Raw genomic sequence first — 144,179 nt, forward strand, 5'->3', positions numbered from 1 at the left:
TGCCAAGAACAGATCGGAGGCAAGGGAACTTAAAGATCTTGAGATTAAAATAGGACAGTTGGAGCAGGAAAGGTTGAATATACAAATCAATGAGCAGGGAAAACTCCTCCAGATCGAATTGGATCTAGAATCGGCTAAACAAACTTATAGAGGACATCTAGACATTAAGTGTAAAGCTCAGTGGGATTCCAATAGGATGGATAATTTTGAATATGGGGAACGGGCAGGAGCACTACTAGCGTGGAAAGCTAGAACTGACCGTGCAAGGAATGACATAAAGGAGTTAATAATTAATAACAATAATGGAGAAACATCAAGAAATATTGAGGACATGCAGAACTGTCTTCTTTCCTTGTTTTCAAGCCTATATAGAGAAGAGGTAGATCCGCCTATTGAAGCCATATATACATGGTTGAGCAACAAGAATTTGCCTAGGCTATCTGAGGAGGGGAGGAACACTCTGGATGCCCCTATCACAATAGAAGAAATTTCAGTACAGATTAAGAAATTAAAGAACAAAAAAGCTGCAGGCACAGACGCATTACCTAGTGAGCTATATAAACATCTAACTGAGGAGTTATGTCCGATTCTAGAAATCATATTTAATTCAATTTATTCTCCAAAGGGTAGGCTTCCAAACTCCTGGAGGGAAGCTTTAATAGTTTTAATTCTGAAGCCCGGAAAGGATCCTCAGAGAGCAGACTCATACAGACCAATCTCCCTGCTAAATGTAGATTATAAAATTTTTGTGGGCATTTTGGCAGGGAGATTGGCCAAATTGATACCCATGTTGATCCATGAGGACCAGAAGGGCTTTGTGGCGGGTAGGCACATTGAGGATCAAACGCACCTCCTACTGGGAAACATCGATCTAGCAGCACGAAAGTCAGAACCCTTGGCAGTGATAGCCCTTGACGCTGCCAAGGCATTTGATAAAGTCTGCTGGAAATACCTCTGGGTAGTCCTTGAAATAATGGGGTTTGGGCCACTTTTTATCAGTACACTACAGAATTGTTACAGGGGAGCCTCAGCTAGGATCATTTTAAATGGAACATTAACATCAGTCTTTAATATCAAGCAGGGAACCAGGCAGGGCTGCCCTATCTCGCCGCTATTGTTCAATTTATACATTGAACCTTTGGCACAGGCAATAAGGCTTGACCCTATTATAGCACCCTTTCAATCTGGACAGTATATTTCCAAACTGGCTCTCTACGCAGACGACTTGATCCTATATACAAGAGACCCAGCTATAGCCATACCCCGGATAGAGGAATTGACAGCAGAGTTTGGAGCACTGTCCGGCTATAAGGTGAATAGATCTAAGACGGAGGTTATGTGTTGGAATCTAGATCATTGGGCAGGAGTGGAGAGCTCGGAGTTCAGATATTTGGGGATCTATATAGTGAAGGAATTAGATAGGATCCCTAAAATAAACTTAGACAGAACTACTAAGGAAATAGACCGTTTGTTCAGTAGGTGGAAAAATCTCCCATTGACAATATACGGGAAAGTGAATTTGGTAAAAATGGTGGTTCTCCCAAAGCTTACATATCTTTTCTCTACTATACCGCTACTATTCCCCAAAAAAGATGTAAAAAGGATACAGGGCAAGATTGGGAGTTTTGTGTGGGGGAATAAAGGGACACGCTTATCCTGGAAAAAACTCAGAAGAAGATTATTAAAAGGTGGTTTAGCCCTCCCCGATATCAGCCTTTATGTTGTTGCTTTTCAGTTTAAGAGTCTCCGCACGTTACTTACTAGGCCAGACGATTCACCCTGGGGCAAATTATTGCAGGAAATGGTTAGAATCGAAGGGAGGAATGACGAATTTATGTATAAGTTCGGTTCCCCAAGATACTTCAAGAGGGTTCGTTTAAAGATTCTAAAAACAGCCCTGGAGACATGGTACAGGATAAGGGTAGGATGTGGAATTGGGTATTATTCAGCCTCATCTCCAATCTGGGACTCACCTGGTACCCCGGACTGCTTAAAAGATGCCCTGGCTGTACCCATCCAAAGAGCTGGGATAATGAAGTGGGAGGAGTTAATGGATGAGGAAGGGATACACTCATGGGAGTATTTGAGGGCCAAGGTTGGGGTAGATATGTCTAGGTTTAAATATCTTCAACTAGTGTCTTGGCATACAGCGGAAGTGGAAGAGATGGGGAACAATGAGGTAGTAGAAAGGCTTATTCGATCATCTACACCAATCTCTAAAGAAATCTCAGTTTGGTATCAGCAATTAATAAAAGGAGATGATACAGGGATACCAGCGGCAGAAGGGGTTTGGAATAACTCCGAACTGGCTATGCAGGCAGAGGATATGTTAGAACCATCTTTGAAGATCTTGTACAAACATATAAAGCCTGCATGTTTTAAAAAAAACCATTTCTTTGTAGTGAATAGACTTTACTACACCCCCTACAAAATCGGGAAATTTGCCCCTACACCCCCACCGAAATGTCCAAGATGTCAGGAATTGTTGGCCAACGATATACATATGTTTTTTGATTGCAAAGAGCTAGATCAATTCTGGACTGAGATAGGACAGGCTCTTTCAGGACTTTTTAGCTCTGTGATTAAAGTCAATCTCTCCCTAGTGTTTTTTGGGGACGATGGCCTGTCTTTTCAGTCAGCTACAAGTTTGGAAAAAGGGCTCCTCCTATATCTGATATTGCTGGCTAGGAGAGAGATCTGTAGGAGGTGGAAGGACCACATACCCCCGAGTAGTGAGGAGTGGTTAAGATCAGCAATTAGTATGGCCCGGTTGGAATACGAAAGGGTGGAGGAGAAGCTGCTTAACATCTGGCATCCCTTTATAAGATGGGGAAGGGACTTAAGACTGATTCGGACACTCCTATGATTACACCATGTCCCCGGTACTAAAGGGGAGGAGGTCTGGTGACCCAAGTAAAAGTGGTCAGCCCGGTGGCCCCTAGAGATGGAATATGGCTGTAAAGGTTCCACAGAAACTTGACACGGTGAGATGAGGAGTAAAAAAAAAAAAAAAAAAAAGAAAAGAAAAGCAGGATAAGGGATGTTTGTGGGTTGTAAATGGGCAAGGCTACCGGCTTCGGCCGCCTAATCGTGATCAGGACAATGGACACGAAGACCAGTTTAGCAGGACTGGCCTCGGGCAGAGGAGGCAGCCTTTGTCGAGTCATGCAGCTACAGCGGGATCTGGTTTAAGGTGCACGTGTCATGAAAGAGGTGAATCTCCGGCTAAGGCTACGTGTCCTTAATTGAAATGAAGTGATCAGAGGTTATTGCGTATGTGAGGGCAAGAAACACAAAATGGCGGCCATGATCTAAGATGGATGCCGTGGGTAGATCAGAAATGTGTTTATAAAAGGAGTGCTCTTGCTCGTAGCGTAGCGAAAACACCAGGATATGCTAAATGGATCATTTGCGGTTTGCTGATACCAATATTATGTATTTCCGACAATATTGAAAACACGGGTTCAAATCGTCACGGAACCTCAGACCCTCCTTTTGCCCTTACATAGGCAATTACTTAATCTACGTCAGAATCTAATTCTATGCTCATCAGGTCAGTGACATGCTGTTGTATCATCATCCTTTCTCGTGCCTTTTCTCCAAACGCAGGTGGTTTTCTAAGACAAGTTGCAGCACAAAGACTACACAGAGCAGGACCACACTGGATAATTAGGCAACATGAGAACAGGAATACTAAGATGACACCAATGACCATTAGAACCTTCCATCCCCACGCTGAGATCAGAGTCCAAAACCACTCCATGAAGGACCAGTTTCCCTTGTCTACGTGAATAGAGTCGGAAATCTTGTGTAGCTTAGAGATCGCCTCATAGACTGTTGGAGCATTATTAGGAATAAAGACACAGCAGCTCGATTGGATCATTCTGCATACCCCACCTCGATCTGCAAGGATAACGTCTAGAACCATATGGTTCTGCAATGTCATGAGTCTATCCGCCTGAAGCTCAGCTGTCAAATTGCTAAGGGCACCAGCAGTTTCGGTAATAGTAGATTCAACTACCCGTGTTAGCTGACGTATGTTTCTACTATTGGCCATAGGCCCCCAGAACGGAAGGAAGCCTTTGAAGAAGTCTCCAGCTTCCTGACTAGCAGTATCTTCCTTGCTGAAGACACCTCTCGCTACTCTGGTTCTGTGGTAATCAGATGAAGCAGTGTATGTCGGAGGCAACAATCGAGCAATATAGCATGATCCTGAAAAGTCGTCAGGCAACCATGTATAAGCTCTATCTTGACAGATGAAGTAGGTACCCCTAGCAGTAAGAAAAGCAGGGGAAGAGTTAGCCGGAAACACATAAGTCTCTACGCACTCACTCCTCCCTAGCTGAGCTCTCGGATTTCTCCCATTCCCTTGCAAACAGACCTGACCTCGGTGAGGTACGACCCAGATTGGAGGTGAGCTTTTACGCTTGCTTTCTCCTAAACTAAGGCGATACTCTGAAGTATTCCAACTTAAATATACTCGCAGTTCGTCTCTAGGGTATGATGGAGTATTATTGACGTCCTTGATCATGTCAATAATTCCCTGGACTAAAGCTTTGTTGGCGGAGTTATATTTAGTGGAACGTGGTGGACGTGGAGGATAAGTTTCAAGGGCATAAGCAAAGATGGTTTGAAGGGCCTGAAATGATCCATTGTAGCTGAAAGGCAAAACCAGATAAGGAATACCTTTATCCATAGTGTGGGGTATCAAGCCACACACCCAGCAGTCTGTAGTGTTAACTACCAGTTGGTGTTGATGCAAGAGCTGTACAAAAGTGTTGTTAATGAACTCTGAGCGTCGGGCTTGCTCATGTTCGGGAAACGAATGAAAAGAGTGTATAGAAGAAACAGTAGAAGTAGCAGGATCAAGGGGAGGTACTGTAGTAACTGGCACAAAAATCAAATTTATACTGAAAACGATTCCACCCACCAACGTTATCAAAACAATCAAGAATGTAATGGCACATTGCATCAAAAAGCATTTGCTGTGAAGGATTCTGTAAAGTCTGTTTCTGCGAACACAAATCACATTTTCTCATTGCAGCGCAGGAAGCTCCATCTTCTACAATCCGCTCGCGACCACTGATGATGTATACGTAGATGAAAATGCCTCTATCAGCCCTGGGAGTTCCCAGAACCAACAGAAAGATCGACCTTGTGTCAGACCCCTGCAAATTCAACTAGGCACACAGCCACGACCCTACGGCTACCCAGACGGCAAGGCAATTTTAAAACAACAAAATAATAGCAAACTTCCTGGCTGAAGGCAAAAGTTCAAAATTTCAAAATATCACAATAGGCAGTTGCCTGCTTTATTTGTCCATTTTACGGTTTCGTAAATTATATCTTTGCTTCGCAGGTACTGTCTGATCGGCAAATAGCGTTTCACTGGTAGCTGTTGCAGTGTTCAAGTTCGCAGATGACAGTTTTTTCTGATCCAGGGGACAAATGTTCAGAGTTCAAAGGAGTCTTTTCTGAAGGAGAGTCAGAGCTTGGAGTGTCAGTGATTAATTCGGCATCGCTGAAAGGGATGAATTTTGGCGTGCTTTCAAACTCGGAGGAACCAATTCCCTTCTTCACCCAGTCGTCGTAAGGAAGTGGCAAAGGTACACGCTTTACGTGGGATGCATGCACCCAATGCTTGCGACCAGCCACACGAACTGCTGTTCTTGTTACAAGCAGGACCTGGAAGGGGCCGACGAATCTCGGCTGAAGGTTCTTCGTCCTCGCGAAATTCCTGATAACCACAAGATCTCCTGGTTTCAGCTGATGCCCTGGACTCTCCGGAGGCTTTGGTAAAGCATCGAAAACCTGTTGGTGAATAAGACTCAATTTAGCAGTCAAGTCGTAAAGGTAGTCTATCAACATAGGATATTCTAGAGAACAAAACTCCTTAGGCCTCGGCACACCCCAAATATTTGCCGGACGGCCAAACACTATCTCATAAGGGCTAAGCCCCACTCTAGAATGTACAGTTGCTCTCGTTGATAACAAAGCCAAAGGAAGTGCGTCTGGCCAGGCTAAACCTGTGGATGCTTGTATTTTAGCTAGTTTCAGCTTAAGGGTGCCATTGTAACCCTCCACTAAACCAGCAGACTGGGGATGGTTCGCACTGTGGAACTTTTGTTTCAGACCTAGGCCAGCACACACACTCTGCATAACTTTCCCTATAAACTCACTTCCGTTATCTGACCATACAATCCGTGGCATACCGAATCTAGGGAAATATTCTTTGAGAAGAATCTTGGCAGTTGATAGGGCAGTATTGTCCTTTAGTGGGTATGCTTCAATCCACCTGGAAAAAGCACAGACTACCACCAGGACATATTTCAAATTATTACAGCGATCCATGTGAATGAAGTCTAACTGAATCACTTCAAAGGGGCAGGAAGGAGGAGCGAAGTGACCAGCTGGAGTTGGAGTTCCCTTGCCAGGATTATGCATCAGGCATACCATACAATTTTTCACCACTCTCTCTGCACACTTACTGATTCCATCATTTTTCCAGACTGGAGCCAACATTTTACAGATTCCTTTAGAACTTATATGTGCTACTCCATGTGCCATCGTCACTACTGCAAGCACATACGTATCAGGCAACATCCAACGCTGCTGTTCTGTCAAATCAATCCAACACCCATTCGAATCCAACTTGCCCATACTTTCTTTCCATACACGTTTTTCCTCCTCAGTTGCTTCTTTCTGAATCTCTTTCACAGTTTCCATAGTATCCTCACACATTCCAGACTCAGCAATCCATCTTGCAGACGTAGCAACATACATTCTGCTCATCGTGTCTCTAGCTGTCTGTTTAGCAGTTTCATCAGCAAAAACATTCCCGCGACCAACATCATCCGTGATTGCTTTATGAGCACTGCACTTTACAATCGCAACTTCAGTCGGCAAGGTTAGAGATTCCAACAAGTCGTTAACTAGCTGACCATGTTGAATCTTAGTCCCATGGGACGTATTGAAACCTCTTTCTCTCCACAAACGGCCAAAACTATGGGCCACGCCAAATGCGTACTGACTATCTGTAAAGACATTCACTCTCTTTCCCTTAGCTAAAACACACGCTCTTGTTAGAGCTATTAATTCTGCAGCTTGGGCAGAATTCTGACTCACTCTTGCAGTCTCCACAATCGTCTTCAAAGTCGTTACTGCGTAAGCAGCAGTCACATCACCATTCTCCAATTTAAAACATGACCCGTCCACATACAGCGTGCCATCTGGATCGGATAACGGAGTATCCTTTAAGTCAATGCGTCCTTTTGTCTCTTCCTCCGTTTTAAAACAACAATCATGTGGTTCGGAATCACTCGACTCTTGATCAGTCGGCAACAGCGTTGCTGGATTCAATACATTACATCTTTTGATCTGAATATGACTCGCTAGTAATGTTAGCTCATAACCAGATAGTCTCGCACTGGTAAGGTGTTGTGTCTTCGTTCGATTCATGAGTGTATCCACCGCATGAGGAACCATGACCACTAGCATGTTGTTCATCACCAAACCAGCAGATTGTCGAATGGAAGCCGCAGCTGCCGCTGTAGCTCTCAAACAACTAGGCAACGCTCTAGCTACCGGATCTAATGTTGATGAAAAATACGCACAAGGGCGTTGTTTATCACCAAACTTCTGTGTCAGAACACTCAACGCGCAACCTTCTCTCTCATGAACATAGAGCGTGAATGGCTTACTGTAATCAGGTGTACCCAATACAGGAGCTGAACACAATGCTTTTCGTAATTCAGTAAAACTTTCTTGACATTCATCAGACCATGGCACCGGACTCGGAACATTTTTCCCAGTCAAAGCTACCAACGGTTTTGCTAAAAGAGAAAAATTAGGGATCCACTGCCTACAGTAAGAGGTAATACCTAGGAAGGCACGTACTTCTCTCTGTGTGCGTGGAACACTCATCTGCGTAATTGCTTTTATTCTCTCTGGGGTCAACTTCCTTCCCTCCTTTGACAAGAGATGACCTAGGTAGGTCACTTCTTGGCAGCAGTATTGCATTTTCGAAGGTGACACCTTATGATTCAAATTAGACAAATGATGTAATAACGAGATCGTAGCTGCTTTGCAAGTTTCCTTGTCATCGGCAGCCACTAGAAGATCATCTGCATACTGTACTAGAGCAGAACCTGGAGGAAGGACAAAGGAGTCTAACTGGCTTTTTAATGCTTGACTGTAAATAGATGGGCTCTCACAATAGCCTTGTGGAGCGCGTTTGAATCTGAAACTTCGACCTCCTAGACAGAAGCCGAAAATATCTCTGCTTTCCTCGGCTATCGGAATGCTGAAAAAGGCATTCTTCAAGTCGATGACTGAGAACCAAGTGGCTGTAGCAGGAATTAATGTTAACAAGGCAGTAATGTCTGGGACCACAGGAAACTGCGGAACTACAATCTTATTAACTTCTCTGAGGTCGATAACAAACCTATACACTGGAGGCTTTGTGGGATCAGTTCGTTTCAGAATCGGTAGTACAGGACTGTTACAGACATTTCCTCTAGTTTCTTCAACCACACCTTTCTTAATCAAATCTTGCACAATCAATAAAAGTGCACGCTCACCTTCTCTAGATATTTTGTATTGCGGAATTCTTGGAAATTTTACATTTGCTTTCAAAGTTACTACATATGGTGGTATTTCTAAAAGGCCTACATCATTAGGACCAGTTGCCCAAAGAGAATCAGGGAGTGAACGCAGCTCTGGCGGGAGTGCATCCATTGACAAGTACATCGGAGAAGTGATATTTTTACCCAATGTAAGCTGTACTCCTTCCGGAGAACAGTACAATGTTGCATACAGTCGTTTTAACAAATCTAAACCAAGCAGATTTTCATTACAACCCGTTGTCAAAATCAGAGGTGCTTTCAAGTGACACGGTCCAACAGAAATAGACAAAGGACCAGATATCGGGTTGTAAACAGGGGCGCCTGAAAAACCTACAGAAACATTTGTTGAGCCGGACAAAGGTGCGCCAGGGAGTTTCGCATAAATGATAGAACTTTTTGCGGCACCAGTATCCAACAGAAACGGTTCGACTACACCTGATGTTGCTACTGCGACATAAGGCCCACTCTGATCCACTGGAACTGATACTACTCCCTCTCTCTGTCCATGGCTGTCCTAGTACCCAATTTGCTGAAATCCCTCATCCACTTCATAATAATCTTCAACAAGATATTGTTGAGATCTATTTTGCTGAGTAGACTGTCCATTTCGTTGATCAAAGTGATTGGAAGGACGATCATTCGTTTGTGGAGGCATAGTATTTCGCCCTCGACCTCTAGAATTCTGCACAAAACCACCACGACCTCTCTGAGCTGCTGCTGCATTATTTTGCGCTAAGATTGGACATTCATTTTTATAGTGACCCTCTTTCTTACAGTACGCACATTGGTTCCACTGATATTGAGGTCTCGATGTACTATAATCTGTCCTTTGATACGAACCCTGTTGCGTATTAGTCTGATTCATCCGAGGCGGATACGCCTGTTGCAAAAGAACTTTAGTCTTTAAGTCTTTCGTTTTCTTGTCTGATTTCTCCTTTTCCTCTTTATCCCTATTTTCGTAATACTGTGCAGTTGCAAGTATTTGCGCAGTTGTGGAAACAGCCCACGCACTCTCTGAATCCTTTAATTTATTGCATAATTCAGGTAACAAATTATGCACAAATTTATCGACAAACAGTCTTTGTCCTCCTTCTGTGCTCATGTCCTGACCACTATGATCTACAAAAGTCTCTTCGAACCTCGTGAAAAAGTCGGAGACACTTTCGTCTTTCTTCTGCCTGCATGCGGATAACTTGTCCCAATTAACACGCAATGCGGGCATCAGAGTCTTCATTAGATCAATTATCCTACCTGGAAGATTAGCAATTAAGGGTTCAGGTTTTGCACCACCTGTTTGCTGACCATCCGCTGCAGTGATAGCTGCCCAATCACCACCTAAGGCAACTTGATGATCCTCTCTACGAATTTTAGCCCACACTGGTTGCGGAACTACATTGCCAAATAACATATCGATGTCTGCTAAGTTCATTATACAAGCCTCAACTGTCTGTGTTAATTCCTTATAGTATCCAGCAGGATTCTTACGCGGATCTGGCAAGGCCTGCTTCACTGCTAGCACTTCAGCTCGTTTCCACGGAATGTGTATCCACACCCTTTGGAATTGCGCTGGAGCAGCTACAATACCATTATTATGATCAGCTTGCACAGCTTCGCGCCAAATTGGAGGAACCTCCCTCATTGGATATTGGCGACTTAATTTCATTTTGCCTTTCTCTAGATCTCTCGGTGAACGAAGTGATGGGTCATTCCTATAACTTAAAATCAATTCCATCGCTTCTCCTATATTATCACCCACTATCATTCCAGCAGCAAACTCTTTCTGAACCTTAATTAAGTCTTCTAAATTTGATTCAACATCGTCTTCTTCTATCTCCTCACGTAACAACGAGCACATCTCGTCAAAGACATACCGTTGCGTTGGTTCTTTCCACTGCATAAATGTTTCTAGCATGTCTCTCGTACTATATCTGCTACTCTTCGAAATCCATCTGAGAGCCGTGGAATCTAAAATTCCCCGTTCCTCAGTACTTGGAAGCTGACTACGTCTCTGAACAGAGTCGGAAGTAGGAGTCTTGATTAAGGTTTTATAGAAAGGAGACAGCATACTAGACACAGAATCAGTGATTCTCCGACGAACAGAAAGTGGAGTCAACACACTCGCAGATGTAGAAAACACAGTAGAGGTAGGAACAGATAATGGAACAGTAGGAGTATCGAGAAAAATAGTTTGTGGATTAGTAGATGCGAGCGAGACAGATACAGGTATAGAAGTCGGCAACCCAGGAAGAGGAGGAGCCGTAGGAACATTTACATTGACCACAGGAGGTACGGGAACCTGATTCTGAGGGACAGGAGCAGGAACACCAGGTTGTCCAGCAACCGGCAATTGAACATTTGGCACAAATTGGGCCGTAGCACCTTGTGCATACGGTGGAGGTGACCGTAACAAATAAGACAGCAGAGGATCGTTTTCAGAATCCTCCAGTATCTTAGCTGTTTTAGATGGCAAGGCAGGATAGCACTTGTCAATCGCTAAATTGTGCTCTCTAATGGCCACCTCTATGGCTTTCTCACACTCGTTATCCTGCAACTGCTTAGTTGCTTGTTCTAGAGTCAACTCTTCTTTCTCTTTCTGTTCTTTCTTTAACCTTTTCATTTCTCTCTGTTTGGATTCTTTTCGCCAGTAACGGAAAGAATCAAACATTGCCGGCAGGGTTTTCTTCCTAAACAATTTCGCTTCTAAATTGTCGAGAATTTCGGGTTCAAAACTACCATGCAGTGGCCAACTAAGGACACCATCTTTCTCAGTGTATCGGACCCATACCTCATTATAAGATATAGAACCCACACCATGTTTACAATACAAGTCATATAGGGGAGTCCCAATCGGAGGAACCAGACATGAGTCCTCCAATCGTGAGTCACTGTTGCAACCAAAACACGACAACATACAGTTTCTCCGACTTACCATTTTTCAGTCCGGAACACAAAACAAATAAAACACGAAACAGATATGTGCGCTTGAACCAAGAACTTAGGCCTACCAAAACGAACTGATGTATCGATACCCAAACTAAACCAAATAGATTATCGTAACCAGAACAACCAGTGATAATCTTACGAGACCAAACCAAACCAAGAACCAAAAAGGATTTTAACAACCCTCACAAAGTAACTAGCTAGCAACCACTAAATACTTAACTGAGGCACTGAAGACGTCACCAAGGAGAAACCCGTCACGTTTCGCTGTACTAAGGACTGCACCTCGGGTCCAAGACAGGGCGACGGTCAAGGCAACGGCCCACTGCAGCCGTCTTGAACGGGAACCCTCATGGAAGAGAACTTCGGGCCACTTTTGCGATATGCCGGGATCGATGAAGTGGGGCGCCTCCCTCAGGAATCTTCACACGAAGCTTCTCGAACTCTTCAGGCTTTTGGACCGGTACCGAATGACGTCGCCCCACGTTGGGCGCCAATTGGAGTTCTGGACTTTTTGGTTCCGTCCAGAGGTGTCAGGGAACAACACCCAAAGACCCCGGAGTCCCACCTGCCTTGGTGCACAAATGAACAGAAACACGGGCTTCTCGATGGTGGCGTCAAAGACCAAAGGTTTATTACTGCAGGAACACAGAAGTCACAGAAACTACGCATGGGCAGTAACTAGGAGCCTGTTCAAATTGTACAAAGAGGGTTGCTCCTTATATACTAAATTTTGGCCTTCAGGCGAATTCTTCACATGTTGGTACATTCCCAAAACCTTTGTGTCATAAACAATAAATATTTGGCGTACACAGGAACCGTTGATAAAATCTGATACAAAACATCTACGAAGAGGGGTTCCCACTAGTTCATCACAATCCCTTGTCAATATTGCATTCAAGAGCTGGACCGCCTCATCGTAAATTTCGTTACCTCCCCCTAATAAAGGCCCAGAAGGAAAGGAGCAGAGCCAGGTGCAGAAGATAGAAAAGCAGGATAAGGGATGTTTGTGGGTTGTAAATGGGCAAGGCTACCGGCTTCGGCCGCCTAATCGTGATCAGGACAATGGACACGAAGACCAGTTTAGCAGGACTGGCCTCGGGCAGAGGAGGCAGCCTTTGTCGAGTCATGCAGCTACAGCGTGATCTGATTTAAGGTGCACGTGTCATGAAAGAGGTGAATCTCCGGCTAAGGCTACGTGTCCTTAATCGAAATGAAGTGATCAGAGGTTATTGCGTATGTGAGGGCAAGAAACACAAAATGGCGGCCATGATCTAAGATGGATGCCGTGGGTAGATCAGAAATGTGTTTATAAAAGGAGTGCTCTTGCTCGTAGCGTAGCGAAAACACCAGGATATGCTAAATGGATCATTTGCGGTTCGCTGATACCAATATTATGTATTTCCGACAATATTGAAAACACGGGTTCAAATCGTCACAGAACCTCAGGAAACCATGGTATAAAGTCTGTAAACAGAACAGCCATTGGACTAGTGACTGTAATAAGTCCAAAGACTCAACTCAAGCCACCATTGCCCCTAAGGCAACTGTTCCCCCTAGTTCAGCTCCTGGTGGTGGATATCAAAATAAGGGTGTAGTAGGGTTAACCCTGGGTTCTGGGATGTACTTTGGCATATTCAGAGTTCCAACTCAGGCTGTACTGATATGTGATGGAGGCATGGATATGTCCTCATTTGTGAGTCCCAGTAACTTGGGAAAATACAGACATCAGCTTTTGATAATTAAAAAAGAGGCCATGGCATACAGAGACACAGGGGCAGGTATCACAATGGTGACACAAGACCTTGTGGCTCCTGAGCATCTCATACTTGGTGGAACTTACCAAGTAACCAATGCTAGCATTGCCAGGACATACCATTCCTTTGCAGTTGTCAATTTCTCCTGGGGAGGGGTACCTGGCCTCAAGAAGGTTGTGGTAAGTGCAGAAATCCCTGTAGAATGCTTGTTTCACAATGATTTAGAGACTTCAGCTTGGGCTGAAATGGAGCTCAGGACCCATGCAGAAATGTTAGGTATCTCTGCATATGTATTTGCTGTGACTAGGTCACAGGCCAAAATGTCTAACACTGAACAGGCCCTGGATTGTGGAATAATGGACCAGGTGCCTTCCAAGAAAAGGAGCAGTAGAGTTAGGGCAGTGCCTTCCCCCCTTATTCAGAATACAGATCAGTCTCTTGAGGAAGATTATTGTAGCCCTGAAGAAGGAACTGTCCCAGATGAGCTTGAGCTTGAGCCTGATCAGATTGAGTTCTTGGGGACAGGGGGCCCTTCCAGCGCAGATCTGAGTCAGAAGCAGCTGAGCTGCCTTCTCTTGAACCCCTCAGAGCGCAGGCTGCTGCTGAAGCTGCTGGGAATGCTAGTGGCACCCATAAGATGTATTGGGATGATGGTCTCCTATACTCAGAGAATAGAGACCCCAAGGATGGTGCCGCCAGGAGGTTGGTTATACCTTTGAAATTCAGGGGCTTCCTGTGGACACTAGCCCATGATATTCCTCTAGCAGGTCGTCTGGGCCAAAACAAGACTTGGGACAGGCTTGTCCCTAACTTACATTGGCCCCACATGTCTGAAGACACAAAGGAGTTTTGTTGCTCCTGTGTCACCTGTCAAGCCTGTGGCAAGGCAGGTGGTACAACAAAGACCCCCTGATACCACTACCTGTGGTGAGGATTCCCTTTTAGAGGGTAGGAATTGACATTGTTGGTCCCATGGATCCTCAGACAGCATCTGGGCACAGATTTTTTCTGGTGGTAGTGGACCATGCCACTAGGTACCCAGAGGCAATTTCCCTTAGGATCACTACAGCACCTGTGGTGGCAAGAGCCCTCTAGGGAGTGTTCTCAAGAGTGGGAGTCCATAAGGAGGTAGTTTCTGACAGAGATGCAAACTTTATGTCCAGTTACTTGACTCTAACGTGGAAGGAGTGTGGAGTGAATTACACATTTACCACATCCTATTACCCACTATGCAGTGGTTTAGTTGATAGATTCAACAAAAACTTAAAGGGTATGATCAAGGGTCTCACAGAAAAGCGTAGGCGTAGATGGGACATCCTACTACCCTGCCTTTTATTTGCATACAGGGAAGTTCCTCAGAAGGGAGTTGGTTACTGCCCTTTTGAACTTCTGTTTGGGCATCCTGTAAGAGGTCCATTGTGTCTGGTGAAGGAGGGATGGGAGTTACCTCTCAAACCCCCTAAACAGGATATAGTGGACTATGTACTTGGTCTCCGCTCCAGGATGGCTGAATACATGAAAAAGGCAACTAAAAACTTTGAGACTACCCAGGAATTACAGAAAGCCTGGCATGACAAAAAGGCTGTGCTGACTGTTTACTAGCCAGGACAGAAAGTGTGGGTGTCGCAGCCTGTGGCACCAGCAGCCCTTCAAGACAAGTGGAGTGGCCCCCATACAATTGTTGAACAGAAGGGAGAGGTTACCTATTTGGTAGACCTTGGAACTCACAGGAGCCCCCATATTGTGCTTCATGTCAACAGACTGAAACCTTATGTTGAAAGGGCAGACATTGGCTTGCTCACGGCTACTGATGAGGGACAGGAGGAATAGAGTGATCCACTCACTGACCTGCTCTCACAGAACCCTGATGATGGGTCAGTTGATGGTGTAGCCTTGGCAGGCATCCTCACTGCTCAGCAACAAACTGATTGTAGACAGGTGCTCTTTCAGTATAGAAACATGTTCTCACTGACTCCAAGTCAGACTACCTGGTGCACTCATGAAGTGGATACTGGGGACAGTCTGCCTGTTAAAAATAAGATTTACAGGCAACGTGACCATTTCAGGGACTGTATCAGAACAGAAGTCAGGAAGATGTTGCATTTGGGAGTTATTGAACCCACAGATAGCCCTTGGGCTAGTCCAGTGGGCTTGGTACCTAAACCTCACACCCAGGATGATAAGAGAGAGATGAGGTTTTGTGTAGACTATAGGGGTCTCAATGCAATAGGACTGGTGCCCATCCAATCCCAAGAGCAGATGAGCTCATAGATATGTTGGCCTCAGACAAAATTCTGAGCGCATTTGATCTTACAGCTGGCTACTGGCAGATCAGACTAGCTGATGATGCAAAAGCCAAGACAGCATTTCATTTTCTACCCCTAGTGGGAACTATCAATTTGTGGTAATGCCCTTTGGTTTGACCAATGCACCTGACATTTTTTCAAAGGTTGGTGAACAAAGTCCTAACAGGCCTTGAAGACTACAACGCAGCATATCTAGATGATATTGCTGGCTTTAGCTCCTCCGGGGAGGATCACCTGGTCCACCTGAGAAAGGTTTTGGAGGGTCAGCAGAAAGCAGGCCTAACTATCAATGTTACTAAGTGCCAGATAGGGCAGAGTCAGGTTGTGTACCTGGGGCACCTTGTAGGTGAAGGCCAGGTTCAACCATTGCAGAGAAAAATCCAGACCATCATGGACTGGGTTGCTCCAACTACCCAGACGCAGGTCAGAGCTTTCTTGGGCCTGACTGGGTACTACAGAAGATTTGTCAAGGGGTATGGATCCAATGTGATGCCCCTGAATGACTTACCTTCAAAAAGAATGCCTACGAAAGTTCAGTGGACAGTCAGCTGTCAAAAGGCATTTTTAGGACCTGAAGCAGGCCATGTGCACGGCACCAATTCTGAAAAGTCCTAACTACTCCAAAGAATTCATTGTCCAAACAGATGCATCTGAGTTGGGGGTAGGGGCTGTGCTGTCACAATTGAATGATGAAGGTCAGGACCAGCCAGTAGCTTTTATTAGCAGAAAGATGACCCCTAGAGAGAAACATTGGTCAGCTATCGAGAGGGAGGCCTTTGCTGTGGTGTGGGCTCTGAAGAGGCTGAGACCATACTTGTTGGGCACTCACTTCACTGTTCAAACTGACCATAAGCCCCTCTTATGGCTAAAACAGATGAAGGGTGAAAACCCCAAACTTTTGAGTTGGTCCATTTCCCTAGAGGAACTCAACTAGTCAATGTTAGTTTAATGTCCCTGCAATTGAGGGGGTTGTGTAGGAGAGTAGGATCTGATTACTGTGGTTACCCCCACTTGTTGCTGTTTTTTCACTGTTTAGTCTGGCTGGGGCCCCAGCCTAGCTGCTTCATCTCTATAATGATTGCATGTACTTTAGGGATACTCCAATTTGGTTACTGGGGTACCCTTGTGTGTCCCTAGTATACGGTACACCAGGTACTAGGGCATAAGAACCCCAGAGGCCTACCAGGGGCTTAAGCATGTGTTATGCTACCCCTGGGAAGCCTTCCAAAATGACACCACAGGGCTTCTAATGCAGCCTGGGTAAGGTGGTGCATGCACCCCTTACTAAGATATAGGTTACCTATATCTACCTTTAACCCCTTGGCCGCGATTCTGCGCTGTGTGGCAGAATCGCGAGTGGGCGAGTTTATGACAGCCCCCAGCCATCATCAGCACATGCCCACCGTAGTGCATGACGGCTGGGGGCCGTCATCAGCATCGAAGGGGTAATCACTGACACATATAAGCCTATCAGTCACTCCTATGGCAAGCCTTATCAATCCTGAAGGCAGAGTGCTTGGTTTTGTGACAGAGGGTGCCCATGCATGAGCTAGGCCTCTCTGCAGCTTTCAGAGCCTATTCTCTGAGGCTGTTCTGTGATGCAGCCAGACCATATGCTCTTAAGTGCATTATAACCTCGCGGTAACTGCTAACTTTGGAATGGCTACATGGAAACGTGCCGTGTTTGGTGTCAAACACTTTGGAATCCTACCCCTATCAGTCCTGGTGGCAGGGGTAGAATTCCACCCTTCTAGAGGGAGAGACATGTACACACTGGTCTAACCGGTAATACTTTAAAAGAGCCCTGGCATCACAAAATGGATGCTGCAGCCACAGACATGGTTCTGACTTCCTGCTGCTGGACGAAACTCCGGCAGGGGAGGCCTGGACAATAGGTTTCCTGTCACAGGAAGATATAACCCCCTCCCAGATAGGCTTTTGTGTATTGGGACTGGGTGGGTGCACTCCGAGAGTGCCTTAAAGAAAGCACTGGGGGCTCATTTGGTGTCCCTGTGCATAGCCCAGTTCAAACCGGTTGCAGGGGCTACCAGCCCATGCTCTGGCACAAAACTGGACAAAGGTAATGGGTGTAGCCACGCCTCTTTCCAGACCCTCCCATAAGTGGGTCCTCAGAGTATGTCCAACCCCTTTTCTCAGTATAAGTAAGGGACCCCTGGCAAAAAAAGACTTTAGATTACACCTGGATGAAACTCTGACACTGAATCCTGGAACTTCGAGGCTCTACTAAAGACTAGAGGACAGAAGAATCTCCCTTGGGGTCAAGGAGTGACTCCCCAGCTCAAGAAGGCACCAATAAAGCAACTTGCCGGTCTGCATTTCTGAAGCTCCTGGCATACTGTTAAGTATCTGCATCACAGGAAGAGGATTTTCAGACTTCTCAGACGCCGACATGAGACCCCAGCAAAGTTGATACCCGCAGCCCTCACGAGTGACGTGGAACCGGATGTCAGATACATCAAGCACTCTTACCTGCGTCTTCCGCAAACCCTTACCTGTAAGGTGCTTTGATCGATTTTGCAGAGACGCTATGGACCAAACTCCCAGAACCCTACCTTACAACCTGTGATCTTTCTTTGTACACTAGGGTGATGGATAGTATTCAGGGAGAGAGGCCGGATCTGACGCTACTATCTCTTCTTGTAGTCGACCTGCGAGGCAACAAGAAAACTCTTTAGATTTTATTCTTTTAACTTTCTTTAACTCCCTTCTCTCTTTTACTTGTTCTTTTGTCAAGTCTTTAAACACTCTCCTACCTGCCATCTACTAGACTTGGCTTCGCGCCCTGGAAGCCGTCGTCGGATGAAGTCTTTTGAAGAGAAGCTGTTCTCTAGAATCCGAAGGCGGTTGAACTGTCCGCCCCAGACCTTTTTATGTTGAATGATCGAATATTCTAAATAAAACAATAAAAAATCATTTGCACTTTCCTTCACCTTGGCTTTTACCTGCTAAACACATTTATTTTAAAACTCACTCACTTTACTTTTCTTTCACTTGTTGTCCAAGACGACTTCTCACTTAGGATTTTAAGAATTAGATTCTCATTCTTTTTAAAACATTGTTAAAATGTTAAATCACATTCTAAAACAGAAGCGCTGCTATTCCATACATGTAAATAGTCTCTGAATAAATCTGTGTCCAAAATTCCCTTTCTCAAAGATTGTCCAAAAATTGTCCTTTGACCAGCGTTGGGCGCTTTTTCAAAAATAACGTACTTAGCTCTTTCTTGCAGAAAACTGAAGCGTGGTGATTCCCTGGTAACCGGAGACTCAGGCCTGGATTCTGAATTGAAGTTCACTGAAAGGATTCTTCAGACGCGATGTTTCCCCGACGGCAGCTGAAGACTAAGCGCCTACAGTGATTTTACTTTGGGATAGTGGTACAGTAAGCTTGATATTAAAGTGTGTTCGATTGGCTTGTGACATTGTGATTTGAAATATGCAATATGGCACATGATCCTATTATCTTTTTAAGAATATCAGGGGCTATAGGATCAACTCAATAAAAGCAGAAGTCCTGCTTTTTAACTCTCCTCCTAAAGTCCTTCCAGCACTTTTCCACTGTTAGGCAAGACATCAAACACCAATTCGGTATTTGGGGTATATGTTACTCAAGATTATTCAAACCTCTTCCAGCTAAATTGTCTCCCAATGTTTTACAAGATAAATGGGCAGCGTGAACCATGGACTCTACCACCCCTGACTTTAGTAGATAGTGTAGCCCTTATTAAGACATCCATTCTTCCGCTCTTATTATTTCTTTTTCCGATTGCCAGCTCAAAAGTTAAGAACAGTTATTTTACAGATTTAGATGTTCTTTCAAGGCATTTTATTTGGAATAATAAAGCACCTAAGGTTAAATATTCTGGCCTCCAGCTCAACATTCTTCAGGGTGGGTTGGCTGTTCCCCATTTTCAATGTTATTATCAAGCAGCACTTTTAGATCTTTGTGCTAGAGCTTTGGAAGATAGTGGAATAATTGACTCCGTTTTCATGGATAGAATGATGCAGGATGCTGGCACTCATTTACCAGTTTTTATTTAGGCTCCCAAATTTCCATAGAGAACTGGACATAAGGTACTAGCAGATATTAGTGCTAGGCTTATGAGTCTATATCGTCGTCGTAAAATTTCCTCAGTGTGGATATTCCTTACGCTCTGTGAGTTAGGCCATTTGGGCTTGGCAATTCCTATGGTCACAGTTTCTCTTTGGGAGTACGCCAGGTTTAGAGAGGTGGGCCACTTCTTTCTTCAGGGTAGACGGATTACTTGGCTCAAATTCTCTGTCCAGTGTAGTGAATCAGGCTCATGTATTTTTCTTTGCTATCACCAGATATTATCAATCCTTAAAGCGTATAATTTTGATATTAGTCAGGACTCCCATACTATATTTCAAGCCCTGTTCAGGTTAAGGGTGGCCCGAATATGGAATTGGTACCAGCTAATATATAAATACGTGGTATATCCAAACAGTATTAAGAACTTGTTGGATAAAATACGGTTAACAACTCAATGTGATTTCTCAGTGAGGGAGTGGGAGACCATAACACTTCTAGACCATAAATCATTGAAAGTGGCACATTTTAAAGGCTGTCTTTTATCTCTTGCTGGATGGCTTACTACACCCCAGAGTCAGTAAAAAGAATGTACCCGGCTCTTGACAATTGCTGTTTACGCTGTAAGCATCAGGGTGAGGGGGGCTGGCTTCTTATATTGTATTCTTGTCCTGGATTAAGCGACTTCTGGTCAAAGCTAACGTTCATGTTAAAATGTGTTTATCAGGGTATCAATTGATCCAGATCCAGCTTTGCTACTCTATGGTATTTTACATAATGGGCAATCTCAGAATGTATCTGAATCAGAACAGTAGTTCTTGGCAATAGTCTTTACTGTTGCTCGCGAACCTCTAGCGTTCCAAGTTATCAAGAATGGATAAGTAAAAGTATCAGAACAAAGCAGTTTCAGGAAGCATATTCTAAAAGGGTTGGGGGTCTGAAGTGATTTAATGCCTCTTCGCAGTATTTGGACTCAATTATACACCACATCTCTGTGGCCTAATATTGTTCAGTGTAGCTTTGGATCATATAAGGCCTTAAAATCCTCAGACTGAGACAGTGATGTTCAACTAGGAATCCCGAAAGCATTATTATAAACTTTATTTTTTTACCCACTTCCCTGTAATACCCTTTTTAGGCAAACTGAGTAGGAATTTAATTCGAGACAGAATAATTGTACATTAACTGAATCTGCAAAAGAACATTGTTTATTGTTATTTATTTGTATCCAGTTTTTGCACTTTATACAGATGTTTGCTTAGACTAGGAATATAACTCTATGCACTAGGATCTATCCACCTTCAACTGTAGGAAAGATAAGAGCTCTGTTTTTCAGCATTTTATAACGATGTATGCTTGTCACTGTATTTTAACTCTAGGCTCTAGTATTTATTGATTTTAAGATATGTTAGAAATCTAATGATATATCTGATCTAATTTTCGGCACGTTAGTAGGATGTTTGTGTAATGTATAGTCGGAATCCTACTTTGTACTACAAATAAAATCCATATTTTTTCTTATTAACTTACATGCAAATTGTTAGGGAATCTTAAGAATGGATCTAGGGGCTCTACTCTACGTTTAAAGCTGTTATATGTTTATTTAATGAGAATATTTTCTCTGATGTTCGCAATCTATGTAAATTTATTCAGGATCTGCTCAAATAAAATATTCATTAAAAAAAATAGGCACTTTGGTAGGGGTACTTGGAGGCTCCATATACAGATGGGTTCCATCAAACAACATGACTCAGCTGTGGGGTGATTCCAAACCCATTCTTAATGTGCTACTGATTCCTCTGCATTGATAGATGAACCAGGCATTACAAGACAGACAATTGGCATTAATAGTGCTGGTTCGTCTTTCAATGCTGCTGTCATCATCGCAATAGTAAGTTCACACTTGCACAGGCCTGGGTGGGAAAGTCCGGTCCGTTCGCGTACTTTGCAGGCTTTACTGCACTTCATGCTCCATGCTCTAAAGAGCTTGCGGAGTACTGAAAACTCCACTCCGGGCAGTGCTGCAGAGTCCCCCCCCCCTCAGACTAACAAACAGTAAGTTCACAAGCGCAAGCTGCTGCTTGGGTAGAATTTCTACCTGAGCGGGAGGAAGACCAGTCGAACCACAGTTCACACTGCAGTCCGCCACTTGCGGAACTCCGCTGAGTTTTTTTGTCACTTCGCGGAGTTTCACGCACCAAAACTCTGCGAACTAGGCCCAGGCCTGCACTTGCACTGCGGCAAAACATTTTTATGTAATATTGTGGACTGTCCCTTTCTACAGCATTTTACATAGTATGGCTCTACATCGTCTCCTTTATTATAGATGTTTGACAATTTGAAAATTATTAGTGATGAAGGACTATCTTTTTTCAGGTTGCTTCCAGTGAGGACCTAAAACCCGACTGACAGTCCTATTGCATTATGTGGTTGTTGCACTTGAAGTTGTTTGGAAACCTTCCCTACAGTGATTTTACTTTGGGATAGTGTTACAGTAAGCTTGACATTAAAGTGTGTTCGATTGGCTTGTGACATTGTGTTTTGAAACATGCAATATGGCACATGATCCTATTATCTTTTGTAAAATGTAAGTACTCCCTCAATTACAAGTGACCCTTAGATTCCGGTGCTCCCAGGAGTGGTAATTCTTGGATCCGGAAACAATGGACATTTTAACGGACCACTCACAAGTTGTGAGTGGAGAACAAACTCATTTTTTAAATGTTTGCAAATATGTTAATAGATAGGGTACAATTGCTGTGACTTTCCCAATCACAGCATAACCCACTTTGGAGGTCATTTCTAAGCACCAGGCACTGGGAGAGTTGATCCCGTTTGCTGCACTGGTGTTCTTCCCAGTCCGCACTCCCATTAGCCAAAGCAAAATTGTCTTCACCAGCCAAGCCAAGGGGAGTGAGACATTCTTCAACTGATGCGAGGATGTTAAAAAGCTCTAAAATCAGTGGTAGGAATAGGATTCCAGCAAAGCAATTCTTGGTTTTCATGCAGACCTAAGGGAATAGAAAAGGGTGTTTGTTTTACACAGGAGAACAATCACTGAAAACCTGAGATTTTCAGATTTCGAGGTCCACCCCTCCTGTCATAGAAAGTACCATGTGCTTGATTTATCATTGTATTGTGTTGTGATTGTGTCACTCATGGTGTCACAAGGGCAACGCAATACTTAATTCAGATCTACCATGCAACATAAGGCCTCCTTTGCATGGCCCTGCATTGCTGGGCAATTCTAAAGTAACACAAGGAAGAGCAATACATTGCTTTGTGCTACTCTGCCCTGGGAAGTCATTCTATGCGTGGAGCCTGGGTGTTTCAACCCATCCAGCAAACACAAGGAGATGATGGACAGAGTGCTGAAACTTTTTAGACACTCGCCTCAGTCACAGATCTGGGTTTATTCCATCATTGTTCTTTAGCTCATTTTGCCACCCCAGTTCAGATACAACTATATGCAAATTAGTCTTGACCCTGTGCTTCATGGTAACAGTCCAGCCTGAACTGCCAAGCCATGTCTTCCCTAGACCGGAAACACGCATCCTGAAACCGGTTTCAGGCTAACAGCCTTCATCAGCCAGGCTAGCTTGAATCCAGTGGCAAAGTGAGCAAGGGACCCCCGTCTGGGCATACCCTGCCAACTTAGGACAAATACAGCAAACACAAGGAGATGATGTACGGAGCTCTGAAACTTTTCAAACACTCACCCCCAGTCACAGATGTGTGTTGAATCCATCATTGTTCTTTAGCTCACTTTGCCACCCCAACTCAGACAAAGCTATATGAAAATCAGTCTTGACCCTGTGCCTCATGAGAACAGTCCAGTCCGAACTGCCAAGCCATGTCTTCCCTGGACCGGAAACAAGCATCCTTGGACCGGTACCAGGCTAACAGGCTTCATTGACCAACCCATCCACTCATGCTTATTAGCATATTCCCTGATTTGCCAAGACTGGTAAACCTGGGAATTTCTCCAATGCCATGCCTTTTCAAAGGAAGCTGCAAGAATAAGAAATATCTTTATCTCTTCTCATTGTTTTCATTCTTCCTAAGTGTTTTGCATTCTGAAGTACACTTAGAGAGAGGAAGAGGCCTCTAAGAATAAGGAAAAACAATCCTGCCGGCCGCCCAGGCACACTTCCATCATGGCGCAAGGGTGCCTGCGTTGGCACTAGGCAGCAGATTGTGCACAAGTGCAGTCAATATGCTACATATTGGTAAGTATGGTGTATTCCGGCCCTCTTCCTTTCACACAGCAAGTTGTTTTGCTGCTCTGCATTGCATGAAATATTGATAAATGTGGCCCCGGGTGGTAGCAGTAGGATGTGATTACCAGACACTTTCAGTAGACTCAAGATATTATCTAGAATGACGTGGTGGGGCAATCACAGAGGGTTTGAATTTGCCCCTCCTCAATGGGAACTTTGTATTGACTGGACACACCCTTCTTTCAAAACCAGGAGGAATGTTGTTAGGTTAATGATGGATCTGTAAGAAAGGTCATTCATGGCCTTCCTTTTTCTCATGCCTATGAGTGAGTTGCGAATTCCAATGTACCCTATGAAAATCTCAGCTTTCCAGTGATATAGCTCCTGTTGTAAAAAAAGACCAAGTGATCACATGTGATGACCTGTGGTTCCACAAGAAACCAAGGATTAGAATGCAATCTGGTGGAGGCAGTCACAAACAGTGGTAGCTCCTCCGTTAAGGCCCCACTGATATTCACTGTGAAAGAAAAAAATAAAATTATATTAACTCACTAATATTATAATTAAATATTTTCTTGTAGCAGATGCAGCAGCTTTGGGAATCGGGACGGGGAAGGGTGGGGCTGCACTTCTGAAGAAGCAGAGGAGGGGAGGAGTGGTTCTTACTACCTACATGAATGCATGAATGTTTGGCCGGCTGTCTCGGGCCGGCAAAATTTGAATGCACACTTAGCATGTTCTCCACCCAGGCTGCTTTACAGCCTGGGTGGAGAACCTGCCCAGATCCCTATTCCCTGTCTGAGCGTCCAAACACTGCGCTTAGACCAATCCCAATGTTGCATTGTAGTGTTGTGATTGACTCAGGGGAGCCTGGATGTTTCCGGTGTCCATCCTGGATGGAGTGGAGAGATGCAACCAGAACAACGTGGGAAGCATACAGGAGGTATGGGCCCGATTCACAGAATGAACTTAAGACTCAATCCTAAATTTACTACTATTTTGGTATTCACAGAATGCACTTACTACTTTTGGCATTCACAGAATGCACTTACTACTTTTGGCATTCACAGAATGAACTTACTACTTTTGGTATTCACAGAAGTTAGGATTTTGTCTTAAGTTTGTCTTAAGACAGACTTAAGACAGACTTAAGACAAACTTAAGACAGACTTAAGACAGACTTAAGACAAAATCCTAACTTCTGTGAATACCAAAAGTAGTAAGTTCATTCTGTGAATACCAAAAGTAGTAAGTGCATTCTGTGAATGCCAAAAGTAGTAAGTGCATTCTGTGAATACCAAAATAGTAGTAAGTTTAGGATTAAGTCTTAAGTTCATTCTGTGAATCGGGCCCTATGTTTTTATTTTTTTATTTACCCCATATGCCCCAAAACCCCACCCCCTACTCCCCGCCTCACCACACCCAGTCAGTGCCAGCCACCACTGGTCACAAATTATTGACCTTGCCTCGCTTTTCCACCCAAGGGGTCGTAATTGTCAGAGCTCTGACATTTTTAAAAGCTGGCAATAACAAATTGACTTATTAGCATATTGTTCCTAATTATAAGTCCAGAGCGGCTGTCTGCTGCGCTTAGATTGTAGGTAAACAATGTGAAACTTAAACCACATAATTCTGTGTATTTATGTGTGAGAGGACAAGCTACTATTTTGGGGAAGATTTGTTTCAGATTATTTCAGGGAGTTCATTTACATGAAAGAGCTCTTACTCATACATTTTTTAAATTATGTTTTTAATTCCATTTGGTCACTCGAAATCTCAAACATTTACCAGTTTTGCCCATTCAAAAAATACAGCCGCATTAATGAAAAAAAATAAAGAAAGCAATGGATGGGAAAACTAGCAAACTATATTACAAAATAAAGTTAATTTTTCGGTGTGCATGCATACTCTGGAAATTCATGAGAACTTCAAAATCTGATAACAAAAAAGAAAATGTGTTTGGAATTGACTGCACACATTCACCCAGGGGAGAAAAACAAAGATATTTTTAGTGCGCAGCTGAAATTGGAGTTTTGTTTGAAAATAAAGTGCAACTAGAGACACTACAGAAAGATATGCAGTCACTGACTCGGAAAACCAACGGGAGATCATTCTCATTTACTTGTGTTATTATTCATTTCTATGGGTTATCATTATAGATTTCTGTCGGCAATTTAATAAATATGGATCCTGCTCAGGCAGTAAATAGTGACATGTGTAGCCACATGGCACAGCTAAATAATTTTTATTGCTTGTTTCGCAGATTCAAATCCGAATGAAGTTTGGTTTATAATGTTGGGAACAGTTTTAACAACCGACAACTTCTTGCATTATTCCTCACAATGAAAATCATGATTAATACTAATGATCATGGCAGATTACAGCACCAGGCGCAAGGCACCCAAATATTATTTACAAGCCTCATGTGCCACAGGTGTGTCACTTTTCCCATACTAAAGTGATGCACCAGCTTTGCAAGGGGCTTGTGAAGAAGATCCATTGCTGTAAACAGTCTGCACTTTTGCACTTCCGTTGCACCAATTTTTGAGATGCCTCGGCAGTGTAAACACCGCGCTACATTGTGGCACATTTACAACCTGACACATCTAGGGAGATTGAGGTTCCGTGACGATCGTAAGTGGTGTTTTCGACTCGCACGAATATGGTCGCGTCTGGTATCTATGAACCGCAAATGACGAGTTTAGTGGGTGTACGCGTTTTCGCTGTGCTAGCCTAAACCGTTCGTTTGTTTCGTGGGTTTCTTCATCCGAGCCCACTGGTTCCATCTTAGATGCGGCATCCATTTTGTCTCTTGCCCTCAAGAACCCAGCAAACGGACGCTGTCCGCTTCGCGACCCTGGGATTCCCAAACTCTTGCGGAAGACACGTTTCCTTTGAAAGTGTCTTTATGATGAGGGGGATGGCACTGTAAGGCAGATGGCCCCGCTCGAGGCTCATCTTGCCGTGACGGTCTATTGTCTTAGTTGTGCATTCATTAGGCACGTCCCCTTTGATGCCTGCAGCTCGTGTTTCCCGATACCACCCCTTTTACACCCTTTCCAATCTCCCCACTGTTTCTGTCTTCCTCTGCACCTTTTTCTGTCCCTTCTTCAATTTGTTTACTGCTGATTGGAATGTACTAATGGTGGGAAGGTGGGCTTTTACAGTTGGGAACTACCAAACGTTTCTGTACTTATGTTCCGGGCCCTGAATACATGAAAGCAACCCCTTATGGTCTTTACGATGGGAACCGAGTTGTAAACCTTTGTGTACTATGATATCTTATGTATGAAAACTGTATAAAAAGGAGCGATCCACAGAGGCAAGTTGAAGCAGACTCCTCGAACCTACATGTGTTGTACTTCCTGTGACTTCTGTGTTCCCTGCAGCAATAAACCTCGAATCTTTGACGCCGAAGGAAGTGTCCCGTGTCTCTGTCATTTGTACGTTGGAACAGGTTACCCACGAAGGATTTAGGTGTTATCCCTGGCACCGCTGGGTCTTAAGAAAACCCAGTCCTTCAGTTGGCGCCAAACGTGGGGCTGCATCAGTGGTACCGGTCCAAGCCCGACGATCGTGAGGAACTTCGTGTGAAATCTCAGAGGGAAGGTGCACCCCGCTTCATCGATCCTGTTGTCGAAACAAGTGGCCCGACGACTTTTCCCACGAATATCCCCGCCTCCTGACGGCTGCGACGGACTGCTGCCCTGATTGTAGACCTATTTTGGCGCATGGCGTAGACCTTGGTACAGCAAGACGATTGACGGGCCTTCCTGGTGACGCCATCGATCTTTGAGTTAAGTATTTGTGGGTCGCTCCCAGAGTCCTTAGTTGTGGGTGCTTAGTTGTTGCATGGTTCCATTGCATTTGTCGTTCTTAGTGCTTGGTTCTTTGTTGTGATATTTGACGTCTGCAGTCGCCAAAAACCGAGGGTTTTTGCTTTTTGCAGGGACATTGTTAATCCTATAACCCTTGACGTTTGTGAAACTCGGTTAGTGTGCAAGATGCCTGGCCTTAGTACTTTGTTAAGTTGCTTTAGAAGTTGTGGTGCGGATTCCCGACTGGAGGACTTGTGTCCGATACCTCCGGTTGGAACTCCAACTTATGAGCTGTACAGTAAACACGGTTTGGGTCCAATTACATTCAATGAGTGTTGGGTTCGCTATACTAAAAAAGAAGGTGTCCTTAGTTGGCCACCCCATGGTAGTTTTGAGACCCCGATTTTAGACAATCTTGAAGCCAAATTGTTTCAGAGAAAAGCAAGGCCAGCCATGTTTGATTCTTTTCGGTTGTGGCGTAAAGAAGCCAAACAGAGAGAAATCAAACAGATTAAACGTAATAAGAGAGAAGGAGTTGTTACCACGGTAAGAAACGCAGAGCAGTTCCAGCGAGATAAGGAGGAAAAGGAAAAGGAAGTTTTCGATAGATTGCAGCGTATGACTGTAGATAAGTGTTACCCCGCTTTACCGACGGGTACAGATAAGAAGGAGGAATCAGTAGAGGACCCCTTGTTGTCCTATCTCTTGAAGTCACCACCTCCGTACGCACAGGGTACTGTAGCTCCTGTGGTTCCTCCTGCCCCTGTTCCTCCACCTGCTCCTGTTCCACAACCTGTCCCTGTTCTTCAACCCGTTCCTGCTCCTCTACCTGCTTCCGTCCCTACTGCTCCTCTGCTTGTACTTCCTCATACTCCTGCTCCCGCTGCTCCTGCTGTTCTGGTTACTTCTGCTGTCTCTTCTGTTCCTGATACTTCACTTGTTACCCCCGTTGTGTTACTCTTCTTCTCCATCTGTTCGACGTCGTACTCCTTCTGTTGCTGCTAACTTCTTTAATTCTCTCAGACCTATTCTTGAGTCCGCTGGTTCGGATGGTCCTCAAAGACGAAGTCAGCTTCCCGGTAGTGGGGAACGTGACTCATTGTATAATATGGCAATGGGTTGGATGAAATACCCCCTTAGAAATCCTCCACGTGTGGTGTTAGATACGTTTTGCCAATTCAACATACCGACACAAAGGTTTGTGTTCGAAGAAATGTGTAAGGTTCTACGTGACCAAATATCGGCCGATGCATCTGACGATGTAATGACTGCTCTGACTAATCTTCAGCTTCAGTTTGCGAGCGGAATGTTGGTGGGAACCAATGTTCGACGTGCTGTCGAGCAGTTGTTGTCTTTTCGTCCTTCTATAATGCCTCGGGCATTGTTTTTAGAAGACATTGAGGGACCGCTTGCAGCGCCTGGTCAGTATCCCATGCTCGAAGTTCCACCAGTGTGGATGCCAGGTAACCCTGGTGCTAATCCTCCGGTTCCACCATTCTTCCAGCGAGTGTGGATACACCTCCTGTGGAAACGATCTGAAGTTTTGCAGGTAAAGCAATCTTTGCCTGACCCTCGCAAAAATCCTGCAGGGTATTATAAGGAATTGTCTCAACTAGTGGATGCGACGGTGATGAATCTTGCCGATATTGATATGTTGTTTGGCAATATCGTGCCACAACCGGTATGGGCAAAAATTCGTCAGGAAGACCATGCGGCGGAATTAGGCGGTGATTGGAATGCATTAGGGGCTGCTGATGCATTGCAAGTCGGTGGGGCCAAGCCCGAACAGTTAATTGCGGCTTTGCCCCAGAGAATTATCGCTCTAATGAAAACACTTATGCCAGCTATGAAGGTGAATTGGGACAAACTGTCCGCTTGCAAACAAAAGAAGGATGAGAGTGTCTCTGATTTCTTTACGAGATTTGAGGAGGCATTCATTGATCATAGTGGTCAGGATATGGGTACTGAGGGAGGTCAGCGATTGTTTGTGGATAAGTTTGTCTCAAATTTGTTGCCTGACTTAAGCAACAAATTGCGAAATTCAGAAAGTGCGTGGGCTGTTTCCACTTCTGCTCAAATATTGGCCACGGCCCAATACTATGAGAATAGAGAGAAAGAGGAGAATGATCGTGCCGATAAAAAGACGAAAGAGCTCAAAACCAAAGTGTTGTTGCAGCAGGCGTATCCTCCACGTTCGAATCAGAATGATTCGCAACAACGGAATCAATCGCAGTCTCAGTCGAATAGGTCACAATCACAAAATGACTCCTCTTCGCAGAGATCTTTGTTAGGGTACAATCAGTGTGCCTATTGTAGGGGAGAGGGTCATTTGAAATTCGATTGTCCGGTTTTGCGTGATCGAAATAGTGGTAATTCATCTAGAGGAGGTTGTGGTGGTCCTCAACAGACATCACGTGGTAGAGGTCGCGGTGCTCAAAATGATCGTTCCAACAATTCTTCTGATTCTAATAATTGTTTTGATCAGCGCGGATCGTCGCAAGGGCGATCTGCTCAGTACAATGTGGACGATTATTACGTCGATCAGGACGCTGACGACGGTAATTACTAGGACAGCCATAGACAAGGAGAGGGAGTAGTATCAGTTCCGGTTGATCAGAGAGGGCCTTACGTCGCAGTTGCCACCTCGGCCGTCGTTGAGCCTTTTCTGTTGGACACTGGTGCAGCGAAAAGTTCCATCATTCATTCGAAACTCCCTGGCGCACCTTTGTCTGGCTTAACAAATGTTTCCGTTGGATTCTCCAGCGCCCCTGTTAGCAATCCGGTTTCGTGCCCTTTGCCTCTTACAATTGGGCCTCGTGAGCTGAAAGCTCTGTTGATTTTGACTACTGGTTGTGGTGAAAATCTTTTGGGCCTGGATTTGCTAAAACGTCTGTATGCAACTTTGTATTGTTCTCCTGCGGGAGTAAAGCTTACGTTGGGTGAGAAAGTTGTCTCTCCTATGTACTTATCCACCGATAAGCTTCCACCGGAATTGAGTTCTCTTCCTGCATCTTTGTGGGCGACAGGTCCCAATGACGTGGGCCTGCTTGACATCTCCCCTTATGTTGTTCACTTGAAATCTAATGTGCGATTGCCACGTATTCCCCAGTATCGTATATCCCTTGATGGTGAACTAGCGTTGTTAGCAATCATCTACGATTTGATTGAGAAAGATGTTATCGAGGAGACTCGGGGAAACGTGTGCAATAGCCCTGTACTTCCTATTCTGAAGCGCACTGATCCATCGAAGCCCCCTGTTTATCGTTTTGTTATCGATTTACGGGAGGTGAATAAAATTGTGATTCCTCAGTTCCCTGTGGTGCCTGACATTACGGCTCTACTGACTCTGATTCCAGCCTCTGCATCTTGGTTCTCAGTGATCGATCTGAAGAATGCTTTCTTCAGCATTCCGATTGCTGAGGAAAGTAGGGACCTTTTCGGTTTCTCTCTTGGTGGCCGCAGCTTCAGGTTTAAACGCGTTCCTAAGGGCTACTGTGAGAGTCCATCGATATACAGTCAAGCTTTGAAGGGCCAACTTGATGCGTTTGTGTTGCCGGCCGGTGCGGCCTTGATCCAATATGTCGATGACTTATTGGTGGCTGCAGATACTCAGGACATTTGCAAACTTGCTACGGTGTCGATGTTGCAGCATCTCTGTGACTTGCATCACAAGATGTCACCTTCTAAACTGCAATATTGTTGTCAAGAAGTAACCTATCTAGGTCACTTATTGTCAAAGGAGGGAAGAAGGTTGACCCCAGAGAGAATTGCAGCGATTGCTCGAATGACTGTGCCAACAACTCAGAGAGGTGTGCGTGCCTTTTTAGGTATCACGTCATACTGCAGGCAATGGATTCCAAATTTTTCACTGCTAGCGAAACCATTGGTGACTCTTACGTGCAAGGATGTTCCAACTCCTTTACCATGGAAGGAAGAATGTCAGAAAAGTTTTTCTGAACTGCGTGATGCGTTGTGTTCGGCTCCTGTGTTAGGGACTCCTGACTACAGTAAGCCGTTTACTCTATGCGTTCACGAGAGGGAAGGATGTGCGTTGAGTGTCTTGACGCAACAATTCGGCGGTAAGCAACGTCCATGTGCATATTTACTCGACCTTGGACCCAGTAGCTAGAGCATTGCCGAGTTGTTTGAGAGCAACAGCGGCAGCTGCGGTGTCCAACCTACAATCTGCAGGATTGGTCATGGATAAAATGCTTACGGTGATGGTTCCGCATGCAGTTGACACTCTCTTGAATCGTACGAAAACTCAACACCTGACGAGTGCAAGGTTGTCTGGTTATGAGTTGACGCTTTTGGCAAGTCACATTCAAATAAAACGTTGCAACGTCCTTAACCCGGCGACTTTGGTGCCAATCAGTATGGAATCAGACGAAGTAGCACCTCATGACTGCTACTTACGAACGGAGGAAGAAACAAAAGGTCGTGTTGACCTGAAAAATACTCCATTGGAAGATCCCGATGGGACCTTGTATGTGGATGGGTCGTGTTTTAAGTTGCCGAATGGCGATGTAATGACTGCGTATGCTGTGGTGACATTGAATACTGTTGTGGAAAGTGCGAGATTGAATCAGAATTCTGCTCAGGCGGCAGAGCTGATTGCTTTGACTAGAGCGTGCGTGTTGTCGAAAGGGAAACGGGTGAATGTGTTTACGGACAGCCAATACACATTTGGCGTGGCCCATAGCTTTGGACGTTTGTGGAGAGAGAGAGGTTTTATGACATCGCATAGTACGAAGATTCAGCACGGACAGCTCGTGAATGATCTTTTGGATGCACTTACATTGCCCAAGCATGTGGCGATTATTAAATGTAGTGCACACCGTAAGGTGATGGATGATGTTGGTCGTGGCAATGCGTTTGCGGATGAGATTGCTAAGGAGACTGCCTGGAATCTCAGTACTAGAATGTATGTGACGAGTTCGGTTACGTGGCCTACAGAGACTGGTATGTGTGAGGACACCATAGAGAGTGTGAAAGCGATTCAGAACGAGGCCACTGAGTCTGAAAAGACGAAGTGGAAAGAGAGTACGGGAAAGTTGGATGCGAATGGCTGTTGGATTGATCTGTCGGAGAATAAGAGGTGGATGTTGCCGGATGCGTTTGTACTAGCTGTTGTGACGATGGCACACGGCTTGGCACATATTAGTGCGAAAGGTATCTGTAAGTCGTTGTCCTCTGTATGGAAGAATGATGGCATTACTAAGTGTGCTGAGAGATTGGTTAAGAATTGTATGATATGTATGATGTACAATCCTGGTAAGGGAACCCCTACACCTCCTGGCCATTTTGCTCCCCCTTCATGTCCCTTTGAGGTGATTCAGTTAGACTTCATCCATATGGAGCGATGCAACAACCTGAAGTACGTTTTAGTCGTGGTTTGCGCATTCTCCCGATGGATCGAAGCCTACCCTCTCAAAGATAACACTGCTCTGTCCACTGCGAAAATCCTACTGAAGGAATACTTTCCTCGGTATGGAATGCCACGAATTGTATGGTCTGATAACGGAAGTGAGTTTGTGGGGAGTGTGATGAAGAGTGTGTGTAAGGGCCTTGGAATCACACAGAAATTCCACAGCGCCAATCATCCCCAGTCAGCAGGTTTGGTTGAAGGGTATAATGGCACCCTTAAATTGAAGTTAGCGAAGATTCAGGCTACGACTGGTCTCTCGTGGCCTGACGCTTTACCTCTAGCCCTTCTGTCCACTAGGGCGACTGTACACTCCCGAGTAGGGCTTAGCCCCTACGAGATTGTGTTCGGCCGCCCTGCAAATGTTTGGGGGGTCCCTAGACCGAGTGTGTATTCTGATCTTGAGTACCCAATGTTGATCGACTATCTGCATGATCTGACTGCTAAACTGAGGTTAATTCACCAACAGGTCTTTGAAGCACTGCCGACGCAGACGGAGGGTCCAGGCCACCAGCTCCAGCCTGGAGACTGGGTGGTAACGCGAAACTTCGGACGGAAGCGCAACCTTGAGCCCCGCTTCACTGGACCCTATCAAGTGCTTCTTGCCACGAGGACTGCTGTTCGTTTGGAAGGACGCAAAAACTGGGTGCACGCCACCCATACTAAAAAAGTACCTATACCTTTACCGGCAGACTCGTGGGTGAGGAAGGGCATTGCCTCGTCCGAAACAGAAACTGTGCAGACCTTCGTCCCTTTTAGCGACGCTCAGCCTGTTGGAGAGCCCTCAGTGCAGCAGGACGACATTGTTGAACACTTGCCATCGAAAAACTCAAGATCTGAACAATTGACTGATCAGCAGAACTCTGTCCCACCATCAGATCAGTTGTTTGACGAACAGACACGTCCTGGGAGAAGCCGATATTTTCTGCGATTCAATATCAAAGACTAATAAAAGCTTTTGCTTACTCCCTTGACATCCACGTTACCCCATTGACACCATTCAGTCTGAACACACTCGTATAATTGTGATTTTTGTAATATTGTGAGTTTGTTTCCATATATGTGTTTTTGCTTCCACAGCTAGGAGATTTTGTATATGTTTGTAAATAAAGATACCTTACATCCAGGTGGACCGTAGGGCCGCGCGGGTACTTCCTTCTGGTTAGTAGGTCTTGACACTAGGTCGAAGGCCGTCGGTTCCTGGGAACTCCTGGGGATTGACTATTGCTACACAGAACGAAGTGCGTCAAAAACGTTGTGGACGGTTTTAGTGGATGCCATTCTCTAAGCTGGTGGATTTGGAAAAAGCTCAGGCCCAAAGATTCAAGTTGCAGCAAATTACTCATACAAAATGCTTCATGTTTCAGGTGTTTCTTCTGTTTCTAACTGTTTCTTCGCTATTGGTGGGTGGGGTGTATTACATGATACAGTCGTTCTTGCCTTCTGCCTCACCTACCATTTCTTCTGAACCTAAACCTACATCCACTGTTTCTCCTCATTCCTTCCACATCCTACCCCAACACGAGCAGGTCAGATGCGCGGAAGTATTTGAACAATTCCTTCGTTCAGCTCCTTCATCAGCATCAGTTGGTGGTGAACACTACCAACTGTTGGGTGTGTGAGTTGATGCCACATACCACCGATAAGGGAATTCCGTACTTGGTCCTTCCTTATAGTTCCCTGGGTTCAGCTCGAGCATTCCAAACAATGTTTCGAAGTGCACTAGATTCCTACCCCAATCGAGAGCCACGTCCTCCACACTTTGGTCCCGGTCCGTACCACAAGCCTTTGGCAATAGCGATTGCTGATTTAGATGGGGATATCTATGAGCCGTCGCTCATCCCAGAGGAAGAGGTGCGAGCCTATAGGGATCTGAGTGAGGCTGAGTATAGTGCGCTCGTGGGTGAAAGACAGCTTAAAAGCTCGTCTCCAATATGGATCGTACCCCACCTTGGTAATTTCTGTCTAAAAGGTCGTGGCCGAACCCCGAGAGCTCATCTTGGAGAGAGTGCTTGCTCCGAGACGTATGTCTTACCAATGCTCTCTTCCCCTGTGTTTCTGACTGCCAAGGGTACGTACTTTGTCTGTTATGATCGTGCATATACATGGTTGCCCCTTGACTTTGCGGGCACATGTTATATTGCAAACTTGTTGCCGCCGACTTTTACAGTTGCCTCCGATTACCACAAGACCCGAATTGTGAGGGGCGTGATTAGCGAAGAGGACACTGCCGGTCAAGAGGCAGGAGACTTTTTCAAGGGTTTCTTTCCGTTTTGGGGACCTATGGTCAATAGTAGGAACCTGAGACAGTTGATCCGAGTGGTGGAATCGACAGCTAATATCACTGCCAGTGCCCTTGGTAATATCACAGCAGAGCTTCAGGCGGATAGGCTTATGACGTTACAAAACAGTATGGTTTCAGACGTTGTCTTAGCAGATCGAGGTGGAGTATGTAAGGTGATCCATTCGAGCTGCTGTATTTTCATTCCAGACAACGCTCCGACTGTCTATCAAGCCATCTCAAAGTTGCATAAGATCTCTGAGTCCATACACGTGGACGTAGGGGATTGGACGCTACTTGGGTGGTTTTGGGGCCTAATGTCGACTTGGGGTTGGAAAATTCTGATGATCATCGGGGCTGTTGTAGCATTCCTGTTCACGTGTTGTCTTTTTGTGCAGTGTGGTCCTGCCTTATGTGGCCTCTGTGCTACGACGTGTATAAGACAGCCGCCTGTTACCAAAGGAACTTTGATGGATAGAATTATGTTACAGCAACATCTAGATGGTCTGATGAATATCGATTATGATTCCGACTAGTGCTTGCCTAGATGAGGGCAAAAGGACCGTCTGAGGTTCCGTGACGATCGTAAGTGGTGTTTTTGACTCGCACGAATATGGTCGAGTCTGGTATCTATGAACCGCAAATGACGAGTTTAGTGGGTGTACGCGTTTTCGCTGTGCTAGCCTAAACCGTTTGTTTGTTTCGTGGGTTTCTTCATCCGAGCCCACGGGTTCCATCTTAGATGCGGCATCCATTTTGTCTCTTGCCCTCAAGTAGCCAGCGAACAGACGCTGTCCGCTTCGCGACCCTGGGATTCCCAAACTCTTGCGGAAGACACGTTTCCTTTGAAAGTGTCTTTATGATGAGGGGGATGGCACTGTAAGGCAGATGGCCCCGCTTGAGGCTCATCTTGCCGTGCCGGTCTATTGTCTTAGTTGTGCATTCATTAGGCACGTCCCCTTTGATGCCTGCAGCTCGTGTTTCCCAATACCACCCCTTTTACACCCTTTCCGATCTCCCCACTGTTTCTGTCTTCCTCTGCACCTGTTTCTGTCCCTTCTTCGATTTGTTTACTGCTGATTGGAATGTACTAATGGTGGGAAGATGGGCTTTTACAGTTGGGAACTACCAAACGTTTCTGTACTTATGTTCTGGGCCCTGAATACATGAAAGCAACCCCTTATGGTCTTTACGATGTGAACCGAGTTGTAAACCTTTGTGTACTATGATATCTTATGTATGAAAACTGTATAAAAAGGAGCGATCCACAGAGGCAAGTTGAAGCAGACTCCTCGAACCTACATGTGTTGTACTTCCTGTGACTTCTGTGTTCCCTGCAGTAATAAACCTCGAATCTTTGACGCCGAAGGAAGTGTCCCGTGTCTCTGTCATTTGTACGCCGGAACAGGTTACCCACGAAGGTTTTAGGTGTTATCCCTGGCACCGCTGGGTCTTAAGAAAACCCAGTCCTTCAAGATGTGTCACCTTGTAAACACCTGCACCACATCATACCTGCGTCAAGTATAATGTATGCAGCTGTGAATGTAATGGGGTGTGGCTGTTGATTGTTGATATTTGTGCTGTGGCTGTAATGGGGTGTGGCTCGTGTATGTGGATGTGTGTTCTGTAGATGTGATAGGATGTGGCTAATGAACTTGGGTATTGTGGAGTCTGTGGGTATGATGGTTGTGGTAGTGACTGTGGGTGTGGTGGTGTTGGTGTCATCTGTGGATGTGATGGGGTGGGGCTAGTATACATGGGTTTGGTGGAGTCTTAGATGGGTGTGGCTTTGACTGTGAATGTGGTGGTATTGTCTCATGTGTGGATGTAATACGGTGTGGCTGGTGAATGTGGGTGTGGTGGTGTCATCTGTGGATGTGATGCTGTGTGACTGGTTAATGTGAGTATGGTGGATTCTGTGGATGTGATGGTTGTTGTTGTGGTGACTGTGGGTCTGGTGGTGTCACTGTCAGTGTGTGTGAAGGTGCCTATGAGTCTCTTGTGAAGTTTGTGTGCCCATGTATGTTTGTGTGTGTATATGAGTAGATGCGTGCAAATGTTTGCATGTGCCTGGTACAGGATGAGGAAGGGGGAGTGATGGCCACAAGGTTGCAGTGGGTGGGAGGCTGTGGTGAGATAGAAGGCCAGAGCCTAAGAAGACGTCTGTAGGCCAGACATTGCACTGTGAATACCTGCCAGGTAGGCCACCATCTGCTGCAGATGGCTGCTTTGCCCATGGATGGTTACCAAATGTGTCAGGATTTTGGCCTTACTTACAGTTCACAGGATTGAATGCGCCTACATATATGTAATGGGCAATACGATCTTGCACAATCCCTGCAAGTATTCCATTGATCTCCAACATTACTTTATCATATGGACATGACTAAGGACACGGCAAAATGTGTTAGGGTATGTGTTAATCTGTCATCAATGTGTACACATTCCTGTCCCCATGACCCTGTGACATAAATCAACTGGAGGTATATGTGGAGTTGAGGCAGACATGTGTCTGCACAGAATAGCCTATCGGTTATGGACAGGAATCATGTGATATCCTGTCCCAGAAACAATAGACAAAACACATTAACATACACCTTGCACAAAGATTACACCTTCAAGAATTCTCCTAGATCATTGGACACGGAGTAACCTTCATATGGATGAGAAAAATCTTGGCTGCAACACAAAATGGGTCATGTAACTCTGCACAGAACTTACTAACTTATTGCTGCTGTTGGTCCCTCAACTGCCCATCAAGCTCGGGATAGGCCACTGCAAGGATTTGAGCCATTAGAGGATGTGTCTCACACACATTGTTAGGACTTCCCTAGCTGGACTTTTGTGATTTTCCGGGTCCAGCATGAGAGGTCCTCCAATCTCTTGTGGCAATGGACGATACTGTTCTATTTCATATCGGTACCCTGATATAGGTCTAGGGAACATCGTACACGTCACTTTCCCTACATCATCTCCCCATCATTTCATATGAATGAGCCTTATAAGGCTATAACTCCAAACAAGGACAGACTGCCTTGTATGGACATAACGCCTTATAAGGACTATAGCCTTTTATGGACAAAACCTTTCACCTAGTTCCATGCCGAGGGTGGGTTTTTCCCAATCGATATTGCTAAGAAGTCATCCTTAGCGCATATGAATAATTTATGAGTACACTCTCTAGGAGGTCTACTTCACCTCTCCCACTGACGCACAAGGTTTAATCCCCAATGTTATCCTCGTACTGAACAATGGGGAACATACGCATATAGACTGTATAATTTAAGCACTTCTTGCTATCAGTAGTCAATCATTCAATCAATCAATCAGAACACTTGTAATGCGCGTCACTACCCGTGAGGGTCTCAAGGTGCTGAGGGGAGGGGGTGCCGCTTCTGCTCAAAGAGCCAGGTCTTGAGGAGTCTTCTGAACGCGAGTAGGTCCTGGGTCTGACGTAGGGGGTTTTTTGGAGGGTGTTCCAGGTCTTGGCGGCAAGGTAAGAGAAGGATCTGCCACCGGAGGTTGTTCGTTGGATGAGGGGGACATCAGAGAGGGCGAGGCTGGCGGAGCGGAGCTGGCGGGTTGGGGTGTAGAAGTTGAGGCTGCTGTTCAGGTGGGCTGGTTTTGTGTTATGGAGTGCTTTGTGTGCGTGGGTGAGGAGCTTAAAGGTGATCCTCTTGTCGATGGGAAGCCAGTGTAGGTCTCTCAGGTGGGGGGTGATATGGCTGTGGCGGGGGACGTTGACGATCAGTCAGGCAGAGGCGTTTTGGATGCGTTGTAGTCGTCGTAGGTGTTTGGCTGGGATTCCTGCGTGGAGTGCATTGTAGTAGTCCAGTCTGCTGCTGACGAAGGCTTGTGTCACCGTGCTTCCTGAGGAGCATGCAGAGGGTATTGTAGCAGGAGGAGGAGATGGCGTTGACCTGTTTCGACATGGAGAGGGATGAGTCGAGGATGAATCCTAGGTTGCATGCATGGTTGGTGGGTGTCGGTGCTGTTCCCAGGGTGGCCGGCCACCAGGAGTCATCCCAGGCTGAGGGGGTGGGTCCGAGGATGAGTACCTCCATCTTGTCCGTGTTCAGCTTCAGACGGCTGTTCTTCATCCAGTCAGCGACGACCTTCATTCCCTCGTCGAGATTGGTTTTGGCGGTGTGAGGGTCCTTGGTGAGGGAGAGGAGGAGCTGGGTGTCGTCGGCATAGGAGATGATGTTAAGGTCTTGTTGGCGGGCCACTTGTGCGAGGGGGGCCATGCAGACGTTGAACAGCGTCGGACTGAGGGATGAGCCCTGGGGGACGCCGCAGATGATGTTGGTGGCTTTGGATCGGAAGGGCGGGAGGCGGACGCTCTGGGTTCTGCAGGAGAGGAAGGACGTGGTCCAATCAAGGGCCTTCTCTTGCATTCTGGCTTCTAGGAGGCGTGTCTTTAGAGTACGATGGCAGACCATGTTGAAGGTGGCTGACAGGTTTAGGAGGATGAGGGCTGATGTTTCGCCGTTGTCTAGTTGGCGCCTGATGTTGTCTGTGTCTGTGATGAGGGCTGTCTCGGTGCTGTGGTTTCTACTGAACCTGGACTGGGATGGGTCCAAGGCGTTGTTGTCTTCCAGGTGGCGAGCCAGTTGCATGTTGACAATTTTCTCGATGACCTTTGCCGGGAACGGGAGCAGGGAGATGGGCCGGAAGTTCTTGAGGTACTTGGGGTCCGCCTTGGGCTTCCTGAGAAATGCGTTGATTTTGGCGTGTTTCCAGCTTTCCGGTAATGTTGCTGTGTCAAAGGAGATGTTGATGACCTTCCGTAGTTGGCGTACAATGGCAGCATCTGCTTTGTTGAATACGTGGTGTGGGCACGGGCCTGACAGAGATCCTGAGTGGATGGAGTTCATGACCTTGCTTGTCTCTTCGTCGTTGACGTTATACCAGGAGGTCAGGCGGTTGGCGTTGGTGGTAGTCGGGGCGGGCATGGTGTTGGAGCTGTCATGGATGTCAGCGATCTTGCGGTGGAAGAAGATGGCTAGTGAGTTGCACAATTCTTGTGTGGGCGGTATGTCGTTGGCGTTGGCGCTGGGGTTGGAGAGTACTTTTACGATGCTGAAGAGCTCTTTGCTGTAGTGTGCGTTGTTATCCAGGCGGTCTTTAAAGGAGGACCTCTTCGCTATTCTGATGAGGTGGTGATGTCTGCGAGTGGCGTCCTTGTGGGCTGCGCGGTTGTCCAAAGTGCGTTCGTGGAGCCATATCTTTTCCATTGTCGGGTCGGCACATTTGGAGGTCTGCAGCTCGTCGGTGAACCATGTGGCTCTCTTTCTGGCATGGTTGTTGGACGGTTTCTTGAGTGGGGTGAAGGTGTTGGCGCAGTCGTTGATATACAGTCTGAGGTTGCGAGCTGCGTCGTCTGGGTTGGTGGGGTCGGTGGGTGGGTTCTGGGCGAGGGTGGTGATCAGCTGGTCTTCGGTGACTTTGCAGCTGTTGGTTGCGGTGGTGTGTGGTTGGTTTGTTGAAGGTGAAATGGATGCAGCAATAGTCCATCCAGTGGAGTTCGGTGGTGTGGTCGAAGGTGACATGGGTGCCTGTGGAGAAGATGGGGTCCAGTGTGTGGCCAGCAGCATGGGTTGGTGCGGTGACGAGTTGTCTGAGGCCGAGGTTGGCGAGGTTGTCGATCAGGGTGGCAAAGTTGGCGTCGTTATTGTTCTCAAGTTGGAAATTCAGGTCCCCAAGGAGGATGTAGTCTGTGGAGGCGAGGGCATGGGTGCTGGCGAGGTCTGCGATGGAGTCGCTGAATTGTGCTCAGGGTCCGGGTGGTCTGTAGATGAATGTTCCACTGAGGGTCGTTTCGGTGTGGATCCGGAAGTGCAGGTGTTCGGCGGTGTTGAGGGTGTCGTCTGAGTGGGTGGCGACCTTGAGGGTGGACTTGGGGACGATGGCTATTCCTCCTCTGCTTCCATTGGCGCGACCCCTGCGGGTGATCTTGTAGCCGTCCGTAATGACTATGGCAATGTCCGGCGCCGAGGAGTCGTTCCACCAGGTCTCGGTCAGGAAAGCCACGTCTGGGGCGGAGGTGTCGAGCAGGTCCCAGAGCTTTATGGCGTGCTTGCGTGCGGAGCGGGTGTTGAGTATGCAACGGAGGTGTTTGGGTCCAGTCCTTGGAGGTTTGGTGGTTCTGTCACAGGTGAAGCAGCACGTGTGGTAGGTGAAAGGTCCGTGAGTCCGTTTAGGTGTGGCTTGGAAGCTGGTGTGGTTTCGGCCGACGTTCAGTGCATAGAGTGTGCTGACATCGTAGCGGAGTCTGGTGTTGTAGCGTTCGCAGGGTCCAGGAGTTCTGGTGCTGGGCGTGGTCCAGGTGCGGATGGGCACAGACAGGCTTGCCTTTGGCATGCCAGCGGAGCGCCCTCTGCGCGTGTCAGCTGCGTGTGTCGGCTGCGCGCCCACTGCGCGGCCTCCATAAGAGGAGGGAAGGGAGGGAGGAGCAGCTGGGAGGCGGGAGCGGGGTATCCAATGGGGAACAGGGGGCGGGGCAGCAGGGATGCAGCAGCGGGAACGAGGGAGCGGGAAACGGAGTCGGCATGTAGGCAGGAGCAACGAGTCAGCTGGCGGCTGTGTGGTGGCATAGGGAACGACCTGCCTGGTCAAAGGTCGCCAGGTAGTCAGTAGTCAGGAGGGAACCAAGACTTCAAGGCCGACACACTAACCAGAGACGTGGTTAGGCATGACATCGCTCCAGCTGACAGTGGTCTGATGATCACTTGCAGGGTGTCCAGCTCAAGTCCAGGATGTTGTTCCACACTCTCACTATTCAGGTATGTGGGTTCGACTAAATCCTATTGGGTTTCTTGCCTCTTGACTTAGGCTCTTAGACTTAGGCTCTTAGACTTAGGCTCTTAGGTACATACCCACATGCTAGGTACACTTAGGTACATCTAGACAGGCAACTTAGGAGTACGCACTTTATTTTATAAATGCATTTTATATACATGTATGTGTCCATGACTATTGCAAAATGGTAGAACAATACTATTGCTTTTTATTCACTGTACTGCTGGTTTTATATCTCTGCTACTGTGTTACAGTTGTAGTAACACACTTATTTTACATGAGAGAACAATGGTACAATAAATTCTTATTTTAAATACGCTTGACTGTTTCTTCTGTGTATCTCTCTGAGAGCAAAACAAGCAAGTATGAGTGACTGAGAGAAAATAGTATATTGTTTCCACACGTCTGAGGTTCTTATGTTCTGAGGTTGCCAAAAAGGAATCTCTCTGATAACAGGAGATTCTAGTGGCACAGCAAGCTAGTTAAGGTGAAAATATAGGCTGACATATTCAGTGGGGGTGTACGGGCTGAAACATGTAGACCGCCACACATACAGCAACTTACGGTAAATAAATCCAGATTAGTTCCACAACACGTATTCAGGCACATGCATCATTGTGCATTGCATTCGCAAACGGTGCGAATCGCAACTTTCGACCGTTTGCGAATGCAATTGACAAAATTGGGATGCATCATGTTTTTCGCAATTTTAGAAATCGCAATCATGTTGCGATTTCTAAAATTGCAATTGCATTTAAGAAATCGCCATTTTAGATTTCTTAAATGCAATGCATGAACATTTTAAATTTGCGAATTCGCAAATAGGGAGAGGTAAATTACCATGAAGTTGACCTTCATGGTAATTTGCGAAAACTTTCAAAAATGCACAAAAGTGCATTTTTGAAAGTTTCATTTTACACATGCCCTTGGGGCATGTGTGTGTGAAAAATGCACTTAAAGTTAAATTTCAGGGGTGCAGGAGGTGGTCCTTTGGATCCCCCCCTTCACCCTTGAAATTGCATTTTCAATTTGCGATTCGCAAATTGCTAATCGTAAATTGAAAATGACTTCCCATTGATTCCTATGGGCCTCTAGGCCCATTGAAATCAATGGGAAGGAATTCCTTAATTGCGATTTCCAAACTGTGAATTGCAATTAAGGAAATTTAAGAAATTGTAAAAAAATTACAATTTCTTAATGCATAGCTTTTGCGATTTCTTAATTGCGATTCCTTAATTGTCGCAATTTAGATATCGCAAACGGCAACAATGATGCATGTGGCCGTAAGTCTTTTAACCATATCCTGAGCTGCCATTATTAAAGTTATAAACTTTACTACAAGTGGGGTTATGTCCTGCACTGTGGCCTGGTAGGACAATTATAATATTTTCAACAAAAAGGAAACCCGGTCACTGTTTTTGTTCTGCAACTTTATTATTTAGAGCAGAATCTCACCCTAAGGTATTTAATCCTTAGGTGCTTTGTATATTTTATTTTGTTGTGAAATAGTGAAACAACTTTTTACAATCTTTTGAAAAAAGTCAGAGGTTTTCTTGCTGTCTTACACAGTGATATAAACATTACAAGTGCTGAAAACAATTATTGTGATGTAAAACATTAAATACTTGTGGCAATTTTTATCAAAACATTTATCAAGCAAGATCATACTTATTCTTCCTCATGATAGTACCCTACCGACTACTTCTACAAGGCCACTAAAATGCAATTTTTGCTGAAAGTCTGGCATAGTGGCGCAAAGGCATGCAATAAATTTTTCTTCCATTCATTACAATTGTTTTTAAGAAGCCTTATGCGAAAAAGAAAACCATTCGAAATTAAGACGAATGTATAGTTAGCCGACGCGTTTCCGAGCCTGTCTTTTACTTGTCATGCTCTTCTTCAGGGCTTTGGGCTGGGTACCTGTATAAATGTGAACAAAGGACATACTTTAGTCTGGGACCTTCACCTATGTTGTCACTAATTGTTGTAAATATCAACAATAAGTATGGGCGGAAAATCCGTTACGCTCGCGGATTTTGCGGATTTTCTGTAAATTCGCAATCCGCGAGATTTAAGAATTTCCCGCAAAATCCGCAAATTCGCACGCAGCGGATTTTTTTTTTCTTGGTGATACAATTTTGCGGCGCGCGGCATTTATCATCGTTTGCCGAGTTACTTTTCTTGATATTTTGCGAGTGCTGCGCCATTTTGGATCTTGCTGCGGGATCCCGCGGGAATTTGGCAAGCGCGATTACGTAATCGCGGCTTGCCAACTTTTACAGCGAGCGTTTGTCAACGCGAGTACGCCGTGATCACGTATCGCGGTACTTCGCAATTGCGAGCTTTGAGATGCGGCGAGCAGCAACAATCTCGCACAAGCGAAAATATAAAATTTGCAATTCTGCACAAGAAATCCACCAGCAAGCAGCATAAACCTTCTTGAAATGATGATTTTTATCTGAATAACTCCTTAGGTTGACATTTGCCTGCACTTTTTTTGCGAGGAGTCCATTTTGGGGAGGGGGGGGGGGGGGGAGGAAGGAAGTGCCCCAAAGTCTTCAACTTCCTGTTCCTGTCCAGCAGGCTCCTCCCAGTGCTTTGTCCATCTCCTGGTCACTTTTCATTTGGATCTGGAGCTGGAAGGATTACTTTTTGTGGATGCTGCTGGGTATTAGGATTTGAGGCCTTTTTGACTTTCTTTGGATCACTTTTGGATTAGAAATTTCACAAGTAAGTTTGTTTGGGGCATTACAGTTGCTGCAAGTACAATTTTGGAATTTTCGATTTTTGGGCTGTTTTGGGGCCTTTTGCCCAGGGGTACTCAGTGGTGGGTGCACTGAGTCTTTCTGTGGGGTGTTTTGAATTTAAACATCATGGAGGGGCTGGGTGGCTTGGGATTGTGCTGATTTTTCTGTGATTTTCGTTTTTTTGGCCTGTTGTGGCCTTTTCACCCGGGGTAGTGAGTGGTGCATGTGCCTAGCCTTTCTGGGGGTTGTCTTGAATTTAAACATCATGGAGGGGCTGGATCATGGCATGGGATTGTGCTGATTTTTCTGTGATTTTCGTTTTTTGGGCCTGTTGTGGATGGACAGGCTATGTGGTTAGGGGCCATTTTGAGTGCTGCTACAGGCCCTGGCCATGTGCTGTGATGGAGGGGGCCATTTTGAATGTAGGGAGTGTTCTCAGGCCTGCACCCATTTTGCCTAGCTTTCATCCATTATGCCCAGGGCCCAGGGGTAGTGAGTGGTGCATGTGCCTAGTCTTTCTGTGGGTTTTCTTGAATTTAAACATCATGGCATGGGATTGTGATGATTTCTCTGTGATTTTCGTTTTTTGGGCCTGTTGTGGATGGACAGGCCATGTGGTTGGGGGCCATTTTGAGTGCTGCTACAGGCCCTGGCCATGTGCTGTGATGGAGGGGGGCATTTTGAATGCAGGGAGTGTTCTCAGGCCTGCACCCATTTTGCCTAGCTTTCATCCATTATGCCCAGAGCCCAGGGGTAGTGAGTGGTGAATGTGCCTAGTCTTTCTGTGGGTTGTCTTGAATATAAACATCATGGCATGGGATTGTGGTGATTTTTCTGTGATTTTCGTGTTTTGGGCCTGTTGTGGATGGACAGGCCATGTGGTTGGGGGCCATTTTGAGTGCTGCTACAGGCCCTGGCCATGTGCTGTGATGGAGGGGGCCATTTTGAATGTAGGGAGTGTTCTCAGGCCTGCACCCATTTTGCCTAGCTTCCATCCAATATGCCCAGGGCCCAGGGGTAGTGAGTGGTGCATGTGCCTAGTCTTTCTGTGGGTTGTCATGAATTTAAACATCATGGCATGGGATTGTGCTGATTTTTCTGTGATTTTCGTTTTTTGGGCCTGTTGTGGATGGACAGGCCATGTGGTTGGGGGCCATTTTGAGTGCTGCTACAGGCCCTGGCCATGTGCTGTGATGAAGGGGGCCATTTTGAATGCAGGGAGTGTTCTCAGGCCTGCACCCATGTTGCCTAGCTTTCATCCATTATGCCCAGGGCCCAGGGGTAGTGAGTGGTGCATGTGCCTAGTCTTTCTGTGGGTTGTCTTGAATGTAAACATCATGGCATGGGATTGTGGTGATTTTTCTGTGATTTTCGTTTTTTTGGGCCTGTTGTGGATGGACAGGCCATGTGGTTGGGGGCCATTTTGAGTGCTGCTACAGGCCCTGGCCATGTGCTGTGATGGAGGGGGCCATATTGAATGCAGGGAGTGTTCTCAGGCCTGCACCCATTTTGCCTAGCTTTCATCCATTATGCCCAGGGCCCAGGGGTAGTGAGTGGTGCATGTGCCTAGTCTTTCTGTGGGTTGTCTTGAATGTAAACATCATGGCATGGGATTGTGCTGATTTTTCTGTGATTTTCGTTTTTTGGGCCTGTTGTGGATGGACAGGCCATGTAGTTGGGGGCCATTTTGAGTGCTGCTACAGGCCCTGGCCATGTGCTGTGATGGAGGGGGCCATTTTGAATGCAGGGAGTGTTCTCAGGCCTGCACCCATTTTGCCTAGCTTCCATCCAATATGCCCAGGGCCCAGGGGTAGTGAGTGGTGCATGTGCCTAGTCTTTCTGTGGGTTGTCATGAATTTAAACATCATGGCATGGGTTTGTGCTGATTTTTCTGTGATTTTCGTTTTTTGGGCCTGTTGTGGATGGACAGGCCATGTGGTTGGGGGCCATTTTGAGTGCTGCTACAGGCCCTGGCCATGTGCTGTGATGAAGGGGGCCATTTTGAATGCAGGGAGTGTTCTCAGGCCTGCACCCATGTTGCCTAGCTTTCATCCATTATGCCCAGGGCCCAGGGGTAGTGAGTGGTGCATGTGCCTAGTCTTTCTGTGGGTTGTCTTGAATGTAAACATCATGGCATGGGATTGTGGTGATTTTTCTGTGATTTTCGTTTTTTTGGGCCTGTTGTGGATGGACAGGCCATGTGGTTGGGGGCCATTGTGAGTGCTGCTACAGGCCCTGGCCATGTGCTGTGATGGAGGGGGCCATTTTGAATGCAGGGAGTGTTCTCAGGCCTGCACCCATTTTGCCTAGCTTTCATCCAATATGCCCAGGGCCCAGGGGTAGTGAGTGGTGCATGTGCCTAGTCTTTCTGTGGGTTGTCTTGAATTTAAACATCATGGCATGGGATTGTGGTGATTTTTCTGTGATTTTCGTTTTTTGGGCCTGTTGTGTATGGACAGGCCATGTGGTTGGGGGCCATTTTGAGTGCTGCCACAGGCCCTGGCCATGTGCTGTGATGGAGGGGGCCATTTTGAATGCAGGGAGTGTTCTAAGGACTGCACCCATTTTGCCTAGCTTTCATCCATTATGCCCAGGGCCCAGGGGTAGTGAGTGGTGCATGTGCCTAGTCTTTCTGTGGGTTGTCTTGAATGTAAACATCATGGCATGGGATTGTGGTGATTTTTCTGTGATTTTCGTTTTTTGGGCCTGTTGTGGATGGACAGGCCATGTGGTTGGGGGCTATTTTGAGTGCTGCTACAGGCCCTGGCCATGTGCTGTGATTGAGGGGGCCATTTTGAATGCAGGCAGTGTTCTCAGGCCTGCACCCATTTTGCCTAGCTTTCATCCATTATGCCCAGGGGTAGTGAGTGGTGCATGTACCTAGTCTTTCTGTGGGTTGTCTTGAATTTAAACATCATGGCATGGGATTGTGGTGATTTTTCTGTGATTTTCGTTTTTTGGCCTGTTGTAGTGGCCTTTTCATCAGGGGTAGTGACTAGTGAGTGTTGCACGTGCCTAGTCTTTCTGTGGGGTGTCTTGAATTTAAGCATCATGGAGGGCATGGGATTTTGCTGATTTTTCTGTTTTTTTTCGATTTTTTGGGGTGTATATCTGAACTGATGTTCCTCTGTCTTCCATTGTTTTTAGGTGCACAAGACTCAAGAGAACCACCAGTGCCAGGAAGAAGTCCTGCAGCGGTGTGTGTGTGCAGCATAACGTCACGCGACATCACGTCTGGCCTCAGACAACTCTACAATTCGTGCAGCTGCAGCCTGCTGTCTGACCTGCTCTGAAGAAGATGGCCCCAAAAAAAGGTCTCCGTAGCTCCTCTAGCAAGAAAGTTGCTAGTAAGGAGCAGAAGAAGCAAGTTACCAAGGAGGCTGGTGTGCCGGCCGCCACGTTTTTTGGGAGCAAAAAAAAAAGTACGCCTGCAGCTGCAGCAGCAGCAGGATCTGCTGGGGACCAAGCTGGGAGCAGCACCCCCGCTCCATTGGGTTCAGTGCCTCCACCACCACGCCAACTTAAGTCAAAGCCCTTGAGTGCTTCAGAGGCAGTCAGTGTACTTCTCCAATCACCATCGACCAGTGATGTTGGCTCATCGCAAGAAAGTAGCAGCAATGTCCCTGAATCAACACAGGTTTTTGTAACCCATTTGACAAGTGTTGAACAACCACAGCCGCAACAACAACACCATGTGCAAGTACAAGCCCAAGTACATGTGGAAGGAGAGGCAGCGCAAGGAGATGCGCAAGCAGAGGTGCATGGAGGGTCACAAGTGCCCACAATAGTTGTTCCTCCCGAAGTAGGGGCACATCAGGAAATCGACAATCAAGCCGAGGTATCATTGGAAGCCACTCCTCCTGATGATCATTCATTGTCTTCCACATCCCTAGCAAGGAAAAGATCAAGGTTGGTGTCTACATCTTCTTCAAGCCCACCTCCTTCTGATGATCCCATTCTGGATGAAGATTGGGAACCATCATCACGGCAGTCTGAGAGTGAGGCACACCATGATCTGACAAAGGTACCTAAGCGTAAAAGGAAGGTCGTCGAAAAACTCATAGCTATGGAGTGTGATGAGGCTCAACAAGAAGTGACGGATACTGCTGCTGGTGAAGCCTCTCACGATGACGACGAGCCAGTCATCATAAAGGTCACTGCAGCCCAAGCGGGCATGCAGCAAAGAGAAATTTTGACCCTATCCCGAGAAGCTGCTGAGCGTGATGATGATGTCGACGAGGAGGCAATGGAAATGGAAACACAACAATCATTAGATTTGGAGTTAACTAGTACACCAACACCTACCGCTTCCATATTTCTTTCTCGCAAGAAGGGACCTCCATCCACCTCGACCTCAATTAGTGGTGGTGAAAGTGCAAAACGTACTGAAGTTCGGCAATCCACATCCTCCACTTCATCTGGCATTAGCAGCAGGACCACCACCACCAGTATCGCCGCCTCCTCCGGCCCCCAAAGACATTTCAAGTCTCCAGTTTGGGACTTCTTTAGTGTTTGCCCAAAAAAGGAAAACGTAACCATTTGTAGCATTTGTAAGCTTCGAGTTAGTCGTGGTAAGTTTGGTACCAACTATGGTACCGGAGGCCAGAGAGGTCATCTTAAGAGAACGCACGCTGTCCAACGGCTTGCGCACCTAGATGCGGTCAAGGAAGCCCGAATTGCACGTAATGAAAACGTTGATTTTTCATCTGATGATGACGAGGAGGAAGAAGACGATTCAAACACTTCACTTACACCCAGTACCCCTGTCAGCAGCACACCCCATGTGAGCCACACTAAGAGTGTGGGAGAGAGTGAGACGTCAATGCGAAAAATTTCATCAGCGAGCGTAACTGGGTCGAAGATATCATCATCATCCCGTAAATCCTTGGTCCAGGGCAACATTAAAAAGATGTTGTTTACAGAAGCGCAATATGAACGCAACCACCCACTGACGCGTCTGTATAACACTAAGCTGGCTAAAATGCTAGCTCTGGACCTTCTCCCTTTTTCTTTTGTAGAAGGGGTTGGTTTTCTAGAATTAGTGGCAGCGCTCTGCCCTAAATGGAAGGTTCCTAGCCGGTTCTATTTTGCCCGAGTTGCGGTTCCAGCACTACATGAAGATGTTCTGAAGGTGATTGGGGCAGCTTTGCAGAAGAGTGCTGTTCACACTATACATCTGACAACAGACATGTGGACCAGTGGCGCAGGCGCTGATTACATGTGCATCACTGCACACTGGGTCTCTTTTTCAGGGGCTAAAGCAAAGCTAAACGCAGGTGTTGACCCGGACATTGTTTTTAAAGCTGCTCCGAAACATGCAACACTATCCATGTTTGGTTTGGAGAAGCGTCACACAGCAGAAAACATTTTGGATGTCTTCAACACAAAGGTCCTTGACTGGCTGTCCCCAAAAAAACGCCAGGATGGTTATGTTTCCACGGACAATGGCTCCAATATAGTTAAGGCCATGCAGCTGGGTGACTATTTCAGAGTGCCGTGTTTGGCGCACTGTATAAACCTGGTTGTCAAAAAATTCTTGGGTGATAAAGACAGTGCAGCGTACAGAGTAGTGGAGACCTGACGAAAAATGTGCAACCATTTCAGCCATTCTTTTAAGGCCCGGAAGCATCTGAGGAGCCTGCTATATGAACATCAAATGCCAGTGAAAGCACTCATCCAGGAGGTGGTAACACGTTGGAACTCAACCTTCTACATGCTTGAGCGTCTGTATGAGCAGTATACGGTACTCGATCACTATTTCTTAACACAGGGTACAGTTCAGAAGGAGGACCTGAGGATGGGTGCGGCGCAATGGAACATAGTTAAAAGCCTGACACTCATGCTTCGTCCTTTTGAGTTCTTCACGCGTGCAGTCAGCAAGGAGGACTGTAATTTGGGAAAAGCTATCCCATTGTTGTACATGCTGGAGCACCAACTGAAGGAGGTGTGTTCTATGTTTGAAAAAGATGAAAAAAACCAAGACCCTTTTGTTCTGGCTGAGAAATTATTAGAGCACCTACAAGGTGATGAACGTCTTAAAATGATCCACTCAAACCAGCATTACATTTGTGCTACTATTCTGGATCCACGCTACAAAAAGGCGCTGGCAGGCCAAGCATTCTTTCCTTTTGCTGATGAAGATGTTACAAAGTACAAACAGTGGATAGCCTCCACAGCCAAGAGGTTTGAAAGAGAACGGCAGCAAATTGAAGGAAAAGGCAGTACATCAGCATCAGCAGGCAATCCCCAGTCAAAACAATCCACTTCTGCACCTGTGGCTGCGGCACAAGTAACCTCTCAGCCATTAAAGAGACCGGCAACCGGATCATCTGCACCACCAGACACAACAGTAACATTGGAGGCTGAAGAGGATTGGCTAGCTCGGCTTGGGTTTGGTTCTCAAAAGGTCACAGCAACAGCTAAGCAAAGTGGAGTAACCTTGGAGGAGAACCTTGATTCGATGGTCAAGGACTATCTGAATGACTCAACAGAGGTCTATGTTAATGCTGACCCATTGGCGTATTGGCATGGGAAAAAATGAATTGTGGCCACAGCTCACCAACCTGGCTTTAAACTACTTGTCTTGCCCACTCGCAAGCGTGTCTTCTGAACGTGTTTTCAGTGCTGCTGGTGGCATTGTAACTTCAAAACGGAGCCGCCTCTCGCCCAAAAATGTGGAGAGGTTAACAATGATCAAGATGAATCAGCACCTCATACCACCAGATTTCAGAGTACGAGAAAGCGCGCCGGATGAAGACGAGGTGGCCAGCAACATAGATGAGGGAATTTCTTCTCTGTCAAGTGACACTGAGCTCACCCTGCCTGAATTCGCAGAGTATGATGACGAAGCCTTATTCTCATTCATGGACCGTGATACCGAGCCCTGAAAATGAGACAACGAATCAATAACTATCTTTTTCGTCCTTATTCACTTTTATTCCTGTGTGTCTGTCTTTCTTTGTTGTGCACAGTTAATATAATTCAAACTTTAATCAGATAATCACAAAAACAAGCCCATCAGCAGAACTGTCCTCACTTGTTTGCTAATTGATTTGAAGGTGCCGCAGTCTGCATTCCTCAGGTTCACAAGTTCAGAAGAACATGCTCCTCTATCCTCCTCCTCCAGACTCCTATTTCCATCAAAGCAGAGGGCTGGTTTACGCCCAATGAAGAAAGACTCAGCACTTGTGGGGGTGTTGTTCTACCTCTTTGCAGGTGAGTTGACGGCTCTGGGGCCATTGCTGGGAAGCTCTAATACCGGATAAAAGTCGTTTGGACCAAATCCGAGGCAGAATTTTTTTTGTGTTTTTGCTGACTTGCTTGCCTTTGAGGTGCTCTTAGGGGGGGGGGGGGTCCGTCTGTTTGTGGGTGAGTTCGGGGTCTCTCAGCACTGTTGGGTCACTCTAATCTTGATTGCATTTGCTTTTCAGGAAATCCGTGGTGGCAAACCAGACTTATGGCCTAGCTACGCAGCGCGTTTGGACCGAAGGCCGAGAAATATTGTAAGTAGGAGATGTTGCTTTTGTCCTGTTTGGGGGTGTTATGCTTTTTGGCGGGTGGGTTGGCGGGTCTTGGGCCATTCCTGGGAAGGTCTAATACCGGGTAGAAGTGGTTGGGACAAAATCCAGGCCGATTTTTTTTTGCTATTTCTGACATTGTGCTCAATGTAGCCTTTTCGGGGGCCTGTTTGGGGGGCTTCCTGGTGTTTGTGGGTGGGTTTCGGGGTCTGGGAGCACTGCTGGCTATGGATACTTTACTTTGCAAGAGGTTTGAAGCAAATCCATGGTGGCAGAGGGGAGTTAGGGCCTAGCTGCAGAGCGCGCGCGGAGTGACTTGGGAAATTTGGGAAAAAATGACTAAGTCCCCATTTTTGTACTTTTGCTCTTTGGCTGTTTGGGGGTATTCTACTCGTTTTCTCCTGGGTTGACGGCTCTGGGGCCATTGCTGGGAAGCTCTAATACCGGATAAAAGTTGTTTGGACCAAATCCGAGGCGGAATTTTTTTTGTGTTTTTGCTGACTTGCTTGCCTTTGAGGTGCTCTTAGGGGGGTTCCGTCTGTTTGTGGGTGAGTTTCGGGGTCTGTCAGCACTGCTGGGACACTCTAATATTGATTGCATTTGCTTTTCAGGAAATCCGTGGTGGCAAACCGGACTTATGGCCTAGCTACGCAGCGCGTTTGGACCGAAGGCCGAGAAATAGTGTAAGTAGGAGATGTTGCTTTTGGCCTGTTTGGGGGTGTTATGCTTTTTGGCGGGTGGGTTGGCGGGTCTTGGGCCATTCCTGGGAAGGTCTAATACCGGGTAGAAGTGGTTGGGACAAAATCCAGGCCGATTTTTTTTGGTGCTATTTCTGACATTTTGCTCAATGTAGCGTTTTCGGGGGCCTGTTTGGGGGGCTTCCTGGCGTTTGTGGGTGGGATTCGGGGTCTGGGAGCACTGCTGGCTATGGATACTTTACTTTGCAAGAGGTTTGAAGCAAATCCATGGTGGCAGAGGGGAGTTAGGGCCTAGCTGCAGAGCGCGCGCGTAGTGATTTGGGAAATTTGGGAAAAAATGACTAAGTCCCCATTTTTGTACTTTTGCTCTTTGGCTGTTTGGGGGTCTTCTACTCGTTTTCTCCTGGGTTGACGGCTCTGGGGCCATTGCTGGGAAGCTCTAATACCGGATAAAAGTCGTTTGGACCAAATCCGAGGCGGAATTTTTGTTGTGTTTTTGCTGACTTGCTTGCCTTTGAGGTGCTCTTAGGGGGGGTTCCGTCTGTTTGTGGGTGAGTTTCGGGGTCTGTCAGCACTGCTGGGACACTCTAATCTTGATAGCATTTGCTTTTCAGGAAATCCGTGGTGGCAAACCGGACTTATGGCCTAGCTACGCAGCGCGTTTGGACCGAAGGCCGAGAAATATTGTAAGTAGGAGATGTTGCTTTTGGCCTGTTTGGGGGTGTTATGCTTTTTGGCGGGTGGGTTGGTGGGTCTTGGGCCATTCCTGGGAAGGTTTAATACCGGGTAGAAGTGGTTGGGACAAAATCCACGCCGAAAAGCCTTTTGGCACTTTTTGTAACTTAGGGTTCGTTAGCCCTAGCAGCAGGATTGCATGTGTTTCGGGGTGTTCTACATTTTTGCAACTGAGTTCTGGGGTCTTAGAGCACTCGTGAGAATGTGTAATTTTGGTTGCAAGTCATTTGAAGAAAATCCATGGTGGGAAAGGGGGGATTTGGCATAGTTAAAGAAAGCCTTTGCCACTATTCTTAACTTAGGGTTCGGTAGGGTTAGCAGTATTTCGATTGCATGTGTTTGGGTGGGGGGGTTTTCGAGTCTTGGAGCGATGCTGGCTATGGATACTTTTGCTTGGTTGCTTGCAAGTGGTTTGAATGCAATCCACGGTGGGTAAGGGGGTATTTGGGCCTACTTTTACTTTCAAAGTACGTTTTGTCACCAGTTTTCTGCTAGGCCTCGTTTTTTGCGATTTGATTGGGGGTCTTCTACATTTTTGCGACTGGCTTCAGTAAGGGTCTGGGTGGGAGCACTGCTGGGAAGATCTAATTTTGTTCTGAAACACAGTTTACAGTACACCTAGCTTGAGGGGAAAGATCCGCTACATTAATTTGCCCATACTTATTTATCCTTCAAAAGGTGACTCAGACAGAGTACGCACTGTCAAAAATATTGTACTGTCTACTAGGAAAATCAAAGTGTGAGTTTTTGCACTCCACAGCCTATATACCTTACATTTATTTATCAGTGGTGTTGTAATATTATATCACTTCCTGTTTTTCGTTGAATAATTACAGGCCGGGTTTCAGTCTGTGCAATGGGGAAAAAAGGATGAAGTCAGGCTTCACATTAGCGAGCCGCAATTCAGCATCCGCCAGGCAGGGAGTGGACAGGGTGTCTTCTGGTCACCAACATTGATGGACGAAGCGTCAGATGGAATGGAGGAGTGCCGCTAATAAGAGGATTTTTTTTCTGAATGCAACTTACTTACCGAATTCAACAGGACAACTACAACAACATACAGATACAGTATCCATTGTGTTTTTCTAGGACTGTGACTGCATTTCTTGGATCTCTCTCTGCTTCTAAATTGATCCTTTAACACATCACTTAGTCCACTCCACTATCACATCTGCACCACACATAGTCAATTGTAAGTGCTCCTACGTAATTCGCAAGTCGCAGCACGCCCCAGCCCGTAGAGGACTGGGATGGCCCCAATGATGAAGCATGTCACCAAGGGACAACCCTGGTGAGTGAGGGGACACCTAGAAAAGAGCAATTTCTCCTTTTCTATCTACTACACCTTCCAGACCAACCCCATTGAGTGTTGTGAATGGATTTATAGTGACCAGCAAGGCTCTCAGGTATCTGGCAACAGAGACCTTATGTTGAATATAGTTATCAATAATTCCACACACGCCCTGTACTGTCGCATTCTTTCTTCCACAGTTGTCGAAAGCACTACTTACTTTTCACTGACATGCATGCACTAGTGCATGCACTTTCAAAGATAGATGGATAGGTTTGTACCCAAAGATTTGTTTATGTTCAATTGTTTGTCCATGCTGTGCTTTTTTTACAGGGTGTCTTCTGGTGGTGACCAACATCGATGGACGAAGCGTCAGCTGCAATGGAGGAGTGCCGCTAATAAGAGGATTTTTTTTCGGCATGCAACTTACTTACCAAATTCAACAGGACAACTACAACAACATACAGATACAGTATCCATTGTGTTTTTCTAGGACTGTGACTGCATTTCTTGGATCTCTCTCTGCTTCTAAATTGATCCTTTAACACATCACTTAGACCACTCCACTATCACATCTGCACCACACATAGTCATTTGTAAGTGCTCCTACGTAATTCGCAAGTCGTAGCACGCCCCAGCCCGTAGAGGACTGGGATGGCCCCAATGATGAAGCATGTCACCAAGGGGCAACCCTGGAGAGTGAGGGTACACCTAGAAAAAGAGCAATTTCTCCTTTTCTATCTACTATACCTTCCAGACCAACCCCATTGAGTGTTGTGAATGGATTTATAGTGACCAGCAAGGCTCTCAGATATCTGGCAACAGAGACCTTATGTTAAATATAGTTATCAATATTTCCACACACGCCCTGTACTGTCGCATTCTTTCTTCCACAGTTGTCGAAAGTACTACTTACTTTTCACTGACATGCATGCAGTAGTGCATGCACTTTCAAAGTTTGATGGATAGGTTTGTACCCAAAGATTTGTTTATGTTCACAATTGTTTGTCCATGCTGTGCTATTTTTTCTTGTCTCCCAAAACCTTTCCCAAAAACCCCCGTAACCATCCATTTTTCAAACCCTAACCCTCTTCCCCCGGGCTGTGTGGTTTTGATTGATGTGTGACTAAATTACAGCAATAAATCCACACACTTGCTGGGGAGGATAAGGTGATAGCAACAGGCTGGTGAAGAAATCCAAGGATATATTCTTACTCTGCTTGACAAAGACCCATGGCTAATGTCAAAGAAATTCAACCGAATTAGTAGTTATACTTTACCATTTGTTAGGCTACAATGTGGCACTGTTCTAGTGTACTGTCACCTGCTATATTCTCTATTGTACCGTTGTATTGCTCAGGAGGACAAACCAGATTTCATTTTCTTTTTTTTCATAGGCATGCAACTGCCACTGTGTCACACCACTAGTACCACCGCTATGAGGACATTTTATCCGCCCAGGATCGCCAACCTTATTCGCTGTTTCCCCTGGAGCCAGCCCTGGGTCTAGCCCTACTTTAAAACACAAATTACAGGTAAGATAAGCGTTTGGTGGGAGGGAGTACAATGGAGTATTAGGAGAGACGAGAGACTGACGGTAGTACTACTAAAGTCCTAGGACTCTTGAATTCACTTCACTTACTCTGTGAGAGGCACTTAGTGTTGAAAAGATTTGGGCATTTACACTTAAAGGAAGAAAATGGAACTAAACTTTCAGGAAAACAAAGTTACTGTTAAACCCCCACCCACCAGGCAAGCAGTAAAAAACAGGTATGCTCAGATAAAGTTTGAAAAAGTATATTTATATCCCTAATAAAATAATCTCCCGCAAGACCCTCCCTAACCCCAACGGTTGTCCTTTAAAAGTCCCAAACCCAACTCCCGATTCCCACACCCCAAAAGTCTCTAAAAAAGGGGCAAGGGACACTATGGGTGGATGCTGTTTACTTTTTGGGCCAGGGCATCATACTCCTGGCGGAGCAAGGCGTGCTCTACGCGGAGCCCCTCCAACACGTTTGTGAAGTGGTGGAGCTCCTGCTGAAGGCGGGACACCCTCAGGGTACTGCGGCGCAGGCGTGCCTTGCAGTTACAATGGCTGTGAGAGGCAGCTGTTGTCCTTGCTGCTCGGCGGTGGCGTTTGGCTTTGGCAGCCCGGCTCAGTCTGGCTGGAGCACTGTGCTGGGTGGCAGCCCGTGGGGGCACGGAGGCCGATGCAGACGACGTTGTTGTTGTGGGTGACTGCACACTTTCGTCGTCCTCCAGGGCCACCAGCCGCCGATATTCTGCAACAGTGGCAGCGATCCTCCGTTGCCGGGCCGCTCTAGCCAGCTCCTTTCTCCTTGTTTGTTTGGAAGGAGCATCTATATGAAGAAAGAAAGACATAGTCTGTAACCAATGCTCTTTAAGATTAACTCAATCATTCAGCAGAAATTTGTGTTGCAGTACAACTAGCAACTTGCAAGCGCATTACATAACTATTGAGGCCAGTATCTATCTAACCTCCCACTTCTTCATCCTTGCTCTAACATTATTGGGAGTTTAAGGAACAAATTCTACGAGCACTATGGACTTCCATTGGAGTCGACTATGAAAGTACACCAGTCTTATTCTTCTTCTTGTCTCTTGTTTAGGAAAATTGGTACGTTATCTTCTGCAAGCCGGCATAATGCCAGCGCAGTGAACTTGCACCCGAGAAAAAGAGACGCACGCCATGATGAGTGACCTAGGGCCCGATTCACAGAATGAACTTAAGACTCAATCCTAAATTTACTACTATTTTGGTATTCACAGAATGCACTTACTACTTTTGGCATTCACAGAATGCACTTACTACTTTTGGCATTCACAGAATGAACTTACTACTTTTGGTATTCACAGAAGTTAGGATTTTGTCTTAAGTTTGTCTTAAGACAGACTTAAGACAGACTTAAGACAAACTTAAGACAGACTTAAGACAGACTTAAGACAAAATCCTAACTTCTGTGAATACCAAAAGTAGTAAGTTCATTCTGTGAATACCAAAAGTAGTAAGTGCATTCTGTGAATGCCAAAAGTAGTAAGTGCATTCTGTGAATACCAAAATAGTAGTAAGTTTAGGATTGAGTCTTAAGTTTATTCTGTGAATCGGGCCCCTAGACTTGCGTTACTGTACCGGTCCAGTTCATGCAGGTGGTGAAGCTCTTACTTTTCTATTACGGGTGGCACTGAGAATACTCTGTTACAAGGGCTACTGCTTAATTAATACTTTCACCCTACAGTGCAAATGAGTACTAGAAATGGAAAAATGAAGAAGATAAATAATCTGATTATCTATCACTTCACATGGGATGTTTTTGCTTACATATGGGATGACTTTAGGTGCTTTGCTTTTTATTGAGTGACCAGTGATACATCCACACATGAATGACTGAGTACTACTAAACTTATTAAGAGAGGTAGGGAGTGGCCACCGTAATAACCGGATCTATGCTGTGCTTGCAATACAATATACTGCTAGTATTGATGGTAGTATTTGGACAAAATTACAACTTCTTTTCCTTGCCTTTACTACACTGGAACGGACGTGCAGGTGCTGTGTTACATGCTCTTCAAAGTTACACTTAGTTCATCCACTGACCGTCTACTCTCTCTAGATCATGGGTACTCACAAACTTTCTCTCAGGGGCTAAATTTACAGTGTAGTTTGTGGCTGAGGGCCGCACTGGTGGGGGCGGAGTCAGAGGGGGCGGGGCTAAAGCAAAACGGAAACTTGTGACCATGAGGTTGCACACAGGTCCCTGCAGCAGATGCCTTCATCCACTGAGCCACCAGACCCAGCATTTACATACATCTCTCTCCCTCCTGCTCTCCCTCCTGCCCTCCCTCTCCCTCCCCCTCTGTCATCTCACTGTGTGTGTGTCTGTCTGTGTCAGCCTTCAGCCCGGGCTGAGACAGCTTCCTCAACGCGCACACACAGACAGCCACACCAAAGTACTTAACAGGTCTTTAAAAGACCATTAACATATTATTGAGGCTTTGTTTGTTGTAGCGCCCCTGCATCTCCACCCTGACAATCACTGCTTGCCCGGCCCCACAGAGCAGAGGCTTTGTTCTATTTCACCTCTTTGTGGCCCTGCATCTCCACTCTGCTCTGTGGGGGCCGGGGAGCAGTGATTGTCAGAGTGGAGATGCAGGGGCGCTAACAGGTGAAATACAACAAAGCCTCTGCTCTGTGGGGGCCGGGGGAGCAGTGATTGTCTGCAAGGTCTGCGCACCGCCAAGGAAGGCTTGCCGGGCCGCCACCGGCCCGCGGGCCGTACTATGAGTACCCCTGCTCTAGATACACATATGCTATCTAAGAGTCAGATAGTAGCATGATCCAGGTATATTATGGACACATACAGTTTCTGTGTCACCCACCCAGGCTGTTGTCCTTCCACCAATCATTGCTTCATCATTCACCCAGCCATGCATCTCATATTCTTTCCTTCCCAGCCACGTCTTCAATCTCAATAAGTAAGGAATATATAAGAGCTTACCTCTGCCCGCCACCACCACCGTCTGAACTCTCACAGCCGGCACTGGAACCGCCGCATCCTCTCCTAAGGAATTGCCCCCGCCTCCGTGTCGAGCACCACCACCTCCGCGTTGGCCCCGCCACCAGATGTTCCACCTACAAAGTAAATTTAAGAATGTTAGAATAAACCACTCACTAGTATTTGGTCTAGGAATGAAGACATGTGAAAACAATGTAATTTGTGACTGTGTACTTTAAAGTAAAAAAAAAATGTCCCTTTTTCCAGGGAAGGGTGTTGTCTTGCTGCACTTTTTGGCACAACTGATGAAGGCTGGCTTTTTAACACGCACCATTTTTCTCCACACAGACAGAAGATGGACTTCTAACAACAAGATCAAGTTGAAACAAGGTGAGAGCTCGGCTCGAGCACAAGAAATGTCTTCAATTAATCGTCAGCACTAACCACTTTTCCAGTCTCAGTTAAACGTTTAGTTTTTTTATTATGACTTCATTTTAATAAATGTGTTTACTTTTAATAAAGCTTTTAAACTTAAATAGACTCTGTGTTTTTTGGTCCAGACTAGAGTGACTGAGCGAAAGGTTTTGCAATTTTTGCAAGCATGAGTCCGTGCCTCTGACACTTCTTGACTCTGACTCCGTACTCTTGAGCTACGTTGGATAATCATCATTGGGGATCAATCATGGATGAATTCGGGAGGTAAATGACTGTGCCACACTATGTAGTCACTCAGTAAGGACATTGGGGGTTCAAAGTCTGTTATCACAGAGGTATGTGGAAACTCTAACTATTATAATTGATAAGCAATGCACTATTTATTGTCCATAGTTGTTTCTGCGGAAGAATTGTCCCCTCAACAGTAGTGGTATGGATTGTCCTCCTATCCAAACCAAAAGGTAGTATCTTATTCTTTCTTGGTGGTCATTTACATTTTATAGTTGGGAATTTTCAAAGCAGATAGAACACTTCAAAAGACATTATGGACAATCCCAGAGGACTGCACTGCACTAAGTTGATAGAGCTATTGCTGACTAGAATGGGAGTTTCGCCAATCGTGCAATCTTAGTTAGCTACACAAACAGACTAATAAGAATAATCTAGTAATACCACAGGGAGTCATAGTAGAGGCAGGATAAGAATTTAGATACAGTCTACAAGAAGATCAAAGACGATTTTGAAAAAATCAAATGAGGAACGCTAGGAAAAATAGGTACTAGTCTAAAATGAAAACTTACTGGGGCCAGCAAAGGAGCCCTCGCCTGCCCGATCCTGGCCCTGTTCAACAGCATCCGCCGCCTGCTGCTCCTGTGTCCCCTCGCCCCTGGGGGGAGCTGACGTACAACATGAAAGAAAGAACAGAAAACATGGATGATTGTTGCTTGTCAATGTCAACCAAATCAAACATTTCAAAACAACAATAACAAAATATTTCCGCGAAATTATATTGATTAGGGTTAGTTTTCATTGATTTGCGGACCTGCGACTTCGAAAGTCACGTAACTCACTAAACAAAGTACTGAAAGGTTCACCTAGGACTGGCAGGCAGCAGTCCGCAGGCAAGACGCAAAGTGACAGACAAACTCCATTGTGATTTCAGTCAGATCAGTGACAACACTAACAGTTGCCTGCTACATAACCAGCCATTTAAATAGTCAAACTATCAATCCACCGCCACTATTTTTCTTATTGTCAGGGGTACAAAGGAAGGGGCAGATTTAAGCCCCTTGCGGCTCTTTTGCTCTGTTCTTGCGTGACTTTTGTGACGCAGCAGCTAAACAAAAGAGGCGCCATGGTGCGGCGTATAATATTATAACAACGTGATGCATTTGGGAGATGCATCCCGTTATAAAGCCCTGCGCCATCAGGGGGCGTTCCGGCACAAGGGAGGGCATTCCTGCGCTGGAACACATCCTAAAAGTGGCTGAGGGAAATCTACAAAATTTCAATCAGTCACCTTTAGGACAATGATGCGTCACACAAACCCTGCACCTGCTTGAAGCAGACGTACGGCTTGACCCAGCATTGGGGAGATAGGGTACCCCAGAGCATTGCTGGAGCTGCGCCATCGTTGCGACGCAACTCCAGCAGTAAATCTTCGGTGACGTTTTGGGCCCATGGTGCGCCGCATTGCAAATACGGCGCACCATGTTTGGTGGTGGTAGCGGGCCGCACAATTACTGGTCCATCCCTGCTACTTTGCAGGGATGCGACGGTAATTGCAATTCTGCCCCTTAGGGGTATACTTACTTACGCGTTCTGGCGCATCTCCAGAGATGCGCCAGATCAAATGAGTCACGCAAAACTACCCTTGCGACACGGCAGATGCGCCTCATTTACAATGCGGCGCACCCTGGCGCAAGGGTAGGCACTTGCGTGACGCATCTCGTCACGTAAGAGTGGCGCATCGCTGGAGTCACGTCGCCAACGCAATGCAACTCCAGTAATGCTTAGGGCCACCCAATACTTAACATGCTGTGTCAGTCCTTATGCCTGCTTCAAGCAGGCATAAGGAATTGAATTGATGTAGCAGCGTCGCAGAAGTGCCTGCGTTAAATCTTGTAGATTTCACGCAGGCACTTTTGCGAGGCGCACAGCCGCAGGACCGCCCACCCTGAATACTAGGAACGCACCCATTGTGGCGCAGGCCCATGGCTTTATAACGTGACGCATCTCCCTAGATGCGTCACGCTGTAAATGACTCGCAGGGATGCGCCACGTTTACGCCGCTGTTGCGTCACGCAAGGCAACGTAAACATGGCGCAAGGGGCTTGTAAATGTAATCTGCCCCCTAGTGTCTAGCATTACGCAGTTCTGTAAAGTACACTCATACATAATTGTTACTCAGGCCAATGAGACCACAAAATAGAAAACAAATAAGCATAATAGCAACGCCACTGAGAAGGAGAGCAGTGCACCTGAAATGCACAGAAGATTTTGAAATATAATTTAACTACAATGTAATTGTCAGCAGCATTATTGGCTTGCTCCATGTAAAAAACAAATATTTGCAATACAACAACACAGAGCAGGAGAAAACATAGTAGTGAGTGATGAAATAGCTACTACTACTCAAGCCCGGGGATCTCCAAGCCGAGCTGGTCCAGCAGGTCGCGCTCCCTGTCCAGGACGTCCGTCCAGCGGTGGGTGACCTGGCTGTAGGTGCTCTGGACCCCGGAGAGTTGGGACATGGCCCAGCACACCTTCTGCCACCGCTTCCGGCGCTCCCGCATGTTGTAGCCGGCCGCGATCCTGCCGCCTCCCGCGATGGTCCTGGGCAGGCGGCGCTGGACAAAGTAGACCAGCGCGCCCACTTCCTCCGGGCTGAAGATCTCCCGTTGAGTCACCTGCTCCCCCCTCAATCGCCCGCATGCTGTCCTGGCATGGGGTCCAGGACTCCTCCTCCCCGCCGCCGCTGCGTCCCTCAAGTGCCTGGGCAGCTTCACGGCGCCTGGCTTCACCATGGTCTGGGCAGGTAAGGTAGGAAGTAGAAAATTAAGAAGGAATAGGATAGGGAAGAAGAAAAGAAAAGAGTTTAAAAAGTAGTTTAAAAGTAAACAAAAATAGCAGAAAAGACAAAAATATACAGCTAGGAAAAGAGAGGGATAGATAAGAAGCAAAATCGTTGGAAAAAACCTGAAAACAAGCAAAGGATGGCAAAGATAGCAAGAGGATAAACACCATGCCCAGACACAGGAAATGAATGAAAAATAAGATGGCCGCCCGTTCACGAGCGCGAAAGTAAGTTCGCACGCAATTTTCCTCGCGATCTCGTGCAAACTTGTACTCGCAATGCGCTTACCTCGCGAGATTATACGTAGCGGGCGGAAACGGAAATACGTCACGCAAACAAAATGGCCGCGCCCGTACTCGACCTTGGGGTAAATTCGCGTGTTGCGCTGCAAGCGGCTCGCGAATACTGCAAAAAAACTCGCGAAATAACATGCTGCAAAAAAATATAAAGCTCATTCGCACGAATTGGCCTTTTGTTTTATCCTTGATCGGTGTTCACAAATTGCAAAAGCAAAAACATTGTCTATGTAATTATTTGTCCCTGCGATAAACTTTATATCGGCAAAACCACACAACAAATTTCACAAAGAATGGCCCAACACCGATCAAGGATAAAACAAAAGGTGTTGAATGCACCAATGGTCCAACACTGTATAGATCAAGGTCACTCAGAAAGAGAATTAAAATGGTCGGTATTATCGAAGATAAAAGTCCCACCATGAGGAGGAAATGTAGAAGCACTACTACTAAAGAGAGAAGCTTATTTGATTCTGAAATACGACTGCGTGAGTGGAGGATTGAATGAACATGGAGAATGCTACAATCAGTAAACAGGTCCAATGTAAAATTGATCACTGAAAAATGCCTTTTAGAACCACAAATGCCTTGGACTACATGTCCCATAAGCACCAGGTCACATGCCCAGTCTTTAAGCAATCATGTGACCACAACACTCACTCACACGAGTGATTTCGAGGCAGACGGCAGCACCCAAAATGAACTCTGCAGGTAAATGCCGCACGCGCCCGCTAAGATAGAGCACAAATATGCGGAACACAAGCCTTCTAACACACGTTCCCCTCACTCTTCCAGCATTAACGGCACTCCCGGAATTGAACAAAAAGGTGACGCTCCATTTACCGAATGCTCGGTGTTCAGCATGTTTGGGACCTAACTCAAGTAAGTGCTCGATATCCTTGCAAACGGGTTTCTTAAACAATGTAGTATAGTGGAACACGCGTCCCGCTAACTCAAATTCACCTCAACCCTGCAGCACAAACATCGATCCTTACAACCGACCCAAAGAGGTGGCGCCCCATTTGATGAAAAGCCTGGTGCTCTACGCCTTAGCAAATAACAACAAGTAAGTGCACGTCATTCTGGCAGCCTGCCGACGACCTTTGCCCGAAGATTCAAAAGTAGGTTAACTACAAAAACGTTTAATTAACATTGCAGCCACTGGTGATTTTCGATCGAATAAAACAGGAATCACAGACTGGATGACATGTATCGCCTGACAATCACGTGAGTTAAATTTTTAACATCCTTTTTAAACTAGCGCCAAACGGTCCTCTCAAACATTAAATAGAAATAATATCACTGTTTGTATTGCAGAATACAGTGAATTATTTCAACCAAGAGCCCCAAGAAACGGATAAAACACGCACAAATCCGACAATAAGGTAACAAAAATTGTTGATATTTACAACAATTAGTGACAACATAGGTGAAGGTCCCAGACTAAAGTATGTCCTTCGTTCACATTTATACAGGTACCCAGCCCAAAGCCCTGAAGAAGAGCCTGACAAGTAAAAGACAGGCTCGGAAACGCGTCGGCTAACTATACATTCGTCTTAATTTCGAATGGTTTTCTTTTTCGCATAAGGCTTCTTAAAAACAATTGTAATGAATGGAAGAAAAATGTATTGCATGCCTTTGCGTCACTAAGCCAGACTTTCAGCAAAAATTGCATTTTAGTGGCCTTGTAGAAGTAGTCGGTAGGGTACTATCATGAGGAAGAATAATTATGATCTTGTTTGATAAATGTTTTGATAAAAATTGCCACAAGTATTTAATGTTTTACATCACAATAATTGTTTTTAGCACTTGTAATGTTTATGTCACTGTGTAAGACAGCAAGTAAACCTCGGACTTTTTTCAAAAGATTGTAAAACGTTGTTTCACTATTTCACAACAAAATAAAATATACAAAGCACCTAAGGATTAAATACCTTAGGGTGAGATTCTGCTCTAAATAATAAAGTTGCAGAACAAAAACAGTGACCGGGTCTCCTTTTTGTTGAAAATAATATTAAAGTTATAGGCAAGGATCCTCAGAGATATTTTTAACTGTAAATACTTCACCTCACATCACATTTATGCACAACACCACATCCGCTGTAATCAGGCATCATAGCAAAACCGGGAGGCACTAGGCCAGCCTGGTTGGGACCCCAATGATGAAGCATGACACCAACCAGGTTGGTGTGTGAGGGGTCTTTTAAGAACACCTAATGGGTCCATGTCCTTACTACTCACAGTGATTTAACTGCATCGCTGCAGCCGCTTTTCCCACTGTGTGCGGCAGATTTGAAAAGAACGCGTTACATGACGAGCTCCGGTCGTCATCAGCACACGACCACTGTGGCTGATGGCGAGCTCAGCTCGTCATCAGCAGCGAAGAGGTTAATTACATACACATAGTGGGTCCGTCCACATTGTTTAAGTCTGGTGTACAGGGGTTGTCAGTTTGCCACAAAGCCCACAGTATAAGTAATCCGTAAACAGCGTAGGTCCTGCATGAAAGGGTACTATCGGAACTGCACTACAATACACTGCGTAAAGCCCCCATGGTCCACACCTTCCTGGAAATGGCCTTCCATATGTTACGCTTCTGATGGGAGTTAACCTGTAGGCATTGGAATGAAAACATTTAAAATGTGTTTTTTGTTTGTCTGTATTGCTGTCACTTATATTGTCTTCAAATATCCAAACCATAACTAATGAGTTAGCACAAAACATATGTATAGGGACATGCTGGCCTAAACCTATATCCTCATACCGACCTTTGTCTTGACCTGTTGCCCATTCTCATCCCATGTCTTCAGTTTTATAGAATATGTTTCACATTAGCCATAATGGTATTTGACAATTTCTCACATGAATATCAATCACATCCATGTATAGACCTCTACATACACACAAAAAGGAATCTAGGGCTTATAACACCCCACACATATTAATGATGTTGTATATTCAACAGTGCAGAGTGCTAACTACTCACTAATACCATGGTCCTATGTCAGGACCACAATATGAGACACTTAACAGCAATTAGTACACTTCATTCTGTAACTCAAAGGGACATTGTAGCCTGTGCAAAAGGAAAATAGGCAGCTAGACTGATTTACATAGGGATTTCAGACATGTACCTTCTCCTCTGGTGAGCCATATAGCTGCCTATACAGTGACAGGACCTCATCAGTCAGTATATTCAGCTCCTCTGTTGAGAAGGCATGGGCCCTGTCACCTGTTCTTGCGGTCATTCTTGGTCCCAGAGGTTAACAACAGCCAAAGTAGAGGAGGTATTGATGGCAGCAGTGTCAGGAGGCAAGTGAGGTCTTTTTCTAACCACCACAAACATGTACGCAATGATCACGCTCTTCAGCGGAGATGGCCACAGCCATTGGCCTTTATGCATTGCTTTCGCCGAACGTTAGCCTGTGGCTGAGTCCGTCATCGAGTTCACCACCCAATACGCTCTCAAATTCTGTGGCGACTTTCTGATTCAAAATATCCTGACAGAGATGTTAGGCTGCCACCATAAAATTAAACACAATCGGTGGTGCCTCACTGTGGATGAATGCAAGAGTTGCGTGGAGTTGCCAACAACTCCCCAGTGCAGAATTTGAACCCAGGGAGAGTGAGGAAATGATAGGCTCTGGTCTACCGGCCTTTCCAGACCTTGCCAACATGGAAGAAAGGGATATATCAAAAGTTCAAATTGAATAGATAAACCTTACTGGATTTGTCAATAGCTGGAGCCTGATCTTTGGCCTCATATTAGGAATTCCACATCTGTTACCCTCATTGCCAAACTCATGGCAGTACTCTATTTTGTGGCCACAGGTTCCTTAAAATACATTGAGGCAATGTCTGGTGGCATGTCAGAACCATCTGCCAGTGGTATGCTACAACAAGTACTTTCAGCAATGATATGACACATTGATGTCTATGTCCAGTACCCACAACAGAATTTGGACAATATGAAGCGTGATTTCTATGCTTTTGTACTCCTTCCACATGTGGTTGAAGCAATTGACAGCACTCATATAACCTTAGTGCCACCCAACACCAGGGAACAAGTCTACTGGAATCGTAAGAACTTCCATTCGATCAATGTGCAAGTTGTCTGCTTATTAGATATATTCATCTCAGGCATCTGTGCCTGGTTTCCTGTTTCAGTCCATGATTCATCTGTGCAATGAAATGGCACTGTACCCCAGCAAATGTCACAACTTGGACCTGAGAGTTCCTGGCTTGTTGGTAAGTACAATCTGTCATGATATTGTTTGACCAATTTTATGTAGCATAATCTAAATTATGTGTTACATTCTGTAGCTCTTTTTTGTCTTCTATATAGGAGATTCAGCTTTTCCCATCAAACCATGGTCATTTTCGCCACTGAGGAATCCAACAATGACAGGTAAAGTCCCCTTCAGTGAGGTCCATAGAAGAATACATAGTGGAGTGGTCTTTCGGGCTCCTGAAAGACAGATTTTGGTGTCTGGACAAAGCTGGTGGAGCCCCCGTCTACTCACCAACTGAGGTGACTATTTTCAGCGAAAGGAGAGGGAGCCGTTACCTTTTCAAGCTCGCTGGGACGCTCTTCCATCGTCAGACTGCCCGCATTGAGGGATTGTGACACTGGGGCACTGGGGCTTTGCACTGCGGAGAGCGCTGTCGTCTGGGCACCTGTTCCCCCCCGCCGCCATCTACAACTCGCGGCCACCGAGCGGGGGGACTACAGCCCCCACAATTCAAAGCAGCCCCAACCACCTACGCCCTTGCACGCGCCCAGAGGCGCACAAAACATCAGCGCTCCGCGGGTGACTATTTTCAGTGAAAGGAGAAGGAGCCGTTACCTTTACAGGCTCGCTGGGGCGCTCTTACATCGTCGGACTGCCCACATTGAGGGCTTGTGACACTGGGGCACTGAAGTTTTGCGCTGCGTAGAGCGCTGTCGTCTGGGCACCTGGTCCCCCCCGCCGCCGCGTACAACTCGCGGCTGCCGAGTGGGGGGGACCACAGCTCCCACAATTCCTAGCAGCCCCGCCCACCTACGCCCTTCCACGCGCCCGGAGGCGCACAAAACATCAGCGCTTCCCCCGCGTCGCGGGACACGTGCGGGCGGCGCCGGGCTAAGCCCGGGCAAAGGGCAGGCCCTCTGTGGCCCTCAGACGCCATAGGAGGCTGGGCTGGGCTACCCCCCTTTCATCGCAATCCCCGTGGGGTCAACTGTAGCTCATTAACTTTTATCCTCTCCTAGTTATAGCCGCAATGGCTCAGAATGGTGGCAATCCTAAAGCGCCAAACACATCCTTAATTGGATCAATGGACACATTTTTAATTAAGGTTAACACTGCATTAGACCAGAGTATCTCCTTGATGGAGAGGCGGGTCTCTCAGGATTTGAAACTCGCTAGGAGATCATCTATGGGCCATATTGCTAATGCACGCTCACCTGACCACCATGCCCTTTTGTCTAACATTGGCGTATCTGTTATTCCAGAATCTTTGTTGAATGGTCTGGTAGAGCGTGACCTGGACAACTCCTCTTTAGGGAATCAGTCCAATGCATCCAATCTGCTCCTGCTACCTTCCCCAAGGCCATAGACGAATCTAGCCCACCTAGGGAGTTATGTACCAGGCAACTCCGGGAAAGACGGCAAGCGGCTATCCCTAAGATCAAGCAGGGGCTGGCTTCTACATCAAAAGGGAAAAAAGAGAAACAATCTAAAAGTAAGAGAACCCTAATGGATGAAAAGGGGCAGTTGCCCGAGTCCACTCAGGCAATTGTACACTCATCCAATGAGGCTCCTCTAGGGGTGGTATCACAGATCGCGGGTGGAGTTAGCGGCCTAGAGAGTGGGTTGGCAATGGAGGACTCCCTACTTGCCAAAATAGGCGATTTATTTAATCTCCTTCTTCGCCCTGTAGATGACAGGTTATCCAGGATAGAACAAAAACTTAGTAAAATCGAGTCCTTGTCGCTGGGAATCGTTGATAGCATGGTCAAGGTGACCACTCCCAAAGCTGCTTCCCCCGAAGGCTATGCTATCAGGGGGAATGCAGTTGTCACAACAACTTCTTCAGACCGCAGTCTAGTGAAGCAGGTTGCAATAGCTCCCCAAGTGAATGCTCCTGCATCAGGCCCAGTTGCATCACCTAGCCATAGTACTCTAGTATATTTGAAAGATGGGGCTGGGGCTCCCAAGGGGTCTTATGATGTAGGGGGGATTAATATCGACCTGCCACCAGAAGCAAGTCCATACCTGGTAGATTTGGCTGGGGTCCCGGTTCTAAGAAAGGACAAGCAAGAATCCTTCTCCTCCCTAAGGAACACGGCAATAGACTGGCTAAATAAACACAGACCTTTACCACCATCCATCTTCAGTAAAATACTTATGGTGCGTAGGGTCTCTTGGGTGGGCCACTCGGTCAAGCACATTAGGGGGGACTGTATCCTAGTTAATTTTAAAGATCCTAGGACAGTGGGGCATATCTGCAACTGGAGACAATCCAACTCTGGTCCCTCCATAGTATCCCTACCTTTGGCCTACTTTTATCCACCGTACACCACACCCATGTGTGATGGTTGGTCACTAATTCTGCGGAAGGGGAGGAGTTTGACTAATGTGCGTTGGTGTGAACCTTTACCATCCCCTAACCAAACCTTCTGTTATAACCGGCTTAGCGGTTTGGAGTCTGTGGATTGACTCCAAGCCAAATCAACGGTACCCCTCACTCCAATTGTTCCATCGAGTTCCAGTTGCATCAGTTCCCCAAGGCCTTGTCAATCCTCAGCCATGGCATTACCTACTATAGCCCCAATTAGACAGGGGGCCCTGTCTGATAACAATTTAATCCCCATCCCCACTAGTAATGTACTGTACTCATCCAATGACTCAATTAGGAACCTTAAAATTGTGTCGTAGAATATAGCGGGCTTGCAGAAAAAACTATCCCTACCAGACTGGAATACTTTTATTGATGCGTATGACCTGTGCATATTCCAAGAGACATGGAGTCTAGAGCCTTTGTATAAACCAGGTTTCTGTTGTTTCCACGTTCCAGCCATTTCTTTTGGGCGCGGCCGTCCGTCCGGCGGGCTGATAATCTGGATCAAAGCTGCAGTTAAATGCGAGACTGTCCATCATCCAAATATTTCACCAGACCTTATGAGACTGACTATTAAGGACCCAAAGAACAATGTTACATTGGAACTCTTTAATATTTACGTCTGAGGCTTGCAAGGGGGGGGCAAAATCACCAACCGTTTCCACTCTTTCAGAAATTCTTACATCTTGCCCCTCTGACTCATTATTTTTGATAGCTGGTGATTTTAACTGCACTTTTGAACCTTTGGCAGTAAATTGTGATGCAGGAATAGAGGAAGATGATGTTAGATAGGGTATACCACTCCTGCAGATCCTGCCTGTGAAAAAATGGTCACCAATTGTTTTACAACTAAATGCACTAACGCTTGGGCATGGTTTAAAAGCTGTCAATGGGGTTACCCCTTCGGACCTTTCAGGAGGCAACACATATAACAGGGTCTCCTGCCCTAGCAGAATTGATTACATTTTGGTGGACAAAAGGCTATGGAAGTACTTGATCAACATGGCAGTCATTCCTTCTATCCATAGCGATCATAATCCCTTGTCTCTTTGCATGTGGGAACTGTTGCACCATATGGACCATCCGAGCAGCACCAGGCCCCATATGTTAACTAAGGCAGTAATTCCCTCTAATTGCAAAAGATCTATCAAATGGCAAAAATTCTCTCTGAATGATCAGAAAATCAGTGCCTTGGATGAAATTAAGTAAATAGACCCCCTAACTTTTAGTAGCTTGTACGAACAAGATGGGTCCCCCTGAGGCTTGGACAATCCACACTGAAACCATTGATCTGATAGCATCTCTCTTTACGGAGAGCATGGCCCCTAAAAAGTACCCCATGGGCAGGAAAACAGCCGATCACTGGTACAATAAAAACTGTAAGAGGAAAAAGTCTATCCTGATGCTTGCCATTAAAACTCACAACCCTTTAGAGGAATGCCTCCCAAGACATCAGTATAGGCAAGCCATATCTGTAGCAAAGAGGGAATGGGAGGATAATCATTGGGACAACCAGAAAATAGCCACTCAGTCCAAAAATAATGAACTATTCTGGGCTTTAGTAAAACAATCAAACGTTGTGGTTCAGACCAACTTCCCAATCATATTACTGGCAGAGAATGGTTCGACCATTTTAGCGCACTGTATGCAGGGGATGAGGTTGTTGAGGGTAATGGGCACTGTGGCTATCTATTGGAACCTATGATTGGACCATCTGACTCTTTTGACCCTATTGAGAAAAATGAGGTGGTGGTGGCCTGGCCATAAATAAAATAGTGCCCGCTAAGGCCCCGGGTCAGGATGGCATTCCAGGTGATCTGTTCCGGGCTAAACCTGAAAAATGGGCTACTTATTTTACACTTCTGATCAATGCACTCCTTGAGGGCTCACCGGTACCAAATTACTGGAAAGGGGCAGAGGTGATCCCTATTTATAATAAAGGAGCCAGGGAGAGCCCTGACAACTACCGCCCCATAAGCCTTATTGACGCTGGTCAGAAGGTGGTTGGCAGGGTTCTACTGGAGAGAATCCTCTTGTGGGCGGAGGAGAATAACATCATATCACAGTACTAGGCGGGATTCAGGCCATGTACGAGCACAATCAACCAGGCTTTTAGGCTGGTGCTACTACACTGGAAGGTTGTAAGCATTGGTCTCTACCTCGCATTTATAGACCTGAAGACCACCTTCGACCTGGTTCCCTGTGAGCGCCTCTGGTCGGTCCTGCGGGATATGGGACTCCCACTCCCCATTTTGAACCTCTTAGCTCGCATGCATGAAGGGAACTATGCACGAATGAGGTGGGGTTCTCAGGCTCAAAAAACAGAAAAGATCCCTGTAAATAGAGGTGTCCGCCAGGGATGCTTCCTGGCCCCTACCCTCTTTACATTGTTTGTAAATGGGGTCATTTCTTTCTTGTTAGAAATTAATGCTGATGCCCTGGTCCTGGCTGGCGTTAAGGTCCCAACACTACTCTTCCTGGACGATACGCTGCTGGTTTCGAAAACTCCAGCAGGCTTACAGAAGCTGCTTGACCGGTTCTGCTTGTTCTGTAAATTGAGGGGCCTAGTTATTAATACCACCAAAACGAAGCTCCTCTATTTTAACCCCAGCAGGGCTGCCAAATCTACTCTTACGCTCAAAGGCGAGCCCCTGGAACGCGTAAAAGTTTTCGATTATCTGGGGATCAGAATTGCGGATAATCTTAAATGGCAGCCGCACATTGATAAAATGACTTTAAGCCATAAACAGGTTACGGGTGTTATTGGGAGAGAACATCGAGCTTCAACCTCTAGACCCATTGCTCCTGCCCTGGATATCTATGCTGCAAAGTCAATAGGCAGTGCTTTATATGGAGCGGAGCTCTGGGGCTTCAATAATGTAGATCCCCTCGTGACAGCAGAGAATAAGTTCTTCAGAGAGCTTGTTTCACTTCCTAGGGGATCACCTAGTAAACCTCTCTTGAGCGATTTGGGCCGACGCTCAATCAAGGATTTGGTCGGTCTACGCCCCCTTTTATACTGGGGTCGCCTTTGGCGTACCCCAGAGCTATCTAGCTACGCCGAAGGCCTAAAGGAAGTAATGACTCTCCATGGGTCTTACAAGATCGCCTGGTTAGCTAACATCAAAAGACTTCTTGGGAGCTAGGGGCCCCGGTGTCCAAGCTGACAATCAAGAGACTATATTGGGCATGGGTTGACAACCAAGCTCATAGAGATCCCAATCAGGGCAGGCTGACTGATGAGTTTCGTCAGCATAAGACAGTGCCCCGCTTTGAGCCCTACCTGGATTTTATCCGGAAACCCAGGGACAGGGCCCTCTTCATTCAGTTTAGAATGGGAACTCTTCAGGTCCACGAGCGTACCCATAATTGGAAACCTCCTAACCAAACCCCTGCCACTTGCCCATTTTGCACTGGGATAGTTGAAACCATTCCACACTTGTTCTTTGTATGCCAAGCTTACTCCAGACCGAGGGGAACATGGTTAAGACCTGTCTGTTGATTGCTAGGTACAAGGAACCATTCAACTACCCTTAGAATACTTAAAACGGAGCCAAACACTCCGTTAGCTGTGGGGTGACTAAATACCTAAGCTGGGCCTGGCTGATGAGATCAAAAGCCTTATGATGATTCTGTATTGATATTCCTCTGTAAAGATGTCACCGATTTTAGACTTTTTTTAATCTTTTTAACTAATGTATTTTAATGATATCTGTTGTACAGAAAATCTCTTCAAAGCTGGTTCATGGTTTAATATCCCTTTTAATTATTGTATTGTATAATTGATTGTTAGCCCTAAACTCTTTTTATTGTTGAAAGGACATGCACCTTATATAAGTGATGTGTTTTTTATGATATTTTATTTATATCGAAATAAAGCTTTGTTCAAAACACTAAGGTGTGCCAAATCATTGTGGTCACAACATCGTCCTGTGATGGAGACCATGAGGAGCCACTGTGTGAGGAGCCTGACATGCCAAATGTAGATGAAAGTGGTGATGAGGAAGGAGTTGACCTACATCAAGATGTCATTGACATTGTTTTCTCATGGCTGTAAGTATATCTGTACATTTACACACTTTCACCATTAGACCAACTATTGATGTGATGATGAGTGAAGTATGTGGTGTTGTTTAGGAAGGCAAACTCAGGACAATCCAGGCCCAAGGTAAATATTGACCTACGTTATGACAAATTGACGACTGTGTAGAGTTTCATTGTTTATCTCTGAATGTTTTGTGCAACTGTGTAGTCCAAAAGTTGACTTTCTCACATGGCTAGTCTGTTATGTATTCTTTGCAACATTTATCAAGCGCATGGCTCCCCAATGCTCTCCCTCCCTGCCGGAGCCCCCCTTAAATAAACAAGTGAGTTTTCAGTTGCTTTCTAAGTCTTTCCAGTCTAGGTTTGACAGGCAGAGAGTTCCACATCTTGGGAGCAAGTTAGGCTAGGGAACGGCCACCACGTTTAACTCTCCTATCTCTTGAAACATCAAGAAGACCTAGCTTGGCACACCTAAGATCTCTGTTTGCCTTGTAGGGTTTGATAATAATCTATGGACCAGATTCATACTTTAAATGGTGCACTGCTCATAGTGTCTTGAATTGTACTCTTCTGTTTATCGGCAGCCAGTGCAGTGTGGCACGTGCTGGGTGAGCTGACTAGAATCTGGGTACACTCAGTAGCAGTCTGACTGCTACATTCTGGATGATTTGGCACTGAGATAGGGTTGACTAAAAACAGGGAATTACCATAATCAAGGCGTGATAATAGAAATCTCTGTACCACTAATATTTGTAGCTCCATGGGGAGCCATTTAATGGTTTTCCTCTAAGCTCTAAGTGGACCGAAGCAGGTGGCTGCTACTCTTTTCACTTGCAGAGACAAAGAGAGCCTGCTGTCCAAAATACCACCTAGAATTTTCACCTCTGTTTTATGGATTGGACAATCTCCTAAGGACGGAGGCCATATACTCCGGCGCCATTAAGATGGGTTATTTGTAACCACCATGACCTCTGTTTTTTCCCCATTTAACTTAAGGCACCTCTCTGTCATCCACTTGGTGACTTGCTCTAAGAAGCTGTTATGTTTGATTGGTAATCTTTTTGTTTTGATCTGTTTTAGGTTTCATCACCATTGTCATTTTCAAGTAACCGCTATGTTTGATTGGTAAGCTTTTTATTTTGGTGCTATGTGTCTGTCTGCCTGATGTGAATTGCATGTCTGGCTTGTGAGTGACAGGGGCTGGTGAGGTGTGTGTGGCTCCAGGAGGGGCAGCCTCCACCTAACAAAGGGGAAGAGGAGCTCCAGTACCCCCCAGAACCAGTTGCATCTGGTTTCCCCCATGCACTGTACTACAAACAAAGGAAAATGTGGTATAAATGGAGGGGCTGTGACCCCATGAAGTTGCTTGTGCTTACCTGGGCAGGGGGGAGACGCTCTGCCAGGATGAACCACTGTGGGACCCAGCTGCAGCATCTTGGGGGTCCCTGCGTGCTGTTTTGAGACAGGAAAATAGGGTGTAATAAATGTTGCGGCAAAAATATTGTGAGCCAATGTAAAATGCAAAAATATCTTGTAAAAAATGTCGTTGACAAGACTATTGACCAAAAATATACGAATTTAAAAAATAAATATCAAATTTAATACGATGTATTTGAAGTAGTTTATTAATTAAAAGTAATATATTGGCTATTAACACTTTAAATATGTTTTATATATTTAGCTTGCACTTTGGGAGATAACAGAACAGTTGTAAAATTAGTGGATGGAAGATAAAAGAAGATCAAAGAACACATCCACTGTGAAAGCACCCATGTTGTATACACACAGGAATGCAAATGGTGTATGTAGGGAGTACTATCAATAAACTTAACCTATGAATACTGCAGCATATACCGGCGGTCACATACGTCATTGCAAAACACATTTGGGAGCACCACAATGCAGATATTGGCAAATTTGTTTATTATGGCATCCAACAGATAAATGTGAACTCAAGAGGAGGTGACAGGGAGATCAAGTTACGAAGAGCTGAATCAAGATGGATACTTTCCATGGGGACTAATCACGGATGCAGAGCTACTTGTACATCTTGTTTGAACTTGGGGCTTCTACGTGCGATAATATGTGTTCTGGAATCATGTTCTTGCCCTTTTTCCTTTGTCCTTTGTCCTTTGTCCTTTGTCCTTTTCCATTTCCTTTTCCTTTTACTTTTCTCCCCTTGCACATTATTAATTTGAGATACTGGGTAGGCTCTCCAATAGAGCTATGATGAAATAAGACTCTGTTGATTTGTCATCATGGTCTATGGGAGAGAAGTCTTCTTGACCAATGAGAACATTACGGCAGTTTGAGGTTTCTTTGGGCAATATGCTGGTCTTTTGGAGATTTGTTATTATTATTTTTTTATTTATCTATCTTGACAGTTTTGTATAGCGCCAACAAGACCCTTGCGGGTATCAGAGCGCTTTCCAAGGCACAAAAGGTGATTTGACAAATACATACGAATATAATGACTTACACATTCCTGGTAAAAGTTAGCGACTAGCACATATCTACAAGTATGCATATCAAAAAGTTCAGGTGAATCTAGCTAAGAGGATCCCTTTCACTTCTTTTGTGAAGGAAGCAGTGGACGGAATCAGTCTAATTTCTGTGGGTAAGGCATTCTAAATCCTGGGGGCATTCCTGAGAAGGCACGATTGTAGGTTTTTTTCTTGAAGAAATGATGTGTTTTATGTAAAAGATCAATGGAGACCTTTTTTCTCTTTCCCTTCCAGGGCTTTGACAATGGCCCACTATACCATGGACCGCCACAACCACCCCTCCCACCTTGGCATTACCCCGTATACCTTCAAGGCCCTCCACAATACTACCCTATGAACAACCCCCCTTTTTTAGGCAGAGGTTGAAGCAAAGGAAGAGGGCGCAGAAGAGAAGGACAGAAGGGTGTACAATGGCAGGATCAGCAAACTACAGCAGTGGATAAAAGGAGCACGACCAGGTAAAGGAGAGTTTAGTGGTCAACCTCTCAAACAGAATACTCACCCCCACCGAGATGACAGTTTTGGAGAAGGGCTAGGGATTGGTTCCCACTCCAACTCCAGACAGATTCAACGAGATTTGTGCACTAAAACAATTCTTTAGGAAGGTATGACTTAAAGCATACTTCCAAGAAAAGCTTGAACTCAACCAGGATGACACTGGACTACGCAATCCCTCCACGTTCACCCCCCACTAACAACATGGTCCCACCTGAGTTCCTGGCTTTTGAGGGGGCAGTGATGAAGGGGTTAGAGAATATGCCACATACTCCTGTTTACCACAATTTGAATAATGCCGAAAGAGAGGCCATTGGGTCACTCTCTAATGATCAGACAATAATTATCAAACAGGCTGACAAGGGGGGTGCTATTGTGATTCAATCCTCTCAAGATTATGACGTCGAGTGTAGGCGGCAACTAGCGAACACCAGACACTATGCTCCCCTCATGATTGACCCTAAATCGAGACTAACAGCAAAAATCACATCACTGGTTCTGGAGGGGGAGACCAATGGCTGGTTAAGTAGGAATGAGGCACTCTTCCTTGTCACTGCCAATCCCAAGACACCCTATTTCTTTACCCTCACAAAGATCCACAAGAATACGACCCCGGTCCCAGGGAGACCAATCGTATCAGGGATCGGGTCCCTGTTAGAACCTTTGTCAAAATTCTGTGACAAATTTCATCAGCCCTTGGTGAAGAAGATAACCTCCTTTCTACAGGACACCAGTGATATCCTCTGGCTCATTGACAACATTGAAGGCAGGGAAGGGGTGGACCTCCTGGTGACCCTTGATGTGAAAGCACTGTACATGAATATTCCACAACAGGCAACTCTGAATGCAGTGGAAGCTAGTGTACCCAAGGAAGACTGGTAATCCCCCACCCCCATCACGTTTATCATGGACTGTGCCTCCATTGGACTCTCTGAAAATTTGAGTATGAGACTGAGCTATTCCACCAGGTTAAGGGCAGGTCAATGGGGAGTACCTTCGCCCCTAGTGTGGCATGTATCTATATGCCCTCCTTTGAAGAGACGGTTGTTATGAGTCCAAATAATCCATACAGAGACAACCTGACTGTTTGGAGAAGATACATCGACGACATCCTCATACTATGGAAGGGCGACTCAAACACCTGTGAAGCCTTTTGTGACTGGTTGAACAACCAGAACCCTTTTTAAAATTTACCAGCACCATGTCAGATATCAGTATCCCTTTCCTTGACTTGAGTATTAGGCTCTCTGAGAGGGGTCTTAGTACTAACCTCCACAGAAAAGAGACAAACAGGAACAGTCTCCTCCTCTATGAGAGTCATCATCCCAAGCCACTCAGGGATAACCTCCCCTTCGGACAGTTCCTCCGTATCCAGAGGAATTGTTCAAAAATGTCAGATTACACAAGAAACTCTGCCCTTATAAAGAAGACAATTAACAAGCATTGGGGCATAGTCAATTCGGGCAATCTATCTATCCCCCGTCCTAGGTGTGCCTTCAGGTGCACAGCTAATCTAAAAGATAACCTGAAACAGACAAGACCAAGGAAGAAGGAAGTAAGTGCCCAACGAACTCTGTGGGATATCCCCCAGTTACTGGACACTACCCCTGTGGGGGTTGCTCTGTGTGCAACCAGACCACCACCTGCAAAGAGATCAGACTCTCATAGACTTTCACATGGCGTCCCAAAAGACCCACAAATTGTAACACATCCAGATATACCTACTTCCTTACATGCCCATGTGATAAAAGATACGTGGGGATGACTATGAGACAGATCAAGCTCTGTATCACGGAGCATAAGAGAAACATTAGGTGCTTCAAGATATATACTAGACTATACACCCACTACAAAGACATGCACCACTTTGCTGACAGCCTGAAATGGACGGTGCTGGAAGCACACCCACTCATCAAACAGCAAGCTCTATTCAGAATAGAGCAAAGGTGGGTCCATCTATTGGGTACGGATGTGAATGGTCTCAATGACTCAATCCCGTGGGTAACCTTGGCCAGGACCTAGTAATAGATGCTAGCATCAACACTGTTTATGTGACCCCTTTCACCATTACTGACTAATTATCTAGTACATGTCAGGGGGGTCACATCTGATGCGGAGTTCTATCCCCCTTGTTGGTTCCTACTATAGGGTTCTGTTACATCAGAGCATTAGACACCGCATGTCCTACCCGTGGGAGCCCATACTTTACAAGGACACTCAGACTAGAATAACCAGAGAAACACACAACCCCCCCCCATGTTGGGTACTACATATATTGCTTTCAACTACCCGGTAATACCTGGTTGCCATTGACGCTATAGGGGGTGGTTCTGCTACACTATTCAGGGGCACATCCAGTACTAGAACACACCTCGAGTGGAGAGTTTCTTGACTACCTGTATGAGTGGATGGTTTCCATTCACTTAGTTTGGGCGGAATGCTGCCCTCTAGAATGATATGTCACTACATGGATGACTGTGGTGTCTTACGTCGATCATCATGAACCACTTGGCAAAAATGTTGTTAATAAGCAGAATGCTCACTGCTGCTGTCACAAAAGGGCTTCCAACTGACCAACCTTATACTCCTGGCTACGCGCCTTAACAACACTGTATTAAAAAATTCTAGGTCTGAATACATCGTCATTCTACACTAGAAAATGGCCGCCGTGTTGGGCCTTCAGATACACCCCTCACACTATGAACTAAATTTGCGTCTATGCTGCCTACTACGCATGTGCGACCCTGCCGATTCCATCCTACACGTGACCATGGTTTCCAGGACTTCAGGTAGTTTCTATAAAAGCGGATGGATGTTACGAGACGGACCGCTCCGGATTCTCGATGGAGAAGTGTGGCTCAATGGTTAGAGCAGGCAGACCTCGATGCAGAGCTCTGGCCAGGGACCAGGGTTCGATTCCTGCCCTGGCGGGTCTCGGGCTCATTAATTCCCCATACCTGATATTCTCGCCTCAGTGCCTATTCTGATCATGGGTCCCACGCTGCAACTCTGGGCAATAGCTTGCTTAGTCTCCACAACGGCCCCCACAACGCGAGGGATGCCTGGTCTGCACCATGGGGGTGCCAAGGAGTGGACACTTCACAGGGAAAGCCAGGAAGGGTTCCCTTGCGGTATTCGTACAAGTGCCAGGAAACCCACTGCGGCTAGCTGTGCGCTATACAAGTACAAAACATTTACATTTTACCACCGTGATGTGTGGGTAGGTGTACTGGCGGCATCTGCTCTGCGGATAGGTAAGTGTATTAGTTCTGATTGCGGCTTTTGGATGAATGTTCTCTCAGCCACCCGTTGAGATACAGCCATTGCACTGCTTGCCAGTCTGCCGGGTTATTGTGGTTAGCTCTAACGCTGCCTTTGACTGCCGTATTGCATCACACCACCACTCGTTAAAATAAACAACTGGCAACGCTTTTAACCTTGGGTTGCATGCTAGGCTACATGGCGTTTGGACCCTTAATTATTGTGGCATGGGCTTGCTATGACTCGTGTTGTTTGTTTTTTTGCCATGACCATGCAGACTGAATTTTAGCGCTGTCCTGGATGTATTAGCCTGGACTTAGCTGTTGTGTTTTGACCCGCGGGGTCGTATGTTTGGATACCTCGACTATGATCTTCGGGTCACTGAGTCAGTCAGGCAAAAACTCTCTACCCATCAGTATCAATGAGTGAGAGGGCTGTTGTTGCAACGTCGTTGGCTGCGGGTTATTCATCCTCAGGAAATGACTTAGTTTTGTACCTTTTCTTAATTTCCCCTTAGGGGACCTACTTTTGAGGTGCTCAGCATGGGAGAAGACCGTTGAAGCCAAAATCCTCTCCTTAGTAGGGTGAGACTCATAGTCCATTGGATTGATCCCTATTTTTATATTTAATATTGTTTACTCCTGGTACTTTTGTTATTATTGACTCACCCGTTGTTGTTTTTAATACACCCATGTTCTGGCAGGGTCAGTCAACCAAATGGAAGACGTACTTACCCACGCCAGTTGTACCTTGATGATGTGTATCACGTTGACAATGGACTTTACAGTAATCCTTCTGTATCTTCCCTCCATCTTTTGTCATCCCACTCCAGGTCCCACTAAGAAGTGGCAGGACTCTCTGCCTGTCCCTCAATATCCTGTGAAGTAGGTAGTTACGCTTACAACAATGTGTAGATAGTTAACCACTGTTTAGGTCCTGATGAATTGCACTGTATCTATACAAACACATAACATGAAACATGTTGACCAATAAGTAGAACGTACTTTCCCGGATCCTTGCACCAGGTAGTAGTCTCTCCTCATTGTTTTTAATAAGGTAGATAGCCACACCATTAAAGTCTCTTAGTGGATTATCTAACCTTTTTTAACCATCACTATTTCCCTATATCTACACTTCCCTTAGGGCCTTCACACCCACAGCACCAACTGGCAGGGACAAAAGATCTCCGAAAAAGAGCCCATTTATGGATGCCCGTCAGACATTGCACCGCCAGTCTGACGAAGAGCAAAATCCAGATGATGAAGCATGACACCTAGCTTGCTGGGTGTGTGAGGGTTTTAGTCCCGAAAGGGAGGATTCCTGAAGTAACTACCACCAATACAACTGTAATGAGTCAGATTTATTTTAATGACCATTAATCCCAACAGCTCCCAGGAAACTGTCAACACAAGACAGTGAGTGAATATTCAAACATTGACATTCTGTTACTATGGGGAAAGGAATGACATGTTGGGAGCATGAGACATCATGGACATAGAAGATAGATTACTACAATATCTACCTTCTTTACTAACATTGGAAAATATAAATAACCAAGAATAAAATTAACAAGCAATAAAATAGTATAAAATAGATTGAAATAAAGAACACAGAAAATGGATTACAATTTATAAGCAGTAAAATAATACCTAAAACATGAAAATACAGAAGATGAAAATAAGAACCATGGGAATGATGAAGGTAAAACTCAAAGATCCATACGTTTAGGCATAACACAGATCCTGCTACTCCTCCTCGGAGGAACATATTCCAACTTTAAATTGCAATTTGCACTTCCATTAGAATTGTTTGTTACATCAGTTTCATCATTGGATTGATTAAAACCCATTTGTGACACCACCTTCTCAGGCAGTTGGTAAACACGTGAGAGATTCCACCAGTTTTTACCATTAACTCTCACAGCACACTTTGCCAAACCATCAACCTTCACCGGAGATCCAAATTTGGATAACCCTTTAGGTACGTTATGAGGTGATTTAATTGTAACCGAATCACCTACTTTGACTTTGAAATTAAAAACCTTACCCTGATTCAACTTATTGCCTTCTCTTCTACTATCAAATTCAGACTGAGTAAATTCACTTCCTTGTGCACCATTCACCTGAATAACAGAACCACATTTTTTCATCCATGCAGGAAACAAATGAAATGATGCTTCTCTCCCTCTCAGTAATCTAAAAGGACTTGAACCAGTTATAGCACTTGGTGTAGTGCGATGAGCCCACAGCTTGCTTTGGACCACCTCTTTGATATGAATCTTTGAAGAAACCCCCCACTGAATACATTCCACCTAAATACAGTTTGTCCTCTCAATAAAACCATTTGCCTGTGGGTGATATAGGGCCACTCTTCTATGAATAATACCTGACTGAGACAAAAAATCCGACATTTCTCTAGAAGTAAATTGTACCCCATTATCAGAGACTAATTCCTTTGGAAAATCTTCTCTTGCAAACAGACTTTGAAAGAATTTTATAACTTCCATAGAATTAGGATCAGGCATGAAATTAACCTCCCACCACTTACTGAAATAATCAGCAACAACTAGAGCAAATTTATATTTGCTGGACAAAATGTTAAATGGCCCCACAAAATCCACCGCCAACTTTAGCCAAGGACTATCAGGCAGAGCAACATCTTGTGTAGGAGGAGACACAATTTTAATCACCTTATCACTAGCATTGCAAGTTAAACAATCTTCAACTACTGAATTAATTTGTCGAGCCACCAATAAAAAATTCTAATCCTCTTAGTTTGGCCCAGGTGACCCCTGTGCCCAAACCTGATAATGCGATTCCTCAACCTCTCAGGTGGAACAAATCTCTACCCTCTCATGATCATACTTCCTTCCTCCACAGTAAGTTCATCAGCAATCTTTGAAAAAGGGTGTAACTCTTTCTCAAGATGTTTTTCTTTAGGCCAACCTGAGACAATAAAATTCTTGACTTGTTTGAGAATAGAATCTGCTTCCATGGCTGTGAACCACTCATGTTCAGTAAAACAACCCACCGAGCAAGCTTCAACAGCAGCAATCAGACAATCTTCATCAATGTCTTCTTCCAAATCATGAGCAGACAACGAAATAGGGAACCTAGACAAAAAATCTGCACGTGTGTTTTTGCCACCTGATATATGCGCAACCTGAAAACTATATTGTAATAACTTAGCACTGAGCCTTGCAATCCGTGGCGTATGGTCTTTTATCACTTTCCCTTGAAGAATTGGAACTAAAGGCTTGTGATCAGTAAATAAGTCAAAATTTCTTCCCCACAGAAAACATTTAAATCTTTCAATGACCCAACAGCATGCAGGCAACTCACGCTTTATTACAGAGTAATTCTTCTCACTCGGACGAAGCGCACGTGACGCAAAACCTACAGTTTGTTCCTTCCCTTGTTTGAACTGAGAGATCATACCACCCACACCATATAAACTGGCATCAACTGACACTGTACGTTTTAAATATTGGGGTCAAATGGCGTAAGCATTTTCATGACCCTAGGTCTTTTTTCAAATCCAAGAATTCCTTTTCACAAATTTCATCCCATCTGAAAATAGCTCTTTTCTTGAGTAAATCTCTCATATGTACAGTCTTCATTGAAAAAATTGGAATACATTTAGAATAAAATTCACACATTCCTAGAAATTAGGAAACCATGGGGCATATTATCAAGGGGGTTTATCTCCGCTTTTTTGGCTTTAAAAGCCAAGAAAGCGGAGATAAAATTATCTCCCTATTACCAAGCTATCGCTAACACCAGTTAGCGACAGCTAGTAGGAGATAGCGACCATTGTGGGCCCCACTTTGCATGTCAGTGATATTTATCACTAATGAGATGCAAAGTGGGCGTGCCAAGATGTTAGAGACTGAAAACAGTCTCTAACATCGCTATCTCCTATTACCAACTTTTGGAGATATTCGCGCTAAGCGGGAATATCTCCAAAAGCTAACACCTGCCCTGAGCAGTTCTTAGCCATGTTATCCAATGGGAGGTGGATAACATGGCTAAGAGCATTTGCTCGATAATGCATGAATATCGCTGACTTTTCAGCGATATTCATGCATTTTGGCCGTTTTTTATCGCATTTGCGATAAACCTTGTTAATAGCAAGGTTTATCTGCGATAAAAATCGCCGATGTGCGGCGATAATTTTTGTCTCTAAACAAGTTAGAGACAAAAATTATCGCTAGTTGTTGGTAATATGCCCACATATCCTTAGTAGTCAGACTAGGAGCAACAACAATTGCTTTTATCAGACCTTCCCTAGGCACAATAACTTCACCTGAGATTTGATGCCCTAAATATTCAATGGACTGTACACCAAAAATACATTTAAGTTTGTTCGCTAAAATACCTTTTTTCTCGAACCTTTTTAACACTTTTGACAAATTATGGTCATGTAATTCTTTATTGTCACCTGCCACAAAAATGTCATCTTGATATACAACCGTATTATCAAAACCCTCCAACACCTTCTCCATTATGCGCTGAAAAACAGACGCCGCCGACGCCAAACCAAACGGCATCCTTCTAAATTGAAACGTACCAATGGGTGAAACAAATGCTGTTACATGGTTACAAGATGGATCTAACTGGACCTGATGATAGGCCGAAGCTACGTCAATTTTTGAAAAAAACTTAACACCAGCAAACTTAAATAAAATATCATCAATCCGGGGAAGGGGATGCGAATCCACCCAAATTTCACTGTTGACACTGCGAAGGTCAATGCAGACTCTAAGGCTGCCATTTTGTTTGCGTCTTACCACCAAGGGAGAAAACCAAAGAGAAGATTCTTCTGGTTCAATCACTCCTGATTCACACATCTTCCTAAGTTCTGTCGACAAATCGTCTCTAACACTGAATGGTACATTATGAAATTTGTGTTTAATATGGACAGCACCATCTTTCACTTTAGTAAACTTGGAAAACCATGATAAAGATGATCTCTCAACATTAGAATGTTCCACCACTGAAACCTGTCCTTGGTACCAGGCTTAAGTGTCATTTTAACTCTTTCGACGCTATTGACGGAACCGTTCCGTCACGCCCCTCGGGTGGGCTGTGCTCATGACGGAACGATTCCGTCACGTCCCACTCGCCGCGCCTGCGCAGCGCTGATTTCGCGCCTGCGCGGCACGTTTCAATAAGCGGGCGTGGCCGTGACGGAACCGTTCCGTCACAAGCACAGCTCACCTGAGAGCCGTGACGGAACTGTTCTGTCACCCACGCAGGTGAGCCGCGCGCCCCCCGCGACCGTTAGCGGTGCGGCGGAATAGCCACCGCAACGAAGGTGTTAAATAACCCTTGATGATACCATCCTAATATATTAAGTCCTTTCCTAGCTACGTAGATCTTACCCTGAATGTGTTTGTTCTTGAAAACAAGAGAACTCTCAAAAAACACCGACAACTCAATTTTCCTTCCTTCATAGGAAACTGTGCGGACTGAGTGGTTTATTGTCCCAAGTTTTCTCATAAAGTTCATCTGTAATCATTGTTATACGTGCCCCCAAATCAGCTAACAAATCCAGAGGTTTACCATCAACTATAATTTCAACTATTGGATCAATGCATTCTTCCGATTCATCCTTCACAACTGCCACCAAATCAGAAGTTGAACTTATAACTTCTGACTCACTCTCAACCTGCCCATCACAAACCACACTTACATTACCTTTGTAATTACAGACTCGCGCAAAGTGACCTTATTTTCCACAATTGTGACAAGAGGAATATTTTGCTGGACAAACCTTAGAATTTGGGAAATGAGCTGAAAACCCACACTTTGTACATAAACTTTTTGGAAAAACATTTTTCTTCTCAAACTTGTTTGGCACATATTTAGGACCTTTAACTTCAACACGTGGCTTGATTAATTGAGTTTGAGTATTCACATTTTTTCCCTCATTCTCTTTTACAACATTAACCATGTTCTTATCCGGTTTTAATTCTTTCTTAGACTTTTGCGAAAGTTCAATACTTTTAACTATAGATATTGTTTCATCCAATGATGGATTTTTAAGAGTAAGTAACTTTTCTTGTACTTTACCACTATTGGTATGAACAACTATCTGATCACGAATCAATTGTGATATGAAATGTTCAAAATCACACTCAGATGCAAGTATTCGTAGTGCCGCAACATAAGCAATTATGCTCTCCTCTTGGTCTTGTTCTCTAGTAAAACATTTATGTCTAGCTACTACTAAACTTTTTTCAACATCAAATTGTTTTTGTAACCTTTGAACTACCTGTTGAAATTCATCTAACTCATCTTCTCCATCCCTTACTTCAATAGGTCTTCATCTGCGAAACTGCGGCCCCACTCATAGGGGAGGTCACACTTTGTATTTAATCTTTACTAATCACCCTTCAATACACTGTCACCCCCCCAAAATTCATAAACTGGTCTGATCATAGTATGCTAGAATTCTCCTTCATACAGCTAGCCAAACCTTCTGATCCTCCTGCCACTCTGAGCAATAAACGGAGATCGCGGCATAAAATCACCCCGGATACATTTGAGCAAGTTCGGAGAGAGCCACTCATTTCTGACTCTGACAATACTAAGTCGGCTCTAGCCAAACTTAACAATACACTCTTGGATGCCATAAAACTTTTAGCCCCTAAAGAACTAGTTAAACAATCCTCTACCACCAAAAAAGAGATATGGTACACTGAAACATTAAAACTAGAGAAACAAAGACGTAGAAAGTTGGAAAAACTATGGAGGAAGACTCACACCAGCGCTAGTAAGGAGCTCTATCTGCAGGCAATATCCACCTATTATAAAAACATAAAAAAGCAAGAAAAACCTGCTTAATATCTCAGCTAGATGAAGCTGGCAATTTGACCAGGGAACTATTTAAAATCCTCCAGACTTTTACTAACCCTTCGGTATGTGAAAGTCCTGACACATTCTCCCAAGAGCTGTGTAACAATATTTCCCAATTCTTTGAGGATAAGATTGAAACTATTTACAACAAAATTTTGGCCAAACACCCCACTAACATTGAGGACTCTAGTGCCCCTTGCATAAAGACTCACACAGACACCTTCATTGACATCCCTGAAGCCACTGAGAGTGATATTATATCACTATTAAATAACATGAAAACTGGCTCCCCCCTTGATCTGCTCCCTGCCAGATTGACGACCAACCTGAGCATGATACTATGCCCAATCATCCGTAAAATTCGGAACCTCTCTTTTAAAGAAGGACAACTCCCTCAACAATAGAAAGAGGCAGTAGTGAATCCAATACGTAAAAACTCAACCGCTCCTTGGACGGAACTTTCAAATCTCCGCCCTATCTCTCTTCTGCCCCTCCTGAGCAAACTGGCTGAGAAACATGTCAACACCCAGGTTTCCAGTTTCATAGAGGCGACAGGGGGCCTGGACCACTCACAATCTGGGCTCAGGCCCAACTACAGCACTGAATCAGCACTCCTCTCCGTGGCCGATAACATCAAGATGTCACAGGATAGAGGAGGCTTGATGATTCTGGTGCTGTTAGACCTGTCGGCCGCTTTTGATACTGTGTCCCATAAAATCCTTCTGGGCCGCTTTCAGGGAGTGGGCATTGGAGGACAGGTGCCAGTGAGGAGCTATCTTTGTTTCTAGATTGGTTGAATCTAGGGGACAAGAACCTAAAATTTACAGCCCATTACAGCAATAATGAAGTGGATTTTCTGGACATTAAACTAAAAGACTCCAAAGGAAGACTGGAGGTTGAGCTATATACGAAGCCAACCGATAAAAACAGCCTGTTAAAATACCAAAGCAATCACCCAAGGTCCCAGAAAGATAACATCCCCTTCGGGGAATTCTTAAGGTTAAGACGGAACTGCACTAGCCTTGATGATTTCTATTACCACGCAGAAATCACAGGGAAACAACTGCAGGAACGTGGATATCCGAAAAAACTAATTAAACAATCCTTGAAAAGAGCTAGATTTTACAACAGGGAGGCACTTATAGACACAAAGAGACAGAAAACCAACCCAATAGAGAACAGAATAGTATTTGTGAGCCAATATTCAGGGTTGAGCAACAAATTAAAGAATATTGTCAATCGTAATTGGAAAATCCTCAACAGCGAATTGACAGTACCGTTACCGAAGCCCCTTTTTTCCTTCAGGAGAAACAAGACGATCAGAAATGCTCTAGTACATACGTATAAAAATCCTGTGGGTTTATCACAAAGCACCCTGACAGGGAACAAAAAAGCTGTAGGTAACTACAAGTGCGGATCATGCTCTATCTGTCCGAACTGTATTGAGAGTAAAACTTTGTACTTCAATGACAAAACTATGACCCCGCGAACTTTAAATAACTGCAGGAGTAAAAGTGTAGTGTACCTCCTGATCTGCCCATGTGGCCAAGGCTACGTGGGAGAAACAGGAAGGGAACTCCGGCTAAGGTTGTTGGAACACAGATCGGCAATCAAAAACTTGAAAGAAAACGCCCCCTTAACAGACCATTTTAGAGCAAAAAACCATGGATGCCATGATTTCACATGGTTTATTCTAGAAAAAGTAAATATGAGCAGAAGAGGAGGCAATCTAGAATTGCGAAGAAAATCAAGAGAACAGTGGTTTATGATACATCTGGATACTATAAATAAAGGATTGAACTCAAGAGAAGATTGGATGAAATTAGTGGCGAACCAATAGACATTAATGCATCCGATTAAAGATCAAGAGGTTACCTGTAACACTGTCTGTATAATTTGGATGAAATATAAAATCGCGTCCAGTCATGTAGGCGAGTATAAGGGTAAAGAAATTAATGATAAGAAAAAGCCTTTTCTGACTATGGGGCATGTTGCCTTTAGAAATCATAGATAAAAATAACCTTAATCCTTTATAGATAGAACCATTATCAGACCATAACATGCACAGGTCAATATTATCATTAGATCATATTGATCTCCAGCAGAAACCAATATCCTGATTAAATCAGACAACCTTTAATATTTTATTAGCGTAGTATTATCCAGTTTGAAGCATATTAATACGAAGATGTCGACAGTACAAATTAAAAGAAACGTGACTTTCTTGAAGTTCCTTTAAAAATGGCCACGTTTCCAAATCAAGGCTTGGCTCTAGGGTGTAACGCGGAAGTGAAAACAGCGAGTTTAGAGTGGGAAAGCATAACGCACCTGGGATACAATTCGGTGAGCCAATAGTATCCCTTTACACTGAACATAAATTGGGCCTGAAACCGCCAATCAGTCTCTTCGTTTTTTTGGCCGAAGAAGACCGGCGTTCGTTTCACCACGATTTGAAGGCAGACGAGGGTTGCGGGAATCCAGCGTTTCCTCCCCGAACCAGTAAGAACTGCCGACTAATAGGGATTAAGGTAGCCGGGCAATATGAGCAGCATTTGAACACCGAGCTTTAACCTTGCTCATTATATTATTTTAATTTCCGATAGGAACGTGCAGGGAGCAACCGGCTAGAAGTACCCGCCCCCAAAAAAAAGGAAAATAGAAGGCATAACTTCTCCAGCATAGGGGTAAGAGCTATAACTTTTACATACAATAGGTAGTGGGACAATATGTGAGCGGCAACTAACAAAAACCACAATATCTAATATTTTCAGAGAACCAACACACCATTAGAGTGTAGATTAAGCAGAGAATTCCCCAAGCTGATAATTTCCTAAGACAAACGGTGAAACGGACCATTTACTGCCAAACATTGCTAACTTAAGATAAATGTGGTGGTTTTTAAAAAAAAACATAAATGTGCTGCTATAGACTAGACTGAATTAGGTTCAAATTGAAGGATATAATCTCCGGTTTTTCTGTTTTCATTTAAAGGACACATTGGGTCCGCTCTCTTTTAATGCGTGCAAGAAAGATACTGACCTGAATCTAATAAACGGCGGCTTTAAGAATCAAGCAAGGAAGGTTAACAAACACCAAATGTAAGCAAAAAATCAGGAGCAAAAATAATCCAGGAGTAATACCTTCGCATCTATGCCTAATAAATCCATCTATTTTTCTAGAATAGATAAAGAAAAGATGAGAATCTGACTACAGTAGCAGGAATACATGCAAATTGATAATATGTAAAAGGTAACTATACTTATAAAACCATATGTAGCATAAAACAACCTATGTAGAGCATGACTGCATACAAATAGAGGAGATCCAGCAAAGGGAGAGTAGTGCCCTTATGATAATGGGAGGCAAGGGTCCCTACTTATCGAGTAATGAGAGGGAAGATAGTGGATACCAAATAATAGCTAGAAAACGAAGAGGCCATCTTGAACCCCTCTCCTGAGCAGGAACATCATTGTAAAACATGTATGATGATGATGGGATGGTAATTAGGATGTGGTACAATAACCGGTATAAGTAAGACATAAAGTGTTGCGATTAATAGAAAATGTGAGAAAATGCAAGTGGAATGCAAATGCGTATATTACAAGCGAATATACGGTGTAAATACAGAATGTTGTTCATGTATTAGAAGATAGGAAATTATCTATATGTGAACTAGGAGCATGAGATTTAGAATAAACTATTTGCAAGACACTGATGGCAATATGTTTATCTACAGGAATTCTAGACTACGGGCAACCAATCAGTGCCACATAGGAGAGAGAGACTTATCAGTATAGTCTTGATAAAGATGGTAAATTATCAGTAAGACCATCGAAACGCGTCGACGCCCTACAGCACGATCAAGGGAGAGAAAGACCTAGCCTGTATACTTATGAGTATATGTCATCAGGATTGTGTTCTATTGAAATCCCATAAAACGTGCAACACAATTGACAATTTTTATGTCCTCTATATGTCTCTCTATTCTTTTCTATTCCTTTTCTATATTCTTTGAGCATCTCAACTGTTAACTAAATAATTTTATGATTTGTGTAACGCATGTGTATTGAATGTCTTTTTAATTAATTTGTGTGCATACTTTTACCCCCGGCTCCTTGTGAGCGGTTTTTAATGAACTGATTGTATTTGCATATGTACGAATATCTTTTTTAATAAATAATGAACTACATGACTGTTTAAGTGTATTAGTCTAGGAATTGCCTTAGTGGGTTCAACAATTAGGTTGGCCAAGATACCTATTTGTGGTTTTTCGAGTAAAGATCGGCTCACCAAGGGAAACAACTTCTTCTCTTATTGGAGGACAGGCCCTTTCCTGGTTGGAGAGCTTCCTCTCCGGGCGTTCACAATCTGTCAGCTTGGGCCCCTATCGTTCCTTCTCAAGGGCGCTCATGAAGGGGGTGCCACAGGGCTCATGCCTAAGCCCCAAATTGTTTAATGTGTACGTGGCCCCCCTTGCTGAAATTGTGAGGAAGTATGGATTCACACCGGTGTCCTACGCCGACGACACCCAACTTCTTTACCCTTTCCACTCCCTTAACTCTAATGTTAGGGAACATTTTGCTGAAGGTATGAGGGCTGTTTCTAATTGGATGGCTTCCAACTGCCTCCAATGCAATGTCGGGAAGACGGAGGTAATGCTCTTTGGGAAAGCTACTATACTCTGGTCCCCCGACTGGTGGCCTCTGGACTTAGGACCAGTGCCCTCCCCAAAACAGACTGTCAAAAATCTGGGTGTGAAGTTAGATCAAAATCTAACCTTAAAGGAGCACGCAAATGTGATCGCTGGAGCATGTTTCCGCACCATTGGCCTGCTGAGGCGAGTTTTCCCTCTCTTGCCTGACACCTATAGAAAGACTCTTGTACAGGCCCTGGTGATAAGTCGATTAGGCTACTGTAATGGGCTCCTGATAATAGCTAACGAGGAGGCCATAAATCGGCTACAGGTGGTCCAGAATACAGCGGCAAGACTGATTCTGAACGCTCCCACAAGAACCCCTTCCAGGCCCCTATTGAGAAAACTTCACTGGCTTCCAATACGGCAACGTGTTAAATTTAAAATCTATTGTACCGTTCATAAGTGTCTTTTCGGAAATGGCCCCAATTACCTGACCCAAAAGTTACAACTTTACAAACCAGATCGTTCTCTGCGTTCAAGCAATCAATTGCTATTAAAACCCCCTTTCATTAAAAAGACCAGACAAGGTGGCCGCGCCCTTTCCCTTGTGGGGCCGACCCTATGGAATAACCTGCCCTTCAGTCTCAGACAAATCTCCATCCATCTATCCTTTAGAAAAATGCTTAAAACTAACCTGTTCCTAGAGGAATAACTGGCCTTAGTTTAGCTACTAAGACTCTAGCTCATCTGCAAAGTTCACCCCTCACCATCCTGGCGAGCAAAGCGCGGAGATACCCCGACCGGGGTCGATTCTTGCGCGATATAAGAAATTAAATAAATAAATAAAATAAATAAATAGGAGGAAGATGTTCAAGCACCGCCTGTCCTTCAAATCCCAAATTATGTTCCAAAATAAACTTCTTCCTTTGGGCACTGAATCTACTGCCTCCGATTGCACCCAAATATTTCTCAAATGCCCGGAAACACACTTTCCAAATTACAGGTGGTTCACCTGGGAGCTGTAAAAATGGAGGAGGTGCTTGTACATTCTGCATTTTGACTGTAAAATTAAAAAATATATATATTTAACCACTAACCTAGTTATGAATGATTACACATAAATATGTGCTGAATAAAATATATCTATGCACTTATTGCCAAGCTATATGCGCATCATCAAAACATATTATATCCGCTTTGTCCTCTAATGTCCACAAATTAGTAAAAATGTCTTATTTAAGTAGACACTATCCACTTTATCCTGCAGTTTCCACCAGGCAGCTAAAATGTCTTATTTTTCACAAAGCGGTCACATTGTCTGGAAGTTAGTGATAAAAAAAACCCCCACCTCCATGTAATCGTTTATCTCCCACCTCCGTTAACATCAACTCAACCTCTTTTGTCAGTCTTCTTTTATAATCAACACAACCTCCTTCACCAGTTTTCCTTTAGTAGATAAACGTCCTGCTCAACAAACGTCAGCCCAACAGAGACGTCGTGACGTTACGCTGCTCAAAGGATAATTCACTCCTTACTTGCGTTGAACTCTTCCGCTGCAACATTAACCCAACAGTGATGCCGTGTCGTTCTTAAGATGCTGCTCGAAAGATGATTCACTCGAATACTCACGTTGAACTCTTACGCTGCCAGAATCCCCAGCGCACATGACACTGACCTCTTCCGCTGCTCGAACCTTTAGTGTGTACCGTTCCCTTACAGAATGTGACGAGACTAGTAATCACCTAGCCGGCTGCAGATTCTAATACGTCATCATTCTGGCTCAGCCATCACTGGGGCAACTTCATAAGCACAAAAGGGCGTGTCGGAAGAGAAGTGATTAATATATAGCTGTTAAAAGTAAATAGAAATATAATTGTTGGCAAAATAACTCACGGAGTATGTTCGATGTCAAAACAGATGATGACGCGTATTATCCACGACTTCACACACAGTGTTCATGAGCTTTCCTTAACGCTCTTTGAAGGACTCAGAGGTTTGAGATAAATTGTTTGAATTTCCAGTAAATTCAAACCGGATGATCTTCCTCACGAGTTTCCAGTTTAACCCTTGCTTCACAACCTTTCAATACCACAATGCTTCACAAAGTTTCTGTTAAACGCTGAGATCCACGATCCCATCAGCGATAAATTAACAGAATTCTTCCAAAGTTAACTCCAAACTCCAGATGAGGTATCAGCACACATGGGTTAATGGATTAATGGTCAGTCCTCGTCCCCAATTTGAAGTAACTACCACCAATACAACTGTAATGAGTCAGATGTAGTTTAATGACCATTAATCTCAACAGCTCCCAGGAAACTGTCAACACAAGACAGTGAGTGAATATTAAAATATCAAAATTTTGTTACTATGGGGAAAGGAATGACATGTTGGGAGCATGAGACATCATAGACATAGAAGATAGATTAGTACATTCCCCTCCCTTTCTTTTTTTGTTGGGGCCTCTACCCATTGCTTGGTTCTTCCACCGTAAATCACCTTGGGGAACAGCGTACCTTTCATTGTCTCAGGGCATGTACACTGGACCCCTTCCTGTCCCTCTCTTTGTTTACTGGTTCTTGCAGGGGCAACCCCCGTGGGACTCTCTAGACAGAGGTTACCAACAGTGCACTACACACTGCTTGGCCCATTGCTTTCTCAATAGCTATACCAACACTTCTCTGAGTGTGGATAGCAGGGTTTCCTACCAGACATGGAGGATATTCGAGGGCTTAGCTTCGATGAAGAAGCAATAGCCGACGCCTTGAGATCAGCCCTGTCCTTATTCAGTTCTGGGGGGCTGTAGCCTCAAGCTCTACGATGGATGATTGGGTCACAATAACACAACTGAAAAAAGATTGGCTCAGAATTATGATCCATGGGGCTTTAATGACTGAATACTTGAGAGCAAATATCGCACCACACGGTTTGATAGTTACCATCAATCCTAGGATCTTCCTTGAAGATGGAACATTCAAACAAGATTGGTGCCAGGTATCCTGAAGTGAACCAAAGACCTCCTATTCCTCATCTTCAAGACTGCTAAGAGATTGGCTGATGCACTCCTAATGAAAAAAACAGGCAGCTGAGTCGGCCCTGAAAGGGTCTATCCCTAAAACTGCCTTCTCTACAAAACTGGCTGAAATCAACAATGACATTTCTGAGAATATCTGTTAAAACAGAAAATCACTAAACCCCTGAAAGATGTGGCTAAATTTGACAAAGAAAAGGGATACCCCTATCTTAAGGACGATTTTACTACGTCCAAGACTAGCTACTCCTCGGACGACAACTCAGATACAGTCAGACGAATGGGATCCGCCAAACGCGACTCCAGTGGAGGTAGCTGGGGCAACCGTAATCAATAGAGACTGCCTTTCACTCCCTTCCAGGGCTTTGACAATGGCCCAGTATAAAATGGACCACCACAACCACCCCTCCCACCTTGGCAATACCCCGTCTACCCTCAAGGCCCTCCACAATACTACCCTATGAACAACCCCCCTTTTTTAGGCAGAGGTTGGGGCAAAGGAAGAGGGCACAGAAGACACGGACAGAAGGGTGTACAATGGCAGGATCAGCCAACTCAAACAGTGGAAACAAGGAGCAGGACCAGGGGAAGGAGAGTTTAGTGGTCAACCTCTCAACCAGAATCCTCACCCCCACCGAGATGACAGTTTTGGAGAAGGGCTTGGGATTTGTCCCCTCTCCCACTCCAGACAGATTCAACGAGATTTGTGAACTAAAACAATTCTTTAGGAAGGTGGTACTTGAAGCATTCTTCCAAGAAAAACCTGAACCCGACCAGGATGACACTGGACTACGCAATACCTCCACGTTCACCCCCACTAACAACATGGTCCCACCTGAGATCCTGGCTTTTGAGGGGGGAGTGTTGAAGGGCTTAGAGAATATGCCACATACTCCTGTTTACCACAATTTGAATAATGCAGAAAGAGAGGCCATTGGATCACTCTCTAATGATCAGATGATAATTATCAAACAGGCTGACAAGGGGTGTGCTATCGTGATTTAATCCTCTCAAGATTATGATGTTGAGTGTAGGTGGCAACCACCTTCCCCTCGGCTCAGAAGGCAGCAGGAGGTACTGACGGACAGAGCGGGGCCTCTTTTTTGACCTGAGCGAGTGTCAGGCGAGGTGAGGCCATCTCCATATAAATTTATGGGAGAGTTCTTTGTTCATGATGTTGAGACCACCACATAAATAAATAATTTATATCTGGTAGGTCATTTATTTTTCTTTTCTCACTATTTACAGTTGCAGTAGTGTAAATCCAACAGGTCCTGACGAAAGCCTTGTATGGCTGAAACATGTTGACCATTCTATTTTCACAACTGGTAGTGATATTTGTTTAACACACTATCTTCACTCTGCTTTTAATCTTGCTAGTATGATGACCCCCCTTAATAAAGTTGTTTCTTGGCATCACACTAGGCAATCTTAAAACACACACCCTTTCACCACTCCACAAAATTTCTTTTTAGCACTGCAACAATACTCCATCTTTAACCCACTTATACTTTTGTACTGGCTCTCTATCACTGGTGGATCTGTTGCTAGTATTCCTCTACATACAATCAAGGAGGTACTTAACAAAACCCAGATGACGAGACTCCGCCATTGGGTGGGCTGATGGGTATTATTTCACACTCTTCCTGCTCTCCTTCTACAAACTACTTATGAATGTACTGGTTCTTTGTAGCTTTCTCTTTAGACCCTTAGCATCCCTGTTGTGTTTTTTGTTTGGCAACTAGCGAACACCAGACACTATGCTCCCCTCACGATTGGCCCTACCCCGAGACTAACAGCAAAAATCACATCTCTGGTTCTGGAAGGGGTGACCAATGGCTGGTTAAGTAGGAATAAGGCACTCTTCCTTGTCACTGCCAATCCCAAGACACCCTATTTCTATACCCTCACAAAGATCCACAAGAATACGACCCTGGTCCCAGGAAAACAGATTGTATCAGGGATAGGGTCCCTTTTAGAACCTTTGTCTAAATTCTATGACACATTTCTTCAGCCCTTGGTGAAAAAGATACCCTCCTTTCTACAGACACCAGTGATGTCTTCCGGTTCATTGACAACATTGAAGACAGGGAAGGGGTATACCTCCTGGTGACCTTTGACGTGAAAGCACTGTACACGAATATTTCACAACAGGCTTCTCTGGATGCAGTGGAAGCTAGTCTACTCAAGGAAGACTGGTCATCCCCACCCCCATCACGTTTATCATGGACGTTGCCTCCATTGTACTCACTTAAAATTTCTTTGAGTATGAGACTGAACTATTCCACCAGGTTCAGGGCACGTCAATGGGGAGTACCTTTGCCCCTAGTTTGGCATGTATCTATATGGCATCCTTTGACGGGACGGTCGTTATGAGACAACCTGACTGTTTGGAGAAGATACATTGACAACATCCTCATACTATGGAAGGGCGATTCAAACACCTGTGAAGCCTTTTGTGACTGGTTGAACACCCAGAACCCTTTCTTGAAATTCACCAGCACCAGGTCAGATACCAGTATCCCTTTCCTTGACTTGAGTATTAGGATCCCTGAGAGGGGTGTTAGTACTAACCTCCACAGAAAAGAGACAGACAGGAACAGTCTCTTCCTCTATGAGAGTCATCATCCTAAGTCACTCAGGGATAACCTTCCCTTCGGACAGTTCCTCCGTATCCGGAGGAATTGTTCCAATATGTCAGATTACAGAACTGCAGCCCTACAATTACAACACAAGCTGCAGGACAGGGGTTACCCAACCATACAAATCTGGAACTCTTACAAGAGAGCTATGAACAATCCAAGAGAGGTTTTGCTGGAAACTAAAACAAAGGAGCCCACTGACACCCTCCCCTATGTTACTTCATTCACAAGAAACTCTGCCCTTATAAAGAAGACAATTAACGAGCATTGGGGCATAGTCAATTCAGGTGATCTATCCATCCCCGTCCAAGGTTTGCCTTCAGGGCCACAGCTAATCTAAAAGATAACCTGATACACACGAGACCAAGGAAGAAGAAAGTAAGTGCCCAACGAACTCTGTGAGATCTCACCCCAGTTACAGGTCACTACCCCTGTGGGGGTTGCTCTGTGTGCAACCAGACCAGCACCTGCAAAGAGATCAGACTCTCAGAGACTTTCACATGATGTCCAAAAGACACACAAATTGTAACACATCCAGATGTATCTACCTCCTGACATGCCCATGTGATAAAAGATACGTGGGGATGACAGTGAACAGATCAAGCTCCGTATCACGGAGCATAAGAGCAACATTAGGTGCTTCAAGACACACACTAGACTATACACCCACTACAAAGAAATGCACCACTCTGCTGACAGCCTGAAATGGATGGTGCTGGAAGCACACCCACTCATCACACAGCAGGCTCTATTCAGAATAGAGCAAAGGTGGGTCCATCGATTGAGTACGCACGTGAATGTTCTCAATGACTCAATCCCATGGGTAACCTTGGCCAGGACCTAGTAGTAGACAGAAGCATCAACACTGTTTATGTGACCCCTTTCACCATTACTGACTAATATTCTGGTACAGAGAGCCACATTTGATGTGGAGTTCTATCTCCCTTGTTGGTTCCTACTATAGGGTTCTGTTACATCAGAGCATTAGAAACCCCATGCCCTACCCGTGGAAGTCTATACTTTACAAGGACACTCAGACTAGAATAACCCGGGAAACACACAACCCCTCTGTGTTGGGTATTACATGTATTGCTTTCACCTACCCGGGAATACCTGGTCGCCATTGACGCTATAGGGGGTGGTTCCGCAAACCGTTCAGGGGCACATCCACTGTTAGAACACCCCTCGAGTGGAGAGTTTCTTGACTACCTGTATGAGTGGATGGTTTCCATGCACTTAGTTTGGGCGGATTGCTGCCCTCTAGAATGATATGTCACTACATGGATGACTCTGGTGTGTTACCTCGATCAACATGAACCATTGGCAACAATTTTGTTAATAAGCAGAATGTTCACTGCTGCTTTCACAAAAGGTCTCCCCAACTGACCAACCATATACTCCTGGCTACGCTCCTTAACAACACTGTATTAAAAAATTCTAGGTCTGAATACATCGCCATTCTTCACTAGAAGATGGCCGTCGTGTTGGGCCTTCAGATACACCCCTCACACTATGAACTACAGTCGTGCCTACGCTGCCGACTACGCATGCGCGAACCTGCCGATTCATCCTACACGTGACCATGGTTCCCAGGACGTCTGGTAATTTGTATAAAAGCGGATGGATGTTACGAGACAGACCGCTCCGGCTTCTCGATACCACCGTGACGTGCGGGTAGGTGTACTGGAGGCATCTGCTCTGCGGAGTAATTGTAATAGTGCTGATTGCGGCTGTTGGATGAATGTTCTCTCAGCCGCCCCGTTGCTATATAGCCTTTCCACTGTTTGCCAGTCTGCCGGGTTATTGCCATGACCATGCAGACTGAATTAGCGCTGCCCTGGATGTATTAGCCTGGACTTAGCTGTTGTGTTTTGACCTGCTGGCCGTAAGTTTGGATACCTCGACTATGATCTCCGGGTCACTGAGTCAGTTAGGCAAAAACTCTCTACCCATCAGTATCAATGAGTGAGAGGGCTGTTGTTGCAATGTCGTTGGCTGTGGGTTATTCATCCTCAGGAAATGGCTTAGTTTTGTACCTTTTCTTAATTTCCCCTTAGGGTACCTACTTTCGAGGTGCTCACCACGGGAGAAAACAGTTGAAGCCAAATCCTCTCCTTAGTAGGGTGTAGCGACAGGATAATTTGCCCTATTTGGATTAGTGATGACTAGTAGTCCACTGCCATGCCATCTCAGTATATTGTAATGAGTCACTTTGTAGGGTTTGCCTATTGGCTTTGGCATGATCTGTGCCTTCTTTGCCTCTTTTCGGGCCTAGAGGACTAAACTAGAGAGCAGCCATCTTTGTCTTGCCTCTGCTGACTGAGGTGCTTGCAGGGTAAAGGTGATGTTTAGAGTTAAGTTGTTTTTCACTAGTTAGAAACCGGTGAGGACCGGCCCCTTATCGAAGGAAGGTGTTTGTCTCTTGGGTCTAGACGCAACATGCAAGTGGCCACTGCAGTTGCGCAGAGAGCCTTGGAGCTGGCACAGGAATTCGGTGGGAGGCCGGGTGCTTGTTGGGAATTTTCATGAGCAGAGAGCCTCCCATATTATCAGAGAACAGAAGAGCAGAGTTGTCAGATGGTTTTTGGAGCTGAAGAGAATGGTCAGTTGGTCTTTGGAGTTGAAGCAGTCAGAGATGATCTTTGGAGTTGAAACTGTCAGCTGGAGCCGCCAGTTTGTCAGAATGTATTGAAGCAGTTGCCAGTCAGATGGAAGAGATGGAGCTGCCAGTTGGAGCTTTTGGAGCAGTTGAACCAGTGGAGTGAAGTTAGCATGTTGGTGATGGTGCAGGAGAGAGAGAGAGTCCTGATTCCACCAGAGAGATAGAAACAGACAGCAGATGTTGGTCCGTTGGTGGTGGTGCCATGGTGATGGAGAGAGTCCTAATTCCACCAGAGAGGGACAGAGAGTTGGACCCTTCTTAATAGGGTGAGGTGTTCTTAAAACGTTTCTATTATATAATCATTCATTCCTCTTTGCTTCCTAGGTTATGTTTAGGTCTCCACTTACATTAATAATTTCCTACTGTGTTGCTTATATGCATATATCATTGTTATAATGTTTTCTTTGTTCTGTCATTCTATTCTAATGTTAAATTAAGGGACCCCAGTTGCATATTTGAGTGTTGTTTTTATGGCAGGATTAACCTTTCTTTTTAACCAGGTGCTGTTGTATAGAAGGATGGGTGATTCCCTTCTTACAGGTAACTGAGAAATGGAAGACAGGGTAGTTTTGACAGGAAATAACTCCCAAATGAGATAATTAGATAGCTCTTATGTGTACATCCAAATTATGAGTAGTAAATACCGTCAGTACACCTTAGGTGCACCTCCGGACCCCCATAGAATACCCCGCCAGGAGACAACAGCTATACCGTCGGGAAGTGTAGATAATATTGGCCTTAAGAGTTAGGGACACAGTCTGGCGACTATAAAGAGAAAAGTCTGGCGACTATAAAGAGAAAAGTCTGGCGACTATAAAGAGAAAAGTCTGGCGACTATAATGAGAAAAGTCTGGCGACTATAAAGAGAAAAGTCTAGCGACTATAAAGAATATAAGATGAGGTAACTATAGGATAAGATATGGAATCCATTAGATGTTAGTGGTATCTTTGATTGTACAGGCTGGTAAATAGCTTCTTTTCACATTCTCAGGTGAGTATTCTAGATATCTTGTAAAAAGTGGCCTGAGAAGAGTGTCGTTATGTGACGACTGGGTTAGCCACGGTTGGAGAGCTGCCTGTCTTAAAAATCCGGTTGTTACATAGGGTGAGACTCATAGTCCATCGGATTGATCCTTATTTTTATATTTAATATTGTTTACTCCTGGTAGTTTTGTTATTATTGACTCACCCGTTATTGTTTTTAATACACCAATGTTCTGGCAGGGTCAGATGACCAAATGGAAGACGTATTTACCCACGCCAGTTGAACCTTGATGATGTGTATCAGGTTGACAATGGACTTCACAGTAATCCTTCTGTATCTCCCCTCCATCTTTTGTCACTCCAGGTTCACATTAAGAAGTGGCAGGACTCTCTGCCTGTCCCTCAGTATCCTGTGAAGTAGGTAGTTTCGCCTACCACAAAGTGTAGATAGTTAACCACTGTTTAGGTCCTGGTGAATTGCACTGTATCTATGCGAACACATAGCATGAAACATGTTGACCAATAGGTAGATCGTACTTTCCTGGATCCTTGCACCAGGTAGTAGTCTCTCCTCACTGTTTTTAATAAGGTAGAAAGCCACACCATTAAGGTCTCTTAGTAGATTATCTAACCTCTTTTAACCATCATTATTTCCCTACATCTACACTTTCCCTAGGGCCCTAACACCCACACCACCAACGGGCAGGGACAAAAGATCTCTGAAAAAGAGCCCCTTTATGGGTGCCCGTCAGACATTGCACTGCCAGTCTGACGAGGAGCAAAACCCAGATGATGAAGCATGACACCTAGCTTGCTGGGTGTGTGAGGGTTTTAGTCCCGAAAGGGAGGATTCCCCTCCCTTTCTTCCTTTGTTGGGGCCTTTACCCATTGCTTGTTTCTTCCACCTTGAATCACCTTGGGGGACAGCGTACCTTTCATTGTTTACTTAAGTAGAAGATTATTAGAACTCCCAGTTGTTCTGCTACCACCCAATAGTACTAGTTTCTCCGCTAGGTACTAGGTATCTTAGTGTTTTTTGGTGCAATGCCTTATGAGTCTTACAGGCGATTTTCAGGTGGATTCTAGCCCCAAAAGGCAACTAGTTGAGGGCATGAAGGTCGGGAGAAATATGGCAATTTCTTCTGGAGCCTGTGATGAGTCTAGCGGTTGCATTGATTGAGGCTCTTAGTGGAACGGTTGTTGATCTGGGAAGGCCGCAGAGAGCGACACTTCCATAATCCACACTGGGAATGACTAGAGCTTGGACTGCCTGTTTAAAGTCCTTCGGGGGTATGAATGGTTTCAGTTTTTCAGGGTGTTCGTCTGAAAATTGGCTCCTTTAGTTGCAGCGCTGATGTGTTTCTGAATGTTTAGATTATTGTCCAGAGTTATTCCTAAGGATTTAGCAGAATCAATAATGCGGGGTTGACCATCTAGTGCAGTTAGGTGCTGCATCCAATAGTGGACTGTCTGTTTGTTTGGGGGGAGCGATGAGGAGCAATTCTGTTTTTAGTGTGTTAAGTTTTAGATGGTTGTTTGCCAGCCAAATCTGTGTTTGTTGGAGCATTGAGGTAAGGGAATTGGGGGCATATTACCAAGCAATAGCGATAATTATCGCTATAGCTTGGTTAGCGTGAAAAATTTACAGCTGAGCTGCGGCGATTTTTACCGCAAATAAACCTTGGTATTACCAAGGTTTATCGCAAATGCGATAAAAATCGCGGCAATGCATGAATATCGCTGAAAAGTCAGCGATATTCATGCATTATCGAGCTAATGCTCTTAGCCATGTTATCCACCTCCCATTGGATAACATGGCTAAGAACTGCTCAAGGCAGGTGTTAGCTTTTGGAGATATTCGCGCTTAGCGCGAATATCTCCAAAAGTTGGTAATAGGAGATATCGATGTTAGCGACTGTTTTCAGTCACTAACATCTTGGCACGCCCACTTTGCATGTCATTAGTGATAAATATCACTGACATGCAAAGTGGGGCCCAAGAAGGTCGCTATCTCCTACTAGCTGTCGCTAACTGGTGTTAGCGACAGCTAGGTAATAGGGAGATAATTTTATCTCCGCTTTCCTGGCTTTTAAAGCCAAAAAAGCAGAGATAAACCCCCTTGATAATATGCCCCTTGATGTCTTCAATAGAGTCGACCTTAATGTAGAGCTGTATGTCATCAGCATACATGTGATATTGCATGTTTGAGGAGTTGAGAAGCTCAGTGAGTGGTTCCATAAACAAATTGAAGAGTGTTGGGGAGAGGGTAGATCCCTGGGGAACTCCCAAAGAGACTGGGGTGGGGTTAGATAAGGCTTGGTTGATCTTGAATCTCTGCGTTCTGTCTTGGAGGAAGGAAGCGAACCAGTTTAACACTGTTCCAAATAAGCCCATTCTGTGTGTTAAGAGTTATAGTAGGTTGCTGTGTTTGACTGTATCGAAGGCTGAGGATAAGTAAAGTTGGATTAGCAAACAGGCTTTATTTTGGTCCAGTATTTGTAGGGCGTCATCTATGATGTGGGTCATGGCTGATTCGGTATTATGCCCAGATCAAAAGCCTGATTGGAATTGATCTAGCAGATTGAAATAGTCGATATGGTTACTGAGCTGCATGTGGATGCATTTTTTGAGCAATTTCGCCAGGGTCGAATTGTTAGATATGGGGCGATAGTTGTTCAGGTCTGACGGGTAAGGTACAACTTTCTTTAGAATGGAGGTTACCTGACCAGCTTTGAGGATGTCGGGGATGGTTCCTTGCAAAAGAGAGGTGTTTATAATCCTGGTCCATAGGGGCACTAGCTGTGGCATGAAGGTCTTTAAGTTGGTAGCTGCGAGAGGGTCTGTGAAATGGTTAGAGGGATTCAAAGACGTGAGCTTATTCAAGATAGCTTCTTCGCTGTAGAGGTTGAAGGTAGCCCAGGAAGCCTTGTTCTTGAGGTCGAGCATTGAAGAACAGTTAGGTGGGGTCACAAGTGTGGTCAGCGTGATAATAGAGTGCATGTGGGTGTGGGATAGTGGGTCGTTACGTAGGTCTATCTTTAAATTCTCAGTCTTTGTGGTGAAACAGGCGGCAAGCTCCTCCCAATTGGGGAGTGTTTCCGGACTGGCTTGTGGGAGTGGGATACCCCCTTTGATTGAGTTTTGATTATATCAAAAAGTTTTTGGGGGCGAATTTTAGCTTGGTCTAATTGTTTACATATGTAGTCAGATTTTGAGCGTCTAATCTTTCTGTAGTATGAGTTTCTGGTGCTCCTTAGTAATTTGAGGTGGGCAGCTGATGGAGCAGACCTCCATTGTCTTTCAATTACTCTCAGCGATCTTCGGTCTTCATTTAGCCTACCATTGTACCAAGGTTTTGAATCTTTTGTGATGATTCTTTTCAATTGTAGGGGTGCTATGTTGTCGAATACCATGTTCATAGAATTAAAGTAGTGATTGGTCAACTCCTGTACATTATCTAATCCTTCCAGCGGTGGCGAGAGGATGTGGCTGGCGGTTGTAAATGTGGAAGGATTGATGTTATCTAGGTTCCTCCTCCAGATATTTGTTCTCTTAGGTTGGATAGAGAGTAATTGCGCTACTTCCTTGATTTGGAAAGTAATTACATGATGGTCGGACCAGTCACAAGGAAGAATCGATTCAAGCTGAATAGAGTCAGCTTGGGAAATCACAAGATCAAGTGTTGTGTTGAGCCCTTATTGTGGGTGGGACTATCACAAATTTGGGACAGGTTGAGATCGGACAGGAAAGCTTTGAGGCTATTGACCTCAGGGTCATTTAGATCGTTCCAGTTCAGGTTAAAGCCCCCCAGCAAGATCTGGGTAATCTGTTGGCTTACATTTATTGCTAAAATATCCATGATGTGCTCGATGAAGGTAAGGTTTTTACCAGAAGGATGGTAAAAAGAGTGGAGTGAGCATATTGGTTTGTTATTGCTCGAGATATTAAGGCAGAGGTATTCACATGAGGAGAATACCGGGGAGTTGGAGTGGTTAACAGAGAGGTTGTTCCTCTGAATGCAGGCAATGCCACCCCCTACCTTGTCCAATCGATCAAGTATTGTGATGAAATAGTTTGGGGGAACTAAAATGTCTAAGATGGGTGAGGATGATTCGTTTAGCCATTTTTTCATCAGGATGATAAGGTCAGGTTCATTAGTTAAAATTAGGTCAGCTATATCGGCGGCATGACACGATGCTGACCTACAGTTAAGCAGGATTCATTTTAGCTGGGCCTTGGTCAAGGTGGTGCTTTGGGCATGGAAGATTGGTTTTCAGTTGAGGTTATTTTTGTTAATACCTCTGGGGCATGTCTTACACTTCTAGATGCATTGGGCTGGATCGGTTGGATTAGGGACGGTGTCTGTGTGTCTTCTGTGTGTGTTGGTATAGAGGGAAGGGAAGGGAGTTCGTAGGAATGAAGCAGGGAAGTGAGCTCACTCATAGATAGGCTTCACTTTTCTCTGGTTGGGCGGGATGAGGCATTAGGGTAAGGTACTGTATATCAATTGGGGAGTTGAGGTGGGGAGCTAGAGCATTTCTGGTGCATAGGGTAATTAATGAACTGGGGGGATGCTGAATCAGGTTGTACAGCATTTGGATGTCCTCTTTTATTTGTTGAAGGGATAAAAGTATCTTGTTGATTCTAGGTTCAGGTGTTGGAATTATCATGCTGGTGGCCTGAACTGTGTATGATGAGGAGGGGTTATTGCTGTTGTGGTGTCCCTGGGCGAGAAGTGAACTGGTTCGAAGCGTGTGGGTTTTTCCTTGTGGTAGTCTATGGCGGAGGGCTGGGTGGAGAATGGATGTGAGGGGGTGTTACTGTGCAATTTAGTAGGATGTAATTCAATGTGTGACATATTTGTGGAGTGGTGATAACTAGGTAGAGGGGAGGTGAAGAGGGGATAAGAGGGGTTATTTGTATGAGCTATGGGAGGAGGGACGGTGAGATTTGTAGTGCAGGAAGAGGGAGAAGATAGGCATCGGATGGATCTGGAGTGAGTGTGTGGTTGGACGCAATTGGGGTAGCACCCGCAGTGAGATGGGTGACGGTGCAGTTGCGGAGATGGGTATGGGTAGTGGGGGCCGAGGCTTGAGGAAGAACTGGGGGCGAGGTGATGTGAGTGATAGGCGAGGTGGATTTAGAAGTGATTATGAAGGGGCCGGGGAGGGGGGATGGGGCGTCAGATGAGGAATCTGACAGAGGGGCAGGAGAATGGTTTGCAGAGGTAATGCTAGGGAAGATGTTATCCAGTAAATTCAAGTTATGGTCTGCTGCCTGCATGAGGATAATCCCAGTATGATAAATGGTAAAAGTAACAGTTGCTTTGTAGAACGGAGAGGGGGTGATAGTTAGTGCGAGACCGTGTGCATTTATTTGGTTGATGCAATAGAGAAAAGGGCGAGAAAGGCTTTCCGCCATTGTGCCCTCCTTTTGGTGTAGAGGATGATGTCGTTTGTTATGTGTCCTGCGTTATTTGAGAAGTACGGGTCAGAAATTGGGGTTTCTGGGTGCAGTTTTAGTAGATGATGTTTGAAGCTTTTGGCCGCCTTTTTTGTGAGGTTGGGAGGGTATTTGATGGAGTAGGTGTGTGGGCCCATAGGCTCGATAATATGGTATGAGAGTTGTGGAAAGGTGAAGTGGACAGGGGGGAGGAATATTTAGGGAGCAGGAGAAGTTGAAGCCCTCCCTGTTTAAAACTTGTTAAATAATGGCAACCTATTTGAGGGTTAGAGTATCGGATGTTGGGAACAGTGGATAAGCTCTGTGGAGGTTGTATAATGTATAATGGCTGCTTCTTTAACTAGTGAGGTGGACTGGGGGGAGGAATATAAGGGGAGTAAAAGAAGTTGAAGGCCTCCCTGTTTATACCGGGCTAAATAATACCATTCTATTTGTGGGTTAGAATGTTGTGTGTTGAAAGCAGTGGATAAGCTCTGTGAAGTTTGTATAATGAATTTGTCATTCCAAGATGGCTGCTTCTTTAACTAGTGATGAAAAGTAACAGAGGATTAGTCCTATTACTCTGTCCATGCTAAAAAAAACTAACCAGGGATGGTCCTTTGTCCGTTTCTATGAACATCATAGTCCTTTCTTTCTGTCTGATGATATGCTGAGTGCTATAGGTGTCTTGCGGTGAGTGGTCCTTTCTTTGTGTTTCGCAGTGGCTTGGGGTGAGTGGTCCTTACATTTGTGTTTTGCAGTGGCTTGAGGTGAGTGGTCCTTTCTTTATGTTTAGCGGTGGCTTGAGGTGAGTGGTCCTGTCTTTGTGTTACCACTACAATAAATTAGGTAGTCTAAGGTTCCACAGTTTGATCATGAAATAAAATGGTGGGGCTTGTGCTGTATATCGATGTGTGACCGTGTGGGTCCCTTTTATGATCCCCTTCCTCAGTCTATCTCATAGCGATGCGCTGGGTGCCCCTCCACTGCCAGCTCACGAGTGAAGATCACATCAATGAACAAATATAAATGAGGTATAATGCAAAGATTTTTTAAATGTGTATCATGAATGACATCTTTACCTATATAGGATTCCCATGGTTTACTCCCCCTTTTATTTCACACTTTGCACTTTGATGAATTTGAGATGCTGCCATTTGTTGCACTTTTTTTCCCCTCAAAACTATTTTTGTGAATCTATGGCACATAGCACTTTATTGTTGTCTGATGGTAGTAAGTTAAGGCTGACATATTTATTCTTCAAATGTAGTGCCCTGCATGTATGCTGATGGTCTGTCCAGATTTATGTGCCTTATTTAGGAGAACTCCCAAGAGGATGGGCAGTTCTCCGCACATTTCAGCTGGAGGGGACTCTTGTTAGAACTGGTACCATTGGTGTGTGTCTCCTTTGTCTTTTTAAATATGTTTTGCTGGTTTTGGATTCTTTAGGCACTGTGCCACTGCTCTTCAGTGCCACAGTGCAGATGCATCCTATTGTAAATTGTTGTAATGGATTAGTGACTCCATGATTGTCTTCTTTGATTTACTTGTCAGACCCTAGTACGGTGCACCATGTGTGCACAGGGCCTGTAGATAAAATGCTGTTAGTGGGCTTGTAGCATTGTTTGTTCCACCCACAGAAGCAGCTTGTAAAGTGTGTCTGAGGCCTGCCATTGCGGAGCCTGTGTGCAGTCTAGTACTACAATGTCAACTTAGTAAGTGCGCCCACTTACCAGCCCCTTAACCTTCCCTGTTCTATGTTACCACCCCTAAGGTATGCCCCAGGGCAGGGTGCATTGTAAGTAAAAGGTAGGAAATGCCCTGGTGTGTGAGGCACGTCCTGATGGTGAATTACAGCCAATTTAGATTTTAACTATTGCAAGGCTACCTGTCCCCATAGGCCAGAATGGGCTGTTTGATTATAACATCTTATAGTCCTAACTGGCCCAGGGAACATGGCATACAAACAAATTTAGTGTGCCAGAACTCAGAATGATAAAATAAATCTTTCAGTGACGGCAGTTTTTACATTCTGTGTTTGAAAATACCACTTTTAGAAAGTAGGCATTTTCTTGCCTGACCATCCAGCCTGCCTCTGCTAGGTTGTGTACTGCATGTCTGGTTTGTGAGTGAGAGGAGGGATTGGGTTCCAGCAGTCTGATGAGTCAGGGCTGGGTTGAATAGGACCATGGCTGAATAGAGAATGGGGGATGGAGATTTCCTTTCACTCCCCTAAGCCATCATAGAATAGAGAACAGGGGGAGAAGATTTCATTTCAGCCTCCTGGGCCAGGTCTGCTTTCAACAATGCTGTCTCCACCTAATGCCAGGAAGCTGCACAGAACTTGTTTTGGCCAGGCACAGGCACCCTCTGCCTTCAGATGAAAAAGGATTTACTAGTATAAATGTTGGGGCCCAGACCCCACGACTTTAGATCACTTCTGGGAATTAAGACAAACCTTTGCCAAGGTGAGGAACCGTAAAAAGCTGAAGGAATTGACTGCCCCTGTGCCAGCGTGCTACTTTCTGGAGTTGGCCTGCAGTGGTTGCTTATTTGCCAAGGAAAGGGAAAGGAACTTTTATTGAACTTTCATCATCTTGAAGAAGAATCTCCAAGGGCTTGAACTGTGCTTGTATCATGCTGAAGTCTCAGGGATACAAGACTTCACCACCAGCTCCCCACTGAATTTCCTTGCTGGGAATTCTGTCTGCAGAAGCCTGCGTGTTGTTGGGAGCTGGAAGTGCAACTCAATGAGAAGAAGCATGTTGCATCCGCAGCTGTTGCCATCGCATCAGAGAAGCTGTCGCCACTGCAAGGGACACCCTTGCATCACCGGAGAAGCGTGTCTCCGTTGCAGATGTTTTTGCCTTATCACCAGAGAAGCGTGTCGCCACCGCAAGGGTCGCCGTCGCATCACTGGAGAAGCATGTTGGAGGGCCTGTCGTGGCTCAGAAGTTCCAGAGTCGCAGCATGGCCATCGGGCGTGCACGCATCACCTTCACGTTGTCGCATCGCATCAAAGACGCCATCTCTTTGCATTGCACTTGATTGTTGCATCACGTCGAGGGTCCACCTTGTTGCATCTCAACCAGAATGCAACACGAGATCGATGCATCACCTCCTCTCCAGTAAGGAACAGATGCATCGCCTACTTTGCACAAGCACTGAGGAACAGACGCATTTCCTCCCCCAAAGCAAGGAATCAACGACGCGTTCTCCCTGCGACCCTTTTGTTCATCTTGCGTGATGCATCCCAAGGTACTTTGTGAGAAACGTGTCACATTACCATCATCTTTGAAAAAAGCTATTTCTACCATTTAAAAGTCATTTTATTAATACTCTATTGTGGATTTGTTGTCGTTTGGGTGTTGTGTTAAGTCTAAATAAAAAATACTTATTTTTAGAAAACGTGTGTGGTGTCCAGCTGTAGTGTTTTCACTGTATTACTTCATGTGTTCACAAATGCTTTACACATTGTCTTTGAGAAAAGCCTTTCTGCTTGTGCCAAGGTGCCACAGGGTTGAACAGCGGTTATTTAGGAGTGTAGCCCCCTGACACTGTCTAGAGGCAAGGGTCCCTATTTGGACAACGGTGCAAACAATTGCCAACTAGAGACCCCCAGTTTTAACATATATATATATTCACTCAAAAAATGATAGGTTTCAGGCCTTATATAGTTTGTAATTAGTATTTAAAAACCATTGAAATTGCTCCTATATAGTTAGTTGTACTAACTATATTTCGCGCACCCGCAATCCATTGCTGATGATTTCACATATTAGATCATTAATGTAATGGTCAGTGAGATCACTGATGACATCTCAAATGACATCACTGATAGGTAGTTATAGTTAGGACCTAGCTACCATAGGAAATCCGCAACATTCTATTGGGAATATCTTTGGCGCCGGTTGAGGAATTTGCTTGTAATTTTCCAAAATTTTGGCCAGCTCCGCTCCCCTCCTTCCCTGAAAGTTTCAGGTGGATTTGTGAAGTGGGGGCTGAGAAAAAAGGGGGGTCCCAAAACGTGTTTTCCCCATGTTAATTTCCATAGGACGGTCTGACAAGTCTACAGCCCGAATCGCTGAACGGAATTACACCAAACTTGGTAGAAAAGTAGGGACTGGTACGCAGATGTGCCTTTGCTACGTTTGGTGAAAATTGCTCAAGTGGTTTTAATGAAAATTAACTTCAAAAACACATATATATCTATAGGCGTGCTCCGAGCGCTCTCCGGTACGCATGCTGGGGAGCGCACCCGGCGCGCTATGGGAGTGTGTGGGCGGAAAGCTGATTGACTGTATGATGTCTGTCAACATTCTAAACAGTCCGGAGAGTCTGCCATCTTGTGTCTCGGGAAAATCGAGACACCTGAGGTTAAAAAAAAAGGGGGAAATTATTAAAAGGGGGCAGGGTAGACACCCCCAGACCCCCTAGGTTTTCTGAGGGGGGCCTAGAAGGATCCTGAAGGGCCCCAAAACAATTTTTTTTAAAATGTTCACGGGGTAAGCGCTGTGTGCGTTCCCGGGTACGCTCTCCGGTACGCGTACCCTGAGCGCACCACGGGGAAAAACAGTGTAAATAAATAGAGTAAAAAATAATGTAGAGTGTTTAGAGGTAAGTTAGCTCCGAAAAGAGCTGTTGTGTTATGTGGGTGTTTTTTGTACATACAAGTAGGTACCAATGCAGAGTCTTATATTCAAGAGGAAAACTCTATTCCCCTCATCTGTAAAATGCACACCATCTCTCCTATAGATGTCTTGCATGTTGTAACGCAAGTTGTTGTGGTATATGAAGCCCACATCATAGTCTCTGAGGAACACAGCAACAGATTTATTCACATGTTTCCTTGCTTTCTCATTCTGTGGACAAAATTGGTTGGACCAGTTCCATTTTTGCCTTTGGCATATATTAGAAAATACCAAGGCAGTTTTTGGAAAAAGTGACATCAATTGCCCAAAGATGTCCTTTAAAAGTATTTCCAGACCTACCCCAGTCAAAGTGCCTAGGTCATTTCCACCACAGTGCACAATTATAAGGTCAGGGTGTGGTAAATGTATAAAGGATTTTACTAATGGTATCAATTGGTGACTTCTCAATCCTCTCTGTCCAATCCATACAATGTCCACATTTGGTAAATCAAGGTTGTAAATACTTCTGTTAGCTGCGTATTTTTGACTCAAGTGGACATAGCTATGACCCCCAAACCAGATTTTTTGCATCTTGAAGGTGGATGTGCTTCTAGTCAGATGAGTTGTGGAAATGAAATTGCAGTTTGATTATGAAAAAAAGTGGTTGAGAGTCAGTGAAGTTGAAAAACCAGAAATGATTGGTGCTTTCTTAAAAATCTCCACTGAAAATTAGGGTGCATGGTTTTTTTTGTTGTAAAAAGTGATTTCAATGGTTGAGAAAAAGTCATTTAAACAAACATTGCAGTTGATTAGCTAGTACATTGAGAGGTCAAACACCCTTGCTGGATTCTTTTGCAACATAGTATGATGAACTTGTGAACTGTGTGCTGGGTTAGGAGGGCGTTACTATGGTTACAGGGTGAATGAGCACTGGGGGGATGGGTGAATGTTAAGTGAGTTTCAAAGTCTAGAAATGTAAAACCAATTAAAATGTGCAGTTTGGTTTTGAATTTGTGTGGGAACAATTTTTATTGGTTAGGTACAAGAATATGGGTCTGAAATGAGAAAGAATCTGCGCCATTATTCTCAGGCTCAAGTGAAAGAAGCATTATTCAGAGATACTGCCTAAGAATTTCTGTTGAGTGTGACTGACACTGTTTTACATCTTTCAAAGCATTTTTAAAGGTGAGTAATGATTCTTTTAAAAAAGATAGAGAGCTTAAAGATTTTTGACAAGTATCACAGTGAGTGTCTGTGTGAATTAAGGAATTATATTTTTACCTTTTTCCATAATATTAGCTGTGTGTGCTTACAGTTTGTATTTTTTAGTTTATAAGGTAGACTTTTTTTTAAATTGTTTTTATTGTTGGATTCAATGCTGGTATAGAGATAGTGTATGGTTTCATTGGACTTGTAAATATGCTCCTTTTTTAGAAGCGCCATGTGCAACCTTTAACATGGGTGGAAGCAGTGAATGTTTGGAGAGGGATAGGATTAGCAGATAGAAAACCATATGAAATGGTGTGGGAGATGCATAAAGTATTTCAGTAAGGGCATGAATTGAGATGGAATATAAGATAAAGAGGGGCATACCATTAATGCTGGTATAGAGATAGTGTAATGGTTTCATTGGCATATTGACAAGCCCCTTGCGCAATGTTTGACATTAATGCTGGTATAGAGATAGTGTAATGGTTTCATTGGCATATTGACAGGCCCTTTGCGCAATGTTTGACATTAATGCTGGTATAGAGATAGTGTAATTGTTTTATTGGCCTATTTACAAGCCCGTTGCGCAATGTTTGACATTAATGCTGGTATAGAGATAGTGCTCAACAGGAGCAAAATAAAAGAATCAAAATTAGGGCTGGGGACGGCAGCGGTGATTTTCTCTGGTTCGGACAATGTTCATAATTCTTTGTTCACCAAAACAAAGTAATTCATCACAATCTTTGCATTTGATTGTGATTCTGTTGAAAACAGGCTGAATATTTGGAACCAGCTGTTCTGGTCGCCCCCTCACCGATGATACAGTTGTTCCTCCAGTTGAAGTAGAAGCACCATCCCTTGGAGCATCTGGTGTCAGAGCCCTGACACTCTCCCGGGCATAGTTCTGGGGGTGCCTCCTCTGAACGTGCCGAATCATAGTTGAATTTCCAAAAGAGTATTTCCTGGTAGGGTCACCCTGTGACAGGACAGAATTACAAATTCGCACTCCACCTTTGGAGCACTTACTTTTTTTTTATCTTGTGGTATTGAGAAAAATTTCCAAATTAAGTGCTCTGTTACCTTGCGCTGAGGAACCTCTTCATCTAAAAACTCATTCTCATCCTCACTGGTATTGGAGGATCTACCAGCCATTATAATTCCAAAAAGGATGAGCAGCAAAAAACAGGTCTTTCAGTCACAAAAGTGAAAGAAGAAGTGAAGGAAATGGGTGAAGTTTTCATTCTTTGAAAAAAAACTGTTAGCAACCAATGAAAAGTGTTAATTTAAGGTCACATGACTTGACACGCTTACGCTGTGCGCACCGGAGCACTTCCGGGGTCGCTTACGCAGCACGCACGTAGGCGCTTCTGGGGGCGCTTACGCGGCACGAACGTGGGCGCTTCCATGGGCGCTTACGCGGCGCGTCTAAGTGACGTTTTGCTAGCTTTACGGAAATGCAAAATGATATCTATTTTGAAAATCAAAAATACTACTCTTATAAGTCTAGTACTGAATGTCTTGCATTATTATTTAGTTTTCATAACATTTTTTTTTACGAAGGCAGAAATGGCGCTCTTGCTGCGCTCTCTGGTGAGCTTACCGGTGCGCGCACCCGGAGTGCTCCAAGGCAAAATGATACAGGTAAGCTCTCTGGTGCAGGCACCCTGAGCGCCCCAGGAAAAAATGATTAAAAAAAACATTTTTAACAATAAATTAATAATAATTAATAGTTATACAAAACAGCTAAAAAAACACTGAAAATCGCAGGTTACAAACTCGATACAGAAAGGAATTCGCTTTTAAAAAACCTTTGAAATTCACTGAAAAAACAGAGGCTTCACAATCGTTATAGTTAGGAATTAGCATTTAAAAAACCTTTGAAATTCACTGAAAAAACCAAAGGTTTAACACTCATTATAGTTAGGAATTAGAATTTAAAAAACCTTTGAAATTCATTGAAAAAAACATAGGTTTAACACCAGCTATAGTTAGCTGGACATTTTACTCATACCAAACCATTGAAATTCCCACGTTATAGTTAGTTGGACTCACTATAACTTGCGCGCCTGCAATCCACTGCTGATGATGTCATATATTACATCATTCATGACATGGTCAGTGACATCACTGATGACATCACTGATGTCATGAGTGATGTCACTGACCATGTCATGAGTGATGTAATATGTGACGTCATCAGTAGTGCATTGCAGGCGCGCAAGTTATAGTGAGTCCAACTAACTATAACGTGGAAATTTCAATGGTTTTATGTCAGTAAAATTTTTAGCTAACTATAACTGGTGTGAAACCTATGGTTTTTTCAGTGAATTTAATAGGTTTTTCAAATGCTAATTCCTAACTATAACTGGTGTGAAACCTATGGTTTTTTCAGTGAATTTCAAAGGTTTTTTAAATGCTAATTCCTAACTATAACTGGTGTGAAACCTTTGGTTTTTTTTCAGTGAATTTCATAGGTTTTTTAATAGCAAATTTCTATAGCTATGAAATGTAATATTTTTTATAATGAATCCTATAATGTATATTTATGTAATACTATTTTTTTTATAAATATTGTTCATGTTTTTTTTTTTTGCCCTGGAGCTCTCCCGGTGCGCGTCCCGGTGAGCGCATTGGAAAGCGCAGTCATGCGGCGTGCCCCAGGCCGCGTACCGGTGAGCGTCCCGTTAGTGCTTTTGCCGCGAACGAAAACATCGTCGTGACGTATCGCTTAGCCCTGTTTTTTATTGGTGCAGGACAGTTTTGGTTTACAAATGATGAAAGCCCTGGTCTGTGACCTGAAATTAACACTTTTCATTGGTTCAGGACAGTTTTTTTTTCCTAATGATGAAAGTCCCCACCTTTTTTCCTCATTCTCACTTTGTACTTTGAGTGAAGAAGACCTGTTGAAAGACCTCTCTGTACTTTTTTGGACTGAAAAATGGCTTCAGTAGCAGCAGCAGCAGGAGCATCTCAGCCACCACCACCAAGAGGACCACCACAACACCACACTGGTGGAGATGAAGAGGAAGAGGAGGAGGAGGAAGAGGAGGGGAGGAGGACATTCCTGCCAGAAGACAATACCCCATATAGGCCAAAGCCACACATTGTATGGGAGTTTTTTTCCATCCCAAGTGGCCAAAAAAAGGTGAATGTGCCAAAGATGACTTGCCTAATCTGTAACATGGAAGTTTCAAGGGGGAACCCTAACAAAAAATACTTATTTGCCAATAACACCATGATTTGCCACATGCAGCGCAGGTATCCCAACAACTATGCTGCGGCAGAGGTGAGAGAACTGGCCAGTAACCCTCCCCAATCTTCACCCAGCACCTCAAAAAGAAAGCAACCCACTCCATCGGGACCAGAGACAAGAGAGATGGTCCCAAACATTCAACCCCAGTTTGGGAAATCAAGATCACTTGTATTTTTTGTGGGAAAAGCTCATCAACCGTGCTGGTGACAACCACAAATGCCCCAAAAATCCATAATTGTTTCCTGTTTTTTTTTTTGCTCCAGTTGAGCCGTTTTCAATTCCTTGTTTTTTGTTTCTCCCCATAAAAATAACAAATAAAATAGTTCATAAAAGCCAAAAAAAGTACAAAATGTTCAAACAAAATTAAAAAAAATATAAAACAACAAAAAGAAGAAAAAAACAGTTCTTTTCAGAACTACCTCCAATTTATAAAAAAAGACTACATTTTTTTAAAACTCTGTCATTCTTTTTCCCCCATGGTACGCTCCCCGGTACGCTCCCCGGTGCGCGTACCGGGTACTCCCCCCGCGCAAATCGAAAACATTTTTTTTTTTTTTGCCCCACGGGGCCTTTTTATGTCCCCCACATCAAACCTAGGGCGTCTGGGGGGGCTCTATCCTGCCCCCTTTTGGTCATTTCCCTCTTTGTTTTTGCCACCTCTTGTGTCTCGATCCTACCGAGACACAAGATGGCGGCCGCTCAAGACTGTTTGGAATGTTTACAGACACCCCAGAGCCAATCAGCTTTCCGCGCGCGAACTCGCGTAGTGCGCTGGTTCGCTCCCCGGTGCGCGTACCGGGGCGCACTTATAGATATATATATATTTTTGAACCTAAATTACTCAAAATCCACTGGAGCACATCTTGAGACATAGCAAAGGCACATCGGGCTACCAGTCCCTACAATTTTGCCAAGTTTCGTGGAAATCCATTCAGCCGTTCGGGCTAAAAGTGAGGTCGACCGCCCTATGGAAATTAACATGGGGAAAACACGTTTTGGGACCCCCTTTTTTCTCGGCCCCCCACTTGACGTATCCCCCCAAACATTCAGGCAAGGACCGGAGCGCCGCGAGGCAAATTTGAGGAAATTTTCAGGCAGATTCCTCAACCGGCGCCAAAGTTATTCCCAACAGAATGTTGCGATTTCCGTATTGAAAATAATCCTAACTATACTACCTACTGGCGACCGCCAATAGGTAATATATATATATATATATATATATATATATATGTTCACTGAAAAAACCATAGGTTATAGACCATATATAGTTAGGAATTCGCATTTACAAAACCTTATTTTACTCACACAAAACCATTGAAATTCCATATATAGTTAGTTGCACTAGCTATATATCGCGCACCCTCAATGCACTGCTGATGATGTCACATATTACATCATTCATGACATGGTCAGTGACATCACTGATGACATCTCAAATGACATCACTGATGACATCACTGATGACATCTCATTTGGCATTACTGATCACATCACTGATGATATCATTCATGTGATAATACGATGAACCTCTTCAGACTCTAATATAACCTTAGATACAATCAGTGTAAACAGACACTCACAGACTGTCACTCATCCATGGAGTTACTCACACACCTAGTCAGTCATGCAAAGAATCAATCACACCTCCATTTCCTCAACTATACAGTTATACAAACTTTACTTATTCAAACATATACTAACACATATTTACTCTCTTATACAATCCCTGATACAAGTTCACAATGATCCATACAGCCACTCACACATTCACTGGCTCTTATGCACAGTTATTTATATATGTCAACTCTCACATGTACTGTGTTTTACATATGTACTTACTTTGACATGTAGCACTGAGATATCCATTCACTCACCAATACACTCATGCACACAGTCAACCGCCCATACAGCTGTTTCCACATGCACTTTTGAAACCATACATCTAGTGAATCAACTGCTCACACATCTATGCACAGAGTCATACACCTCCCAGCCACCCACACACACACTCAGTCTCCCATACAAATACTTGGGCAACCAATCAATAACCCATATAGTTACTCATATAGCTACTTATCAACACATGCAACAGTTTACAGAACAACAGACATAATGATGCACAAATTAAGACAGTTTAGTCACTAACCCATGCACTCAGTGAGACACATTTAATCACTCACTCATACAGTCAGTCATGCACCTACTAAATCCTTCATGCAGACACTTATACATCCACTCATTCTTCAATACGTAAGACATATTTTAACTTTACAGAAACATACAGTCACTGGATGTTGTCATCAGTGATGTCATCAGTGATGTCATTTGAGATGTCATCAGTGATGTCATCAGTGATGTCACTGACCATGTCATGAATGATGTAATATGTGACATCATCAGCAGTGGATTGCAGGTGCGCGATATATAGTTAGTGCAACTAACTATATATGGAATTTCAATGGTTTTGTGTGAGTAAAATAAGGTTTTGTAAATGCGAATTCCTAACTATATATGGTCTATAACCTATGGTTTTTTCAGTGAATTTTCAAGGTTTTGTAAATGCTAATTCCTAACTATATATGGTCTATAACCTATGGTTTTTTCAGTGAATTTTCAAGGTTTTGTAAATGCTAATTCCTAACTATATATGGTCTATAGCCTATGGTTTTTTCAGTGAATATATATATATACATACATATATAAACATATATCATCTGTATATCTATATAAATACAAACATAAATGCATGCATACATATACTTATATGCATACAGATGCATGTTATTTACATGAAAGTTGAAAAAACACTAATAAAAGCAAAGCTAAAAAGCCACCTCATTACAAACAGAATGGCTTTAACTTAAACGAGGGCGAGATCTATTGCATTTTCAATGCTTGTTTACTTTGGTTCCATCAAGAAGGCATTCAGATGTGTCACACATTTGCCATAAATTCTGAATGTTAGCACTCTAGTTGCACATTAGATCACTGTAGTAAAGCTACTGCTCACCAGGGACGTTTGCTGCTGGTATTCAAAGTACATGTTTCAGTCTACATGTCAGAATTTTTTTAATGAAATAGAAGAGGATTTGAGAAGTCACTCAAAATGATCCCTAATTTTTCTTTCTGAAGCACTAATCATACTTTCTATGGCAAAATTAACCCCCTCATGTTGTTCCTTTTTAAATTGAGTGTTTTCAGACTTACCACTTCATTCCAATCAAGATGGCTTCTGGTGTGCCATACTTTTTTCATAAGTAAGACTGTTAGCGCTCTAGTTGTTCTTTAAAACACTTTGGGACATTCTGTCATTGGGCTATACTTGGGGTACATCTGGCTGATATTTGGGCTACATTTAGGCTCTTTTGTCTCTGGTGGCCATCTTGGGAGACTGTATGTCAGAATTTTTTAATGAAATCGAAGAGGGTTTGAGAAGTCACTCAAAATGTGCCCTAATTTTTCTTTCTGCAGCACTAATAATTCATATGGCAAAATATACCCCCTCATTTTGTTCCTTTTTAAATTAAATGTTTTAAGAGTTACCACTTTATTCCCATCACGATGGCTCCAGGTGTGCTATACCTTTGTAATAAGTAGGACTGTTAGCGCTCTAGTTGTTCTTTAGAACACTCTGGGACATTCTGTCATTGGGCTATACTTGGGCTACATCTGGGTGATATTTGGGCTACATTTGGGCTCTTTTGTCTCTGGTGGCCATTTTGGGAGACTGCATGTCAGAATGTTTTAATGAAATAGAAAAGGATTTGAGAAGTCACTCAAAATGTGCCCTAATTTTTCATTCTGCAGCACTAATCATACTTTCTATGGCAAAATATACCCCCTCATGTTGTTTATTTTTAAATTAAATGTTTTAAGAGTTACCACTTTATTCCAATCAAGATGGCTTCAGGTGTGCCATACCTTTGTAATAAGTAGGACTGTTAGCTCTCTAGTTGTTCTTTAGAACACTCTAGGAGGCTGCAGTAGAACACAAAGGAATCAACTGACAGTCTCTGTCCTTGTTGGATGTACATGTTTTACTGAGAATGTCAGACTTCATTTTCACATGACTGAGAAAGATAATGTGAATTTACAGAAAATATGCTTTCAGTTTAGCTTATAGATCCCCTTCCAAACCACTGTGGGAAAATCATGAGATATTAGTTTTCTTTCAAACAATATTCATGATATCACAGCAGAAGGTTTTTTCACATGGCAAAATCACCTTAGAACTCACCACAATTCCTAAAACGAGTATGGTACCATCAACAAATGATTTATAATGTAACTAAAGTCCTAAAACCCTCTATTAACTACAATGCTTTTTAATGAGGTGCTATCATGTATATTGGCCCCAAGATGGCTGCCAACACTTCTTGGATGAAGTGCTGACAGCCAATCAGATCAGATGTGTGGTTAGGCTCCGCCCAGATATATATCTTTTTTTGAACCTAAATTACTCAAAATCCACTGGAGCACATATATTGAGACCTAGCAAAGGCACATCGGGCTAACAGTCCCTACAATTTTGCCAAGTTTCGTGCAAATCCATTCAGCCGTTCGAGCTAAAAGTGAGGCCAACCGCCCTATTGAAATTAACATGGGAAAAACGCGTTTTGGGACCCCCTTTTTTCTCAGCCCCCCCCTTGATGAAACCCCCCCAAATTGTCAGGGGCTGCTCAGAAACAAAATGTTCCATTTTCCTGAAAATTTCAGCCAATTCCGTCCACAAACGCCAAAGTTATTAGACATAGAATTTTCAAAAATCCCATAGAGAAAAAATCCTAACTATATATACCTACTGGCGACCGCCAGTAGGTAATATATATATATATATATATATATATATATATATATATTTCACCTCTCAAGTAATAAAACCACAGGTGACAAGACTATGTGCTGACCAAAGAATTTTATTTCAAACAGCCCTCGGACGCTTTTCGCCTGACCAGCAGGCTTTTTCACCGAAGCTTCAATTCATTGCAGTCGCCATTTTAAACAGTGTAACCCCAGACAGTCATGTGATCAAAAACTACCAATGGGGAAACAGTGAAGAAAGACTTGTAGTTTTTACGAGTAGATGACATACGCATTAATGTGCGCTTTTACATCGGCCAGGGTATTCGAATTATTACAGAATTAATTCAATGCAATCAGAGAACACACATAATAGTAAGTTAATAAAAGACATTGTTGGTAAATTTTTGCAATTTTTGTCATTTTAAATATACTTTCTAAATACCACACAAACGCTAGTGCGGAACTACCTGTGCTCCAATGTTATTGTTTTTCACTTCTTGGCACATGCATGGTAATGTCATGGTCTCGCCCTAGTGGGCAAGCTGACATCTCTGTATGCTTTAGATTTAAATTGCAACCCGAATTCCCACCCGAGTTATTTCATATTGCCCAAGTGGGCAAATGCTACTTACTGTCCCCTGTTGGAGTGCCCGTACATTGTGAAGACATAGTGCTCAGACATGTTGTGAGAAAATTAAACATTAAATACTTAAAATGAGGTTTCCGCCACTCTTTTTCTGATTTCTGTATATACACAAAGCTTGTATCCTATTGGGACTTAGGGCCTGCACATCTCCCTACAGGTGTATTTTAAGATCTTCTTCAAGGTTCAGCCCTCCCGGGGCCTTCGAGTTAAGCTCTAAAATGTACCTAGATTCGAGACATCTTAGTTTTTTTAATCTGTCACCGCCTCTAATATTTTTAGGCACGCAGTCAATTACAAAGTAGCAGAGCCCTGCTTCGTTTTTACCATGTTTTTCTTCGAAGTTTCGAGCCACCTGGTATGTTTTGTCAGCATTACGGATGGCTCGCATATGCTGCAAAATTCTCATATGTACTGGGTGTATTGTGCTGCCCACGTACCTCAGGCCGCATGGGCACTGAAGTACTTAGACAGCATAATCTGTCTTACAATTAAAGAATCCCCTGATTTGCTTTATTCTTTTCGATATACCCACAGTGTATGTTTGAGTATTAACTACTAACTTACAGGCCTTGCATTTTGTGCATTTTAATAAACCCTGGTTTCTTTTTTAGCCAGTCTGTCCCTCCTGCTTTTGGTTTTGGTTTAGGGGGCAGCATGTTAGAAACAAGTATTTGCTTGAAGGATCTAGCCTTCCTAAATGTTATGGCCGGTCTCTTCTGGACTAGATCTTGTAGGATAGGGTCATTTGCAATTAGATGCCAGTGCCGGTTTAAGATCTTTCTCACATCTTTGTGCCTCTTGTTATACGCTGTGATCATTCTAACCTGAGTGGATTCGATTTTCTTTTTATCTAGGGGTTTACTTTGATTGAACAGAATTTCTTCTCTGCTACGCTTTTTTGCCTTTTTGATGCAACCACTAATGTTCTCTTGGGTATAACCTCTTGCAGTGAACTGAGTGTTAAGGGTCAAAAGTTCTTTCTCCAGAGTCTCTTGGTCACTGCAGTTTCGTATGGCTCTTAGGCTTTCACCATATGGTATGCTCCTAACTAGGTTAGTTGGATGGAAACTCGCCGCATGAAGCAGCGTGTTTCCCACTGTGGGCTTCCTATATAAGTTGGATTGGAGTTTCCCATTTTTGAAAAAAATAGCGACATCTAGGAAATTTAATGAGGTGGCACTTATGTTACTCGTGAACTTCAAATTAAGATTGGTAGTTTGTAGTTTCTTAATGAAGTTCTGGGCACTCGCCTCTGTTCCCTTCCAGATCAGGAATAGGTCATCTATATACCTGCTCCAATGGAGGATATTTTCCTCCCACTCCTTCTGGAATTCCGCTAGGACCACTTGCTCCTCCCACCAGCCCATATGCAAATTAGCATAGCTGAGGGCGAAGCAGGTGCCCATCGCGGTTCTACAGATCTGTTTGTATAGAATGGTGTCAAAAAGGAAATAGTTGTTGTTCAGACAAACTGATATCATAGTTAGCAGCATTTGTGTGTGGAGCCAGAGGTTAATTGGGCGTTCTTTCAGGAAGTGCTTGATGGCTCGCAGGCCTTCTTAATGTCTAATGCTGGTATATGTACATGTATATATATATATATATATATATATATCTATATATATATATATATATATATATATATATATATATATATATATATGTTCGCTCAAGTGTAAAGACACCAACCACACTCACGGGGCTTCCAGGCAAGGATTTATTTCATTACAGGTTGCTCAGTAGCTGGAAACCTGGAACACAGTCTATGATGATTCCTGCTTCGTCTAATGTCCTGACGCGTTTCGAAGGCGGTTGCCTTCTTCTTTAGAGGAGGACGAATGCTTTGCAGGGTAGTGGCAGGAAACACCTTATTTATTGTAAAGGCACGCCCCTGGATGGGCGCAATATATATTGGATTTGCGTCATCTTTGTGCTCGCCTGAAAGCGCGGAGGTGCAGGAGACGAAATTTGGTTTCATATATATACATATATACATATATATAGAGAGATATTCGTCAACCGGCGCCAAAGATATTCCAAATAGAATTTTGAGATTTAACATTGAAAAAAATCCTAACTATAACTACCTACTGGCGACCGCCAGTAGGTAATATATATATATATATATATATATATATATATATATATATATATATTCACTGAAAAAACCATAGGTTTCACACCAGTTATAGTTAGGAATTAGCATTTAAAAAACCTATTAAATTCACTGAAAAAACCATAGGTTTGACCCCAGTTATAGTTAGCTGGAAATTTTACTGATATAAAACCATTGAAATTCACACGTTATAGTTAGTCGGACTCACTATAACTTGCGCGTGCAATGCACTGCTGATGACATCACATATTACATCACTCATGACATGGTCAGTGACATCACTCATGACACCATCCTTGTGACATAGTGACAGACCTCCTTTCACTATAATGTAACCCTTGAGACACATATTCAAAAATAGAAACTGAAATTTTTAAAAAAATGGAGATACCTATATCAGTTACAACAAGCAATTCAGTAATTCCACTATCTATATACACATCCACTCATTCACCAATAGTTTTATATAGTCACTCATACATATACTCACTCATCATATGAAGTGATACACCTATACATCCTGTTACACACCGACATTCATCCAAAAGTTACTCACACACATATTCACACGTGCAAATAAACTATTGGACATCCATTTATTTGAATATAGAGTTATACACACACTTCCACCTTACTTCTATTTAAAATTACACATATTTATTCTCTTAAACAATCACTTATAGAAACACATACTTATTTAAACAGGAACTCTTACAATCTCTTACTCTCACATATACTCACTTATATACATCAATATTCATATATACTAGATTAAAACATATGTAGTTACTGATAAAGACACTAGTGAGACAGTCATTCACTCACTAACAAACACATATAGACACTCATCCACCCATACAGTCCTGTACATATGCTGTCTTCAAAACACATAGAAACAGAGAGTCAGTCACTCATGCATCTATGTGCTAAGTAATACCCCCACCAAACCATATAGACACTCATACTGATACTAAGAGAAACATCTAATAACCCATATACATACGCATGTAGCTACTTACCAACACATGTAGCCACTTATACACAAAGTAAAACACTAATATATATATTTAAATATTTAAACATTACTCACTAATATTTACTTTTTCAGAAAGGCACATATTCACTGGATGGTGTCATCAGTGATGTCATGAGTGATGTCACTGACCATGTCATGAGTGATGTAATATGTGATGTCATCAGCAGTGCATTGCACGCGCAAGTTATAGTGAGTCCGACTAACTATAACGTGTGAATTTCAATGGTTTTATATCAGTAAAATTTCCAGCTAACTATAACTGGGGTCAAACCTATGGTTTTTTCAGTGAATTTAATAGGTTTTTTAAATGCTAATTCCTAACTATAACTGGTGTGAAACCTATGGTTTTTTCAGTGAATTTCATAGGTTTTTTAAATGCTAATTCCTTTCTATATCGAGTTTGTATCCTTTTTTTTTTTACAATTTGCTGTTTTTTTGTAAGTATTCTTTTTTTTATATATTTTTTTTTTTTGCGCTCTTGGTGCGCGCTCCGAGAAGCTTTCAGCTAAGCGCTCCCGTAAGCTTTCCGGTGAGCTTAGCAGAAAGCGCACCCGGAGCGCTATTGTCGCTCGTGAAAAAAAATATGAATGAAAAGATAATAATAATGCAAAACTTTTCGTACTATACAAATAAAATCAGTTTTTTTTAATAAGGAAAATGATTATGCATTTCTGTAAAAGTTTGATGACATCACTTCGGCGCGCAACGTAAGTGCCCTCGGAAGCGCCTACGCTCGCGCCTCGTAAACGCACGCAGAAGCGCCTACGGTCGCGTCATATGTGCGCCCCGGAAGCGCCTCAAATCGCGCCGCGTAAACGCACCCGGAAGCGCCTACGATCGCGCCACGTTTGCGCCCCGGAAGCGCCTCCGCTCGCGCCGCGTAAACGCACCGGAAGTGCTCCGAAGCGCGCAGCGTAAGCGCGTCGGGTCATGTGACCCTAAAATAACACTTTTCATTGGTTGCTAACAGTTTTTTTTACAAAGAATGAAATCCCCACCCATTTCCTTCACTATTGCTTTGTACTTGGAGAGAGCAAGAGCTGTTCTGTGTACTATCTTCATCTCCTACTTTCCTGATCTACAGCAATGGCTGCAAGAGAGTCATCCAGCAGTGATTCAGATGCATTTGTAGATGAGGACCCTCCTACGGAGAAGAAAAAAATCCATTTCATCTGGAAATTTTATAACATCCCTGAAGGTGAAAAAAAAGTCAACGCTCCAAAAGTAACCTGCAAAATATGTGGGAGTACTTTATCCAGAGGCAATCCTCTGAAAAAATATAGTTTTGGTAATGCCAATTTAATCAGGCATGTCAAAAGAAGACACCCAAACAACTTTGCGAGGGAGAGTGTCAGAGACCTGGCACGGAAATTACCCACAGATGGCGGCAGCACCTCCACTGGTGGAGCAACACCTTCGGGACCATCCCGTAGAAGAATGGTCCCTAACATACAGCCAGAGTTTGCAGGCATCAAATTTCTGTGCACGGAGTGTAACGAACTGCTCTGCTATGGGGAGCAGAGTGTTGAACTTATTGCCCTAAAGAAACAGCAACACCGCTGCCCTGACAGTCCCTAAATTTTCACATTTTTTTGCTCCTGTTGAGCCGTTTTTGAATTCCTGTTTTTTGTTTTTCCCTTGACAAAAATCCAAAAAAATTATAAAATTGTTTTAAAAAGCCAAAAAAAGTTCAAAAAGTTCAAAAAACACAAAAAAATATAAAACAACAAAAAGAAGAAAAAAAAAAGTTCTTTTCAGAACTACCTCTAATTTATAAAAAAATGCATTTTTTTGTGAAAAAAATCTGTCATTTTTTTTCTCCTTAGTACGCTCCTCAGTAAGCTCCCCGGTACGCGTACCGGGTGCGCCCCCCGCGGAAATCGAAAAAAAATAAATTTTTTTTGAGGCCCCGCGGGGCCCTTTAATGGCCCCCACATCAAAACTAGGGGGTCAGAGGGGGTGTACTCTTCCCCCTTATTGTCATTTCCCCCTTTCTTTTAGCCACCTCTTGTGTCTCGATTTTACCGAGACACAAGATGGCGGCCGCTCCAGACTGTTTAGAATGTTTACAGACAACTGAGATCCAATCAGCTTCCTGCGCGCAAGTCGCGTGTCGCGCCTCGAGCGCTCTCCGGTGCGCGCACCGGAGCGCGGCTATAGATATATATATTTTTTTGAACCTAAATTACTCAAAATCCACTGGAGCACATATCTTGAGACATAGCAAAGGCACATCGGGCTACCAGTCCCTACAATTTTGCCAAGTTTGGTGGAAATCCATTCAGCCGTTCGAGCTAAAAGTGAAATCGACCGCCCTATGGAAATTAACATGGGGAAAACGCGTTTTGGGACCCCCCTTTTATCTCGGCCCCCGCTTGACGAATCCCCCCCAAACTTTCAGGGAAAGACCGGACCGCCATGAGACCATTTTCCTGAAAATTTCAGGCAGATTCGTCAACCGGCGCCAAAGTTATTCAAAATAGAATGTTGAGATTTAACATTGAAAATTATCCTAACTATAACTACCTACTGGCGACCGCCAGTAGGTAATATATATATATTCACTGAAAAAACCATAGGTTTCACACCAGTTATAGTTAGCTGGAAATTTTACTGATATAAAACCATTGAAATTCCCACGTTATAGTTAGTCGGACTCACTATAACTTGCGCGTACAATGCACTGCTGATGACATCACTCATGACATCACTGATGAGACCATCCAGTGAATGTGTGTCTTTCTGAAAAATAAATTTGTATTATATATGTATTTGTAAAGGTCGATGGAAGAATAAATGTTTAAATAAGTGTGTAAATGGATGTTTTTTTAAAAAAAATTGGTTGGGTAACTGGCATATTATGTGTATCTTAGTGAATACATATATTAGCGAGTATTGTTTAAATATTTAAATGTTTGTATCAGTGTTTCTCTTTGTGTATAAGTGGCTGCATGGGGTTGGTGACTGACTCACTGTTTGTATGTGTTTTGAAGACAGCATATGTGCAGGACTGTATGGGTGGATGAGTGTATATATGTGTGTGTTAGTGAGTGAATGACTGTCTCACTAGTGTCTTCATTAGTAACGACATATGTTTTAATCTAGTATATGTGAGTATTGATGTATATAAGTGAGTATAGTATATATAGTGCGAGATTGTAGGAGTTCCTGTGTAAATAAGTATGTGTTTCTATAAGTGATTGTTTAAGAGAGTAAGTATGGGTAAGTTTCCTTAGAAGTAAGGTGGCAGTGTGTGTATAAATGTATATGCAAATAAATGGATGTTTAATAGTTTATTTGCATGTGTGAGTATGTGTGTGAGTAACTTTTGGATGATTGCTGATGTGTAACAGGATGTGTAGGTGTATCACTACATATGATGAGTGAGTATATATGAGTGACTATATAGAACTGTTGGTGAATGAGTGGATGTGTATATAGATGGTGGAATTACTGAATTGGTTGTTGTTACTGGTTTGGGTATCTCCATTTTTTTGAAAATGTTTGTTTCTATTTTTGAATATGTGTTTCAAGCGTTACATTACACTGAAATTAGGTCTGTCACTCTGTCACAAGGATGGTGTCATCAGTGATGTCATGAGTGATGTCATCAGCAGTGCATTGTACGCGCAAGTTATAGTGAGTCCGACTAACTATAACGTGGGAATTTCAATGGTTTTATATCAGTAAAATTTCCAGCTAACTATAACTGGTGTGAAACCTATGGTTTTTTCAGTGAATTTCATAGGTTTTTAAAATGCTAATTCCTAACTATAACTGGTGTGAAACCTATGGTTTTTTCAGTGAATTTCATAGGTTTTTTAAATGCTAATTCCTAACTATAACTGGTGTGAAACCTATGGTTTTTTCAGTGAATTTCATAGGTTTTTTTAATGCTAATTCCTTTGTATATCGAGTTTCTAACCTTTTTTTTTTTACAATTTGCTGTTTTTTTTAAGTATTCATTTTTTTTTATATTTTTTTCTTTTGCGCTCTGGGTGCGCGCTCCTGGAAGCTTTCAGCTAAGCTCTCCTGTAAGCTTCTCCGAGAGCTCATCTGAAAGCGCACCCAGAGCGCAACTGTCGTTCGTGAAAAAAAAATATGAATGAAAAGTTAATAATAATGCAAAACATTTCGTACCATACAAATAAAATTTGTTTTTTTTAATATTGAAAATGATTATGCATTTCTATTAAAGATTGATGACGTCACTTCGGCGCGCAACGTACGTGCCCTCGGAAGCGCCTACGTGCGCGGCTCCTAAACGCACGCAAAAGCGCCTACGATCGCGCCACGTGTGCGCCCCGGAAGCGCCTACGATCGCGGCACGTTTGCGCCCCGGAAGCGCCTACGATCGCGCCACGTGTGCGCCCCGGAAGCGCCTACAATCGCGCAGCGTAAACGCACCCGGAAGTGCACCCGAGCGCGCAGCGTAAGCGCGTCGGGTCATGTGACCCTAAAATAACACTTTTCATTGGTTGCTAACAGTTTTTTTTTACAATGAATGAAATCCCCACCCATTTCCTTCACTTCTTCTTTCACTTTTGTGACTGAAAGACCTACCTTTTTTGCTGCTCCTTTTTTCTTGGTTCATCATGGCTGCCAGATCATCCAGCAGTGAAGATGACTTCATTGATGAAGAGCCACCTACCCCAAAGGTGAAGGGACATTTCATTTGGAAATTTTTTAAGTTTCCAGAAGGCCAGAAGAAGGTGAATGCACCAAAAGTAGAGTGCAGGATCTGCAAAAAGGTCCTGTCACGGGGTAACCCCCTAAAGAAATACTCTTTTGGCAACTTCACTATGATTCGCCATGTGGAGACCAGGCACCCCCAGAATTTTGCCCGAGAAAGTGTCAGGGCTCTGGCACAGGAGGTTCCCAGAGGTGGGGCCTCTACATCAACAGGAGGAGCAACTTCTTCTGGAAGAGACCAATCTCAGGGGCAGGTGCCAAACATCCAACCTGCATTCAACCATGGGGTCGTCAGATGCAGATACTGCAATCAACTCCTCACCTATGGGGAGCAAAGTGTCCTGCTCATGGTTCGGGCATTAGAGAACCATCACTGCCCTTCCCACCCCTAATTTTTTTCTTTTCTTTTTGCTCCTGTTGAGCAGTTTCTATTCCCTGTTTTTGTTCCTCTTCAGTTAAAAGAAGAAAACCAAAAGTTCTTTTCAGAACTACCTCCAATTCTCATCAAAGAGCTATAATCTTTAAAAATGAAGAGTAAGTGAAATATAGTGCATTGATAATTGAAAGGAGAATGAGTAAGAAAGAACAGAAAGGTATGAGAGGTGAAAGGAAGTGAAGTAGGAGGACTGAAAGAAGGTGAGTGTTAGAAAAGAAATTTATGACACAGTGAATAAACTGGAGGCCTCATTTCTGAAAAGTGACGCATCGCTACGTGAAAATAGCGATGCGTCACTTATCTGGACGCACTCCTTATGACATTCCACATATGTCATATTTAATATATGACTAATCAATTCGCAAGGAGTTACAGATATGTCAGTATTTCTGACATATCTCTAAACACAAAAGTAACGCATTGCAGGAGTGCGTCACAAAAGTGACGCAACTCCAGTAATGTGTCCTTTCACATGGAAAAAGCACCATGTGAAAGGTTTGCTGAGAAGCAGGCGCAAGATTTTGGCGCAACTGCATCCTAAAAGTGACGCACTGCGTCATTATTAGCAAGCTTTTTGCAAGGAACACCCCCTCTGCATGCATTATACCTGACACTATTTTTTAAAAAGTGACGCATCTAGGTACATGGGTCACTTTTTAAAACTCTGCGCCATATTGTATCTGCATCAGGTATAATGTATGCAGAGGGGGCAATCCCTCGCAAAAAGCTTGGTAATAACAACGTACTGAAATCTATGAGATTTCCCTGCGTCATTTTTTGGATGCTATTGCGTCAAAATTTTGCGCCGGCCTCGCATCACTTTTATGTTTACACATATGTCAGAAATACTGACGTATCTGTAACTCCTTGCAACATGATTCGTCATACATTAAATATGACACATCTGGAATGTCATAAGGACTGTGTACAGAAAAGTGACGCATCACACCAGCAGTGTAATAAAATGTGCCTCGTTGCACTATATTTAAAGGATGCAACAGCATCCTAAAAGTGACGCAGTGAAATCTCAAACATTTCACTGCGTCGCTATTACAAAGCTTTTTGTGGGGGAACACCCCCTCTGCATACATTATACCTGACGCTATTTTTAAAAAGTGACGCATCTAGGTACATGGGTCACTTTTTAAAACTCTGCGCCATATTGTATCTGCAACATGATTCGTCATACATTAAATATGACACATCTGGAACGTCATAAGGAGTGCGCACAGAAAAGTGACGCATAACACCAGCAGTGTAATAAAATGTACCTCGTTGCACTATATTTAAAAAGTGACGCATCTAGATAGATGCGTCACTTTTTGAATATTGCATAACAATGCGCATTTTTTTACACCGCTGGTGCGTCACAAAAATTGACGCACAGGAAGCGCAAAACTAACAGCGCAAGGCCTTCATAAATATAGTCCTGGATTTAGGGGGTCAGAGGGGGTCTACTCTTCCCCCTTATGATCCAATCAGCTTCCTGCGCGCAAGTCGCTCGTCGCGCCTGGAGCGCTCTCCCGTGCGCGCACGGGAGAGCGCATATGCCCGCGCAAAACGAAAAAAAAATTTTAATGCCCTGCAGGACCCTATTTTAGTCCCTACATCAAACCTAGGGGGTCAGAGGGGGTCTACTCTTCCCCCTTATGGTCATTTGCCCCTTTTTTTTTCAAACCCCTTCTGTCTCGATTTTACCGAGACACAAGATGGCGGCCGCTCCGCACTGTTTAGAATGTTTACAGACAACTGAGATCCAATCAGCTTCCTGCGCGCAAGTCGCGTGTCGCGCCTGGAGCGCACTCCCGTGCGCGCACGGGAGCGCGGCTATAGATATATATATTTTTTTGAACCTTAATTACTTAAAATCCACTGGAGCACATATCTTGAGACATAGCAAAGGCACATCGGGCTACCAGTCCCTACAATTTTGCCAAGTTTGGTGGAAATCCATTCAGCCGTTCGGGCTAAAAGTGAAATCGACCGCCCTATGGAAATTAACATGGGGAAAACGCGTTTTGGGACCCCCCTTTTATCTCGGCCCCCGCTTGACGAATCCCCCCCAAACTTTCAGGGAAGGACCGGACCGCCATGAGACCATTTTCCTGAAAATTTCAGGCAGATTCGTCAACCGGCGCCAAAGTTATTCAAAATAGAATGTTGAGATTTAACATTGAAAATTATCCTAACTATAACTACCTACTGGCGACCGCCAGTAGGTAATATATATATATATATATATATATATATATATATATATATATATATATATATATATATATATATATATATATATATATATATAGATATTACCTACTGGCGGTCGCCAGTAGGTATATATAGTTAGGATTTTTTCTCTATGGGATTTTTGAAAATTCTATGTCTAATAACTTTGGCATTTGTGGACGGAATTGGCTGAAATTTTCAGGAAAATGGCACATTTTGTTTCTGAGCGGCCCCTGAAAATGTGGGGGGGGTTTGTCAAGGGGGTGCCGAGAAAAAAGGAGGGTCCCAAAACGCGTTTTTCCCATGTTAATTTCCATAGGGCGGTTGGCCTCACTTTTAGCTCGAACGGCTGAATGGATTTGCATGAAACTTGGTAAAATTGTAGGGACTGTTAGCCCGATGTGCCTTTGCTAGGTCTCAATATATGTGCTCCAGTGGATTTTGAGAAATTAACGTTTTAAAAAATATATATATCTGTGACAGCGTCCCGGTTAGCGCCCCGGTTCGCGTACCTGACGCGTAATGGAACTTCGCGAAGTGAAGCTGATTGGCTCTCCGGTGTCTGTCAACATTCTAAACAGTCCGGACCGGCCGCCATCTTGTCTCTCGGTAGGCTCGAGAGACAAGAGGAGGAGAAAAACGAAGGGGGAATTTAATGAAAGGGGGCAAGGTAGACCCCTCTTGACCCCCTAGGAATGATGTTGGTGTTATTAAAGGGTCCCGTGGGGCAAAAAAAAAAAATTCGATTTTTCGCGGTAGAAGCGCTTCCCGGTACGCGAACCGGGTCGCTCACCGGTAGCGTAACGGGAGTTCGCCATTTTGTGTTTTGTTTTAATTAAATCACAAGATGGATGAAAAACAATATGGGAAATAGGTATAAGGGGGCACGGGAGACGTATCCTGACCCCCTAGGTTTTCTGAGGGTGGCTGAGGAGGCTCATATATGTAGATACATGTCTTCCAGCGGCTGCGCGTGAGCGGAATTTTTTTTTTGCTGCGTGACGTCTGTTAACGTTCGATTCAAAGGAAATCAGGAAGTGTTGACCGCCATTTTGTCACTGCGAGTAAATATATTTTTCATTTTAAAGCGTTGGAACATGGAAAAGGGAGAAGGTAGAGATTGTCTTGCTGAGTAGTTTTTCTCAGGGTGTGCAGTAAGGCCCCGGTTGTTGTTATACTCACGGTGGGGTCTTCGAACACTTTAGCAAATGATGATCCAAGCTGAGGCAAAGGAGGGTGTCAGTTGGGGGGGAGCAATGGTGATTCTCACTGTAAGATAGGTAGTGCGGACCCTTGTCCCCCCTTTTGTAATCTGCAATACCTATCTTCTCTCCACTGATTGGTAATTGGTTCTACCCGGACCATTTATTAGCGGTAGCTCGTCCGGCCCCACCGGAGGGCACCCCTAATAAAGAGGACATATATATAAAATACGGAGTAGCCACGGTACCTTCCTAGCAAATTATTGCAAAACGAAAGGAATCGAACAAAATCAGTACACCACTGATAGGATCCTTTCTGACCCTGCTAAAACAAGAAACACCAGGAAATAGCCCTCCGCAAAAGTATGAAACCAGGGGGAGGAGCCAAGCTCACGGTCGGGATGGCCACGAGGTAGTTCGGCTCCGCCGCCCTCGCTGCCTAAGCATGCTTGCCCTACCACCCAACCCGCCCAATAACCGACAAACCCTATACAAATGAAAGTCTGCTGATACCCACTATCGGCGTCACCAGATTGGACTAGATCACGCACAATTGGACTATGTCTTTTTCTGGTTATAGTAACATCTTTGTGCTTGTTGCCACATTACAAATATATAGCACTCCAACAAAGTAGTAGGATTATAACACTTTAATAACTTATAAATATATACAACGCTCCAACAAAGTAAACACGTTAAAAAAAAAATTTTTAAACAACTATTTACATGGCAGCCTGCTGCAACATCCATTCCAAAGCATTCACCGTCCGCTTGACACTGTCCCTGCCCCTCCCTCCCCGGAGTAGCAACAATGGGCTGCTTTGGGCTGTCTTTTAGTCGGCTTTTGGCTATAAAAAGCCTACAAAATCCGTCGACCTATGAGGCGGCGTCAGTAGCGGACCGTTGTGCGAATAGGCCGAAGGCAGCACAACGCGCCGAGATCCGGACGGCACCGAGGTGGTGTCAAGCAAGTTTCTGCACTGGTCTGGCCATCCTACAATGCTGCGCCGAAAGACGGCGTGGGGCCCCCCGGGGGGGAGGCAGCACGACTGGGCCTCCCCCGCCTCCCCAGGTGGAGGCTTCTCAGCTGCAGTGGGGCGCCCCTTGGCATCCAACTGAGTAGCGCCCGCTCTTGCGGCACAGTGCCTTATCCGCCATCCAGCTGAGTTGCACCCGCTCTTGCGGCACAGTGCCTCACCCGCCATCCAGCTGAATTGCGCCCGCTCTTGCGGCTACAGCGTCTCGCCCACCATCCAGCTGAATTGCGCCCACTCTTGCGGTGCAGCGATAGGCGGCTGCCACAGGACTCTCAAAATGGTGGCCGGCTCTTCGGATTTGGGCCTGGTCCACTAAAATGGCCCTGGGACACCTTGGAACTCGGACGCTTGCCTGCTAGGGCATGGGCCCCATTCCCGAAAGCGTCCCCTCAGCCTTGAAGATTCTTCAAAAGTCACCGGGGCTTCCGACTCCCGCAGGCTTCCGGTGGGGAGCGGCTGCCATGATTGCTTGCGGAATGGCCACGACGGAGCCACGAGATGGTGGTGCTCTCATGCTGACGCCAGCTTCAGTCTGAAACATCCAGAAACACTGTAGACTACCAATTCGATCAGTTCCGGTGGAGCCCCAACGTGACCCGGTAGGGAAGAACTTGCCTTCCCCTCTTTTGATGGTTCTTGTTGCCTATCTCTTCTGTTGTCATTTAACGGAACCTTTTTTGACTGCCGAAAGGTGTTCTGGTCCAACCGCTGGTTGGTGGAGACATTTTGACTATATCCTGGACCTGCCTGGCCTCGCCCAAAATGGCGCCGGTATAAATGGGACTCGCAACTCCTTGTTGTGTACTGGTTGCCCAGCCTTGATATCACGAGATACGTATGCAGTTTTGAAGCACATGGCGGGCGGGGACGAGTACTGATTGAACATTTGGACATCCCTATTGATATTAAGTTCTGATGTGTTATTGATTACTGTACCATTGAAATTTCGAATTAACGTCACCCATGGTACTTCCCCGCAAATGTATATCTAGATAATTTTATTGTAACTGGCCCTGTCGTACTTTAATTATAAAATTTACGTCTACCGATTCCGCAACTGTTAGACACCTTAGTTCTTGCAACCTAATGGGCCGCCCGTTACGTTCTTCTACAGTGTAAATGTCCCCTCATCATATACGATTCCAGTTTGCTCCGTGGCCGGCCCACGTGGTTATAGGCCCGTATTTGTATACTGACATTTTCACAATAAAGGTTTTTAAAACAAAACATGGTAGTAGTACCTAGATTGGTAAAGTTTTGAATAATAGCCACTGTTTTCGAATCAGTAAAAGGCAAGTGAAATAAAGCAGCCCGATTACATGACTGTTAAAAGGTATAATACGCAGGAATGCTGTAAAGATAAATGGGCAGGGCTGTTGTGTTTTCCACTCCTGCAACATAAAGTGATCGATAAGAATCCGATATTCAGGCCTATCAGCGACTAAGACAGCAGGCCGAGCCTCTTTTGCTCAACGGCTCCCTCATGGGGCGAAGAAACGCCCTTTTTCTCGAGATAGGAATATTTTACTTGCAGGACAGTTGTTAATTTCCCGTGAAAATACATTAGCCTGGAACATTGTTAGTGATAAACTGTAAATGCATCTGGGTCCTTTGCTTAAAAAATAAAATATAAAATATATTTTTGAATTAGAATAAGAATACATTTTACAGCTTTTGATATTTGCTATTGAAAAACCATTGAAATTCACTGAAAAAAACATAGGTTATAGACCATATATAGTTAGGGATTAGCATTTACAAAACCTTGAAAATTCACTGAAAAAACCATAGGTTATAGACCATATATAGTTAGGGATTAGCATTGATGTCATTTGAGATGTCATCAGTGATGTCATCAGTGATGTCATTTGAGATGTCATCAGTGATGTCATCAGTGATGTCATTTGAGATGTCATCAGTAATGTCATCAGTGATGTCATTTGAGATGTCATCAGTGATGTCATCAGTGATGTCACTGACCATGTCATGAATGATGTAATATGTGACATGATCAGCAGTGGATTGCGGGTGCGCGATATATAGTTAGTGCAACTAACTATATATGCGAATTTCAATGGTTTTGTGCGAGTAAAATAAGGTTTTGTAAATGCTAATCCCTAACTATATATGGTCTATAACCTATGGTTTTTTCAGTGAATATATATATAGATATATATAGATATATATGTGTATATATTTCTATATATAGTATTAAATATCAGTGGCATTTATTTCATTTCCATTTCACTAAATATACGCATTGAAGTACTTAACATTCAATTTATATTAAGTAATCAATATGTTTGTTTAGATTTTGGAAGACATTACTGTCAACTATATATCAGGGCCCAAAAAAAAACAGTCCCTGCGTTCGAGACATCCACAGCCACAACAAGCAAAGAAAGGAATCTCAGAAGGAGGGAGTGCCGCAAATGCGCCAAATGTTCAAGGCAAAAATCAGGCGAAAAGGGGCAACTGGCGCATGAAGTAGCATCACAAGCCCAATCTATAATTAACTTAACAGAAATTCAACTAAACCGGGATGAACAACAACTTTTGGTGCTTGGCTTGAGCTACTGCCAGGAGAGCAACTTTAACCTAGTCCAAACACGTGTAGACGTCTATAAATTCATCCGCAAGCTTAAACTCAAAAAATATTATAGAATCAAAAATCATGGGCTTGTAACAACATCTATCCAGGAGCCTCCCAAAAAAACAAGATTGATGGCAAGTGAAATCCCGCTTTTAACAACGTTACATGCATTAAGGGACGATCAGGCTACACAGAGCACACAGCTAGTAGCACAACAAGAAACATCAATATTTCTTCACCTGGCAACAGTCCATTCAAGGGACCTTCTACATTTGTCCCTATAATGCCGAGGGATGCCTTGGATATGTTCCAGGATCGAATTACGGATGAGTTAAAAAATCTATATAAAAAAACTTGAAACACAAACAATTCTGGGAGGAATAAAGATTACTTCCAATTGATGACCAAGCTTAAGAAAAATGACACTGTGATAATTAATAACTCTGACAAGGGCGGTAATATTGTCCTTTGGAATAAGGAAGCTTACCGGACGGAAGCCTTCAGACATCTTAATGATGTACAATGTTGTGAACCCAGCAATGGAGCAACGGTTAAAAAGATCAATGGGGATTATAAAAATGATTTAATGAAGTGGCAGCGAGAGGGATTGATCTGCAAAGAAGAACTTAAGCTCCTTTATAAAGAGCATCCTACCCTCCCAACCTTTTATTTAATCCCCAAGGTTCACAAAGGCATTGACCCATTGTTGGGAAGACCCATAATATCAGCTTTCAATGGCTCTTTTGAATGCACGTCCGGATACATAGACTATTTCCTTCAAGAACATGTAACGGCATTGCCATCTTTTAAACAGGAAAACCGTTTGCCAAAGCACTCTGTAAAGTAACGACGTTTTGTACAATGACAATATACAAGCACATTCCAGAACACCAATATGACAGAAGTGAGCAAAGTTCCACAAGATGAGTAAATCTTGGAGTCTTTAATGAAGAGTACAGCCAGCCGACACGTGTTTCATCGCCTTCGCGATTCCTCAGGGCTGAAACAGACAAATGAGTAGCATATAGCATATTCTTTGAACAGATATATTATCATACCAGACCATGTTGTCTGGACATTAAATACATGCAGTAAATGCTTCCTCCAGCAGTGAACATACAGTGAATTGTTCAAGCTCGTTCTGCTAGTGCCACCACAACACATCCGTGTCGAATAGGGTGTCTACAATCGAAGTTCTATGAAGACGTGAGTATGAGTGATAGTGATAGTGATTGTGATGGGTTGGTGTGGACGGAATTAATTGCTCAATATATGTGTTCAATGATCCCAATGACACATAGAGACAAAATCCTGCTACGCAGCGAGAGTGTCCTAACCGTGTGCGGCTCTTACATCCTTCATGCCAACCTTGTGAAAAAGTGCAAAGTTTGTGTCATTGCGAAAACATACCTAGATGGCCGTATCAACATCAGAAGGTCTGTGATATTGTTGAGAGAAAAATAAAATCGGAGAAATCTCATCACTAACCAAACTTAAGTGATATTAGGGCAAGATATCACCATAATGAGACTGTCCAAAAAGAACTGTACGTCGACTCACCGCTTAGCTGGTGAAATTCCGACCCAGCCCTTCACTAGTAGCACTAGTTTGAGTGCGTCCAGAAGCGGTGACAGTCCTATTATCTGTGACATAATCAGGGTAAAGTGTGTCACAATACATATATATTGTTAAGATCCTCCATTTTTAGACTAGGCAGACTCTGCCTGCGCAAAGAATGTCACAAAGATTCTCTCATTAGAATCATATTGTTATAAGTGCATGCGGTGGAATTCCCTGTTTAACATATTGCCGTGATATTACCACGCGTAGCAGGATTTTGTCTCTATGTGTCATTGGGATCATTGAACACATATATTGAGCAATTAATTCCGTCCACACCAACCCATCACAATCACTATCACTATCACTCATACTCACGTCTTCATAGAACTTCGATTGTAGACACCCTATTCGACACGGATGTGTTGTGGTGGCACTAGCAGAACGAGCTTGAACAATTGTTCAAGCTTTTGTTGTGCGTGACTCTTTCACGGTTGCAACCAGCGCCATCCCCTTGCAATCGTGCGAAGCGTTGCAATTTTCTGTCAAATTGACTCCATCTGACAACTTCAAAGGGATCCTTTTGTATCGTCCTCCGGGATTAAGAACAGGATTTATTACGGAGCTAAGATCCATTCTGGAATCATATGCCCTTGACAGCTCCTTTACTGTCCTTGGAGATTTTAATTTTCATTTTGATAACCTAGATGACAAGGATACTGCCATGTTCCTTGGGGATATGACTATGTTTGGTCTATCCCTAATGGTTAAATCTCCCACGCATGATAGGGGCCATACTTTGGATGGCATATTTTCCAACTCCAATGACCTCTCTATAACCCAAACCTCTCCGGTCACTTGGTCAGATCATTATGTCATCATGGCATCACTCAACCCGTATCAATCAGCTGTCCCCGTGAAACCCATCAAAACTGATCAAACTTTTAAGGCATGGAACGATATAGATAGCCTTAATTTTAAAACATCTTTAGTAGCCTCCAGGCCCTCCCTGTCACAGGACCCTAATACAGCTACCTCTCAATTTTATGATTGGATTGATACAGCTGCATCCTCGCTGGTTCCCACTAAGCAAATATCCCGGAACAGATCTACTCCCTCAGCTCCCTGGTACTCAGCTGCCTTAAGACAGCAGAAACAACGATGTAGACAAAACGAAAGGCTCTGGCGGAAAGATTATGCCGAAGATGCCAAAACCAAATACAAGATAACGGTGGCTAAATACAAACAAATGATTGACGAAGCCAAGAAATCTTTTTTTAGTCAAAAAATTGAAACCGCAAAAAATTCACATAAAATCTTGTATGAGACTGCAAAACAACTAGCCGGTCAATCTCCTAACTTGACTCCACCTCCTTCGCAACTTCTTTGTGACACATTGGCCAAATTTTTCTTTAGTAAAGTTAATGATATATATGTTGCATTTGCCACCAAAACTAAAAACTTTTCCGAAAGTACTTTCAAAACACAGGCCGGGCCAATGCTCACTCAATTTGTCGAAATTTCAGAAGCTCAGGCAAGGGACATAATTAACACAATTAGATCAGGTTCAGCACTTGATCCCTGTCCTGTTAAAGTTCTAATGCCAGTCTTAGAGGAAATCACTCCGGCCATAACCTCCATATGCAACGCTATGTTTAAAACAGGTGTCTACCCCAACAGTTTAAAAAGAACCATCATAAAACCTCTGCTAAAGAAATCAAATTTGGACAAAGCTGAACCCAAAAGCTACCGACCTATAGCCAACCTACCAGTCCTGGCCAAAATAGCTGAAAAAGCTATGAATAAACAACTATCAGCGTTTCTAGAACAACACCAGCTACTTGACGAAACTCAGTTTGGGTTCCGCCAATGTCATGGGACTGAGACAGCTCTAATTAAAGCAGCTGATGATATCAGACTCATCCGTGACACTGGGGGTACAGCAGTTCTGATATTACTTGATCTGTCTGCAGCCTTCGACACGGTCGACCATACCACCTTGATTGACCGTGTCGAGGGCCTGGGGGTACAAGGGATGGCCAGTAAACTTTTGGCCTCCTTTCTAGCTGACAGAACTCAGGTGGTCACAACAGGACCATTTCAATCGTCCACTATGTCACTGCCATGTGGAGTACCTCAAGGCTCATCCCTAAGCCCGACACTTTTTAACATCTATGTGTCGGGCTTAGCCAATGTCATTCGGGCTTATGGGATGAGCCTCACGTCCTATGCTGATGATACCCAGCTGGTTCTAGCCATTAAGAACAATGGCCATAAAGTGGCAGGTGACCTTAGGGCTGGTATGACGGCAATAGGAAATTGGATGGCCTCTAATTGTTTAAAGTTAAATTCAGATAAAACAGAGGTAGTTATCTTTGGACAATTAACACCAGAATGGTCATCTAATTGGTGGCCTTCCTCTTTAGGCCCCCCTCCTGAGCCTGTTAGCAAAGTAAGGAATCTGGGAGTCATCTTTGATGACCGACTCACGTTCCATCCACATGCCAACCAGATTACCTCCTCAGCTTTTTACAAGCTGAAGCTAATTAAAAAAATCCTTCCTTTCCTCCCTGATAAAGCCGGAAAAACTCTTGTTACATCCCTTGTGCTGTCCACCTTGGACTACTGCAACGCTTTGTTTCTCAGTGCACAGGAAGGAGTCTTGAATAAACTACAATCCATACAAAACTCTGCAGCGAGGCTTTTGGGAAATATCCCTAAACATCACTCTGCCTCGAAGACCATCAAAGAGCTGCATTGGTTATCCATCAGAAATAGGATAAAGTTCAAGACCCTGTGTATTGTGTACAAGGCGTTGCACAACCAAGGACCAGCACATCTTGTCCGTAATCTGACCCCCTATCGTCCGCTCAGAACACTACGGTCATCTTGCTCAGGAGATCTTGCTATACCCCGGACAAAAACGGTCTCATGGGGCGACAGAAGATTCCTGGTTTCAGCCCCCAAGTTATGGAACACTCTGCCACCAACGATCAAAGCCAGTTCATCTTTATGGTCCTTTCGGAAACAACTGAAGACCTGGCTCTTTAGTCAATAAATTATTCATTCTTTAGGGTAAACACTCAGACACTTAGCGCCGAGACGCCCTTGGGCCATTGTATGCGCTCTACAAATATCATAAATAAATAAAATAAATAAATAAATTCACTGTATGTTCACTGCTGGAGGAAGCATTTACTGCATGTATTTAATGTCCAGACAACATGGTCTGGTATGATAATATATCTGTTCAAAGAATATGCTATATGCTACTCATTTGTCTGTTTCAGCCCTGAGGAATCGCGAAGGCGATGAAACACGTGTCGGCTGGCTGTACTCTTCATTAAAGACTCCAAGATTTACTCATCTTGTGGAACTTTGTTCACTTCTGTCATATTGGTGTTCTGGAATGTGCTTGTATATTGTCATTGTACAAAACGTCGTTACTTTACAGAGTGCTTTGGCAAACGGTTTACTTGATAGGAGTAGTTCTGTACTCACATGAGTGGTTTGGGTTTGTCCACTCGCCGTATAGCTAGAACTATATGCGTATGAACTGGCAGTGCGCCCTTTTACTGACACAAAAACCTTCGGTCTTCTAATCTTTTAAACAGGATTCCAGGGATTTTTTTATCTAAATTCCACAATGTACAGTGGGCCAAAGAATATTTATGTTTAACTTTGGACATAGTCTCACTATATACCTGCATCAGGCACAATGATGGGCTTCAATCTGTAGATTTTTATCTGAAGCGTAGAAGTTCAGACATGTATTCCCATAACAAAATGCTATTAGCAATGATGAATTGGTGTTTGTCCAATAACATGTTTATGTATGATGGTAAGGTGTATAGACAAAAACAGGGAGTGGCAATGGGAGCATGCTTCTCCCCCAGCTTTGCATGTTTACACGTAGGCTGGTGGGAGGAGCATGTCCTCAGAAAAAAGCACAAGGCACTTTTTGAACAGCATGTTGTTTATATGTGGAGATACATCAATGATATTTTTATAATCTGGAGAGGCAATGAGGCGGAGGCGCAAGAATTTGTGGAAGTGATAAACGTAAATGAATCAAATCTCCAATTCGCATCCTACATAGTTCGCAGAACGACAACGTTTTTAGATATTAAAGTTGATATTTCTGATAACATGATCTAAACTAGCCTATATAGAAAATCAACCGCAGGTAATACATTACTACATGCCTTCAGTGCACATCCCCACCATACCATTGCCAGTCTGCCATATGGTGAGTTTCTGCGTATTTGCAGAGCGTGCAGTACTGATACTGCTCTAGTGGAAGCTCAAACAGCTGCTAAAAACAGATTATTAGAACGTGGCTATGATTCACACAAATTGGACCTGGCCATGAACAAGGCCAACAGTAAAGATAGGTCAAAGCTACTTCTTAAACCTAACATTACGGCAGCTGATACAACCAACATAGTTTCCATTGTAGATCCCAAACCTGTAGAGCCTTGCAGATTTATTACAACTGTTAGCAGGCAATCACGGTTGATTCAAGGAATCAATAACAAGCAGTGGCCAATAGTTTTAACTGATGCTGTTCTTCATGAAATTCTACCATGTAAACCCAGTTTTACTTACCGCAAATCACACTCTATGCGTAGTGACCTTGTTAAAACGAGCCCAGAATTATATTCTAAGAACAATTGGCTGTCATCTAAAAAAGGCTTTTTTAAATGCAGTACGTGTAGTGCCTGTAAGTTTGGTGTTAACACCAATTCCTATACAAATGCGTTTTCAGAGGTTCTGATTCCATTGAAAGGACATTACACGTGCAGAACTGACTATGCTGTTTATGTTTTAAAATGTATATGCGGTCTTAGATACGTATGAAGCACTAAACTACAGGTACATGCACAGATTTTACAGCATTTGAGAGCCACAGTCAATGATGATCCTACTTACTCAGTTGCCAGACATGTCCCAACTGAACATAACAATAACTTGAATGTTCTGCAATACTTTGTGATTGACAGAGTCTTACCCAACAAGAGAGGTGGTGACAGGGAAAAGACCCTCAGACAATTGGAAACTAAATACATAAAAGAACTAGATTCCAAGAGTCCGAGAGGTCTTAATGTTTGTGAGGATCTGTATCATTACCTATAGGGCTCATTTTACATTTTTCTACATTTGTTATAATGTATTTATTTACATCTGGGGTTCAAAGTATCTTATTATGTGTGTGTATATATATATGCATTTGTTATCAAGTTGTAACTATTTATCACTATGATCTTTTTAGTCCTTTTTATCTGAATGATTTTTAGTTGGGCCTTGTGGTCAGTTTATAAGCATTTTACCATGAATTTATGAGACTTGATTTTACGGATGATTGGTTTTATGGTATCTAATGGCACACTTGTACTGGCTTTTTATTGTTTGGACATTAACTGGAAAGATCTGCCACTTACATTATACTAGCCGATAACTTGTAATTATATGCGCTTTTGCTGCTTTCTTCTCCTTGGTCAATATTTTGTCCAATCTATATGATATGCATTACAGTCTATTGTACTTATCTTAATTACTTTATTTAATGAAATTCAGAATTTTAGGCATAATTTCTCTTCTGTGTCCTTCTCCCGTCCCAACTAATCAACCCTGTGACACTATACCCGGCTGGGTTAGTTTTGGACATAATAAGGATTGTCCGAGATCATGATTGATCAACATAGGGCTGAAAAATTTGTGCTATTGTTGTTATAACAAATCACTAACTGTAACTTTATCGATTTGCACTGTTTTTACATGCACTTTTTGCACTTGCACTTTGGAAGGTCACAACCTTTATATGGCAGGGACATTATATGAATAGTTGACATATGTGAACCTTGGGCATATATACCAAACATCATCAGTGATTATGATTTTGATAATTACCATGAGTCAAAACTTTGTTATAATCAAATGTGCATTGTGCAGTAATTAATGATGTTTTCTTCTTCTCTTTTTTTGATTTGATCTCATACAATACCATTGGTCTTTCATTTAGT

This window comes from Lissotriton vulgaris, chromosome 4_1, assembly GCF_964263255.1.
Source record: "Lissotriton vulgaris chromosome 4_1, aLisVul1.2, whole genome shotgun sequence".
In the NCBI taxonomy this organism is placed as follows: domain Eukaryota; kingdom Metazoa; phylum Chordata; class Amphibia; order Caudata; family Salamandridae; genus Lissotriton; species Lissotriton vulgaris.